The sequence below is a fragment of the Clarias gariepinus genome, chromosome 2 (genome assembly GCF_024256425.1).
Source record: "Clarias gariepinus isolate MV-2021 ecotype Netherlands chromosome 2, CGAR_prim_01v2, whole genome shotgun sequence".
NCBI lineage: Eukaryota > Metazoa > Chordata > Actinopteri > Siluriformes > Clariidae > Clarias > Clarias gariepinus.
Window position 1 is genome coordinate 3,438,698 of NC_071101.1, and position 144,179 is coordinate 3,582,876.

General features: G+C 40.0%; 3 protein-coding genes and 4 long non-coding RNA genes across 7 annotated transcripts; 2 read left to right on the top strand and 5 right to left on the bottom strand.

Moving 5' to 3' along the window:
- Nucleotides 1-7,178: 7,178 nt before the first annotated feature.
- LOC128507277 (uncharacterized) lies at nucleotides 7,179-112,219 on the top strand. The gene is made up of 5 exons (XM_053478031.1): nucleotides 7,179-7,253; nucleotides 7,352-7,702; nucleotides 110,837-111,193; nucleotides 111,331-111,378; nucleotides 111,916-112,219. The coding sequence occupies exons 1-5, from the start codon at nucleotides 7,205-7,207 to the stop codon at nucleotides 111,990-111,992; spliced, it is 882 nt and encodes a 293-aa protein (XP_053334006.1). The 5' UTR covers nucleotides 7,179-7,204; the 3' UTR covers nucleotides 111,993-112,219.
- LOC128507297 (uncharacterized) lies at nucleotides 15,409-17,163 on the bottom strand. The gene is made up of 3 exons (XR_008355803.1): nucleotides 16,949-17,163; nucleotides 16,144-16,185; nucleotides 15,409-15,819 (listed from the first exon to the last, which is right to left on the bottom strand). It is a non-coding gene; the product is annotated as an uncharacterized LOC128507297 (long non-coding RNA).
- LOC128507290 (uncharacterized) lies at nucleotides 17,196-18,438 on the bottom strand. The gene is made up of 3 exons (XR_008355801.1): nucleotides 18,299-18,438; nucleotides 17,376-17,448; nucleotides 17,196-17,291 (listed from the first exon to the last, which is right to left on the bottom strand). It is a non-coding gene; the product is annotated as an uncharacterized LOC128507290 (long non-coding RNA).
- LOC128507288 (uncharacterized) lies at nucleotides 36,420-37,517 on the bottom strand. The gene is made up of 2 exons (XR_008355800.1): nucleotides 37,415-37,517; nucleotides 36,420-37,089 (listed from the first exon to the last, which is right to left on the bottom strand). It is a non-coding gene; the product is annotated as an uncharacterized LOC128507288 (long non-coding RNA).
- LOC128507294 (uncharacterized) lies at nucleotides 38,465-40,204 on the bottom strand. The gene is made up of 3 exons (XR_008355802.1): nucleotides 40,071-40,204; nucleotides 38,649-38,721; nucleotides 38,465-38,564 (listed from the first exon to the last, which is right to left on the bottom strand). It is a non-coding gene; the product is annotated as an uncharacterized LOC128507294 (long non-coding RNA).
- A 2,919-nt stretch (nucleotides 112,220-115,138) lies between the features above and the next one.
- LOC128517985 (CD276 antigen homolog) lies at nucleotides 115,139-115,687 on the top strand. Its single transcript, XM_053491087.1, has 2 exons — nucleotides 115,139-115,207; nucleotides 115,292-115,687. Exons 1-2 carry the CDS (start codon nucleotides 115,159-115,161, stop codon nucleotides 115,654-115,656), a joined length of 414 nt encoding a protein of 137 aa, XP_053347062.1. The 5' UTR covers nucleotides 115,139-115,158; the 3' UTR covers nucleotides 115,657-115,687.
- A 6,573-nt stretch (nucleotides 115,688-122,260) lies between these two features.
- On the bottom strand, nucleotides 122,261-131,136 carry LOC128544185 (CD276 antigen homolog). Its single transcript, XM_053514201.1, has 5 exons — nucleotides 131,032-131,136; nucleotides 130,177-130,249; nucleotides 129,727-130,077; nucleotides 123,804-123,851; nucleotides 122,261-123,640 (listed from the first exon to the last, which is right to left on the bottom strand). The coding sequence occupies exons 2-5, from the start codon at nucleotides 130,223-130,225 to the stop codon at nucleotides 123,558-123,560; spliced, it is 531 nt and encodes a 176-aa protein (XP_053370176.1). The 5' UTR covers nucleotides 130,226-130,249; nucleotides 131,032-131,136; the 3' UTR covers nucleotides 122,261-123,557.
- Nucleotides 131,137-144,179: the final 13,043 nt, after the last annotated feature.

Below are 144,179 nucleotides of genomic sequence, written 5' to 3' on the forward strand. Positions count from 1 at the left end.
CACATACATGTCATAAATACTTGGGGGCCAAACTATCGTTCAGTTTGCAAAAATGATCAGTGTGTTTTAAATTCAAAGTTTGCGCACAACGCTGGGATCCTCCCTTTCGAGTGCTGCCATCTCCAATCACTAACTTTCTGTAAACAAGTTGACAAAACCAAAGTTGCACTGATGGAGAACTGTCTCTCGCAGCTGGTGCAGGAGAAGTGGTTTGGAAAAGCAAGAAAAGCCCAACTTTTACTGTTGCAACAAGAGACAGATACTGCAGACCGACTTTTGTCTTTCCATGTCACTTGTGGATGTTCATTAATAAAGTATTTCATTTCTGTCTTTGAACCAACAATGTCCTATTACAGCAGAATGGGACGGGTGATGGTGGCTTATAATAAAAAGTAAAATAACTGGCATTGTCCTTGTGCCCGACCTCGGCAATCATGCATACACAAAGCCACAGCAAAGTGGCATCTTTTCCAGATGATGCAACAACACTTCAAGAGAGTAAAGAGTTCAGAGGTCCTTAAAACTGTCCATAAATCTGATGAGACCAACGGTCAGGATTTATCATATCCCCCAAACTCTTCTCCTGTTAAAAAGATGATGGAATATTTGCTTGAATATAAGAAAATTCCAGTGGAAATTTCACAGGACATCCTGCAAATGCCAAAACACACATTTCCAAAACATCTACTGCTTGAGGAAGTTGACTGCAGATTATGGAAGGGAGTTTTGGGTGAGCCAGTGATGATAACTTGCCGGGCAAAGATAGTCACTTTTCACGGAGTGATTCAGGGTATGCCAATTTTTTATTTTATTTTATTTTTGTTCATATTGCTTGTTTTTTTTTTTTGTTTTTTTAAGTAATGATTTGTTTTGTCTTTCTCATCACAGAAATGTTGCACAGACCATTTCAACAGGGCCTTGGCATTAATACTGTATCAACAATATGGTAACAATAATCATTTGAAAAAATAAGTGTAAAAGCATTTAAAATAATTTTTCAATGTAGATTGACTGTGTTCATGGCTAGATCAACAGGACCTTCCATGCCAAAATTTCAGCAATAAACTGTGGCATCTTTGTCTTGATGGTAAGTTTATAGAGCTGATGTTTTCTTACTAGATTTTGATCCAGTATAGAACAAATGTATTTGTAATGTTAACTATTCCAGTAATTCCGGAGCTTTGCAACCGCAGGGGACTTTGATTTTACAGAGGTAAGTAAAAAATATTGTATATTTGCCATATAATTAGAAAGTATAATTCTTTTTCCCTCAGACAGACATGCCTGGTATTAGGAGATGGTGGTGTTTGCTTCTTTTGGAGAATTTCACCTTGAGGTTTATTGTCTTTCCTTTATTTCTCTACATTTTATGAACTAGCACTACATTTTTTTTGCTGAGGTGTTACGTTTACATTATACATACTAGGCCTGTGCAATATAATAAAAATGATTTAAGTACTGTAAATGTAAATATTGCGATATGCACAATCGCTTCAGATTTTAATCTATTTAGGGACATGAACAAAAGCACAAAGAGAGTAACTTTTGTACAATTAATAAGAATCAGTAAATTTTTAAAGCGTAGCACTTATTATTTTAAAAACTTTAATTTACATAATATAAACATACCTTTCCTTTACTACATTTCATTACAGGTCTGAAGAAGAGAGACGTGCAACAAAGAGACTAAAAAGGTTAACTGAAAATAATGTAATTTAATTACACTTAATATGATTTTTTTTGTCGTAATCTCTTAACATATGTAGAATTACACGTCCTCTCTGCTATCCTTTTTAGGAAAAAAAGGCAATCATGACTCCTGAATTGCAACGTTTGGATGAAGGTCACTTACTGTAAGTGCTGGAATACTGTCCTGTTTTATTCAAGCAAATTAAGGGTTAAACCATATACCATTTACATATAATTTCCAGTTACCCATGGAGATCTTGGAAATGATACAGTACTCTTGGAAGTAGTGCTACAGGATAGAGATGCTGCCTACATGAATCTTTTGCTTACTTGCAGTTGCTATAGTGAATGCATGTATTTAGGTTGGATTGCAGAAATGGCAGAATTTGAAGAGATTGCTGAAGGAATTGAAGAAGTGATAGAAGAAGCTGAGGAAGGAATTGAGGAATTATCAGCAGAAGAACGAGCAGAAGTTGAAGCTAAAATAGCTGAAACCCGTACTTTGGTTAGAGAGCTGAGCTACAACTCAGAGTAAACTGCAAGAATTGAGCATGCGCAGTAGGAGAGTCTGTCACACACTAGCACATACTTTGATAGAGGCCCCCCATCGTTTCAGCATCACATAGACTTCGGAATCAAGTTTAACATCTTTAGGTGAATGTTAACTTTATACACCTCTATTAACTCTATAGAAGAGCCCTAGTGACATCACTTAACATATATTAGTTCATTTTAATTAAAGATACGTTGTGTTTTTTATTCTCTGCGCGCTCTCACTCAACTCTCTATGGAAGCAATTCAGTCTTATTAATAATTCACACAAAAGACACAATGCACACGTGCGTATCCCAATTCACGTGCACGAAAATAATATATATTCACAAAAAATCAACTCACGTGCACAAAATAAATATGTTCATAATATACGTTTCACAAAGGCAAAACAAAATTCACAGATATACAAGATTTTTAAAAATTCATGAGTATAGATAGCCAATAGTTAGCCATGTAGCCATGTCCCTACAGCATACACTCAAACACCGGACTACACCAGACTCAGGTTCAAACCAACATTAGGTATTAAAAAAACTAAATGTGAAATCAGAGCTGTGTTTAATAGTGAAAGTAAAAGTGTTTCCATACACACACAATTCTGAGCTTTGGAAATAAGTGTATTTATACAGCAAAAAAAATATTGTACACAGCTTTACCCCTGTCTGAAGCTCAAAATAAAATCAGTGACATTTTAAAATGAAATCCATAAATTATTTAAATTATATTTCCCTCACAAACACTCCTGCATTTGTCACAGATTTTAACATGAAATCTAAAAGAAAGGGAAAAAACACAAAGATTAACCTTTACTAAATAATAGCTGTACTGTCCTTTATATCTGTCCTTTTTCACCCTCATTAAAATGACAGACACGGTACGGTATGTCTCTTTCCAGCTTTTAATAAGGATAGGGTAAAACTATAAAATAAAGAAAGAAAACAATAAACAATATAAGTTTACACACTTAATATTTACACACAAACACTTTTTACAATACTCCCCATCAATATCAGTTTAACAGGTATGTACTGTAATAATAAGCAAATGACATCACAATTCTGAAAATGTGAAAATGCAGCTAATATAAACAAATATATGTAAGAATTACAAATCCAACAAACAATCAAATGCTATAAAATATAGATGAATAAGAACAATAAACATACCAACGAAGCTACCAAAGGCCAAGGATGAACACAGATGTTTGCTGATTAACTGCAGCACATGTAAACTCAGAACCGCCCATCATGGAAAACACTAACTTTCTGAATAATCATGCGGTAACTGCTACAGTAATTATGTAATTATCAAGATGTCCAATAGGGGGAGACAACCACTAACAAATGATTAGTTCTTAATTATAATTTAACAATAACTGTTACAGAACAATAGTAATCATAACAAAATCTGCTAAAAAAAAAAAAGTACATAAAATAACATAAAATATGTTTTATGTTGTGTGATTAATGACTGTACCGTGTTGTGTAGTGTGTTGAGTCTGACTTAATTTATGAATCAGTCCCAAACTGTGGTTACGCATCCTGATCATACCCGAGTGACACAGTGTTAACGCCTCCATTCTCTACTCTCTTCCTCTTTTAATTCTGTTCCACCACAGTGTATTTTCTTTGTATTCACTTAAGAAACAGCTGACGAATGTCATTTTCTGTGAAATAACCAGAAAACATTTACACAACATCATGTGTTAGAGAACTGAGAGTGGTGAGTATCTGAGAGTCAGAATCTTTACAAATGTGTCGATATAATGTTAATAGTTTTAATGTTCTTTGTTTTACTGTTTTAATGATCTGTGTATGGTATTAATATCTTATATTATTAACATCTCAGTGAAATCAGATGAAAAATGTAAATGTTATTGATCCTTTTATCCAGTGTCAGGGTTAACCCATAGAGACCTTTTGTGTCTTTTTGTTGTTGTTTTTTGGGCTTGATTTCCCAGAATGCACCTCGGTCAGTTGATGGTGTCATTCACCTGAACCGAGGTGACTGAATAGTTAGTGTGGCTATAAGAAACCGGGATTTTCCCTTAACTGTGTCTTGCATCTGTTTTGTTATACTGCTGTTCAGTTCAGTTGTATAAAATCTGTCCATGTTTTGTTCTTGGTATCTTAATTTCATGCTTAGTTTGTTCTTGTTTGTTCTCTATGTTTGTTTTTCTTTATATTATTAAAAACACTTAAAGTTTCAGCTCTGCGATTATGCCTCGTCTACAACTTTACCACAACCCCAACATCCAGATAATACACAGTTTCATCTTTTTAATCTGATTACACACCAGTTTTTCAGGGCCAGACACATGCTTCCCCCCCCCACAACATCCTCTTTTTTATTATGTAATATATAACGCCTGAATCCTTCCTAAAGCCCCAGAAGGAAATCAGATCTGCTTCATATTAATTCAGTGGGAAAATGATTTATTTTACTTTAACCTGATAAATGGAAACACAGTGTCTGGGACAGGACGAGGGGGTGTGAAGGGGGTGAGTGTTAACTTAATACACCTCTATACACTCTATACATAATCTCTAAACTCTATATAAAGTCCCTTGTGGCTTTTTAAGTGTAGAATTGAAGGAATAAACTTCTAACTGTGCTAAATGAGGAACCTATGGAGAGGATATAAAGGGGTTTAAACCCCGTGTACCAGGTAAATCCAGCCAAAGTGGGGCAGTTTAACTAAGCAGTTTTATGTCCTTATAACAAAGTCTATGTTTACAATGCAGACTGAATACTGAACAAATAGCTAGACGATTTATTAGACTGTCCAGATTGTGTTTTCAGTGTGAAACATTAGTCACATTGGTGAGCATTTTATTTCCCATCTGAAGCCCTGCTTGTGTTCTTCTTAAACTATAGTATAGTACAGTATAGTATAGTACAGTATAGTACAGTACAGTACAGTATAGTAGGAGTTTACAGTATGAACTGTTTATGTTTTTAGCTGGTAAAGACACCACCATATACAATCCATATGCCTTCTATTGTATCTTTTAGTCCGATGTTGAAAATGCCAGTGTGTGATCCATAGTTTTTTTCATGATAAGAAATCTGTGGAAGTCAGTAATTGGGTGTATAACACCAGTTCTTTCAGAAGTTTTTGACCCCAGCCTAAACCCAAACCTGATATGAAATTGTGGTAGTTTGGTGGTATTTTGATATGACACATTTCCATACAGCAAAAAAGTGCATTACCTGAGCATTTACGGAAGCCTGTTACCATGGCAACCTAGCTAAATAATTATCTATACTATGATAGTTACCTTAATTACCTGTAATGGTCTACTTAATATACAGAGGTGGAAAGTAATAAATTACATTTACTCGTGTTACTGTAATTGAGTAGATTTTTTGTGTACTTCTACTTTTTAAAATAGTATTTAAAATCTGTAATTTTACTTTTACTTAAGTATGTTTTGTTTAAAGTATTGTACTTCACTACATTTTAAATCATTCAATACTGAGTAAAAAATAAATGAATGAAAATTAAAAATAATACAAATACAGTGGAACCTCGGATTACGAGTAACACGGTTCACGAGTGTTCCGCATGACGAACAAAGTTGTGTGTGTGTCTGTGTAAGGCAGAGAGTGTGTGTATTAGTTTGGGAACCTGAGAGGAGGGGGGCTGTAAAGGCGAGTGTGTGTGTGTGTGTGTGTGTGTGTGTGTGTGTGTGCGCGCTCATTTACTTACACCAACACACACACGGCTTTACAGCCCCCACTCCTCTTGGCTTAAAACACAAACAAACAGAAACTCTTCTCTGTTGCGATTGTTTTCAAAGATGAGGAGCTAATTAATTAGTTTTTTTGTTGTTGTTTTACTTTACAGAAGTGATTTTGTTAGTATGTGCTCACACGAGTGTGACTAGCGATGTTCCTTGGTAATTTTAAACAGTAATGGTAATCTTAAAATTTTAAATGGTTTTAAATACAGTCTCTCCATTTTTAAAACGTCTCTGCACGCACATTACACATTACACGTGCACAAATGGAAACACTTATCTGTCGCGATTTATTTTTACGTTTTTTAAAGGTAAAGTGCAGGTTAATTTGTTTTATTTTTACTTTATATTGTAGCGTTTTTACCTGGCTGCCCAATGCAATGGCTGGGAGTATTTTAATGGGTTTCCAACACAACGGCACATGCACAATCACAGTCACAAACATAAGACACACGTTCTACCCCTCACACACACAACCTGGCTGAACCCACTAATTCAAACACCTTTCCCCAACAGGGTGACAACATAACAACCCCTCCCGCAAAGCATGATGGTTCCCAAACGAAACCCCGCCCACGCCACAATATTTTGTGTTAATTATTTTTATGTATTTATTTTTTTAGGCTGTAGAACGAATAATTTGAGTTTCCATTATTTCCTATGGGAATATTAAATTTGGTTTATGAGTGTTTTGGAATACGAGCCCACTTCCGGAACGAATTATGCTCGTAATCCGAGGTTCCACTGTAATACAATGGGGAAGGGGGAAAAAATGCACCCCGGAAACCACTGCACTGATTGATTGATGGGCATGGAGAACAAACGCGCTAAATTCACAAGAACGATGGAGACGGACAAAACAGATGTCAGTGATGCAGACACAGCTGAAAACAAATGAAGCTTATGAAGCAAACCCCTGGTCATACTGTATTTAAGCAACCACTTTGATTTCAAGCACAACAAAGGGAACAGATTTATTATGCAAGGGTTTTCCATCCCCCATCCCACCCCCGCTTTTAAAAAAAAAAGGAACTTTTACTCTGAGTAAATTTTTAATGAGCTACTTTTTACTTTTACTTGAGTAGATTTTTATAAGGATAACTTTAATTGTACTTCAGTAAAAGTTCACTAAAGTAACAGTACTTTTACTTAATTACAAAATTTTATTACTCTTTCCACCTCTGTAACTGTAGTAAATCTACACACACTGACGCACCATGACCAACTTTTCCTACATCTGCACCGTGTGGATCAGCGTCTGTGTGTGTAAGTCACATTTTTATCTTTTATAAAACAGATGAAACATAATGTTATTAAATAACTGCTCTGTCCAGATTAATCTATATTATAATTTCCCGTCTCAGACCTCCTCTCTGCAGAACCTGAGATCAGTGTATCTGGTCCAGTGGGTTCTACAGCTGTCCTGCCGTGTCAACTGACGAGTGTAGACACTGACATACCGTATATTAGATGGAACACTGAATCTGAGATTGTGTTTGAGCGACTGAGTGAGAGGTTGTATCAGGGTGAGGGATATGAGGGTCGTGTGGACGTTCCTGTGGAGGAGCTGCGTAAGGGGAACTGTTCACTGGTGTTACACAATCTGACATTTACTGATACAGGAGTCTACACCAGCTACCAGACAGTGAGACGCACCAAGAGATCTGTGAACTTCAAAGTGGTCTCGATCAGCCGTGTTAAACTCTCAGTCCATGGTGAGTGAGTTGGTCTCAGAAGAACACACACTGTTTATTCACTACATGTGAGTGTTAGAGTGTAATATTCTGGAGACAGAATATTGTGTTTTTTTGTTCTTGGAAGCATCTGCATAACATAAGCGCACTAGTTTTCTATTCTATTATCTGTTAATTAAGAAAAATATGATGAGTGTTCAAGTCAAAGCGGGACTTTTGGTAACAGTGCAGAATAACAGAACCCAGTCCTGAGAGGAAAAACTCCCTTTATTTCTCTATATAATCCCCTGATACACTAATGCACTTATCCCAGTGTTTCACTAGTGCTTGGACACCATCAAGGTAGAAAGTTTTCTCAGTACACTGGAGCCATGATCGGACTGCTGAGGTCAGGAGTGTACGGGGGGGCGTGGCAATAACTCCCAGCCCAGTTCCTGTAATGTGCAAGTGGTGTTGGTGTATGAGTGTGTGTACAGTTCACACACAGATAGCAACAAGTTATCCATTGATTTTCAAGGATCAGGTGTTCCACTCGCTGAATTTTCATAGGAACGACTGCAGTGGACTCTGGACCACCTCAGCCCGGGATCATCATTCACGGACGTACGGCATCCTGTTAAAATGTTTTACTGCAGCTAAGAGTCTCACAGCGTGGTGTATCAAATGATCCAAACATCTGCACTTTACTCTGAGTTAAGCTGGTGTTACACTGCACAGTTACAGCAGCTCTTTATTATCATTACTGATCACATTATACGAGACGATCTCAAGGACATTTGATTGTCTGTTTGATTAAACAACCTCACCTCCTCCAGTCTCACCCTCAGCACTGGAGTTCCTCAGGGGTGTGTGTTGTCCCCTCTTTTATACTCCCTTTTCTCTCATGACTACCTGCCTCTGCCTCAAACATCATCAAGTTCACAGATCCCCAGTGAAAAAAAATACACTTTAGTGTATTACAAATATATTGAAATCCTCGATAGTACGTTGCAAATATACTAACAAAAAATTGTACCATCAGTTAATATATAAAAAGTATACTAACATCATGCTTTTACCAAATTTTGGAATAAAATTTTTAATATACTTAATTATTTATAAAATAATTGTATTATAGTACACTTTTCAAAAATATATTATTGGAAAATATACTTTAAGTGAAAGGTTGGTCTAATTTCCAAAGTATACTTATTTTAACTTGTTTTTCAATGTATTTTTGGTATATTTAAAAAAATATATATGCTCGAAATAATCATTGTACAAATGTACAGAAAGTATACATTAGAATACAATTTTTAATATTCGGTAGTCTCAGTATATTATCAGTTAAATTTAAATGTACTTATATTTAGTGCACTACTCTCTCGTGCTTTTAGACTCGTTTCTCCACGCTTAATTTCTCTCTCGCGCGCGCGATGTTAAACTCGTTTTTGTGCGCTAAAAATCATTTTTTCCTGTTCAAGATAATTTATGTTTGCACTCTCTCACTCTTCTGTGCGCTCACAGAATAAAGTGACACTGCAGCAGTGTGATATCTCTGTATCTATTCCAGCCAACCATAGACTAGTATTCGGCGCCACACCAGTCAATCAGAGATTGTAGGCGGGCAGATTCGGGCTGTCCGCTCTCTGATTGGCTCCCCAGTCCTCCACTTCTAGTTTGAATTAACGGCTGGAAGCTGCAACATCGCGTGCGTTAGTTCGTATCGTTATTATTTTATTTTCATCGGCATAAGGTAAATTTAACGGTTTTTGTTAGGTAATTTGTAATTAAGTACATACTTTAAACTATAGAATGTATTGTCTAATGTGTTGTTGCTAAATCTCATGTACTTTGCTTGTGGTATAATGGCTCCGTAGCTCTCGGCCTGTTTTCAGTCTCTGTGTAACAGAATCAACACACCAGGTTTAAACTAATACTGTACCTGTATACTCTAATACTAATGTCTGTCTGTGTCCACACACCAGGTTTAAACTAATACTGTACCTGTATACTCTAATACTAATGTCTGTCTGTGTCCACACACCAGGTTTAAACTAATACTGTACCTGTATACTCTAATACTAATGTCTGTCTGTGTCCACACACCAGGTTTAAACTAATACTGTACCTGTACACTCTAATACTAATGTCTGTCTGTGTCCACACACCAGGTTTAAACTAATACTGTACCTGTATACTCTAATACTAATGTCTGTCTGTGTCCACGCACCAGGTTTAAACTAATACTGTACCTGTATACTCTAATACTGATGTCTGTCTGTGTCCACACACCAGGTTTAAACTAATACTGTACCTGTATACTCTAATACTGATGTCTGTCTGTGTCCACACACCAGGTTTAAACTAATACTGTACCTGTATACTCTAATACTGATGTCTGTCTGTGTTCAGACTACAGTTTAAATTTTAATTTGTGTGTTTGTTAAATACAAATAAACTATAGGACAGTTTTTTGTAACCTTGTGCAAATTAAATCTGTTGAACTCATGAATAAAATCTCCCTCATAATTACTGTACTAATGTAATGTGTTTCAAAAACATGTTATAGTGTAGAAAATACATTCAGCATTTGTAAATTATCCTAAACATCTTTAGTGTACTGGTAATACATTTGCAATACTGTAATATAGAAGGTGTTATGTACTGTATGATACAATAAAGTATATTTGTATTAACCACAAAGTGTACTTTTTTAGTATTTGTAATTGACAAGAAGTATAACAGCTACTGCTGTAATAAAAATATATACTCATAGTATATTAATCATAAATTTGTAACACAGTAAAAATAGCTGTAATGTACTTATAATATATTAAATATATACTTAAATTGTATTAATTACTGTCAGGTATGTACGTTAGTACACACACAGGCATATACTTTAAGTGTACTAAGTATACTTAAAGTTGTTCCACTTTAGCACACAAAAGTATACTTAATACACTTCAAATTGTGCTTTTGTACAATTTAATTACAACTTAAATACACTTAGTACAAAATTAGTTGTTCCAGAATAGCAAACTTCAAGTATACTAGTCATTAGTCTGGCTGCAAGTACATTTAAGTATGCTTTGGCATGCTAGGATTTAATATACTTAGTATACTTTTTTTTTACTAGGGATGACACCACAGTGGTGGACCTGATCAGAGGTAACAATGAGACGCTTACAGGGAGGAGATCCAGCACCTAGTAACATGGTGTGAGGACAATAACCTTTATGATTGTCCACGATGATGCAGTGTTTTTATGTATTTTTTACTTTTAGTTTCCCGTGGTGAAGACACACCCAGAGGTCCCTCATCAGCTCCAACAGGTGAGTCAGTATCCAATAACCTGGAACTCAACACTAAGAAGATGAAGGAGGTCATTGTGGATTTTAGACGAGCTGGAAATCTCACACACACTCCCATTCACATTAACAGAGCTGTTATTGAGCGTGTACCCTGATTTATCTCTGAGGCCTGTCGTGGCAAATTTTGTAAACTGCAACAATTTTCTAAACACAAACCCAACAACTACTTGAGCATTGAAAGAGCAAAAAAGTTTCTTGCAACCAAAAGTAAATGGACAGCACTGGACTGGCCAGCCAGAAGACAACAAACACCCTATGAAAATTCCGCAAGCTCCCCTCACTTCCCCAATTTTACATGGTTTATATACCTTTACTTAGCAATTACATCATTGTTAGCTCTTCCTTAAGTCAAGAAACTACTTAATATTCATGAGATGTAAGCCATTTCTGCTCAGGTCAGATTGATGTGACACCTCCCCATTATGTAATTTTCCCCTCTCATCTCTTATTTATTCATGTCTGGGTAGGCCTTAAAGATCTTGTTTTCATTTTCCCTTTTTGGGAAAAGTTTGGTTTGTTCCTGTTTTCTTAACCAGACTATTAAAGACTTGGGTTTTGTGTCAGAGAAAGTTTTAAGCTTTTTCTAAGATGCATAATAATCTTATTCTTATTTTCCTATTCCTATTTCTATTCACTTTCCTTAAAGTTATTGAAATAATTTATTGGTTAATTTTTAGTTTTATTATACTTTATTTATTTATTCTTTTTATGATCAGAAGATTATAATGAATTTTTGGACTTAATAATTAGGGTCTAAGTACACCCTGATTAAGTACAGTTAGGGTCAATCTTATTAATTTTGTCAAAGCTTGATTGCATTAGATTATATTATTTTAAATATTGTTGTTATTGCATAATTATATAAATATTTTTCCTCATTTAAAAGACTGATCATTAATATTTTCATTTATAAAATAATCCTATTCTTCTTAAATCATAATTTTATTATTAACCTATATGATTTTGAACATTTGACATTTGATAATATACTGTACGTTCAAAAAGTTACAACCTTCATTGATAAATTTTAGTGATGTAGTATAATATAGAGTGTAGTAGGGGATAGTAATAGATTTGATTATTAACTATTGATCCCTTTGTTTTTTAGCTTTAAAACAGGAAGTCCGGCCGTTTGTGCTCTGTGTCAAAAATAACGGAACTGAAAGTTACTTCTTTTAACTTTTCTTAAGCATTTCTGTTAGTCTTATTTTGGCAAATAATTTTGGACTTTTCCATTACGTTCTGCCTGCTTTTAAGTTCCTTATTTCTTGCTCTCTGTATGTACGAGTTGTTCGTGGGTCACACTTTGCATATTTTTATTAGTAAACAGCTATAAAACAAAATAAAAAGGAGTAAATATTATTTGTATTATTATTTCTTCTAGTATTATAATTTTTACCTATTGCTTTGTTTCCTATCCCTGCCTTCTACCTGTATATTTCTCACTTCCCCAATTCGTCGTGCAGGCGCCTTCTTTTTTATTGTAGCGAGCAGATCATGGCCTCTTGAACCCGAGGCCTTCTGGGTATTTAGTACTTTACACTTGAATACAATTGTAGGCCAATAAAATGTTTCCACAGGGCCTCATCTGGTGTTAACTAATACACCACTGCACTCTCACTGTCTGTCTGTATTACACTGCTTCATCCACTCTGAATCTTTATACAATCAGTAACTTATGTTTATTATTGCACTGTATATTCCACTCATATTTATTCTGTATATATTGTATCATACACATGTACATATATGGATGTCTGTATCATGTTTATTTGAGCATGTTATCTTCTTGATATGTTATACTGTATATTACTATATACACCATATACTTATTACTTACTGCACTTGTACATTAATCACTCTCACCCCTGTACATATGAACCCACACCCTCATTTACCTCATTATTATTTATTGTAAATAGGACACTTATGCACTTCTCATGTACTTTGCACAATGACAACAAAGTTTAATCTATTTTAATTAAATTATAAGTCATTTTTAAATAATCAGAAATAGATATTTAATTCTATTTGTAATAAGAATTATATAAATTGTGAAAATCAGTGTTTAACTTGTAAATGTCTCCCTAATGATAACTGAACATTAGCATTAACATTGGACTAATCAGATCAGAAGGAGATTAGGGGGCGTGGTCTCTCATAAAAAACAATTAGACCAGATTAAATATCAGTAAAAAGAACATTTCTGTAAAAAGATATAAGAGAAATAATAATAATAATTATAATAATAATAATTTCTGAATTTTATCAGCTCAGTATCAGACAGTAAATATTCCTTCATACTCAGTAATCAGTCTGAGAAACATTCTGCTTTTCCAATGTAAATTATTTGTCTGTTTTAAGATTTTACTCTCTCCCACCACTAGATGGCGCTCCATCCCTTTAGATCACACCAGCTTATTGACATGTGACTCACACACCTCCTGCATGTGTAGTGTGAGTTCTGTCTGTTAATCTGTCAGTGCTTTTACTTCTCCTCATCTTAAACAGTCCTCTGTAGAGCCTGGGACAAACTCAACTTATTACACACTGACTGGAGTGTATGGAGTGTGTGTGTGTGTGTGTGTAAAGCTATTTAATTATAATGAAGTTGTGATTCTTGTTTTGATTTGTCCCTCACACACAGTCCTCAGTTCAGTCTTCATTCTGGAGTCACATTAGGACAGACATTATACAGTGGATTATATACAGTATAAAAGAGATAATATGAATGTAGCAGTAAAATTTCACTACAGTGTAGGGGTAAGACTATGTACTGTGATATATCTTGGACGACTAGGTGAATGACAAGATCTAGGTCTCCAACCCCTTGTACATTTAATTCCTGTACTTATGTTACTTAAGTATGTTTTTATCCGCCTTGCTGCGTGTGCTTTACCTTTTGTGAACACGACTGATGAGGATTGAACCTCTGGACCCAACATACACGGTAGCCCACAGAGTAAGAAGTCAAACCTTCCTACCTCTATCAGCCCACAAGACAGGAGGAATGCCCCTACTCCAAGATAACAGACTTTACAATTTATTATATGAAATGAAACAGTAATTTTAAAGGTGCAAAAGAAAACTCTAAAATGTCACTGAGCATAAAAATGAAAATGTTCAGTTTCAAACATTGAACTGTAATTAATAAATAAAATAAATTTCACTTAAATAACCTGACAGTTCCTGTCTCTTTGTAATTCCCACAACAGTTCAAAGCAAGGAACCAATTCTCACAAAAACTCAAATGATATAAGGTTAACCCAACAGTTCGAAGCCAATGTTTACATCTCACTTTGCAGATTTTTATATAATAACCAACATATAATAACCAACGGAACTGGGCTGGTGCTGAAATGTCCATATATGGCAGGGTAACTAATAGAAAACGTCTCTCAAAAACAAGAAAGAACAGTCCCCACAAAAAATCCAGCAAAAATAGAAATCGCTGTCCAAGCGAATAATTCCACACAAGGACAGTTGCAGTCCAAAGCAAGTCCTCAAGTCCCAGTTCAGACAGTCTGTCCCAGAGTCCTCCCTTTGGACACGACAAAAACAACAAAAAATATTTAGTCTTGAGACAAAAAAAAAACTCTGTTACATGTCCAAAATGTCCACCATAAAATCAATGGAGCAAAAGGAGAAAAATAAGTCCCTCAGCAAGGGCGTAAGACCCCCAAAAAACAGATCCGTCGGCAAAGATTCTACAATACCGTTCGCATCCACACGGCGGCAGCAACGAGTCAAAACAGCACGTGGAGAACTTTCTCGAAGCAACAGCTGCAAAAACTGTTTTTCACACACACTGTTTACTGCATAAACCTTTTTCTATGTACAGGTACATGTAACCAGAAAACAGTATATACTGTTACTTTAAACTTACATTGTTTTGAGGCTGGACAATGGAATAAACTGTGTAGGTGCCAATAATATCAAACATTTATCTCTTAATTCTTTGACTATACTGCTGCTTTTTGTTGGAAACTAGCAAAAACTGTGGAAACTCACTCCACTCCTTGTAAAGTTCAGTTTCACTTTTGCTTGACATTGTGTTCTTTCTTCATAATAAAAAAATAATATAAGAATAAATAACAAAATACAGTGCAACCTACAGCATATGAGTTTAATCCGAGTTCTTAAGGTGAAAGTTCGTATAGTGAAATGCATTTTCCCAGAGGAAATAATGTACATACAGATAATCTGTTCCAGATACTGTAAGCAAGTACCAATATCACCAATTTCCCACATTATAATCATATTTTCCATGTAAAAATATTCGAAATATTTAGAAAAGACATGTAAACAATGTAAAATACAAAAATAAATACATTTCTTACAAAATTTCAGTTCTTATGGTGAAACTTCCTTAAGGCGGGGCATTTGTATGCCAACGTACAGTAACACAGTATAAAATGTAAATAACACTTTTATGTAAATAACGGCTATTAAATAAATCTGTATTCAGATTTTTACAAAACTGAACTACAAAAGGACGTCACTGTGTGCATTAAACAGATTTATGTACATATATTACACTGATTTATGTACATTTATTATTTACAGTAGAGAATAAAACCCTGAGTTTATAAATAAAGTGTGTAGCTGGTTTGAGACAGTCTTTGCTTTAACCAGAAAAGAGAACTAGATATTTAGGTTTGTGAATTATTCATCACTGAATATTAGATTTTTTTTTCTTAATCAGAGACACAATTACACCACAGAGTAAGAAGACGAGAAAAATGAGGCTCAATGAGTGAAGACGGTTCCTTCCACCGTTATCTACAGAGACAGAAATTCATTGTTGTAAATAGTTCACTCTCAGTGACATGAAATTATAAATGTTATTATAGCTTTAAACATAGTCTTATAACTTTTTAATGCAGAGTTTAGAGATATCTAGATTTATAAGATTACAGTAACTATATAATAGATTATAGATAATATACACACACAAATTTATATACGTTTATATTTACATGTGAATTTTATTTTCTTATGGTTTATTTTAAAATCACTCACATCATCACATAACAGTGTGTGACGTTTCCATCAGCGAGCTGTACAACACAACACACACTTCACTAAGGTTTAATATTCACTCACCTGAGGAACCTGAGCTGTTATCTGATCTCTCTTCTGTTTTTTCTTTGAAGGAAAAAATAATTAGATTAGCCTAGATTACCATAAATTAGATTAGATTAGATTAGATTAGATTATTTGTCACATGCACCTTAGAGTGAAATTATTTTGCGCATATCCCAGTTAGAAGGCTGGGGTCAGAGCGTAGGGTCAGTCAGGATACAGCGCCCCCTGGAGCGGATGAAGTTAAGGGTCGTGCTCAAGGGCTCAACAGTGTCAACTTAACCCAGAGCCTTAACCATTTGAGCCACCAGGATACTGGCCACCACTGATCTGTAGAACATTTAATCAGACACTAAAATAAAGAACATCTGACTCTGAGTCTTTGTATAAATGTTCTGTATTTGCTGACCAGTCCAGTGTGTCCTCCAGCAGTAGGCCTACGTATTCATACAGCATGTCCTCCCCACCGTAACGTTAACTCCCTCAGTGGTGACCAGTAGTAGTGAGGACCTGGTCCTATAAAGGTCTATCATCATCTCCTTGGTCTTAGAGGTGTTCACCTGGAGATGATTAGACCTGAACCAGTTCACTAAACTCTCCACAACACTCCTATGTTCCCCTTCTGTCCATCCCTTATGTCTTATCTTAGCATGCTGCATATTAGCCTTATGTAACTTACACTTAAACCTCATAGTAGATGATGATATTTAAGAGTAATCTTAACTGAATATTCTAATACAATAGTTTCATTGCAATATTTTTACATGTAAATTAACTTTTCAGCTTTAATAGTGAGTGTGTGTTCCACTGACACTAACTCACTCACCATAGACTGAGAGATTAACACTGTTGATCAGGACTGTTCCTCTCCTAACACGGACAGATCTCTTGGTGTGTCTCACTGTCTGGTAGCTGGTGTAGACTCCTGTATCAGTAAATGTCAGATTGTGTAACACCAGTGAACAGTTCCCCTTACGCAGCTCCTCCACAGGAACGTCCACACGACCCTCATATCCCTCACACTGATACGAGGCCACACCCACTCGCTCAAACACAATCTCATCTAATATACAGTCTGTCAGTGTCTACACTCGTCAGTTGACACGGCAGGACAGCTGTAGAACCCACTGGGCCAGATACACTGATCTCAGGTTCTGCAGAGAGGAGGTCTGAGACGGGAAATTATAATATAGATTAATCTGGACAGAGCAGTTACTTTCATTTGTTTTATAAAAGATAAAAAGGTGACTCACCCACCCAGGCACTGATCCACACGGTGCAGATGCAGGAAAAGTTAGTCATGGTGCGTCAGTGTGTGTGGATTCACTACAACAAACAGAAGCAGATGTGGAAAATAAAGATATATTAAAATATACTCACTCACTCATCATCTATACTGTTTTATCCTGTATTCAGGGTCGCAGGGGGCCTGGAGCCCATCCCATGAGGCTTAAGGCACGAGGCGGGGTACACCCTGGACAGAGTGCCAATCTATCTAATTAGTCTAATCCTCAGATCTTTGGATTGTGGGAGGAAACCGGAGTACCCGGAGGGGGCCAAGCACACAGACACGGGAATTGAACCCGGACCCTGGAGGTCCACGGCAAAAGTGCTAACCACTACACAGAAATGGCCACGCCCCCATGTTAATGTGAGGGGTTTACACACCATGCAGCGACTGCAGACAGTTTAAGTCTCAGGCCTTTTCCTGGGTAATTTAAAAGGAGAATAAATACATTTTAAAACTAAGGTTAAACTCCCGATCATGTTATTGTATTATTTGGAATGTAAGACCATAAGGAGTTACCCTGTGTAGGATCTTTTAATCCAGTTAACTTTAACAGTATTAATGGTGTCTGCAAAGGACAAAATAAATCAAGGCCTCTCTGAGTTTTACAGCCGGAAAGCACATCTCTATTTTACAGTTTATGTGTTTTTTTTTCCTAAACAAAATCCAGTGAACACTTATTGATTTCTTCAACAGTTTTTTCATTAATAAATAAACAGAGGGAGGGATAAAGAAAATGGGAAAGTCCCCTTTGGATATGAGGACTCTACCAGCCATGTTCAAGTCACTGCTGTGTTTACAGAGAGAGATTCCTTATAGACAGATCAAACAGACATTCAAACTATTATTATATAAATATTATTTCAGAACCCTGTGATGATACAGTACCGTTTTCATGGCTCTAGTACCGCAGTAGAGGTTTAGTCCCGTTATACAGTATTACACCAGTGCAGTATGAAACCCAGTGTACCGCGATAAAGGAGACATGATGTCACACCCTATAGTCATATCTAATACTTTCTGTAAACACACACACACACTCATTCACATAGCAGTTAGACCAACAGAAATAAACCCTCTAAAACTAAACACACATGCAGGGTCCTACCTTTTAAGACGTTACAGTATGAGATGGTGATATTTTACAGTAAAGCCCCCCTGCACTACAGTACAATCTGCTTTAATAAAGTCCATTACAGTAAAGTCCAGCTCTGAGCTCTGATTTATTCTGATTTTCAGCCTGGAGTCTGTCATGGTGTTTCATTTCCACTCTGTGTGCAAAATCAGCTTTTACTTCTCCTCATTCCTCCACCCTTTCCCAAATATTACCCCCCCGATAAGGAGTTGTGATTTGGAGAAGTTTCTCTGAGCAGCTGAGTCAGGCCCTGGTGAAGCCTCAGATAGAGAGGAGAAAGTCACTTCCTACTTCTAACCAGAAAACACCAGTACAGGGAGATCTAAAGGCAGACGGAACCCCCGCTCATCTCACCAGGAGGAAATAATACATACTGTCTGTGTGTCTGTGTCTGTGTGTGTGTGTGTTACTCACACATGTGAACTGCTTAGTATACTTTTTAGAATTATTCTTTTCTCACTCTAACACATCTGTACTCTTTATTGAAAAACTGACACATAATCTAATATCATTAGCAAATTATTCATTAAATTAAATAAATATGCATATATTTGCATACATCATGATTATTAAACACTTTTTATTTTTATTATAACTGAATTTACATCAATTGTCACTTGTATAAAAACTGCAGGTCCAGTTTGTTGTTAAAAAATCGTAGAAAAAAATACAAACATTTTACTATAATGAGATAAAATATCAAGTATATAAAATATCCAAAGGGAAAAAAAATCATTTTGAATTCAATGCCTTTTTTTTTTTAAATAAAATGTCCATAAAGTCAGTGTGAACAGAACAGGGGTTAAACTGTTCATTCTAATTTCTTTTTAACTCACTTTAGTTCTCTTTCCCCGTCACTTTAGTAGATCAGTGATTCTCCACCCTGGTGATGAAGGAACCCCTGTCCTGCACATTCTAGTGTTTTCTCTGCTCTATCACACCCACTTTAATGGAGAAAAGACTAAGATGTGCAGGACAGGGGGTCGTCCAGGATCATAGACGGGAACCGATCACACCTCCTTATGGACATTTGTCTCACACACCTCCTGCATGTGTAGTGTGAGTTCTGTCTGTTAATCTGTCAGTGCTTTTACTTCTCCTCATCTTAAACATGTAGAACACACACTCTCACACACACTCTCACACACATTCTCTCACACACTCTCTCACACACTCTCTCTCACACACACACACACACTTACACACTTTCACACTCTCTTACAGAATTCTGATCAGATGTCCTTGAGATCGTCTCATATAATGTGATCAGTAATGATAATACAGTGACGACTCGACTTGTATAAAGTTCTTAAAGATGCTTCACTTCTTCTCCGGAATTCTTCATCAGGTCCAACTAACTGTCTCACAGTGTTAGGAACGTAAACTCAGTGCAGTCTTTAAGTCAGGTGGACAGTTCTGATTGGACAGCAGTGACGTGTCTCTAGAGTTCTGATTGTTCAGCATCACACAGCTGCAGTGTGTAGTTTACTGTGTGTGATTGAAACACACAGTCCTGTACACAGCTGTAGGTCACACTCATGTTTCTCCACAGAAGAGCTGGACGAGTAAACATGAGACGAGGGACAGGACCAGGACCAGTGGGTGAGGACTCTTCATTACTGCAGAGAGACAGAAATGAGTTTTAATTACAGTTGTGGTTGGAGGTTTACACACACTCATGAACATGAACATCAGGACAATTCTGGTCTTTCAGTGATTTCTTTGAACTGATCTTTTTCTGGGGCTGAATGACTGAACAACACACATCTTTAATAGAAGTAAACTCCAAGAGTCTGGAGCATGCATTTTAATGATGAGCCCCTTCACCTGCATCAGCACCTCTTTACACTGTGTACTGAGAGTCTCATCAACATCTACCAAATACACAGTCAACACTCTCAATCAACTCCACACCTTTTATCTCCTTAATCTGTCATGAGATAACTGAGGAACAGCCACAACTGGCCTTTACACTGCGCATCACTCAGGTGTCCCATTACTTTTGAGCCTGTGAAAATGAGGGACTGGGTAAAAATGGGTGTAATTCCTAAAGTGGGATTTTATAAGTCAGTCCTACTTCCACCTCTAACGTTCTGGAACAGACTGTTAATTATTGATTAGTGATGAAAATAAGGGGAAGGTAGATACTGACTCACCTGTGGGAGCTGCTGAAATACCAACGTCTGTTTCTTTAAGAGGGGGAACTAAAGGGAAAGAAAACACACATTACTGCATCATAACACAGTAAGATTTACACTTTTATAATCATTAGTTATTTCCAGCTTTGTTCTCTGGTGTGTGTAACGCTCAGTGTGTGTTCTACTGACACTAACTCACTCACCATAGACTGAGAGATTAACACTGTTGATCAGGACTGTTCCTCTCCTAACACGGACAGATCTCTTGGTGTGTCTCACTGTCTGGTAGCTGGTGTAGACTCCTGTATCAGTAAATGTCAGATTGTGTAACACCAGTGAACAGTTCCCCTTACGCAGCTCCTCCACAGGAACGTCCACACGACCCTCATATCCCTCACCCTGATACGACCTCTCACTCAGTCGCTCAAACACAATCTCAGACTCAGTGTTCCATCTAATATACAGTCTCTCAGTGTCTTCACTCGTCAGTTGACACGGCAGGACAGCTGTAGAACCCACTGGACCAGATACACTGATCTTATGTTCTGCAGAGAGGAGGTCTGAGACGGGAAATTATAATATAGATTAATCTGGACAGAGCAGTTACTTTAATAACATTATGTTTCATCTGTTTTATGAAAGATAAAAATGTGACTTACACACACAGACGCTGATCCACACGGTGCAGATGTAGGAAATGTTTGTCATGGTGCATCAGTGTGTGTAGATTTACTACAACAAACAGAAGTAGGTGTCAATATAAAATTAATTAAATAAATAAATTAAATAAAACCACTGGGGGCTCAATCCAGTGTCTTCTTGTGCCAGTCCCAAGTCTGGATGAATGCAGAGGGTTGTGTCAGGAAGGGCATCTGATGTAAAACATTTGCCAAATCAATGATGCGAATCACAAATATTACTTCCATACCGGATCTGACGCAGCCCGGGTTAACAACGACCGCCCCCGGTGCTGTTGACCTACAGGGTGCTGGTGGAAATTGGGCTACTGTTGGTCGAAAAAGGACAGGAGGAAGGCGTGTTCGAAAGCAGCGAGAAAAAATGAAAGGCAAGAGTTTAGGAGTGACAGTAGGGACTTGTTGTTGGGACCATGACAGGGAAGGGAAGAGAGTTGGTTGATATGATGCAGAGAAGGAAGGTGGATATACTGTGCATCCAGGAGACTAGGTAGAAGGGTAGCAAGGCTAGAAGCTTAGGATCAGGGTTTAAGTTGTTTTACCATGGTGTAGATAGAAAAAGAAATAGAGTAGGAGTTATTCTGAAAGAGGAGTTTGTAAGGAATTTTCTAGAGGTAAAGAGAGTATCAGATAGGGTGATGAGTCTAAAGCTGGAAATTGATGGTGGGATGTGCAATGTTGTTAGTGGTTATGTCCCACAGGTAGGCTGTGAGTTAGAAGAGAAGGAGAAATTCTGGAGTGAGTTAGATACAGAGCATCCCCAGAGGTGAGAGAGTGGGGATTGGTGCAGACTTCAATGGGGAAGGGAACAGAGGTGATGAAAATGTGATGGGCAGGTTTGGTCTTCAGGACAAGAATGTAGAAGGACAGATGGTGGTGGGCTTTGCAAAGAGGATGGAAATGGCAGTAGTAAATACTTTCTTCTAGAAAAGGCAGGAACATAGGGTGACATATAAGAGTGGAGTCAGAAGCACTCAGGTCGACTACATCTTGTGTCGAAGTTGTAATCTGAAAGAGATCAGTGACTGCAAAATGTTAGTAGGGGAGAGTGTAGCCAGACAACACAGAATGGTGGTGTGTAAAATGGGTGAAGAGGTCAAAGGCAGAGCTGAGGACAAAGTGGTGGAAGCTGAGAAAGGAAGAATGTTGTGTAGTCTTTAAGAAAGAGTTGAAACAGGCTATGGTGGTCAGGAGGAGCTTTCAGTTGACTGGACAACTACAGCAAATGTGATCAGGGAGACAGGTTGGTGTATCGTCAGGAAAGGGAAAAGTGTACAAGGAGACTTGGTGATGGAACAAGGAAGTCCAGGAGTGTATACTGTACAGGTAAAGAAGCTAACTAAGATAAAGTGGGACATTGAGAGGACTAGTAGACAGGAGTACAGGGAGATGCAGCGCAAGGTGGCAAAGGCCAAACAAAGAGCATATGAGGACTTGTATGCTGGGCTGGACAGTAAGGAGGGAGAGGTGGATCTGTACAGGTTGGCAAGGCAGAGAGATAGAGATGGAAATAATTTGGAGCAGGTTAAAGTGATTAAAGATAAAGATAGAAATAAACTGACAGATGCCAGGAGGGTGATGGGAAGATGGAAGGAGTACTTTAAAGAGTTAAAGAATGAGGAAAACGAAATATAACAAAGATTAGAAGAGGTGACTGTTGTGGAGCAAGAAGTAGCAAAAATTAGTAAAAGTGGGGTGAGAATGGCGTTGAAGAGGATGAAGAGTGGAAAGGCTGTCGGTCCTGATGACATACCTGTGGAGGTATGGAAGTGCTTAGGAGAGATGGCAGTAAAGTTTCTGACTAGTTTGTTTAACAAGATCTTGGAAAGTGAGAGGATTCCATTGGAACAGAGGAGAAGTGTATTGGTGTTGATTTTTAAGAACAAGGCAGATGTGCAGAGTTGTGGCAATAACACAATAATACAACAATAATACAGAGGAATAAACCTAATGAGCCATACAATGAAGCTGTAGGAAAGTGTAGTGGAAGCTAGGTTAGGGGCAGAGGTGAGCATTTGTGAGCAGCAATAAGGTTTCATGCCTAGAAAGAGTACATCAGATGCAGTATTTGCTTTGAGGATGCTGATGGAGAAGTACAGAGAAGGTAACAGGGAGTTGCATTGTGTCTTTGCAGATTTAGAGAAAGTGTATGACAGGGTGCCAAGAGAGCAGCTGTGGTGCTGTATGAGGAAGTCTGGAGTGGCAGAGAAGTATGTTAGAGTATTACATGTATGAGAGCTGTATGACAGTGGTGAGATGTAGGTGTGACAGAAGAGTTCAAGGTGGAGGTGGGTCTGCATCAAGGATCAGCTCTAAGCCCCTTTTTGTTTGCCACTGTATGGTGATGGACAGGATGACAGATCCATCCAGTTAGACAGGAGTCTCCATGGACTATGATGTTTGAAGATAACATTGTGATTTGTAGCGAGAGCAGGGAACAGGTGGAGCTAAATTTGGAAAGCAGGAAGTATGCTCTGGAAAGCAGAGGAATGAAGCAAGATGGAATACATGTGTGTGAATAGGAGGGACCCAAGTGGAACGGTGAGGCTACAGGGAGCAAAGGTAAAGAAGGTGCAGGACTTTAAGTACTTGGGGTTAATGAAGATCAATGTGGTTTGGACTTATTGTTAATTTAAAGAATTTCTGTTATATTGTACTGTACTTTCAGCTGCCTAACACACATGATGTTATATCATCTCTATCTGTTATCACCCAAATTAGGATGGGTTCCCTGTTGAGTCTGGTTCCTCTAAAGGTTTCTTCCTATTACCATCTCAGGGAGTTTTTCCTTGCCACTGTCGCCGTCACCCTTGGCTTGCTCATCAGAGAAATTTCATTCATTCATCTCGTTATTATCTAGACACATTTTTCTCACACATACACAATTTATTATTATTATTATTAATATTTTATTTTATATATATATATATATATATATATATATATATATATATATATATATATAAATATATATTAAATGAATAAAAATGTAATGTTCAGAGGAGAGATGGTGAATATATCGGTAGAAGGATGTTGAGGTTGGAACTGCCAGGCAGGAGGTCTAGAGGAAGACCAAAGAGGAGATGCAGTAAGAGAGGACATGAAGTTAGTTGGTGTGAGAGAAGAGGATGCAGGGGATAGGGTTAGATGGAGGCAGATGATTCGCTGTGGCGACCCCTAAAAGGGAACAGCCGAAAGACAAAGAAGAAGAAGATAAATAAATAAATTCATACATACAGTTAAAAGTATTTCTTAGAACTTGCAGATAATTTCTCATTTAATTTTACTTGTTATCTAAATATACATTACAATATAATATTTAATATTTAAACTTGTTAAACAGTTGTTAATGATCTCACCCTGGGCCTCTTCACTGTTTTTATTGTTTTTTAAGTTTAAGTTTTAATTTAGGAGAAAACATTTGTTAATTTTTAAAATCCTGCTTGATTTGGGTTGTTTTGGTTGTGCTATAAGTGTGTGTTAGTGTATGGGTTTATTAAACTGGAGCAGCTCTGACTCTACAACTGGAATTCAGGTACAGTTTCTGTTAGTGGAATCGCGGTCTGAGTACTGATTCAGATCTGAGGTTTCAGTTTGACCTTGAGTTGAGATCTGCATCTCAGAATTGTTGTGATGGAATGGCAACCTGTAGAGCGGCACAGAGCTACTGGAGATATAGATCTTGGCCCGTATTCAGAGAGCTCCTATCTTAGCCTAAATAGTCCTAGCTGGGAGTCTTAGACTTAATGTGATTTAAGAAAGAAAATCCAATTGGACAAAAGAGCAGTGTTTACTTTTACATTTAGTGTTTGGAGAATATTTCTTCTTACAGCCATTTTGTCCTCTGCTAGAGAAACTCTTAAGCTTCTCAAAAGTCCTCCTCTCTACTCTTTTACAATTTTTACCTTAGGAGCTGTTTTTAGGGCTAAGATGTTTTGTGAATAATTTTTTATTTTTACCAAGAGTTAGTCCTAAATTTAAGGGGAAATTCTAAGAAAATGTCATAATTCTGACATTAGGAGCAACTTTTAGGCTTAAGAAGCTTTGTGAATATGGGCCCAGGTCTTTGGACTGTGGGAGGAAACCCACAAGCACAAGGAGAACATACAAACTTCATGCACACAGAGACGGGAATCAAACCCGGACCCTGGTGTTGCAAGGCGACAGTGCTGATCCTAACAGGGGTTAGACACAAACACTTATACTGTTTTTTTTTCGAAATTGTAATGGTCTTTCCTAGTAGACTTTCTACAACGCATGCTTTTAATGAGCTCCCTAACCTACTGAACACTTAGAGATGGAAGTGAATCCCTGCAGTTTCTTAGCGGTGACATGGCACAGTAATGTTAACGGTCCCTGATACTCTCAATAGACAAACGTGGTGGACTTAATAAGCGAGGCTTTGTTTATAGCAACAACATTTACAGCTACAATAGGAATAAAAATAACAATAAAGCATCTCTTACCGTCAGTGTCTCTTGAGCTTGCAGGGTTTTTTTTTCTCACACTAGTAAAAAGATGAGATTTTAAAATCAGCATTCTCCTCCTCTGTCCACCAGAGACTCGGTCCACTGTCCTCCTCACCTGTCACTCAGCAGCGTGTCTTCACTCCTCTGAATTTATGCAGATATTTATTGCGTTTAACGGTCGCAGGACACCTCTGCGCGCGCTAAATATTTGAAGGATGCCTGCTCCCCATTGGCTGGATTATACTACGTGACCTGTGTCCGCTACCTGGGCAATAAACTCAGGTGTCTTGGCGCGTACTGACGATAGCTCACTCGCGCGCTTATTCAACAGAACCAAACAGGAAGTAGCTTTATATTGGCTGTGACAGTAAACACTCTTCTGCTTTCCCTCCAAAATATTTCCTTAGAAACTGATGCTAAAACAGAGTCATTGCAATTATCAAAATGTTAAAAATTTGAAAATTTACTTTTTCATTATTGAAATAATACTTAAAATAACAGTCGACTTATTAATTTACAGATTAGTTCTGTAATTTTAGAGATTTGTATGTAGTTTTTAAAAAAGGGAAAAACTACTATTAAAATTTTATTTGTATGTAAAGCAAGGTTTTTTGGACACAAGCTGTAACATGCTCTCAGTGCTGATAATAAACAGAGAACTTTAGACTGACTGCAGTAAACTTACTGTCACTTGTGATGTTCATTAGATGTCCAGCTTTCACTGCCTCTCTACATCCAGCACAAAGGTTTGGAGTGAATATTAACTTTTATTATAAGGACACACACTCACCTTGGGTAAACTAAATGTGCAACTGCATAGATGAAAGGTCTGTGTCTTAATCACTAATCCTACTGTAGTTTATCATTAGTACTTGGGGATGGATCATGTTTTTTTTATTATTATTGAACCAGGATTAGGGTTTATTAATTCTTAATCGTTTTATGGTATTTAAGGCCACTGGTGTCTCAGAAGACACGAGTTGTTCTTTCTTTTGGCCCACACGAACTGATCTAGTTCACGGTGTGTTTGATTCAGTCGGACGGTAGTTCGTTAAGCCTCGATGATGATTGTACAGAGGAGGACAAGGAGCGAGTCCATGTAGTGGAGCTTCACCTACAAAGTAAAGTTACAACCGCAGTGAGTCACAGCTTTATATTTTGTGTTGCGCTACTGGTGTAAAGCGGCAACTATAACTTTCTTTTAGGAGTTTGAGGAAAAAGGAGTAAAATGTGTTTATTATTATTTTTTCCTACTGGTAGCAAAAACATATTTTTTTACTAATTGGTTTGTTCTGCTATTACCAAATTAAATCATATAAAAATGTCCTTTCTATAATTTCGACTGCACTCAACACTGCAAAAAGGCAAGACTCGGTATTAACATGCAGCAACTTGTGACATTTAACATTTAATTTAAGAGATTTATACACAAAACACACAAATGGAACCAGATTCCACAAGCACGAGTCGTCTTTATTCAAACTCAGCGTTCAGCAGAAGGTAAACACATGCAGGATTGAGTCACTGACTCTGTAGTAAAACCGTGGTTTCGGAGTCGCCCAGGTGAGTGTCTCGGGTCCACAGGTCGGAGCTCGGTGAAGGCAGAGTCCCCCGGGTCAGGACGAGACGAGGCGGGCAGAGACAGCTGGGCGCACGTGAGAGTGCGAGGCAGCTCCCTTCTTGGCGTGGCGTAGCATAGCGTAGTCAGAGTTCGTGGAGCCTGTGGACCCAGAAGAAGCGTGCTTTCCACACTAGGAACGAGGGCTGATAACACTACTACTACTACTACTACTACTACTACTAATAATAATAATAATAATAATAATAGTACTATTACTACTAGAACTAATAATAACCCCCTTAATAGTAATAATCTTTATATTATATGAATTTACTGAGTCCTTTTTAGAAATATTACTAATAGATTATCACTTCCTACTGGATTTAAAAGTTCTTTTAATGTTAACTGCTGCATACCCTTTTTCCGAAGTTCTTCAATTAATTTCCGTCTATCCTCAGCATATTTATTGCACTGAATGAGAACATGTTCTACTGTTTCTCTGACTCCACACCAATCACACAACCCTGTTGGATGTTTTCCTATTATTTTTAGTGTTGCATTAAGTCCCGTATGCCCCAGCCTTAGTCTTGAAAGAACACAGTCTTCCTTTCTACTTCCTCTTGAATTCCTTCCTTTGCTTACCGATGATTGTATTGAGTACAGATGCCTACCTTTTTGTTCATTATCCCAATAGGATTGCCATTTCTCTGTTATCTTTTTTTTAATTATTGACTTAAGTTTGGATTTACTATACAAAATTTGCATATCTATATCTTCTTTTGCCGCTGCCTGTTTTGTTAGCTGATCTGCTTCCTCATTTCCCGCCACTCCTGTATGTGCTGGAACCCACAAGAACTGAACTACCTTTTTTTCCGGATGTATCATGTACAATATCTGAAGGATCTCCAAGACTATGATCTACTTGGCGTGGCATTTTTATAGGTCACTGGTGACGTCAGCATCGAGTGCTTTTATTGGTTCGGCATTTGCAGGCCCCGCCCCCTACTCTCTCTCTCCCTCTCTCTCTCTCTCTCAAACACGCAAACACACCGGTCCTGTAGGGCAGAGTAGGCGTGTGTGTGTGTGTGTGTGTGTGTGTGTGAGAGAGAGAGAGACTGGTCCGAGCAAGAAGATCTAGCTAATGCGCGCGCACTAGCTGTAACCCCGCCGTCACATTATTTACCTTAAAATATTTATACATTTACTAAAAAAACATTTTTCTATTAGAAAGTTCAATTAGAAACCAACATTTTATTAAGTCATCATAGATCAAGGAGACCATTTGCCCCAATATTTAAATCTCAAAGCCCAAGTATAAGTCTGAAAATATTAGCATGTTTATTCAAGCTACACTTTAATGTTTACATATGTTACTTTAAATACTTTTACTAAGTGTAGATATGAATTTAATTTGTCGATCATGGAGCTCACCACACAGCAGTCCTCTGTATAAAACACCAAGATTAAAATTGGGTAATTTCGGTTCATCTAATACCCCGCCTCGTGCCCTAAGTCTCCTGGGATAGGCTCCAGCTCCAGTTATTGGTAGGAGCCGTCCTCTGTGTTTGATTCTAGTGGTTTTATTTCAAATAGGTCTGACTGTTTCCTGACTGTGTGTGTGTGTGTTTTTGTTTGGTGTAAGCTAGATGTGACAATAGGTTGTGGGATCACGCCTCCTTTACTGGTGTACTGTATAATGGGACTAAACCAGTACTGTTTGCTAATAGAGTTTTATAAACTGTACTGTATCATCACTGTATTTTGAAATAATACTTATATGATCTAAAATCCTGATAAATATTATCATAAACACCTGTTAGATCTATTAGAAATTTCTTTCTAAGTACAGCAGTCATGAGTGTGTGTGTGTGTGTGTGTGTGTGTGTGTGTGTTGGGGGGTGGGGTGTTGCGGGATAGCAGGTAGTTCGCAATACAGCTTTATACCTCCATCCCACTGAGCTGAATCTGATACCGACCTCTCCTGACCTCCTGATTTAAAATCCGCTCTGAAGTCGTTGCAGTCGGTGCCAATTCGGTTACTTTTTGAAGTGTAGCGACCCCCACATCCAGCCAGTAACGATTTAAATGAATTTGTAAGGACATGAAAACGACTCTACAGCGCATTTTAACAAGCGGCAAAGTGTTAGAAACATGATAACGTTTGATATCAAAATGCTACCCAGGTGTAACGAAAATTTAGTCTGGAGATGCCACTGAAAGTTTTGTACATGCTCTAATTTTCCTCCTGACTCTCATGACACTAACAAACAGGACAGGATTCACACTGAGTCCTAAAGAGACTGTAAGGAGCCGTATCCGTCCTCTACCGAGGTGTCCAGGGGTCGTCATGAATTTTAATCTGTGCAGATTCAGTAGTAAATTCACTCAGTGGAATGTAAATGTGAAGGACTGTGTATCAGAAACGGTCAGGAGCAGCACAGGCGCTCCACAAGGGTGTGTATTATCTCCTCTCGCTTTCACTCTGTACACTTCTGACTGTAGATAGAGCCGTGAACTGCAGTCTTTTGTGGCCAGTGTGAATTTTATGTTGTTTTTTTCTTTTGTTTTATACTTTGATCTTGTTTGTTTCAGAAAATCTTTACACACTCCACAGGAGTCTTAGACATCATGACCCTCCTGTATATTTATATCTTCTGTGTCGCTGCCTGTGTAGGTGAGTGACCAGGATCTGGAAGACCAACGATACATAAGTTTTCTACAATTAAAAACATGCTATAAATCATATAAACTGTAATGTTTCCCTCTACAGACTCCATTAGTGCCGCTCCTCAGATCAATGTATCAGCTGAAGTCGGTTCCACAGTCGTCCTGCCGTGTGAATGGAGAAATCAGTCCATTACAACACCTCATGTAAAGTGGTCTATCGGTCGTGAGTTTGTGTTTGAGCGACAGGGTAAAGAGTCGGATCAGGGTGAAGGATATGAGGGTCGTGTGGACGTTCCTGAGGACGAGCTGCGTAAAGGAAACTGTTCACTGGTGTTGGAGAACGTCAGACTTACTGATGATGGCGTCTACAGAAGCTCCATGCTGGTGAAAGACACAAAGACACCTGCTGTGGCCTGGAAAGTTGAACTCTCAGTCTACGGTAAGTGAGTTAGAATCAGATAATACTGCGTATGAGTCTGATACAAAACTGATAAGAGATCAGCTTCATCAGGTGAGGGAATATTAACCCTTACTGAAGAATTTCCTTTGCTTTGCTTTGATTGTAAAAATGATTTCTATCTTTTCCCTCTAAAGACAAACCTGAAACACATTCAGATAGAAAGTCAGATTCCTCAGGTGAGTAAATATCAAACTTATTGAAGTATTTCCTTTGCTTTGCTGTTCATCTCTTTTGTAAGGAAACAGGAAAAGTAATGAATCATGTAAAAAATGATTATATGAATCTAAATGTAATCACATCTCAAAGTGAATCACGTTTTACAAAGATTTGAAAAATGATTAAATTTTTTTCCCTCGTAAAACAAACCTGAAGCACAAAATCACATAAACGATATGAATCGTGTAAAACGGATTTTAACATTTAGTTTCTTTTTCCTCTGAACACAAAGCTGAAGTGATATTAGACGGAACGTCAGGTTCCTCAGGTGAGTGAATATTAAACCTTATTTAAATGTGTGTTTTGTTGTACAGCTCACTGATGGAAACGTCACACACAGTCATGTGATTATGTGAGAGATGATGCGTTAACAAAATGAAATCACATAATAGGTGTAGGAAAATGTTACACACTGAAATTCCACACATTAAATAAAACAAACACACTTTATAACACCTCATGAGTGTGTGTGAGTGTGTGTTCAGGTTCTATAAAACTAATAACACATAAGAAACATCTATTTTAGAAAAGCTCAAAATGTTTATGATTAACAGATCATGTGTTACAAAATATATAAAATACAGAAATACACATAAGTAAGATGTGTACTATTTAATATTTTAGTCTGTATGTTATACAGATTGAGAGTGTGTCTGTTTGAGATCAGAGGTGTCCATCAGGACTGAGATCCTGCAGAACGCTACAGTTTAATCACATGAACAGGAGATTTTTACTTCCATGTCAGTGTGAGAAATCAATCAGACACAAACCTGCAGGACAATAACAGATGGAAAGACTGTTAGAACAGCATACGAATCCTTTCTCAGGTTATTTATAAGTTGTTAAGAATAATATTTGGTTAATGAGAAGTGACACATATATAAACAAATAATGAATAAGTGAAAATGTCTAAAAGCCACGTATAATTTACAAGCCAGTTATTAGATAATTTATTTGTGAGGTGTTTGTGTGTGTTAGGCGGCACGGTGGTGTAGTGGTTAGCACTGCCTATCTCCAGGGTCTGGGGTTGATTCCCGGCCAGGCTCTATTCCCGTCTCTGTGTGCATGGAGTTCTCCCCGTTCTTGGTGGGTTTCCTCTGGATACTCCGGTTTCCTCCCACAGTCCAAAGATATGCAGATTAGGCTAATTGGTGTTCCCAAATTGCCTGCAGTGAATAAGTGTGTGTGTACCCTGAGATGGATCGGCACCCCTTTAGGGTGGACCCTGCCTTGTGCTGTAAGTCTCTTGGGATAGGCTCCAGGCCCCCATGACCCTGAATACAGGATAAAGTGGTATGGACAATGAGTGAGTAGGTGTGTGTTTTCTGTAATAAAGAACATACTGTATACTGTAAAACTAAGCTATTTTTAAAGCTTTGTAATAATAATAATAATAATAATAAGAGGAAGAAGAAGCTATAATAACATGTACAATTTCATCTAATATACAGAGTGAACTATTTACAACAATGAATTTCTGTCTCTGCAGGTACCAGTGAAAGGGACCGTCATTATTACATGAACCTAGTCACTGTCCTCTTGCTGCTATTTTGTCTTTGACACATGATTCTGAGATCCAAGTGAAGAAAAACCATCAATCATTCAATGATGAATTCAAACAAAGTAGAAGCCGTCTAGTTCCCCGCACAGACTGTTGCACGACACCATGTGAAACCATTTTAGGTTACACCAGCTAACATTGTTTAGCATGTTACCTTCTTGACATGTTTTCACCACTGTACAGTACAATATTAAAATTTTTTGCACATTTATAATGTATATTACAGTACCATACGTGTCCTGTTTTTAATACCTACTGCACCTTTTTGTACATAAGACACTCACACCCATGTACTTATCACCCTATAGTCTTTTTTTCCTACGATTGTAATTTTGTTGTAAATAGGCCACTTATGCACTTCTGGTTAAATTCCAACAGTATTTTATTGGCTTTGTAAAATAAAAAATAAACTTCAATCAAATAGAATAGAATAGAATAGAATAGAATAGAATCTAAGTAATTCCAAGTCACTTTTGAACCATCCATGTTGTTCTGTTCATGGCTAATGCTAGCTACAAGTGTTGAAGTGGAGACTTGACAGTTCGATAGTTCATGACTGGAACTTCTTACAAGTCTACCTGGGTCTCCAATAACTACCTGGACTCCATATTAACATCAATTAACATCAGCTATTATAGCTGAACTGCCTCCCACCCTACACACTGTATAAATGCAGATCATTTACTGCTTTCTGTTTCACCCAAATGAGGATGGGTTCCCTGTTGAGTCTGGTTCCTCTCAAGGTTTCTTCCTATTACCATCTCAGGGAGTTTTTCCTTGCCACTGTCGCCCTCGGCTTGCTCACCAGGGACAAACTGACCATTTTGATTCATACACATTCACATTTCATACAAACTTAAATAATTCTTTTGTCTGTGTAAAGCTGCTTTGCGGCAATGACAATTGTTAAAAGCGCTATACAAATAAAATTGAATTGAAGTACAGTTAAATAATTTAACAGAACATCCATTATTGTTCTTATAAAGGTTTGTCAGTTTTCAATAATCAATAATCTCATAGCGGCACAGAGATCAGTGCTAATATGACGTGCTGGTATTTGGTACAACACCATGACCTCAAGAGTGATATCACTTATTTAATATGTACAGTGTCGTTGTGCTAGTAGATCACTTATGTAAGAATCTAATATATGAATTTAAGGTTTGTCAATAAACTTTTTAAGAGATTTTTCCCTGTTTAATAGCTTGATAGTTGTTATTAACATTTTGTTTATGTTTATTTTTATTTCAATACATTATAAGCATTGTAATATAAATGTAATATAAATGGGTATATTTTAAAACCCACTCTAATTTGGTTCAGTGAAGTTCTAGCATTAGAGCACTAGTGTTCAGAGACTGTAGTGCGCGGGAACATAAAGGAAAAGTTCTGAATGATGAAAACATTTGTGTGTTCGGTTTTCTGTCACTCGTTATGGCGTTTTGTTCCTGTCACCCTGTGGGGTAATTAATCTGGTTATTGCCCTGACTCTAGTGTGTGAGCGAGGCAGGGGACGGACTGGGAAGCTCTCTCACTCAGGAGGACGAGATTAGGACTAGTGGACATTACCTCAGGTCACCTACAGGGGGCGCAGGAAAAAAAACAACACATCTAACTTTTAGTGCAGTTAGTAACATCACTGACAGAATGAATAAAACACACATCATTCACAACACTGTGGATATATACTGTACAGTTACACACACACACACACACACACACACACACACATCCCAATGTTACCTGCATAACTCTCTCATCTGTTATCTTCAGGGTCTGATCACTTCCTCTCAGGGTTACACATCACACCAATACACACACACACACACACCTGGGCACTTGTCACTGTCATGCTGTTCTTCTGCACAATTATTACTATTGCACTGTTGTCACTTCACCATCACTACAGTTACACATCAAAGGGTTTCTGCATTTCACTCTCTATTATATTCATTCATTTCCTTTGTCTTATTCTTTTTTCTGTAAATTTAAACTTATTTATGATGTATTACATATGATTTATATTTATAGACTGTTATATATATTCTTGTGAAAACCCAGACTTGTTAATAATCTTTATTAAAAGGAAAACTAAATGAGTAAAGGAGCCTGGTGTCGAGATCAAACACTGAAGAGTTCACCATCATCCAGCATCCAGTAAACTCTCATTTACCTTCATCACTTTACCTCTCTCTCCCACCACTAGATGGAGCTCCATCCCTTTAGATCACACCTCCTTATTGACATGTGACTCACACACCTCCTGCATGTGTAGTGTGAGTTCTGTCTGTTAATCTGTCAGTGCTTTTACTTCTCCTCATCTTAAACAGTCCTCTGTAGAGCCTGGGACAAACTCAACTTATTACACACACTGACTGGAGTGTGTGTGTGTGTGTGTGTGTGTGTGTGTGTGTGTGTGTGTGTGTGTTTAATTATAATGAAGTTGTGATTCTTGTTTTGATTTGTCCTTCACACACAGTCCTCAGTTCAGTCTTCATTCTGGAGTCACATTAGGACAGACATTATACAGTGGATTATATACAGTATAAAAGAGATAATATAAAAATATAAAAACCTATGTTATAAAAGTGAACACAGTTTTGGAGTCACATTAAACATGATAAAGATAAAATCTCTGAGTATAATGTGATCAGTAATGATAATAAAGAGCTGCTGTAACTGTGCAGTGTAACACCAGCTTAACTCAGAGTAAAGTGCAGATGTTTGGATCATTTGATACACCACGCTGTGAGAAGAACAAACTGGTTCCTCCAGAACAAAATCCTGTTCAAGTTCAGTTCTGGAACAAAGTCCAGTCTCAGAGTACATTACACTGCTTTCACAATGTCAGTGACCTTACAGTTTACGTGACTCTTTTCTGATCCTTTGTTTGTTTTTGGGCACAAAAAGAAAAATAGTGAAATGTGTATGAATTAAAATGATCAGATCGTCCCTGATGAGCAAGCCTGATGGGCGACTGTGGCAAAGAAAATAAACTTTATACATAAGTATATATAAATAAATAAAACCTCCCTGAGATGGCAAGTGGACGAAACCTTGAGACAAACCAAAAATTCCCCCTGAAACACAATACTGTGGACATGTTCCAGTCATTCTTTATGGAATGTGACAGCAGGCAGAACATACGAGAGACAGAATTAAGGGCTGGAGAACCACTGGAGCAGTGGGAGGGGCGGCAGCTAGTGGACAGCACACTCACAGGTAACATGCAGGTGTCAGGATCTGCATGTGGGCGGAGCCACAGGTAAACCTCTATCATGATTATACAACATTTAGTTTTAAGCAAGTAATCTGATCAGAAGAGAGGTAAGGCATTGGATTACGGTTCGGAAGATCCCAGGTTCAAACCCCACAACCACCAAGTTGCCACTGTTTGGCCCTTGAGCGCGGCCCTTAACCCTCAACTGCTCAGATGTGTAATGAGATAAAAATGTAAGTCGCTCTGGATAAGAGCGTCTGCTAAATGCCTAATGCTTCTAACACATGGCTGAATCTCAAATCCCTCTCTAACCTCAAATCAGAAAATCTCAAATCCCAGAATCTCGAATCCCTCTCCCTCTCTTGGTGTGTGGCCCAATGGATTGTACACCCTACATAGTGCACTAGCTTTACATTTGCCGTCATTTATTATTTAATTTGTTAGGTGAAGTTAACAGAGCTAGTATTCTAAAACAGAGTAAGTGGAAATATAAAGTGATACACACATCACCGACTGTGGAAACTTCACATGGATTCTGTGTCTCTCCTCTTTTCCTCCAGACTCTGGAACCTTGAGTTCAAAATCAAATGCAAAATTTACTTTCATCGGCACAGAGGACTTTGAATCACTGAGCAACAGTCCAGTTCTTTTACTTTTTAGTCCAGGTAAGACGCTACTGACGTCTCTGGTTCAGGTGTGGCTTGATGTGATGAATGTGACAGTTGTAGTTCATTTCCTGAAGACATCTGTGCATGGTGGCTCTTGATGCACTGACTCCAGCCTCACTCCACTCCTTGTAAAGTTCAGTTTCACTTTTGCTTGACATTGTGTTCTTTCTTCATAATAAAAAAATAATATAAGAATAAATAACAAAATACAGTGGAACCTACAGCATATGAGTTTAATCCGAGTTCTTAAGGTGAAAGTTCGTATTGTGAAATGCATTTTCCCAGAGGAAATAATGTACATACAGATAATCTGTTCCAGACACTGTAAGCAAGTACCAATATTACCAATTTCCAACATTATAATCATATTTTCCATGTAAAAATATTCAAAATATTTAGAAAAGACATGTAAACAATGTAAAATACAAAAATAAATACATTTCTTACAAAATTTCAGTTCTTATGGTGAAACTTCCTTAAGGCGGGGCATTTGTATGCCAAGGTACAGTAACACAGTATAAAATGTAAATAACACTTTTATGTAAATAACGGCTATTAAATAAATCTGTATTCAGATTTTTACAAAACTGAACTACAAAAGGACGTCACTGTGTGCATTAAACAGATTTATGTACATATATTACACTGATTTATGTACATTTATTATTTACAGTAGAGAATAAAACCCTGAGTTTATAAATAAAGTGTGTAGCTGGTTTGAGACAGTCTTTGCTTTAACCAGAAAAGAGAACTAGATATTTAGGTTTGTGAATTATTCATCACTGAATATTAGAATTTTTTTTCTTAATTAGAGACACAATTACACCACAGAGTAAGAAGACGAGAAAAATGAGGCTCAATGAGTAAAGACGGTTCCTTCCACCGTTATCTGCAGAGACAGAAATTCATTGTAGTAAATAGTTCACTCTCAGTGACATGAAATTATAAATGTTATTATAGCTTTTAAACATAGTCTTATAACTTTTTAATGCAGAGTTTAGAGATATCTAGATTTATAAGATTACAGTAACTATATAATAGATTATAGATAATATACACACACAAATTTATATACGTTTATATTTACATTTGAATTTTATTTTCTTATGGTTTATTTTAATATCACTCACATCATCACATAACAGTGTGTGACGTTTCCATCAGCCAGCTGTACAACACAACACACACTTCACTAAGGTTTAATATTTACTCACCTGAGGAACCTGAGCTGTTATCTGATCTCTCTTCTGTTTTTTCTTTAGAGAAAAAAATAATTAGATTAGCATAAATTAGATTAGATTAGATTATTTGTCACATGCACCTTAGAGTGAAATTATTTTGCGCATATATCAGTTAGAAAGCTGGGGTCAGAGCGCAGGGTCAGTCAGGATACAGCGCCCCCTGGAGCGCGGATAAAGTTAAGGGTCGTGCTCAAGGGCTCAACAGCACCAACTTAACCCAGAGCCTTAACCATTTGAGCCACCAGGATACTGGCCACCACTGATCTGTAGAACATTTAATCAGACACTAAAATAAAGAACATCTGACTCTGAGTCTTTGTATAAATGTTCTGTATTTGCTGACCAGTCCAGTGTGTCCTCCAGCAGTAGGCCTACGCATTCATACAGCATGTCCTCCCCACCGTAACGTTAACTCCCTCAGTGGTGACCAGTAGTAGTGAGGACCTGGTCCTACGAAGGTCTAAAATCATCTCCTTGGTCTTAGAGGTGTTCAGCTGGAGATGATTAGACCTGCACCAGTTCACTAAACTCTCCACAACACTCCTATGTTCCCCTTCTGTCCATCCCTTATGTCTTATCTTAGCATGCTGCATATTAGCCTTATGTAACTTACACTTAAACCTTATAGTAGATGATGATATTTAAGAGTAATGTTAACTGAATGTTCTAATACAATAGTTTCATTGCAATATTTTTACATGTAAATGAACTTTTCAGCTTTAGTAGAGAGTGTGTGTTCTACTGACACTAACTCACTCACCATAGACTGAGAGATTAACACTGTTGATCAGGACTGTTTCTCTCCTAACACGGACAGATCTCTTGGTGTGTCTCACTGTCTGGTAGCTGGTGTAGACTCCTGTATCAGTAAATGTCAGATTGTGTAACACCAGTGAACAGTTCCCCTTACGCAGCTCCTCCACAGGAACGTCCACACGACCCTCATATCCCTCACCCTGATACGAGGCCACGCCCACTCGCTCAAACACAGTCTCAGACATGATTTTCCATTTTCCATCCATATACAGTCTGTCAGTGTCTACACTCGTCAGTTGACACGGCAGGACAGCTGTAGAACCCACTGGGCCAGATACACTGATCTCAGGTTCTGCAGAGAGGAGGTCTGAGACGGGAAATTATAATATAGATTAATCTGGACAGAGCAGTTATTTTCATTTATTTTATAAAAGATAGAAAGGTGACTCACCCACCCAGGCACTGATCCACACGGTGCAGATGCAGGAAAAGTTAGTCATGGTGCGTCAGTGTGTGTGGATTCACTACAACAAACAGAAGCAGATGTGGAAAATAAGGATATATTAAAATATACTCACTCACTCATCATCTATACTGTTTTATCCTGTATTCAGGGTCGCAGGGGGCCTGGAGCCCATCCCATGAGGCTTAAGGCACGAGGCGGGGTACACCCTGGACAGAGTGCCAATCTATCTAATTAGCCTAATCCTCAGATCTTTGGATTGTGGGAGAAAACCGAAGTACCCGGAGGGGGCCAAGCACACAGAGACGGGACTTGAACCCACACCCTGGAGGTGCACGGCAAAAGTGCCAACCACTACACCACCGTGACGACCAAAATATATATGCTCACATTTTTTAAACATTCTACCACATACAGTCTATAGACACACACTCATGTTCTGAAACACACCACTGTAGCTCAGAAATGATAAAAATGTAAAGAAAACACACACAAATACCTCATGAAATAACATATTTAGAGCTGTAAGTATGTAGGCATCACTTTTAAAATTGGTGTCCCGCTCATTCTCATTAAAACATGAATAACCTGATAGGGCGGAGACTGTAAGCCACGCCTTCTCGTCCAACATCAGTGTCTGAACCTCACAAATGTGCTTCTGAAAGAACGGTCAAAAATTCCCATAAACACACTCCTAAACCTTGTGGAAAGCCTTCAGAGAAGAGGTGAAGCTGTTATATCTACAAAGGGGGCGGAGCCACCATCATAATAAACCCTATGGATTAAGAATTGGATTAAACTGACTGAATTAACCCATAAAATCATCCACACTGTTGGTCATATTCATCGTACAGGACAGCAGAAATGGCCACGCCCCCATGTTAATGTGAGGGGTTTACACACCATGCAGCGACTGCAGACAGTTTAAGTCTCAGGACTTTTCCTGGGTAATTTAAAAGGAGAATAAATACATTTTAAAACTAAGATTAAACTCCTGATCATGTTATTGTATTATTTGGAATGTAAGACCATAAGGAGTTACCCTGTGTAGGATCTTTTAATCCAGTTAACTTTAACAGTATTAATGGTGTCTGCAAAGGACAAAATAAATCAAGGCCTCTCTGAGTTTTACAGCCGGAAAGCACATCTTTATTTTACAGTTTATGTGTTTTTTCCCCCAAACAAAATCCAGTGAACACTTATTGATTTCTTCGACAGTTTTTTTATTAATAAATAAACAGAGGGAGGGATAAAGAAAATGGGAAAGTCCCCTTTGGATATGAGGACTCTACCAGCCATGTTCAAGTCACTGCTGTGTTTACAGAGAGAGATTCCTTATAGACAGATCAAACAGACATTCAAACTATTATTATATAAATATTATTTCAGAACCCTGTGATGATACAGTACCGTTTTCATGGCTCTAGTACCGCAGTAGAGGTTTAGTCCCGTTATACAGTATTACACCAGTGCAGTATGAAACCCAGTGTACCGCGATAAAGGAGACATGATGTCACACCCTATAGTCATATCTAATACTTTCTGTAAACACACACACACACACACACACATTTTCAGCCTGGAGTCTGTCGTGGTGTTTCATTTCCACTCTGTGTGCAAAATCAGCTTTTACTTCTCCTCATTCCTCCACCCTTTCCCAAATATTAACACCCCCCCTCCCCCCCCCCGGCAGTGTGACGTGATGCCTGTAACAGGAAACCTGGTTAGTGTTAGAACTCAATAACTGCCTCGAGTAGGAAACAATAGTAAAGTTATGAGGATTTAATTATAGAACGTTTTCCTTCATTAAACAGAAAAAATATATAAAAAATTGGATCTTGTGACCAAAAACAAAAGTTGGTCTTGTTTAAAGTTAGATAGCATAAGTTTTTTTTGTGCATTACTAGAAATAAATGTAATTAAATAATAAATCAATAAATATAAGACTTTATTTCTAGTTTATATTAAATGTAAATTAATTATAAATAAAATGACAGTAAAAACAGTAATATTATATTAACGCTATAAGCTGAATATAAAAGATAAAGCGAGCAGCTGCACAAAGTATCCATAAGAATGTTTGTGTAATGAGTGTATACTAGATTTTTTTATTCTTTCTTTTTATTTTAAAGGTATTTTCATAAAATAAAATAAAATAAATACAATAATTCATGTAAATCATCACGGCTGCCCAAGAAGTGTCAGGAACATAAAACTTTGTGAAGTGTAATAAAACACTAAACCCAGAATGATTTAAAGATCTCTTATTGTGTAGATGAAGTAAGTGACCTCACAACACTGAAGGTGAGATCTTACAGACAGAAATCTGCTCAATACATGGTGCACTGATCACTGATATTTAAGAGCGTGATGAAAGAAGAAGTGAACTATAACATTATTATCTGTGTGTTGTTGTAAAGTGCTTGAGATCATTAACTGGAACAATGAGGAGTTGTGATTTGGAGAAGTTTCTCTGAGCAGCTGAGTCAGGCCCTGGTGAAGCCTCAGATAGAGAGGAGAAAGTCACTTCCTACTTCTAACCAGAAAACACCAGTACAGGGAGATCTAAAGGCAGACGGAACCCCCGCTCATCTCACCAGGAGGAAATAATACATACTGTCTCTGTGTGTGTGTGTGTGTGTGTCTGTTACTCACACATGTGAACTGCTTAGTATACTTTTTAGAATTATTCTTTTCTCACTCTAACACATCTGTACTCTTTATTAAAAAACTAACACATAATAATATAACATCATTAGCAAATTATTCATTAAAGAAAATAAATATGCATATATTTGCATACATGATGATTATTAAACACTTTTTTTAAATAATAACTGAATTTACATCAATTGTCACTTGTATAAAAATTGCAGGTCCAGTTTGTTGTTAAAAAAAATCATAGAAAAAAATACAAACATTTTACTATAATGAGATAAAATATAAAGTATATAAAAATAACTAAATACAAAAAAATAAAACTCAATGCCTTTTTTTTTTTTTTTTTAAACAAAATGTCCATAAAGTCAGTGTGAACAGAACAGGGGTTAAACTGTTCATTCTAATTTCTCTTTAACTCACTTTAGTTCTCTTTCCCACCACTAGGTGGCTCCCCATCACTTTAGTAGATCAGTGATTCTCCACCCTGGTGATGAGGGAACCCCTGTCCTGCACATTCTAGTGTTTTCTCTGCTCTATCACACCCACTTTAATGAAGAAAAGACTAAGATGTCCAGGACAGGGCGTCGTCCAGGATCAGGGACGGGAACCGCTGCTTTAGATCACACTTCCTTATGGACATTTGTCTCACACACGTCCTGCATGTGTAGTGTGAGTTCTGTCTGTTAATCTGTCAGTGCTTTTACTTCTCCTCATCTTAAACATGTAGAACACACTCTCTCACACACTCTCTCACACACACACACTTACACACTTTCACACTCTCTTACAGAATTCTGATCAGATGTCCTTGAGATCGTCTCATATAATGTGATCAGTAATGATAATACAGTGACGACTCGACTTGTATAAAGTTCTTGAAGATGCTTCACTTCTTTTCCTGAATTCTTCATCAGGTCCAACTAACTGTCTCACAGTGTTAGGGATGTAAACTCAGTGTTGTCTTAAAGTCAGGTGGACAGTTCTGATTGGACAGCAGTGACGTGTCTCTAGAGTTCTGATTATTCAGCATCACACAGCTGCAGGGTGTAGTTTACTGTGTGTGATTGAAACACACAGTCCTGTACACAGCTGTAGGTCACACTCATGTTTCTCCACAGAAGAGCTGGACGAGTAAACATGAGACGAGGGACAGGACCAGGACCAGTGGGTGAGGACTCTTCATTACTGCAGAGAGACAGAAATGAGTTTTAGTTACAGTTGTGGTTGGAGGTTTACACACACTCATGAACATCAGGACAATTCTGGTCTTTCAGTGATTTCTTTGAACTGATCTTTTTCTGGGGCTGAATGACTGAACAACACACATCTTTAATAGAAGTAAACTCCAAGAGTCTGGAGCATGCATTTTAATGATGAGCTCCTTCACCTGCATCAGCACCTCTTTACACTGTGTACTGAGAGTCTCATCAACATCTACCAAATACACATTCAACACTTTTAATCAACTCCACACCTTTTTTTTGCCGCCGCCGGCCCCTCTCCCGTCCCAAAGCACTCACAGACAGGGCTGTCCTCTCGCAGGAGCCCCCCAGTGTTAACTAGTGTTAGTGTTGAGGAGGGTCTGGAAAAAACAAAAAAATTTGGACTACTCTGTTAAATTGTTAATGTAGATGGTATTTAAAAAATGATACAATGTTATGGTTAAACTGTTCATGTTTTAAGGTTCTAAGTGGATTATAAGATTATAAAGATAAAAAAACAAGCAAAAAAAAAACAACAACAGAAAAACAAACAAACAACAACAAAAAAAAAAAACTCCGCCAAAGTGTCTTATTTGGGTCACTTTTGCCGGTCCCAAGCCCGGGTAAAGGAGGAGGGTAGGAGTTGTGACATTAAAAAAACTAAACTAATAACACTAGCTTTCCTGTTTTTTTATTTAGGCTATTATATATATTAAAAAAAATAAAAACAGAGGCCTACCATAAGCATGTATTATTCTTTTTCTATTCTATCATCAGCATTTGCTAAATGCACTGTGTATAAGCTAACTGAGACATGGCATAGCATTTGCATGTCTTTGCTCTTTTGTTGATTTTAATTCCTTTAAATGTCCTCATTTATAAGTCCCTTTGGATAAAAACATCTGCTAAATATGAAAAAAAAAATGGTGATATATATATAGTAATATATATTATGTATAAAAACTACGACGATACGATGGAGCTTTAGTGCCACGTTAAAAAAAAAAAATGTAAATCTACAAGAATGTTATGAGATAAAAGTCGAAATGTTACAAATGGGTTTGTCAGATACAAATACACATTCTTACCATATTTCAAGCTTCAAATAAGTGTCACGTATCTTTTTGAAAGCCATATGACAGAATTGCATTATGCAAATTACGTGATGACGTCATCTAGCGACTTCTAGCGACTTCTACGACAGCCAATAGCTACTTTCCTTACTGACGAGTTGCCAACACTGATCTATCGCGTGCGCTCTGGTTGTGTTGGAGCGCATCAGTCTGCGTTGCGGTTGCGCATATGAGGTCGCTCAGCTATCGGCACAGACTTTCTTACACTTTGATTTTCGTTTGTAATAAAGTTTCTTGCTGATTCCTAAATGTTTTTCCCTCGACTCTACATCTGAGATAGGAAGAATTATTCCAGGCCTTATTAATGTGTCTGTGCACATTTTACTGTTTGCATGATTTTTATAAGCTGCTTTACAACAACACACAGGTTATAAGGTTGTAGTGTATTTCTTCTTTATCAGGCTTGTGTGACGGCGGGTCTACAGTCAGTGTCTCCTCTTACCTCCTCCTACAACTTGTAACGGTCACAACAACGTTATATACTGTAGCGTTTTTATGCCGGAAAGAATGCTGGAGAGACGAGTGAGCTTATTTGCTGCCCAATGCAATGGCTGGGAGAACTTTATAAGGCACACAGCAGTAAGGCAGGAGCAGTACCCTCACTCAGGAGCCTACATCCAATTCAGCGTCAGCCCGAACTGGAACACATTTCACACGTCACACCCCCACACACACAAACAGGGCCGAAGGCACCAACCCAAACACCCTTTCCCATCAGGGTGAACACACCGACATCCCCGCAAGGCATGCTGGTCGTCAGCCGCCGCCCCGCCCACGCCACAATACAATTGCATGTATGCTTGTATGTCTGTTGCCCGTTTAAGGTGTGTTGGCACGCCCCTGGTGTGTGCGCTGCAGAGTTGTGTGAGAAGACGAAGACGGAATAGGAGCATGTGTGCTGCTTTCCTCCAGAAACGCTTTTTACTCTTACACTTTCCTTTGTTTCTATTCATGCTCTTGCATTGTGTTTTGTGACGTTAAGAAAACCGATAAAAGTCTGTATAAACGCCGTTTCCCCTCTGACTATCCGGCACAAAACATCACAATTGGCGCCCGAACTTCTAATTCTGTGCTCGGATGTTGTCAACATGTTTTATTTGTCATCCGACAACTGATTTGGGGTTTTTCTAGGGGGGAAACGATCCAATTTGTGTCCTTTCACAGACTTTATTCGGATGTTCTGGAAGTTTCATGCGACACCACATGGTGTGTGGGACGGTAAGATTAGCTTGCTAATGTACTCTTTCACGTGTCTGGACATGTTCGCTATTTTATTGGAATCGTTTTTTTGTGCTTCGGGTTGCGCATTTTGGATTTGACTTTATTACATTTTGGAGTGGACTTTATTACATTTTGGATTTGACTTTATTACATTTTGGAGTGGACTTTATTACATTTTGGATTTGACTTTATTACATTTTGGAGTGGACTTTAATACCGACATTTGTTCAACTGTGACATTTGAACAGCATACTTGTGTGACCTGTTTAATTCTAAATTGTCATTAGTAAACTAAACATTGTGCATATTTGCCTGAAATTGATTTCTTTTGTTGTACATTTAGCATTCTCTATTGTTTCACATTTAAATTGTTGTTTGAGTGACCGTGTACGTACAGCAATGGCTACTCACCCTGACTTTGAGTCTGATTCGATTTACCCTTTATCTGAACCTAACTGTAGACAGAAGCAGAGGACTCAGAAACAAATAGTTTAGAATCTTAAGTTGAAGTCCTAACAGCTGAAGTGTCAGTTTTACAAAAATGTCTAAGTGATTTTCTTTAGTTGCAGCAGAAAGTATTGAGACGCCTTGAACCCCATGGCATTGATACAATGGCGGGGAAAAGAACACAGCTACCTCTGATGGCCAGCTCCACTCCACACATCCCTTCGGATACCAGGGTATGAATACTTTTGATGCTTGTGCGATGAACGTAACTTTTTTTCTACAATTTAATTATTTGGACGTGACCAATACCAGTAGAATTCTGGCATCTGTGCTCTATCAGTCAAGGCTGGAGCCACCTGTGTTTACGGGTGATGGACGTGAGCATCCTGAAGAGTGGTTACAGTCTGTCAATGGGTGCAGAACCAAAGAAGTGGTTTTCCGTTCTAAGTTCACATATCACTTCATGGACACGACAGTTTTTCTTCCATCTGATAACCAGGAACAAATCATGAGAGGTATCTTGGACTGTTTCCAAACTCCTGGGGAGCCTTACCCTACTTTTGCGGCTCATATGTTAAGTGAGTTCAAAAAATTGAAAACTCCGCCACCTGAAGGTGAGCAAGTAGACTTAATCTGTAAGCACTCACTCGAAAAGTACAGAATCTCTCTCTATGGTTTGTCTGTTTTCTCTGGAATAGATCTCCTTCTTGGAGCTCATGAGCTTCATGTTGTTTTGGGCTTAGGTGCATGTCTTCCTATCATGGTAAGAGACAAAACATAGATGAACAAGGAAATTCACTGCTTCAAATGCTTACTTCCTGGCTTCACTTCACGCACTTGTCTAAAATGTAATTAATTTTCTGAGACAGATTCGCGTCATGTTGAACCAGTAGGTGCTCAGTTGACGTCTACTCTTTCTGGAAGTTTAAACATGCCGGAACATAGTTACACGCACGATGGACAATCCTCTGACAGACACTCGGGAAACTTCAGAGGAGGGAGGATGATTCACAGAGGCAATCCTCTCTCCAAGAAATGACTCTGCCTCTTTTTTGGCCGAAGATGAATCCTGCTTACATGTTCTAAGTCATGTTGAAGATACTGCGTTCACTTCTTTTTGGAACACCCCATTCAGAGTGAAAATTAATCTTAATGGGCAAGTGTTAGAAGCTACCTTAGACACAGGGCATCTCTTTCGGCATCTCTCACCCTAAATTAAAGGCTAACATTAAACCATGGACTACTTCACCAATTTTGCTGGCCGATGGCAGTACCTGTGATCCTGTTGGCGTTACCTGGTTGAATTTTGGATTCATGGGAGAGTGCTTCTATCAGTGCTTTGCTGTTGTTACACATCTGCTATCTACCTTGGTCCTTGGTATGGATTTCATGCAGCGTGCTTCTATCACTATTCACATTCCTTCAAGAATAGTTGTTGTCGGGAACAACCCAGCATCAATTGCTGATGAAATGGAGGGCAGTGACATAAATGATTTGAATAGTAATCTGTTACTCATGGATGTCTCATCCTCCGTGCTTTCTCAGAAAATGAATGAAGCTTGTTTGAGCTCTACAGAAGGAGAACAAATGACAAAAGTGCTTGAAAACTTTGCTAATCTTTTTGATGGACACTTAGGACATACTTCATTAGTTGAACATCACATTGACATTGGTAATGAAAAACCAGTTCACTTACCCCCTTACAGAACTTCTCCCGCAAAAAAACAGTTGATTGAAGAACAAATAGGGAAAATGTTAAAGGAAGCAGACCGTGGGCTGCCCCTGTCGTCATTGTTCAAAGGCCAGGTAGCGAACCACGATTTTGTGAGAGTTGATGAGTCCTTGGACTTCCTCGCTAGAGGGAAATTCCTGACAACGATTGATCTCTCTCTGGGGTATTGGCAAGTTCCCATGGCTTTAAGCTCTAGACCTAAAACTGCTTTTGTGTCACATTGCAGCCTTTTCCAATTTCGTGTTCTTCCTTTGAGGTTATGTAACGCCTCTGCGACGTTCCAAAGAGTAATGAACAGTGTTCTGGCTGGCTTTATCTACAAATCCTGTGCTGTTTATCTTGACGATATCGTCGTGGCTTTACCCAACTTCGAACAACACCTCAAGAATCTAAAAGACGTTTTTCTTCGGTTGAATTCTGCAGGCTTGACTATTAAGCTAGCCAAGTGCCAGTTTTGTTGCAAAGAATTAAACTTTTTGGGATACAGAGTCTGTCCAGATGGTATTCTTCCTGATCAAGGAAAAGTCAACGCTGTTCTGAACTTAGAGGAAAGTTAGACATTTTTTTTGGCCTTTTGGGGTATTACAGAAGATTCATACAGGATTATGCACGTCTTTGTTCACACTCACACAAAAAGGTAACCCTTTTAACTGGGACACTTCACGTCAAGAGTCTTTTTTTTTGCGCCTGAAGCAAAAATTGACAACAGCGCCCATATTGAGTTTTCCTGACTTCACCTCACCTTTCTTTCTTCATGCTGACGCATGTGACATTGCTCTTGGGGCCACATCAATGTAGAAAGATGTGCAAGGTAGAGAAGTGGCGGTGGCATTTGCAAGAAGAGCCCTCCACAAATCTGAAAAACCCTATTCCACTCCTGAAAAAGAGTGTCTTGCAGTCAATTGGGCACTTGAACATTTCTGACCGTATGTTAAAGGCCTACACTTCACGATTTTTACTGACCACAGTGAATTAAAATGGCTGATGTCGCGTCCAAATCCTACAGGTAGACTTGCGCAATGGTCTCTCCATCTCCAAGACTTTGACTTTGACGTTATACACAAGCCTGGCGAGCGTAATAAAGTGCCCGATGCACTGTCAAGGAATCCTCTGCAGAGTGATAAATCTCCAATGGACATACTACCAGAACATGCTATTATCGGTGGACTCAAACTCTGCTCATCAACAACCTTACCCCTTTCTGACCGATCACAAGTGAAACAACTGCAACTTGATGGCCCGGTCACTGGTGATCTTCTGCGAATGAAGGAAACGGCACCCCAGTCAAGTGAAATAGCAGAAGAAGGTTCTCAGTTTTTAGTTCATGATAAACTACTGTATTTTAATGATTCTACATCTGCATGCGGTATTCACCCTCTGAAACATTTAAAACTGTATGTTCCTGATTTTCTTAAAAACACTGTGCTACAATACTACTAGGGTTGTGCGATAATGCCCATTGTCATATCGTCCTATCGTCAGCCTGTAAGATCGCCGATACACGATAGTATCGGGGGGGAGGGGCAATTTTTTTGATTATTTATGTATTTGTTTGCTTATTTATAAGATCATTTATTTACTTATTAGTCTACCTTTTTTTAGTTACACTTTTATTTAAATATTAACGTAATTATTAATTATCACGCGGAATGACACATGGGAAATGAGGACCGTCTATCATTCTGACAAGGAGGATGGAGTTGGTGGGAAAGAAAAATGCCACATCGCCTATTTGGCAATATTTCGGGTTTACACCAGATGAAAAAGGTGAGCCCGCTGATGTCACGCAGGCAGTTTGCAGACTTTGCTCGAAGGTTGTGCCGGTAAAAGAATCACAAACCACAAACATGTATGTACATTTGCGTGGTCACCACCCTGCTGAGGCTGCTAAACTAGCGCCAAGAGAAGGCACGATTAGCAAAGACCGAAGTCAGCCATCAATCATCGGAGCCTTTGCAAAAAGCACAAAGTACAAAAGAAACAGTGAAAGGTGGGCTCAGTGCACTGCAGCTGTATCGAAGTACATTGCGAAGGAAATGGTCTCCTATCATACAGTCGAGAAAGCAAGCTTTAAAGACCTGCTCCAAACCTTTGATAAACAGTACGAGGTGCCGGGGCGCAAGTACTTCACCGAAACAGCTATCCCAAACTTGTACAATGAAACTAGGGACATCATTGTTAAAAATCTGAAAGCTGCTAACTTTGTTGCTTTGACCACAGACATGTGGTCAAGCATAAACATGACCCCCTATATGTCTGTGACAGTCCATTATATTTCGGAGGATTGGAAGCTAGAAGCAAAATGCCTGGAAACAACATTTATTCCGGATAATCACACTGCAGAGGTACTGGCTGAGGCGCTGTCAGATGCCATGCAAGATTGGGACATAGAACAGAGTAAAATTTCATGCATTACAACTGACAACGGGGCCAATATTGTTGCGGCCATACGAGGGCTCGGATGGCCATGGCTGAACTGTTTTGGCCATAACTTGAATGTGGCAGTGAATTATTCACTACAAAAGGAGAAAACAAAAACTGATCGCGCTCTTGGAATCTGTCGCAATATTAACGCAGCATTTTCTCACAGCTGGAAGAGGCGACAAGAGCTCCGCAAGGCGCAGGAACAGCTAAATTTACCTTAACGTATGCTGATAACGGTACATAAATTATTATATTTTATTTGCTTAATAGTTATCTTGTGGCACAACCATCTTAGTGAAAAATAAGAAAAATGACATTTTTGTCAGACTAGAAATAATACTTGTAAATCAAATATAATATTATTTAATTATAATAAATGATCACAACATTAACAATCGACGCATAATTGTCATTTAATATGTTATTTTAGGATTGTACAACTCGTTGGGGATCAACATATGCCATGGTAGTAAAAATTCTGGAACAGCTTCCTGCCATCAAAAGGGTTTTTGCTGATGACAAGAGCCGTCGTCGAACACTCCCAAACGTGACCTGGCAGGACATTGCTGTACTAGAGGCTGTCAGGGATGGGTTGAAGCCTGTCGCAGAATTTACTGATATATTATCAGCTGAAAATTACATGACAGTCTCATCTCTACTGCCCGTGCTGCAGCTAACAAAGGATATCCTGAAGGAGGAGGAGACTGATGTGGAGATGACGGCAGGAATTAAACGGAGGATTTTGGAGAAACTCGACTCGAAATATGACGACAGTACCCTCCAACTAATGCGCAAAGCTACCCTCCTTGACCCACGCTATAAGGGTGACCACATCGATGCCGCACAACTTGATGTGATCAAATCACAGCTTGAGGTTGAGATGGTGGCATATTGGAATGAAAAAAATATGCCACCTGTACCCATCAGAGTGGAGGGGGAAGAAGAAAAAGATGCGGCAGGTACATCATCAGGTGAGAAACAGCCGGCTAAGAGGATCAAAACACTGGGTCGTCTTCTTGGCAGAGCAAAGCCGTCTGTGTCCACATCCACACCTGTAGACCAGTGAGCAAAATCTGAAATCACGTCTTACTTACAAGAGGAAGTAATTGATGGTGATGACAAGCCACTGGACTGGTGGAAAGAAAATAGATGCTGTTTCCTTTAAGGGCAAACCTGGCAAAAAAAATACCCGTGTGTTACCGCAACTAGCACCCCTTCAGAGCGCGTGTTTAGCGCAGCCGGCAACATAATCACTCCACTTCGCAGCCTAGTCAAACCAGAAAAAGTTAACCAGCTTGTTTTTTTGGCAAAAAATCTGTAGACGGAAGCATTACTCTTGCATCGTAAACAGTCATATTGTTTTAAATCTGTAAGCAATGTAACTAAGATTGCATTATTTTAGTTCTTGGTTATTTAATTTTATTTTTTTTGCTTTTTGTTTATTGAAACGTGTTTGGCTATTAGCGACAAGATAAACACTCTTTTATGTTAAATATGTTAAACAAGTTAGAGTTTGAAATAAACCTTCTTTTAATTTTCATAGCCGACTGATTATTGTGCATTTATTCTGAATACGCATCATACATTTGCGGCTTGCAAGGAATGCATATGACGATTTTTAAAAGAGAATCACTCCTCTTTGAAAAACGTATTACAAGCGAAAACTAAATTTCCTTCTTTCACAAATTATGTCAAGTGTGCTTGTTATAAAGAGACATTGTACAGTTGTTATTTTAACCATGTTAAAAAAAAACGGCAAAACTGCATTATTTTCGTTTTGTTTTAGTTGCATAAAGTGTAAACAACAACAAAAATAACATAACTATACAATAACAAAATTAATAAAAAAATGAATTGTACTTTGATAATAATAATTGCCTAATAATAATAATAAAAAAAAAAAAAAACAACTAGAAAATAAGCCGTATTATCGTCATTTTTATTAGCTATCATTCATATAGCTGACTATCTTTGATAGACGATAGTATCGTCTATCGGCACAACCCTAAATACTACCATGATCATCTAACTGCTGGTCACCTTGCAAATTACGAAAACCTTGGCACGTTTAAAACACCTATTTTTCTGGCCTTACATGTCGACAGAAGTGAAAAAGTATGTGTCTTCTTGTAAGGTCCTCCAATTGACTAAGCTGTGTCAGCATAAGCCAGCTGGTCTTATGGTCCTAATCCGTCCTCAAAAACCTTGGGAGTTCGTGGGAGTTGACTTTGTCTGCCCTTTACCTCATACCTCCAACAAAAATGCTTACATCTTGGTCTTCGTAGACTATTTTTTAAAGTGGGTAGAGATTGTGGCAGTGAGAGAAGCAACAGCACAAGTAGCAGCCAGCAGATTGTTAAGTGAAGTGTTCTCGTGTCATGGAGCACCAATTTATCTAATTTCAGATAGGGGTTCCCCCTTTGGGAGTCACTTGTTTGAAAAATTACTTACCCTCATCGGAACTGAAGACCGTCTGACTACTGCATATCACTCACAGGCGAATGCAACGAGTGAACAGAGCATTGAAAACAGCAATCAGGGCATATGTCGGCAACAAACACACCTTGTGGGACAGATACAACCCTCAGATCTGTTTTGTCTTACTTACGGCTCCTTACGAGAGTACAGGACAATCACCAGCCATGTTGTTGTACAGACATGAGTTGAACACTTCTTTAGACTTGGTGACTCAACCGAATGGAGATGAAGAGCTTGACATTGACATTCCTTACCTGGAACTGTTGCGGTCTTCATTACGGGAAGCTCATGAACATGCAAAGGCGAGCTTGGAAGTTAACCATGCGAAGAGAAAGGAATACTGCACTACGACAAGAAAAGACGTTGTGTTCATTATTCAATTGGTGACCTTATCAGAGTAAGAAATCACCCGAAGTCTGACGCACTTACAGATTTCACAGTTAAATTGGCACCACTTTATTCTCGCCCTTACTGTGTCACTCACGTCTTATCTGATGTAAACTACAGGCTCAGAAAGCTGGATACAGGGGAAAATGCAGGTGTTTTTCATGTCGTTAATATGCAACCTTTCTATACCAGACCTAAAAGTAGGGTACAGGGGACAGATGGGTTTTTGCCTGACTCTGACGTACTTACTGAAAAGCTTAAGGGCAGGATGTCTCCATCTTATTATGTAAACTCTTGTTTGCCAAATGCATCAAATGTTACTTACGATTCTTGGAGTGACAACGTTAACGATGTGGCCACAGGTGACGACACAAGTTTTGCCCCTGTTGCTGACTTTGACATTTCTACACATGATCTTTATGACCATAACTGTGATGATGCTAGACAGAGTCATCGCTATGACCTCAGACCTAGACTTGCTCCAAGAGTTACCACAGACTGGTCACAACGGAAATGGACTAATGAATACCATACCAACCAGACTCAACTTTAAATGGTAGGGGTTATGATGACGTAAGGGTCTATGGTGTTACGAGGGTATATATTTACCTATGTTTCATTGTATATTTTGATATTTTGATATTTCCAATAACACTGTTCCTAATGTTCACATGTATGTTTACATGTACAGGTCCTTTTAAAAAAAATAGCATATTGTGATAAAGTCCATTATTTCAAGTTCAAGTTCAAGTAGGCTTTATTGTCATTATAACCATATACAGTTAGTACACAGTGAAACGAAACAACGTTCCTCCAGGACCAAGGTGCTACATGCAACATAAACTTACAACATAAATTAACAGAGACACTAAACTAGCTAACCAAGAGGCCTAGTTAGCTGGCTAGCAGAGACAGGACAGAGAGACCTAACATAAATTACAACATAAATTAACAAAAACTAACTAGCTAAGTATAACATTTTTATAGACAACATAAAGTGCACGTGCAAATGTGCAAACAAGAGCAACAACAAAGTGACAGTGCGCAACCACGACATAACAGAACATAAAACATGGTGTTGAGGTAGTGGGTAAACATAAACATTCCTTAAAACAGCAGCAAGAATAAACATGTGTTTTAAAATTATGTGTAATCATTTTCATCAGTTTGTGAATGTGACATACTGTAGGCCTCTATAATTAAGATTAGAAGCTTCTTTGTTTGTGAACAATAAATATTAACCAGAATGATGATTATCAGGAAATTTGAGAAAGGAGTAAAAACCTAACCCGTTTTAAAATGTTTATAAAATGTTAAACTTGATGTTCAAGTTCAAGTTCAAGTAGGCTTTATTGTCATTACAACCATATACAGTTAGTACACAGTGAAACGAAACAACGTTCCTCCAGGACCAAGGTGCTACATGCAACATAAATTTACAACATAAATTAACAAAGACACTAAACTAGCTAACCAAGAGGCCTAGTTAACTGGCTAGCAGAGACAGGACAGAGAGACCTAACATAAATTACAACATAAATTAACAAAAACTAACTAGCTAAGTATAACTATTTTAACAGACAACATAAAGTGCACGTGCAAATGTGCAAACAAGAGCAACAACAAAGTGACAGTGCGCAACCACGACATAACAGAACATAAAAATATGGTGTTGAGGTAGTGGGTAAACATAAACATTCTTTAAAAACAGCAGCAAGAATTGAGGAATTAGTGCAAAAATTAGTCCAGTAATGATCATTGTGCAAAAAGATAAACAGTGAAGCATTTACAGATTGGTGTGTACGATAATTTGGTGGTGTAGGTCAGTGTGTCTGCACTTGTGTTGATTAGTCAGTCCAGTCCCAATATTTTGAGGTAGTTGAGTTAAGCTGTGTAATAATGTTTGTGTTAGTGTGTCTGTGTGTGTGTGTGTGTGTGTGTGTTTATCAGTCCAGTCCCTTTATTTATGTTTATCAGTCAAGTCCCTTTATTATTTTCTGTAATGTACTGATAAACATTAGACTTTCATATATTTTAGATTCATTACACACAACTGAAGTAGTTCAAGCCTTTTATTGTTTTAATATTGATGATTTTGGCATACAGCTCATGAAAACCCCAAATTCCTATCTCAAAAAATTAGCATATTTCATCCAACCAATAAAAGAAAAGTGTTTTTAATACAAAAAAGTCAACCTTCAAATAATTATGTTCAGTTATGCACTTAATACTTGGTCGGGAATCCTTTTGCAGAAATGACTGCTTCAATGCGGCGTGGCATGGAGGCAATCAGCCTGTGGCACTGCTGAGGTGTTATGGAGGCCCAGGATGCTTCGATAGCGGCTTTAAGCTCATCTAGAGTGTTGGGTCTTGCATCTCTCAACTTTCTCTTCGCAGTATCCCACAGATTATGGGGTTCAGGTCAGGAGAGTTGGCAGGCCAATTGAGCTCAGTAATACCATGGTCAGTAAAATTTACCAGTGGTTTTGGCACTGTGAGCAGGTGCCAGGTCGTGCTGAAAAATTAAATCTTCATCTCCATAAAGCTTTTCAGCAGATGGAAGCATGAAGTTCTTCAAAATCTCCTGATAGCTAGCTGCATTGACCCTGCCCTTGATAAAACACAGTGGACCAACACCAGCAGCTGACATGGCACCCCAGACCATCACTGACTGTGGGTACACTGGACTTCAGGCATTTTGGCATTTCCCTCTCCCCAGTCTTCCTCCAGACTCTGGTGCCTTGATTTTCAAATGACATGCAAAATTTGCTTTCATCGAAAAAAGTACTTTGGACCACTGAGCAACAGTCCAGTGCTGCTTCTCTGTAGCCCAGGTCAGGCGCTTCTGCCGCTGTTTCTGGTTCAAAAGTGGCTTGACCTGGGGAATGCGGCACCTGTAGCCCATTTTCTGCACACGCCTGTACATGGTGGCTCTGGATGTTTTTACTCCAGACTCAGTCCACTGCTCCCGCAGGTCCCCCAAGGTCTGGAATCGGTCCTTCTTCACAATCTTCCTCAGGGTCCGGTCTCCTCTTCTCGTTGTGCAGTGTTTTCTGCCACACTTTTTCCTTCCCACAGACTTCCCACTGAGGTGCCTTAATACAGCATTCTGGGAACAGCCTATTCGTTCAGAAATTTCTTTCTGTGTCTTACCCTCTTGCTTGAAGGTGTCAATGATGACTTTCTGGACAGCAGTCAGGTCGGCAGTCTTACCCATGATTGCGGTTTTTAGTAATGAACCAGGCTGGGAGTTTTTTTAAAAGCCTCAGGAATCTTTTGCAGATGTTTAGAGTTAATGAGTTGATTCAGATGATTAGGTTAATAGCTCGTTTAGAGAATCTTTTCATGATATGCTAATTTTTTGAGATAGAAATTTTGGGTTTTCATGAGCTGTATGCCAAAATCATCAATATTAAAACAATAAAAGGCTTGAACTACTTCAGTTGTGTGTAATGAATCTAAAATATATGAAAGTCTAATGTTTATCAGTACATTACAGAAAATAATGAACTTTATCACAATATGCAAATTTTTTGAGAAGGACCTGTACATGGCTTAGCAGGTGATGTTTGTTGCACAGCCTAGTAAGGTAAAAAACAATGAATATTTTTATTTTGTAGTTTGTTTTGTCAGCATGCACGGTACTGTGGAGTTTTTCACTGACATGTTGGTATGTGCCCTTGTGAGTATGGCAGGGAACAGATTTTTGTAATTCAAAGTTTTCATGTTTGAAATTGGTACGGCTAGGGACAGCCTCTTCTCTGTAGGGGGGAATCTGTTACGGTCACAACAACCTTATATACTATTGCATGTATGCATGTATGTCTGTCGCCCTTTAAAGGTAAGTTGCCTGCCATCCCAGGTGCGTGCGCTGCAGAGTTGTGTGAGAAGACAAAGACAGAATAGGAGCGTGTGTGCTGCTCTCTTCCAGAAACGCTTTTACATTTTCCTTTGATTCTACTCGTGCTCTTGCATTGTGTTTTGTGCCGTTAAGAAAACCGATAAAAGTCTGTACTAAATGCCGTTTTGTGAGCTCCTTTTTTTCCTCTGACTATCCGGCACAAGACGCCACAACGCGATAAGTAACGAGCCGCGCGCTGCTATGCGCATAAGCCATGTGAGAAAGTTTAGCGCTGTGACACCTGTACCGTCACGGTCTCGGGGAATAAGATCTGGTTCTCCGGATTACTGAGCCGCCGCTTTGTCTCCCCCTAGTGTGTCTACATTGTTATATGTCTCATGAAAACGCTAAATCAAGTTCACCTGTGTCTTGCCCCTGTGTGTCTATTTAAACCAGTCGAACCTGTAGCTGCCTGTCCGTGCACTGTGTTTTTCGTTGGTCTGAAAGGTCTTCAGCTCTTTCGTTATCCAGCAACGCAGTTTGTGATTTTTTCATTAAACTCGCTTTTGTTTTCTGCCACACCGACCACCTGCAGACCCAGTCTAAACGCCTTATTTTTTTGTCTTGCTTAAGCAATTAAAATAAAGACTTGTTGAAAGCACTTCCTGCATCTGCGTCTGTCTCCAAGCACAGGACATCATGACAGATGCACAGACCCATCGAGATGCAGCAGGAACCCCCCTGCCAAAAGAGGACTCACTACATGGCTACCTGCGCGATCAGCAAATGGAAATCGAAAGCCTGGCCCGAGCTGTCCATCATCTAGCTTGCAGCGTGAGTCAACTCATGACAGCTCGGTCTCCCCCAACCTCTCCGCACCAGCGCCCTGCACCCTCACCACCACGATCTGCCCCACCGGAAAGATATTCCGGTGAACCCCGAAGGGTGGAAGAGATTCCTCCTGGAGTACCCCAACATGATCTGCAAAAGGTCGGTTTCGTGACACAGCAGCTCACTGGCACAGCCCTGGATTGGGCTACAGTGGTTTGGAGCGCCGGAGGGATGACCACGACCCGCTACCACCTGTTCATCGAGGCCCTTTGGACAGTCCTTACATTTAGGCATTTGGCAGTATTTGATCATCCTGACCAAGGCAAGACGGGAGAGCAACGACTGCTACGGCTAAGGCAAGGAAATAACCCAGTCGCTGAGTATGCAGTAAAATTTAAAGTGCTCGCCGCGGAGAGTGGCTGGTGTGAGAGGAGCCTGGCTTGGTTCCGAGACGGACTTCACCCCGATATTCAGCTTGAGCTGGCTTGTAGGGATGCCAAAATGTCCCTGGACGACTGTGTCACTCTAGCCATCAAGATAGATTAACACCTGCGCAGCCAGCAGCATCGCACCCCACTCAGAACCACGGCGAAAAGATATGAGCCTAGCCGCAAGGAGAATTTCAGCAAGGTGCAGTCAAGCCTGCAGGAAGGGTCTTCAACAGAGCAGATGGAAGTGGGCGTGTCCCATCTATCTACAGTGGAGAAGAAGCGGAGAATGAACGCGGGGTCATGCCTGTACTGTAGGGGGGGAGGAGAAACCATCGAGTAACTAATTGCCCTTTGTTAAAAGTAATGCACTTCACACCACCTCGTACACATCAACCCTTTTGTTTACCTGCACAACTTTCCTGTAATAATCACAACTTGTCTGTTTTTCCCCTAATAGATTCCGGGTCGGCTGAAAATCTCATCTAATCCTCTCTAATTTTCTCGCTGCGAGCTCCGGTGTTGAAGCTTCCCCACCTGATATCGATTAAAGCTCTGGATGGTAGTACTTTGAAACAATCGCCTCTTAAACTGATTTCCGCACCCCTTTGTTTAACCTTTACCGGTCACACCGAGGAAATAAAATTTTTTGTTCTTCCCCGGTCGGACCAGTTCGTCGTTCTAGGTCTCCCTTGGCTTAGAATCCACAATTCTATTGGTTCCCTCCAATACCTTGTGGATTGGGAAGGGTATGGTCCGGAGAAAACAATGGGACTGTTACACCTGTAGCTAGCTGCCTGTCCGTGCACTGTGCTTTTGGTTGGTATGAAAGGTGTTTTAAACCCCATCTCCAGGGCTCGAAATTGCGACCATTTTGGTCGCATATGCTCCCGAAATTTTATCTATGCGACCTCAAAATATATTTGATTATAATATTATATTATATTTATAATATAATTGTTGCCGTGCGACCTGTTTTAATTTATCCACAAATTAAACAGATTAATATGTTAACAGTATGTATGTGTTCTGTGCGCTGAATGCTGATACGATGACGTTCTGCCGTTGAGATTTTAGATTGGTTAATAATACAGTAGCTTTCAATCACTCAGTCAGGTAACGGCGCTAACTACAGCGGGGAAATTTTAATTTAAAGAGGTGAAGAAGAGGGAAAATGAAATGAACACTGACTGATTCATTTTGCAAACCACATAACATTACAAATAATGGCGCTGGTGATAGTGATCATGTAGTGAATGTTGATTCACCAGCCGAAAAGAAGGCGTACATTTTTCGGAGGGAATGTCTGAAAGACTTCGAGTGGCTCCACTATGAAAATGCCTCTATGCACTACATTCACTGTAAAAACCTGTGGGACGGAGTTTGCAGGTAACACAGCGTTCGCCACTAAAACTACGCACTTTAAGCGCGAGAGCTTGGTCAAACACGGTGAGAGTGTCAAACACAAGAAATGTAGGGACAAGTGTGTAGCAAAAAGTTCAGTTTCAACAGGTTCGATCGTTGAGGCGTTTTAAACGTCAGCCGTTCCGCGCAGTACTGAACGTGAAATTTAACACGGCATACAGTACACTATCGCCAAAGAAGAGCTCGCCTTTACTAAATTTAAACCCATGTTGCAGCTAATAAAAATAACGTTATTGCAATTAACATGACATATGCAAATGACAAGTCATGTGCCAATATCATCAGCGTAATAGCAGATACCCTCCGTGAGAACACTGCAGTTAAAGTATCATCAGCCCAGTAGATCTCATTCATGATCGATGGAGACACTGACCTGTCTGTCAAGGAGTGCGTTATTGTGTATGTCTGCAACCATCCTCATCGGGCATGTTAAGGTGGAACATGCTGATGGTGAGTTGTTCCTTCTTCTTCTTTTCTAATTATTTAATAGCTGATTTAGTATTGCGCATATTAGTCTACTATATTAATTTAACTTTTAAAAATTGTATTGAGTGTCTTACTGAATGTGTTTGTTGGTTTTTATATTATAAATGGATTTGTTTGTTAAAGTGTTAATGATGTTAGACCCATTTAAACATGTATTAAACTAGTGGGAAATATTTTAGGAATCTATGCAGCCACTAAGTCAGCATTTGCTGGTCTTGGGGAGTCATGCCACAACTGGATGCAGAAGACAGTGGCTATGGGAGCTGATGAAGCAGCTGTGAATCTTGGGAAGAAGGGAGGTGTATCAGTCAAACTCCAAGAGGAGGCAGAAGACCGAATTTCAAATCCTGGTCACAGGATATGTAAAGCTTCAGTGATTTGTTGTAGCTGTTTGTTGTTAGTGATGATTGGTGTTGTTTTCAAATTAAAGAAATATGTTAATATACAATTTGTAGTTGTGGTGCTCATTAATTTTTGGTGGGTGCTCCTAAATTTTTGCTGGTGCTCCTAACTTTTTGAAGTTGGGAGCACCAGTGCTACAGAAAAAAAAAAGTTAGTTTCGAGCCCTGAACTCTCTCTTGTTTCTCTCAGAACTGAACAGTGTCTGCAGGGGCGAGGTCGGAATAGTTTACCATCCGTAAAGGTTGGAGTTCACTGCTGAGGAGTCCGCAGCTCTTTCGTTATCCAGCAACGCTGTTTGTGATTTTTTTTGTTAAACTCGCTTTTGTTTTCTGCCACACCAACATCCTGCAGACCCAGTCTGAACGCCTTATTTTTTTGTATTGCTTAAGCAATTAAAATAAAGACTTGTTGAAAGCACTTCCTGCATCTGCGTCTGTCTCCAAGCACGGGACATGATGACAAGCGCGTGCCATATGTGGGACTGTGTGCATGAGTATTCCAGCTGTCCAGGGATTTAATATAGCAGATTGTGTGCGTTAATGTCATATAGTAAGTTTCATTCTTATTTCCTGTTTAATAATTACGATTACCACGTCGGTGTGTTATCAAGATTTATGGTCAATATTAGATTCATACAAATTATCATAGTTAACTGGTATGCACGTGGTGTGTATTATGTTGCTTATTGAAGATATTCTCGGCTATATAGTTTATTATATAGTTGCATATTTGAGTAGTTAATCAGTAATGTTAGGTACAGTCTGTGACTCACTATGTATTATAGTGGATTATATTATACCACAGGTGCTTGTGGTAGTTATTATTGTTTGATTATCCCAGTATTACCATATATATTACAGTCTAGTTTAGTTACTGTTTAGTTATTGAATTAATGTATATGGGCACTAATTTCATAATGATGATGTTAATAATGCATAATTGTTATTTGCTATTTTCAGAACACACACACACACACACATTAAGAGCATAAAACACAACAAACTATAAAACTGTTGCCCATGCCTACTTGAACTGTTTATTAAACATTGTCAATTCAGCAATTGGTCTGGTTCCTGTGTCCTAGCCGTTACCAGAGGGTGATTACCACAAAATTACGATCCAGCTTTAGAACTAGAATACAGTCTTTCTAAGTCTCACCAACAGATGTGTTAGACTAAGAAAAGAATAATTAGAAATAGAATACTGTATAAGCAGTTCACATGTGTGAGTAACAGGCAAACCTTTGCACACACACACACACACACACAGTATGTATTATTTCCTCCTGGTGAGATGAGCGGGGGTTCCGTCTGCCTTTAGATCTCCCTGTACTGATGTTTTCTGGTTAGAAGTAGGAAGTGACTTTCTCCTCTCTATCTGAGGCTTCACCAGGGCCTGACTCAGCTGCTCAGAGAAACTTCTCCAAATCACAACTCCTCATTGTTCCAGTTAATGATCTCAAGCACTTTACAACAACACACAGATAATAATGTTATAGTTCACTTCTTCTTTCATCACGCTCTTAAATATCAGTGATCAGTGCACCATGTATTGAGCAGATTTCTGTCTGTAAGATCTCACCTTCAGTGTTGTGAGGTCACTTACTTCATCCACAAAATAAGAGATCTTTAAATCATGCTGTGTTTAGGGTTTACAGTACTTACTCTTCACAAAGTTTTATGTTTCTGACAGTGCTTGGGCAGCCGTCATGGTTTTTAATAAAAATTCTCTTAATATAAATAAAAGAATGAAGAGTATACATACTCATTATCCAAACATTCTTATGGATGATTTGAACAGCATCTTTATCTTTCATATTCACTTTTTTTTTTTTTACTGGGATTTATTTTTTAATAATTTTTACTTTTATAATAAATCATTAATAATGTAGGGGAACAGGTGGAGGAATAATGAGTAGGAAAAGGAAGTGTTTATTGCTCACACTGGATAATCAACAGTTTTCCACCATGACAGGCTCCAGGCTAAAAATCTGTATAAATACTGACTATCTAAGCTCAGAGCTGGACTTTACTGCAATGGACTTTATTAAAGCAGATTGTCCTGTAAGGGGGCCTTACTGTAGAATAAATAAACAATGACATTATAGTGTAAATTTTAAAAAGGTAGGACCATACCTCTGTGTTAAACTTTAGAGGTTTTGTTTTAATAAATCTGACTGTTCTCTGTGTGTATGTATCTGTGTGTGTGTGTGCGCGCGCACAGAATAAACTAGATGTGAGTATAAGGTGTGGCACTGTGTTTGCTTTACTGTTGTACTGAATAATAGGACAAAACTGTGTGAGAATCGGGAGGATCGCATTCCTTACGGCTAGGGTGTTTTCACTCTCAGCGGTTTTGGGTGGGAGCTCACAAATTGCCACAGGCGCTTGTACAGCCAGGTATTTTAAGCACTCTGATCTTTTCTCCTCCGCTTTAGATTGCCTATCTGAAGTCCAGTCGCGGTACTTGCATCGCATGCAGAAGGGGCAGGTCGTGTTGCCAACCGGAGAGGATAAAAAGGTGAACTGGAAGAGAGAGACAGAGAGCACGAGCGGAAGAGCGCGCTTTATCTTGAAGAGGAAGTTTCAGCTCGATTTAAAGACTCGCCCGTGTCACCATTACAGACCAGGAGTATTTACATTTATCACATTTAACTGGTTATTGGATTTGGATTGTCTGGATTTTTAAATCTCTCATCACTCAGGGGTAAATGTCTATGTTTATATCTATGAAGTAAATGATGAATAATATTATATAAAGTTATTGTAGTTATATAGTCCGGTCCTGTAGTTTATATGTCTCTTAATAATCAGCATTCACATGTCGTTACTAGGAAGAAAAAAAATGATTAATAGAGCAACGCATTCTACTTGCATACCTTAACTTATGGTGTTTAATTATAAGCTGTTTATCCAGTAACCTGGGTATTTATTTAACCTTTTATTAAACACCATATCACATCCCTCTGAAGTGTGTAAAGTGAAATCTCAATGGATGAGCTGTGGGGATTGTTGTGGTAGTTTAGATTGTACTGTATTTCTGGAGTGCAGGTAAAGCAGTTGTCCTGATAACTAAACTACTGAACCTGACTTACTCCTGCATTAGAACTCATTAATACACCCGTGTTTTTCGCTCATTAATAAACCAGCTACTAGTTTATTGTGGCGTAGGCAGGGCGGCGGCTGGCAACCATCACGCCTTGCGGGAAGGGTTTTTGTGTGTTCACCATGTTGGGGAGGGTTGTTTGGGTTAGTGGCTTCGGCCATTTTTGTGTGTTGAGTGTGTGATCTGTTGAATGTGTTCCGGTTCATGCTTAGGCTGAATTGGGTCTCGTCCTTGAGTCAATGTGTTTCCCATGCTGTATGTGTGACTGCGTGAAGCAATAAAGTTCTCCCAGCCATTTGTATTGGGCAGCAATTAAGCTCACTCGTCTCTCCAAGATCCTTCTAGCGGTAAAAACGCTACATTGGTGTCAGAAGTGGGATAGAGAATTAAGAGTTTGAGCGCACTATTGAGGACCTATGGAAGATCCAAGTAGGCTGCCAAGTGGCAGAGCAACTACACATGATGAAAGAGCATCTTCCTGACGGAGCTAGCGCAAGCAAACCCACAGGGCGACCGAAGCGGAGCGGCAAAAGGCAGATTCCGGCACTGGATCTTGGAACGGACTCATCGAGAGTCCCAGCACCGGAGCAAGCTACAGCTCCGTCAGCTGGCGAGGCGAGCTGTGCCTTCCCTCCTACAACGGCACTGTTGAACCCTATGCATTTTTTGCGCAGGTAGAGCTAGCCGCTGACTTCGCGGGCTGGTCCCTGGCGGAAACTGATAAGCCGATGAGCGGAAGGACTGGTCAAAGGAAAAGGAAGTGTTTATTGCTCACACTGGATAATCAACAGTTTTCCACCATGACAGGCTCCAGGCTAAAAATCTGTATAAATACTGACTATCTAAGCTCAGAGCTGGACTTTACTGCAATGGACTTTATTAAAGCAGATTGTCCTGTAAGGGGGCCTTACTGTAGAATAAATGAACAATGACATTATAGTGTAAATTTTAAAAAGGTAGGACCATACCTCTGTGTTAAACTTTAGAGGTTTTGTTTTAATAAATCTGACTGTTCTCTGTGTGTATGTATCTGTGTGTGTGTGTGCGCGCACAGAATAAACTAGATGTGAGTATAAGGTGTGGCACTGTGTTTGCTTTACTGTTGTACTGAATAATAGGACAAAACTGTGTGAGAATCGGGAGGATCGCATTCCTTACGGCTAGGGTGTTTTCACTCTCAGCGGTTTTGGGTGGGAGCTCACAAATTGCCACAGGCGCTTGTACAGCCAGGTATTTTAAGCACTCTGATCTTTTCTCCTCCGCTTTAGATTGCCTATCTGAAGTCCAGTCGCGGTACTTGCATCGCATGCAGAAGGGGCAGGTCGTGTTGCCAACCGGAGAGGATAAAAAGGTGAACTGGAAGAGAGAGACAGAGAGCACGAGCGGAAGAGCGCGCTTTATCTTGAAGAGAAAGTTTCAGCTTGATTTAAAGACCCGTAACTAAACTACTGAACCTGACTTACTCCTGCATTAGAACTCATTAATACACCCGTGTTTTTCGCTTATTAATAAACCAGCTATTAGTTTATTGTGGCGTAGGCAGGGCGGCGGCTGGCAACCATCACGCCTTGCGGGAAGGGTTTTTGTGTGTTCACCATGTTGGGGAGGGTTGTTTGGGTTAGTGGCTTCGGCCATTTTTGTGTGTTGAGTGTGTGACCTGTTGAATGTGTTCTGGTTCATGCTTAGGCTGAATTGGGTCTCGTCCTTGAGTCAATGTGTTTCCCATGCTGTATGTGTGACTGCGTGAAGCAATAAAGTTCTCCCAGCCATTTGCATTGGGCAGCAATTAAGCTCACTCGTCTCTCCAAGATCCTTCTAGCGGTAAAAACGCTACGTTGGTGTCAGAAGTGGGATAGAGAATTAAGAGTTTGAGCGCACTATTGAGGACCTATAGAAGATCCAAGTGGCAGAGCAACTACACATGACGAAAGAGCATCTTTCTGACGGGGCTAGCGCAAGCAAACCCACAGGGCGACCGAAGCGGAGCGGCAAAAGGCAGATTCCGGCACTGGCTCTTGGAACGGACTCATCGAGAGTCCCAGCTCCGTGTGCTGTCAGCTGGCGAGGCGAGCTGCGCCTTCCCTCCTACAACGGCACTGTCGAACCCTACGCATTCTTTGCGCAGGTAGAGCTGGTTCCCGGCGGAAACTAATAAGCTCAGCGGAAACGCAATTAAGCTCATTTTTCTCTCCAAGATCCTTCTAGCGGTAAAAACGCTACATTGGTGTCAGAAGTGGGATAGAGAATTAAGAGTTTGAGCGCACTATTGAGGACCTATGAAAGATCCAAGTAGGCCGCCAAGTGGCAGAGCAACTACACATGACGAAAGAGCATCTTCCTGACGGGGCTAGCGCAAGCAAACCCACAGGGCGACCGAAGCGGAGCGGCGAAAGGCAGATTCCGGCACTGGATCTTGGAACGGACTCATCGAGAGTCCCAGCACCGGAGCAAGCTACAGCTCCGTCAGCTGGCGAGGCGAGCTGTGCCTTCCCTCCTACAACGGCACTGTCGAACCCTATGCATTTTTTGCGCAGGTAGAGCTAGCCGCTGACTTCGCGGGCTGGTCCCCGGCGGAAACTAATAAGCCGATAAGCGGAAGGACTGGTCAAAGGAAAAGGAAGTGTTTATTGCTCACACTGGATAATCAACAGTTTTCCACCATGACAGGCTCCAGGCTAAAATCTGTATAAATACTGACTATCTAAGCTCAGAGCTGGACTTTACTGCAATGGACTTTATTAAAGCAGATTGTACTGTAAGTGGGCCTTACTGTGGAATAAATAAACAATGACATTATAGTGTAAATTCTAAAAAGGTAGGACCATACCTCTGTGTTAAACTTTAGAGGTTTTGTTTTAATAAATCTGACTGTTCTCTGTGTGTATGTATCTGTGTGTGTGTGTGCGCGCGCACAGAATAAACTAGATGTGAGTATAAGGTGTGGCACTGTGTTTGCTTTACTGTTGTACTGAATAATAGGACAAAACTGTGTGAGAATCGGGAGGATCGCATTCCTTATGGCTAGGGTGTTTTCACTCTCAGCGGTTTTGGGTGGGAGCTCACAAATTGCCACAGGCGCTTGTACAGCCGGGTATTTTAAGCACTCTGATCTTTTCTCCTCCGCTTTAGATTGCCTATCTGAAGTCCAGTCGCGGTACTTGCATCGCATGCAGAAGGGGCAGGTCGTGTTGCCAACCGGAGAGTATAAAAAGGTGAACTGGAAGAGAGAGACAGAGAGCACGAGTGAAAGAGCGCGCTTTATCTTGAAGAGAAAGTTTCAGCTCGATTTAAAGACCCGTAACTACAGTAAACTACTGAACCTGACTTACTCCTGCATTAGACCTCATTAATACACCCGTGTTTTTCGCTCATTAATAAACCAGCTATTAGTTTATTGTGGCGTAGGCAGGGCGGCGGCTGGCAACCATCATGCCATGCGGGAAGGGTTTTTGTGTGTTCACCATGTTGGGGAGGGTTGTATGGGTTAGTGGCTTCGGCCATTTTTGTGTGTTGAGTGTGTGACCTGTTGAATGTGTTCCGGTTCATGCTTAGGCTGAATTGGGTCTCGTCCTTGAGTCAATGTGTTTCCCATGCTGTATGTGTGACTGCTTGAAGCAATAAAGTTCTCCCAGCCATTTGCATTGGGCAGCAATTAAGCTCACTCATCTCTCCAAGATCCTTCTAGCGGTAAAAACGCTACATTGGTGTCAGAAGTGGGATAGAGAATTAAGAGTTTGAGCGCACTATTGAGGACCTATGGAAGATCCAAGTAGGCTTGCAAGTGGCAGAGCAACTACACATGACAAAAGAGCATCTTCCTGACGGGGCTAGCGCAAGCAAACCCACAGGGCGACGGAAGCGGAGCGGCGAAAGGCAGATTCCGGCACTGAATCTTGGAACGGACTCATCGAGAGTCCCAGCACCGGAGCAAGCTACAGCTCCGTCAGCTGGCGAGGCGAGCTGTGCCTTCCCTCCTACAACTGTAATGGCAGGACATCACGGCAAAAGAGCCGAGCTACCTCCCGCAGTTCCCGGGTACTCGGTAGGTGAATCTAGCTGGGGACCGGTCTACCCGTCACGGTTAGACGACGAACAAGTGTCCGAGGTTTCGCGGTGATGCTGAGGCCCGGGACCTTGGGACTACCGATGCAACAATGCTGAGGATGATTGCCTTTTTGGGGTTGGAAATGTTAGAGAAATTGGGTGCGGTGCTAGACTTAAATGACGGAACTCTGCGTGGTAACTTCAGGTTAGCCAAGTTGCTAATACCCATAGCCGGACATGTTAGAAGCACACACCCGGGGGCGGAACTTCCGGTAGTCGCGCCATGTAAACATCTGGTAGCAGACCGAGCGGGAAAACTACACGCTAACGCCGACGCTTTATCCCAACGGCCGTGCAGCAAAGCGCGTGGTTGGTACTGCGAGCGAGTTGAAGAGCGCATGTGCGGTGCAACATAGAACCCTCGACTCAGAACATTTTCCCCATGCAGTCCTCCGGGCTCTCTGGCGGTGATCAGCCGCCCGAGCCGGCATGCAGCCGAGTTACTGCGTCGCCTAGAGCACCAACCGTAGTCGTTTTGCCTGTGCCACAGCTAGATTTTGATCAGCTTATTGCCGACCAGGAGAAGGATCCAGTTCTGCATAGGGTGCTAGGTTGGGTTAAAGAGGGCCTGAGACCGGATTACGCCGCAGTCGCTCATCTAGGGCGAGAGGTAAAGGCTCTTCACTTCCAGTTTACTCATCTAGCATTGCACGAAGGGTTACTTTACCCCTGCTGGAAACGGCCGTGCGGTGTGGGGGAATGCTTTCAGCTGCTGGTGCCAAGGGCTTTGCAGACACGTGTACTGGGTTTGGTGCATGGACATTTTCAGTTTGGGACACTTCGGAGTGGCTAAAACTCTGCGGCGTTTGAGCGCTCGTTTCTACTGGCCGGGCTATTATGCCGACAGTGAACTCTTTGCCCACCGATGCGACCTCTGCACCGCAAAGAAGGGCACCTATGGAGCGTATGAGCGTGGACATTCAGAGCCGGGGGCGAGAGCAGGTATGGGTGTATTTCCCCGGAAGGAAGAGGGGGCTCTTGTATGTCCCACTGGGTGGGCCCCTGTATGGTAATTGCCCAGCTCTCCGATGTTGTCTACCGGGTGCGGTTGGCAGGGCGGGCGCGAGTGGTTGTGCTTCACTGAGACCGTCTCGCTCCCTATCAGCCGCACGCCGGCGAAACATTGAACTCTGTGGAGGCCGGACCGCCTCAGGATAATGTTTGCACTTCTCCCTCCCCCGCAAAAGGACTCCGTCAGTGCACATGCAAACTCGATTAGTAAAATTCTATTTAGTCTAGTTTTGCTGGTGTCCAGACGGACCTGTCAGAACCCACACATAGATCTGAACCTGAAATAACTGACTTAAGTGCAACAAACCTTTGTGCTGTTTAACATTTAACTGTATGAATGTATTTATTTGTTTATTTATGTTGTTGTTGTCAAGCCTTTATTCGTCACACATACATTACTGCACAGTGAAATTCTTTATTCTTCACATATCCCAGCTTCTTGTTAGTAGGCAGGGGTCAGAGCGCAGGGTCAGCCATTTTTACGGCGCCCCTGGAGCAGACAGGGTTAAGGGCCTTGCTCAAGGGCCCAACAACGGCAACCTGGCGGAGCTGGGGCTTGAACCGCAGATCTTCCGATCCGTAACTCAGAGCCTTAACACACTGAGCCACCACTGCCCCATTAGAGCCATCACTGCCCCACTAAAGCCACCACTGCCCCACTGGAATTGAACTCACGACCCCTGGTTTACAAGACCGCCCTAACCACTGAGCTATGAAGCCCTTTATTTATTGACACCTGCCTCTGTTGTAGTGAATCTACACACACTGACGCACCATGACCAACTTTTTCTACATCTACACCGTGTGGATCAGCGTCTGTGTGTGTAAGTCACATTTTTATCTTTTACAGGACAGATAAAATATAATGTTATTAAAATAACTGCTCTGTCCAGATTAATCTATATTATAATTTCCCGTCTCAGACCTCCTTTCTGCAGAACCTGAGATCAGTGTATCTGGCCCAGTGGGTTCTACAGCTGTCCTGCCGTGTCAACTGATGGGTGAAGACACTGACAGACCGTATATTAGATGGAACACTGAATCTGAGACTGTGTTTGAGCGAGTGGGTGTGGACTCGTATCAGTGTGAGGGATATGAGGGTTGTGTGGATGTTCCTGTGGAGGAGCTGCGTAAGGGGAACTGTTCACTGGTGTTACACAATCTGACATTTACTGATACAGGAGTCTACACCAGCTACCAGACAGTAAGACGCACCAAGAGATCTGTCCGTGTTAGGAGAGGAACAGTCCTGATCAACAGTGTTAAACTCTCAGTCTATGGTGAGTGAGTTAGTGTCAGTAGAACACACACTAAGCGTTAAACACACCAGAGAACAAAGCTGGAAATAACTAATGATTATAAAAGTGTAAATCTTATTGTGTTATGATGCAGTAATGTGTGTTTTTTTTCCCTTTAGTTCCCCCTCTTAAAGAAACAGACGTTGGTATTTCAGCAGCTCCCACAGGTGAGTCAGTATCTACCTTCCCCTTATTTTCATCACTAATCAATAATTAACAGTCTGTTCCAGAACGTTAGAGGTGGAAGTAGGACTGATTTATAAAACCCCATTTTAGGAATTACAGCCATATGCAACATATTGTTTTTTTTTTTTGTTTTAACAATGTATTGTAGCGTTTTAACGTTATAATGACAATGAAAAGCTGCCGGTATTCTCCACCATAATATATAGGTAGAGTTTTAACATAATAATGACCGTGAATAGTTTCCGGCATTCTTCATCATTAATACGTAGGGTTTACATAATAAAGACAACGAATGACGGTTGCATTGTCCACCAATAAATATAGACATTTTAAGGTGAACACAATGCCAACGCATCCTTTATCATTAATAAGTAATTTTTAGCTCTGGGTCAGAGTTGTATCGAATCTTTAACGATTCGGTTTAATTTGATTAATTGAATCAAAATTTATAACGTACACTATATTGACTACCCGTCCAGCGTTTAGCACAATTTAGTGTATCTTACCAGTTCTGGTTATCACATGGCCAACGGCTATAACACAAAATCTAGTATTTAGCAATTTATGAGCAAGGTAACACGATCTGGGCAAATGTTTAGACTTTAAAATACATGACCAAGACAACAGTACTTTATAAAGAAACGAGAATTTATTTGACTAATCTACGATACATGAAACTACACTACTTGAACGCACGCACGCACGCACACACACACACACACATAAACACAAACAGTTTGGCAAGTGAAAATGGATGAAGTTATTCTAGTACTGGTTACTAGATCAACGAAAGTCACAAGAGCAGAGTCTTAGGTTTAATCTTACCGTTACTGTTTGTTTACTTGCGTTACGTTTCGTTCTCATCCTTTGGTTCGCCTCCAGCGAAGGGAATCACGGCGTTGCTGATTGGTTGGTGCGCTGTTGTAGAGATGACGTCAGTCGGAAAAGCCCTTCGGTGAGGCGTTGGTTGCCTGGTTACCGATGGCTGCGCTCTGGAACTTCTCCTGAGGTTTCCTTCGTTGCGGGACTTTGGAGTTCTGGCACGAAGTCTCGTTGAGAGTTCTTGAAGAGCGGATGACGCCAGCAGCGGTGGCGCAGCGCCCGCAAGGGCGAAGCCCGAGCTGCTTGGAAGATGTTGTAGGTCGCAGTTGTGATAACTTCTCTTCTTCCCTACCCTGTGGACTTCCTGAGGGTTTTTGTCCCTTGGGGGTCAGTCCGTCCCACAGGTGATTCATTCAATCGGATGTGATTGCAGGGCTTAGCCACGCCTCACGTGGTTCCTCCTTACATGCATAAATTAGCCAGGTGTTTCGGCTGTCACGTGTGACCCATCCGGTTGGAGTTTTTAATACTTTATAAAAAGTACTTTTGCATGAGCTCTGTTCATGCTACCAATTACCCATGTTTACCAACATTCTTGAAATAAAGCCAGCTTTAGATTGACACCAAACATTACATATCTTACCCACTCATTCCTTCCTTTATCTAATAAAAAGGTTTGTAAATGCTGATTACACCTTTAAAGTTATGCAGAATAATCAAACATATACACAGGAATAAAAGGAACTGAGTAAATATATGTAAATACGTTTTGCCCTACTGGCACACTTTAAAGATGTTTAAAATAGTGCCATGCCGTATGCCTTTGTTCATGGAAAGGCATGTCTTCCAGAGGTCAAGAGAGTGTCCAGGTGTGATGAGGCCCCTTCCTCCCCAGCTCGGGGTGGAGCTGTAAAACTGTCTTCTTTGTTTACCGGATCGCCGATTTACACCCTCGGTTTCGGGGTCTACTTCAAAGCATCTGGCCTTGTGGAGTTTCTTAGTTTTACAGACGTCCCCCTTAAGATAGCAAACCAGATAAGGTTATCAGGATGGTGCCATGCATGCTGGAAGAGGGTGTTCAGGAATGTGATCCATTGACTGTTCTCTCTATGGGAGCCCTGTTATTCGCTACAGTATGTTCTACAATCATTCTGCTTCAGATAAAGACCAGGGGCCTCATGTATCAACGCTGCGTACGCACAAAAACTTTGCTTACGCCAGTGTTGACGTTTACAGTCGGATTTACTAACAGTGAAATAACGTGAGAATGTGTGTTCTTCCACGCCAACTTCATGTCTGGTGTACGTGTATTTCTTGTGTGTGTTTGTTTTATTTCCGTTAGCGACTCCTAGAGGCAATTATGTTAAATTGCACACTACAAAGTATTGCACCAACACATGTAAAAAAACATTATTAATTTATAATTGATAAAATGGGTTAATCGACACAATACTTTTCTACCAATTATGTGGTTTAGAACATATAAAAGCATTTGCAAATGTATACAACCCTTAGTCTATGGCAATGGCAATGTTGGCCTTTGGACATCTTCCGAATCTGAAGGGAACGCTTTTTTAGGGATCACAGTGATTTTCTGGCCGACGATGATGACTGGCTTATTAGCTGTTTCAGATTTTCAAGAGCTATTCTCTCGGAGCTCTGTGCTAAGTTGGGTCCAAATTTTTTAAGAGAGACAGCGAGGAGCCACACATTACCCGTTCCCTTAAAGGTGCTGACAACGCTTGGTTTCCTGGCAACTGGTTCTTTCCCAAGGGAACTGGCAGACCGCTCGGGGTTAAGCCAGTCGTCTTAGAGCCGTGAAATGCCAGCTGTATGGGACGGGATCATCCGCATGTCTAGCAGGTAGCCTATATAAGGCTTCCATACCATGCAGTTGACAAGCCAAACATTAAAGGGCAATTTGCAGCGATCGCCGGTTTTCCTAATGTAATCGGAGCGATTGACTGCACGCACACTGCTATAAAGGCGCCATCTGAAGACGAATTTGCATACGTGAATCGGAAAAATTTCTAATTAATAAATGTGCAAATAATATGTGATGCTCAAATGTGCCTAACAAATATTGTGGCAAGGTGGCCTGGGACAACCCATGATTCATTCATCCTCACAAACAGCATGGTTGGGATAAGGCTCCAGGGTGGCAGGGTGCGCGATGGTTGGCTTCTTGGTGAGTGATGTATTTAAAGATATTATTCCAGCTAAGTTTTTTTTTTTTTTTTTGTTATTAATTCCGGAGGACAAACTTGCAAATAACACAGTTTTTCTCCGTTCTACCTCCAAAAGGAGCACCTCCAATTCACATTCTGTGAAGTTTCTCTGCTTGCTCGTTTTTGCCATTGCTTTTTCGTTTGGAGTCATAGTGGAGTCATTAAGATATTTATACGGGGAAGGAAGCAGGGAGGGGTTTTGCACTCGTGCACGTGCGCTTAATTTCACGTTAATTCGGATGTACAAAGAGAATATGCGTGGGATTCCGCATACGCAGTGTTTTATACATCAGATTTTTTTACTGCGTACGCACATTTACAGCTTTGTCCGTACGCAATGTTTTAGTATGAATTCAATGCCTGTCTTTGTACATGAGGCCCCTAGTCATTGTAAGGGTTAACCCCTAGAGGGCGCCAAAGCGCCCAAAGACTGTTTGTTTGTTGTGTTTTGTTGTTAGAGTTTGTGTGAAGGAGACTTAATTTCCCATAGGGCACCTGGGTCAGGTGATGGAAGCATGCACCTGATCCAGGTCAGTTATTAGTTGAGTTATAAATAGCCTGACTAAAGCTCAGTCAGGCGTGTAACATTTGTTATGGTTGTTTTGTGTTGGTTATTTTCAGTAAGACGTTCTATTAAAGATTTCTAAGTGCTCTTGGAAAAGAGCTTTTGTTTTTGTTTGAATATATAAATAAAAGAGTTTATCTGGAAGGTCTCGTCTCAGCCTCTGCAACTATGCCACAACACCGACACAGACAGCCAGGTCATGACAGAATGTTACACCATAAAAGTGGCATAGCAGAGGTGTCTCCCCTAAATGTTTTTTGGGGGGGAGCAATAACGATGGAGCCGGAGCGAGCGGACTGGCTGGGCGATATCGTGGAGCACAGAAAGGGCCGAGAGCAAAGTGAGCAAAGGGCGCTGCAGAGCTGGGAGGGCTGCAGGCTTGCCATCCGGCGAACACCGTTTAAGAGCGACGCAGCTCGAGGTGACAGACTTCCCCGCACCAACCAGGAGGTACGAACCAAGAAGGTCAGGTACGGCGGTGGCGAGAGGGAGGAAGAACCTCAAACGGTGCGGCAATGGAGAGAGAGAGGAACAAGAAATCTCTGCATGTTTTGGGCGGAGCAGAATCAGGAGCGGATACTGAACCTGCGGGAGCAGGTAGAACAGCTCCAAAACCTGCTCGTCCAAATTCACGAGAGCCGCGGAACGGGCTCTGATTTTCACGGGAGCCATGCAGAGGGCTTCGATCCTCCTCCTCCTTCGTCCGACAGTGAGGACGTCGCGCATCCTCCGCTGGACAGCAAGGACTTTGCGCTTCTTCTTCCTCCGCCGCCGCTCCTCGACAGTGAGGACGTCGCGCATCCTCCGCTGGACAGCGAGGACTTCGCGCTTCTTCCTCCTCCGCCGCCGCTCCTCGACAGTGAGGACGTCGCGCATCCTCCGCTGGACAGCGAGGACTTTGCGCTTCTTCCTCCTCCGCCGCCGCTCCTCGACAGTGAGGACGTCGCTCATCCTCCGCTGGACAGCGAGGACTTTGCGCTTCTTCCTCCTCCGCCGCCGCTCCTCGACAGTGAGGACGTTGCGCATCCTCCGCTGGACAGCGAGGACTTCGCGCTTCTTCTTCCTCCGCCGCCTCCCCTCGACAATGAGGACGTCGCGCATCCTCCGCTGGACAGCGAGAACTTCACACTTCTTCTTCCTCCGCCGCCAGGCTTTGAGGACGTCATGCCCAAGCCTCAGTCCAGTGCCGCGGACGTCGCCTCAGCTCCGCAGGCCCTAAGTAACACGGACGTTGCTTCAGACCTGCAGCCGCCGAGCGCAGCGGACGTCGCTCAAGCTCCTCAGCCAGCAAGCGCGCCGAGCGTCGCTCCAGCTCCTCAGCCACCGGACGCAATAAGCGTCGCTCCAGCTCCTCAGCCGCCGGACGCAGCGAGCGACACTCCAGCTCCTCAGCCACCGGACGCAGCGAGCGTCGCTCCAGCTCCTCAGCCGCCGGACCCAGCGAGCGTCGCTCCAGCTCCTCAGCCGCCGGACGCAGCGAGCGTCGCTCCAGCTCCTCAGCCACCGGACGCAGCGAGCGTCGCTCCAGCTCCTCAGCCGCCGGACGCAGCGAGCGTCGCTCCAGCTCCTCAGCCGCCGAGTCTCACGTACGTCGCTTCAGTTCCACTGCCTCCAAGTGCCTCCGAGATCGGCATGCCCACTTCGCAGCCCGGCTCTGGGAAACCTGTCCAACTGGCCATGCAGCCCGGCCCAGGGGACAAGGGCTACAGCCTCCGGGTCGGAAGGTCAGAATTTGAACATTGGGGAGGGAGTCCCGGGCCTCCGTTAGCGCTACGGAGGAGCGTTTTTGAGGGGGGGGTACTGTAAGGGTTAACCCCTAGAGGGCGCCAAAGCGCCCAAAGACTGTTTGTTTGTTGTGTTTTGTTGTTAGAGTTTGTGTGAAGGAGACTTCATTTCCCATAGGGCACCTGGGTCAGGTGATGGAAGCATGCACCTGATCCAGGTCAGTTATTAGTTGAGTTATAAATAGCCTGACTAAAGCTCAGTCAGGCGTGTAACATTTGTTATGGTTGTTTTGTGTTGGTTATTTTCAGTAAGACGTTCTATTAAAGATTTCTAAGTGCTCTTGGAAAAGAGCTTTTGTTTTTGTTTGAATATATAAATAAAAGAGTTTATCTGGAAGGTCTCGTCTCAGCCTCTGCAACTATGCCACAACACCGACACAGACAGCCTGGTCATGACAGTCATAAATAAAACCAATTTCTGTCTCTCTGCAGTAATGAACAATTAACACATTTATATACACAATATAAAATAATAAAACTAATGTTTGTCCAGAACTGCAAAAACACATGTTCTTTGGACATTTTATTTTCCATTACATATTAATTTTATGCCATTTCTTTTCTTGTAGGTGTCACTAATTAGACTTTTATAGGGTATTTGGTTTTAATTTTTCACAGTTACTGTCAAGTCCATAAGTATTTGGACACAATGCTCATGCTGTTACCTCTGTACAACTAGACTTTCAGCTTTAATTTAAGGGCTTTTAGTAAAATATTGCACCTGATCAGGAATTGCAGCCTTTCTTTCCTTCTGTCTTTTTCTTTTTCTTTTTTTCTTTTGTTCCAAAGTCTCTCCATTTTAACATAGCCAAAAGTAATTGGACACCTGATTGATGAGTAGTTTGATGGTAGTCGTGACTTTTTCTTAGTTATTTCTTAATTTTTCATCACTTATTTTAGTTCTTAATATTATTTAGATTTTCTAATCTAAAATCCTTGGAACTTTACTGGAAGCTTGTGTGATTGTCTGTGTTCTAGCTAAACTAAATAAAACATATTTTTGTCATTTCTGTCTCTCTGCAGTAATAAAGAGTCCTCACCCACTGGTCCTGGTCCTGTCCCTCGTCTCATGTTTACTCGTCCAGCTCTTCTGTGGAGGAACATGAGTGTGACCTACAGCTGTGTACAGGACTGTGTGTTTCAATCACACACAGTAAACTACACACTGCAGCTTTTACACACTTTCCTGTCAGACCTCAGCATTAGTGAGACTGGACTTTCTTCCAGAACTGAACTTGAACAGGATTTTGTTCTGGAGGAACCAGTTTGTTCTTCTCACAGCGTGGTGTATCAAATGATCCAAACATCTGCACTTTACTCTGAGTTAAGCTGGTGTTACACTGCACAGTTACAGCAGATCTTTATTATCATTACTGATCACATTATACGAGACAAACCTGGTCTGGAAATTATACAGTTTAAAGCTGGATTTACACTAAATGATCTAAACTGTACAATGTTTCAGATTCTATAATAGTATTCACATGTATGACGTAGGTTTTTACACTGACGCATTTGTATATTTAATATTTATATTTATATTTCATATTTTTATATTTTACTTCTGCTTCTACAGTATAAGCTGATCTACAGAGAACAGAGGTGTGTAACAGACTCTCATGTGACACCCAAAGATGAATAAAGAGAACTTCAGGAGCTCATAACCTGACTTTAATATATTTATGTATTAAATATAATAATTATTAAACCAAACTGTAATATATTTGTAGATGTTACAGGACATATCACATGACTTTCACTGATTTCTACTAAATTCATTTTAAAATCTTCAGAAATTCTAATTGTGCCACAATTCTAAGCAAAATTAGTAAATCAAATTACTTATAGAAATAATTGTCACGGTTCCTTAATTGGTGTATTTGTGTGGACGTGGCATAATTGCAGGAGGCGAGCTGGCGTTTCAAGAAAGGTTTTATTAAGCTTTAAACACAACCAAAAGTCTGGCTCTTTCTGTGGAGCACATATGTAATGTAAATGTAACTAGCTTTAATGTAAAAGGCTTAACAAAAACACAACCGACATAAACCATATTAAATAGAAACATCAACTAAAGCTAGACGCCTGACTGAAGTTTAGTCAGGCTATTTATAATCATTAACTTAATTACTTTTCCTCGGTTCAGGTGAATGCTTGCGTCACCTGACCGAGGTGCAGTCTGCTACACGAAGTCCAACTCAAACAAAACTACAAACATAAAACACAACGAAAACCAGTCTTTGGGCACTTTGGCGCCCTCTAGGGGTCGCCACGCCTGCATAACACGATCTCCCCTGCCCAGTTGTAGCTGAACCGGCTCTGGGCCGACTTTCCCAACGCCTAAAGGCGGAAGCAGGGCTGGGGCAATGTCCGCTGCGCTCGGCGGCCGAGGAGCTGAAGCGACGTCCGCGGCGCTGGGCGGCCGAGGAGCTGAAGCAACGTCCGTGGCGCTCGGCGGCTGAGGAAGCCTGGAGGTGGAGGAAGGACGATGCTCTCCCAGTTGCTCTACGACTCGCCACCCTTGCTTTCGAGCAGAGGCAGAGGGAGTGTGTCGCCCTCACCGTTCAGCAGCGCCGTGTTGTCTTCAATGAGGAAGAGGGGCGGCGGAGGTGGAGGAAACGCGTCCTCGTTGCCGTGCAGCAGCGGTGCGTAATCCTCCGCGTCGACCGCAGATGGCGGCGGGGTTAACCCTTACAATAATAATAATTCAGCTTTACAGAAATACAGTATATAAATTCTGAAAATCAGTTTTAACCTTGTAAATGCCAAAATAATGAGAGAATGTAAACCTGACAAAGTGTTAAATTACATTTTATTAACAGAGAGAGTTTCTGAACAAACAAAACTACTTTAAGTGACATCATTACCTTCACACTCCTCACTCTCTATGGCGTTATATTCCTGCCACAATTCTGAGCGCGTGGTTTGACATTTTGAGAGCAGACAAAGCACTCTATGTGCATACAATGTCTCCACTGCACGCTCAACAGCTCGATTCTGTGCATGCAGTTTCTCCCCTGCTCGCTTAATGTGTTTTCCGCGCACGCGCGACTTCTCGATTCTGTGCGCGAGTTGTCCGATTTGAATTTTAGTCGATGTAGTCTAACAATGAGCTATATGGATAATTAGATAAGTAAATAAAAACACACAATGGACAAACGAAACTGGTATATACTAATACTTAATTAACTGAAAATAAATACTATAATATTTGTTTATAATATTTATAAATAAATGCAAATTAATTTACATTGCTTCCCTTATATACTTTCTTTTCATTTGTATATAATTATATATAATAATATAATTTTAATTTCTTATTATTTTCTTTTGATTTTGTAAAGCTGCTTTAAGACAATGACCATTTTAAAAGCACATATTGCCAGCTGATAGAGAAGGAACAGCCAATCAGAAGTAGTGTGTGGATGTCTGTGATTGGCTGGTTTTGTGGCAGTTTTGTAACGCTGGACAAAGTTGAGCGAGCGTACAGGCAGAGTCAAGCGCGCACAGAAAATAAATGTTGCACGCGCGTGCAGACAGAGTCGAACGCGCACAGAATCGAGAAGTCGTGCGTGCGCAGAGAACACGTTGAGCGAGCGGGGGAGGAACTGCACACGCATTTATTTCGAGATGCAGCCATGACCTGAATTCCCGTCTGGTCAGTGAAGCTCAGTTTCTGAACAGAAGGAAGTCATTTTTATGAGCTGCTTTACAGCACACAGATAATAAGGTTGTAGTTTACTTCTTCCTTTATCACGTGTAGGAGCCTATTTTATTTTGAAATGTGATGCATTTCAGTTTTAATGTTTTTGTTTTTAATTGTTTGCATTTGGGAACTCACATTATTTATATGGGCCACTTGGATAAATATTTGTACATTTTGCATTGATAATAGGTATAAAGTTAAAATTGTGTACTGGCTCTTTAAGAATCACGTGGGTGAAGACGGGGGTGCGTGCTTGGGAGAACAGCGGAGTCACACAGTTTTATTTACCGCATCCGTGATTATTTGCATTTTGAGATTATATTTATTTTACTTTGTTTTTTTTATTGTATGTATCTTAAAAGTGGAGATTAAAGGACGATATCTGAAAAGAAAACAGAGTATGTCGATTCTTTGGACAAGGAGCTAGTAACATATATGGTTCGAACCTAGAGCCTGCGAATGTGAGAAGTTCATTACTGAAGTCAATAAGTGAATGAAACAAGTTGCAGAAAATGCTGAGCAAGCACTACTTTGTGATCTGGAAATAAATCCTGATGACAACATTTCTTCAGTGTCAGTAACTTCAAGTAAGAAGCATAAGAAATATGGTTCAGTAGACGGCAGGTCTACAGCTTCTACAACTTCTTCTGTACGTATATCTGCTAAAGCAGAAAGAGCTGCAGTACTTGTTAAACATGCTGCACTGAAGGAAAAAAGCAGTGTCAGATGCAAAGATTGAAGTTATAAAGCAGTATGAGAGCTGTCGGTCTTCAGAAGTTAGCCACAAGGAAATGGATCAGGGTTCAGGTATCATAACACCGCGTGAAGATGTGTTTTAACCACTTAGGTCACAGTCAATTAATAACCCATTTACAAATGTGTCTTATGCTGGTAGAGAGAGAACCGTAGTTGTTACTTTGCTGTGGAGCGACAAGCCAATATTGCTGAATAGTGAGTGTGAACTTTATATAACTCTATAAACTCTATATCACAGCTCTTACACAACTCAGAACTTCACTTAGTGCACTAATTACACAACACTCATAGAGTTTAGATATTCATTCAGCAGTTACATACAGTATATTCAACATTAATCATAAATAGAAACAGTAAACACATTCTAGCTGCTTTCACAATATTGTGTTTAACTACAGAAATGATGTAAAGGAACATCAAAGTCAAGCAAACTGTTAATCATCTACAGAAACACTCTGAATTATGGGATTAGATTAGATTAGATTAGATTAGATTAGATTAGATTGAACTTTATTGTCACTGCACGTGTTCGGTACGAGCCATCATAATCCAGTTATCATCTAACCAGAAGTGTCACTCTGCAGCTTATGTTCAGTAGTGAGTTATGTGTGTGTGTGTGTGTGTGTGTGTGTGTATAGTAGTACTGTCTGTGTCTCAGACTATAAACACACCACTCTGTCTTCACTCCAGTAACATTTTAACATTACTGACTCCTGATATCAAGAAAGTCATAAGAAAACGAATGACGGGTCAATGGAGTGACAAAAATAACACCAAAGAATACGTATTAAAATAATACTTTTTATCTTTATCCTTGCCTTCCCATCTTTGTCTGAAGCTGTTCTTTTGCAATTGAAACATTTTTGTATATGATGCCAGGGATTACTTATATATTTATAGACTGTTTAAGTAACAATATATGTACAATTAAAGTTAACATATAATCACACAAACATGAACAAAATCATTCTATACTGACCGCAAGATTGTACACTAACCACAAGATCCCACTAGTAGCAGCATGGATTTATGGGCGTTCCACAAAATTATAAAAATATCTAGAAACTTTTGTTTGCGTATGCGCAGTGAGTGTATGTAGGATGGATTCACAGATAGGATAAATTTATAGAACACCTGCTAAAGATTTTTTCCCACTATGCCACCTGACCTGATTGGTCAATCGGAGTCCTGTGATTATTGTTGCTGCGTCTGATAGGTGAAATAGTCATGCGGTAGATCCACTGGCTGCATGTGTAGAATAAACATAGACTGTATAGAATAGAATAGACTGTACTGTAACTGTGGTGACAAGATAAAGTGGTTAAAGTAAAATAAAAAAAAAATGCAGAAAAGAAACAAAAACAAAGTGTCAACCTCACCGATGCCATCAAATCCATGAAAACCGCATTACATTATTTTCAAAATCACTGAGCAGTTGTGTGTTGAGATAAAATAAGTCCCCTTGTCGGGAGCAGCCGAAAGACCAACAACAAAAGTATACAGTGGAACTTGGATTACAAACGTAATTAGTTCCGGAAGTAAAAATAAAACAAATTAACCCGCACTTTACCTTTAAGTACTTTGGTAGTTAAAAGGTAGTTATGCAAGAAAGTGAAATTAGGCACCGCCTCAAATCCTTAAATCATTTTAATTTTATAATCTCCCTAAATGTTGATGCAATTGCTTTCCACTGACCTTCACGTCTTAAAATAATGTCTAGAAAATATATAATTAAAGAAATAAGGGGTGTAATTGAAATTGATGCTGATTGAAGGCAGCATTGTTTATTCCCAGTTCTTTCTTTCTTTCTTTCTTATACATGTTGCTTAAAACAACAATATGGAATACAGTGGAACCTCGGATTATTTGTAATGCCAGTTTACGAGTGTTTCACAAGACGAGCAAAGATTTTTAATGAATTTTGACTTGAAAAACGAGCAAGTCTTGGTTTACGTATCATGTATCACGCATGCGCTTCTTGTTTTTACGTTAAGTGGCACGTGATCACAACTGAGCCAACGGTTTTTCTCTCTCTTGCACTGCAGAATTGTGGGTAATCATCTCCCCTGCTGAGTCAAATTGCTTGTCTCTTACTGGTATAATCAATGCACACGTGTACTGTTTACTATAATCTGTGCACGCATGTACTGTGTACTATAACACTGTGACCTTGTGTGTATTTTATTTTGTGTTCGGAAGCGCGTGTGTACAGCACGTGTATTATTTCTTATAACACATGTGTGTTTGTGCTAGTAAAGCAAAAGCGTAATTTGACACTGTGCCGACTATGTGTGTGTGTGTGTATGAATCCACCCCGCTTCACAAACACACACACGCACACAGACATTAAGGCAAGAGACACACTCTGCTCTGTCACGATTCTTTTCAAAGGTAAAGTGCGGGTTCATTTGTTTGTTTGTTTTACTTTACAGCAGTGATTCTGTTAGTTTGCGCTCACGCGAGTGTCACTAGCGAAGTTCCTTGCAAATTTTTCCAACAAAAAAGTGTAACGGGAGAGAGAGGTTGATTTATGGTATCTGTTTACGGACGTGTTGTTCAGTGCGGGAGATGCATTGTGGATAATGCAGTCCGGAGTGTGTGAACGCGAATGCGAGATTTAAGTTAGGATATTGAGCCTGAGTTTTGTTCTTCAGTAGTTTTTTTAGTTGGATTTAAGTGCAGGATCCACCCGAAAGTTTGTACTATAGCCTGACAATGCAGCAAATAAAAGAACGGCATTGATTAGTTTGTAGATCGCATCATTACACGAGCATAAATTAACGGGCTGTTACGCTGTCGCGAGCAAAATTAAAATAAAGTGGAGAAGCTTTAACAATTTAGTACAGAACAACAGTCTTTCCGTTAATGTGTGTGTGAGTGTGTTTAAACGAGAGGAGAACGTTTTAATGTGTACAGTAAGATGAGGAAAGAGAGACAGGAGGGGCTGAATGCAAGAGTCTCCACTTACTCTAGCCTCACACACACACACACACACACACACACACATAACAGCGCCTGCGCGCACAAATGGAAACACTTATCCATTGGAATTTATTTTTACTTTTTTGAAAGGTATAGTGCAGGTTAATTTATTTTATTTTTATTTTGTATTAATTATTTTTATGTATTAATTATATTGGGCCGTAGAACGAATAATTTTACTTTCCATTATGTCTTATGGGAAATTTAATTTGGTTTAAAATTTAATTTGGTTTGATTTGGAGTAATCCGAGGTTCCACTGTATATCAGAAATAGGTGAATAAAACAGAAATATAGTGGAAAAGTTTCACCCAGAAATGCAGTGAAATGGGTGGGGGGTGTAGACATAGGTGGGGGGGTTGATCTGAGAGAAAAAAATAACTGGAGAAGGAAAAAAAAATATCTCATTTTTGCAGATCAAATCTTCCGGCGCCAAAATACACAAAGGGCAAAGCTCCTATGGCATTAAATACAAGGTCTGTATACACATGTTCACTCACCTAAGTCACATATGACTGAAAAATTATTACTATATGTGAGATTTATTACTGTTACCGTGTTACGGTTACACTTAAACTTTCAGGCTGGTCTGAGGTAAGATAATTTAGCTGACAATAGCTGCTATAGTTAGCCAAAGAACCCCACCTGTGTGTGAAAGAAACGGATAAGATGTCTGAGCTTTTTATCTTTCTCTGTAGAATGTTTGCAGGGTGACGGAGATGGTAAAGTGATGAATGAACGCTAAACTGTTAACTGTAGTGCTAGCATGACACAGGCATTTAGTTAGGTTGCTAGCATTAGCAAACACATATCTTTCTAAATAGAAACGAAATACTGAACATAAATGTCACCTGCTGTTTAGCGATGTTTAGTCACGTTATTTTGGTTTAAGCTATTTCTTGTATTTTTAATCACACTTAAAATACCGACGGTTATATGCGCGTGCCAACCTTATCTAACGGTCATATTTAAAAGTCATAACGGACAGTTATAACGTTAAAAACGTTTCTGTTGGTGTTTTTTTTTTTCTATGATTAATACTTATTTGTGGTGTTTTATGTTTTGTACATCTTTTTAAATTGAGACCTCATAAGTTGCTGTTATCTCGTTTTCTCATTTTTGTATAAATTAATCAAATGTTTGCTTGTTATTAAATGTATTTTTTATAAAAAATAAACGAATCTTTGTTTTATTATTAGTTGAGAGTGTGGTTTATTTATTTATTATCATATTTGGTCATTGTAACATGCATTAGGGAGCATTATAGACCTGCCGAGGGTATTTAATTAAAATAATGGGAGGGGGGTGTTTTAATAAAACGACGTTTTATGCTCCCTTTGGTGTGGAATCACACTTAACATGGCTGAACACCCAGTGTAGTGCACTTCGCAGGGTACTTCAGGCCATTTGGAAGGCACCTCAAGTGTTCATCACTGACACTCACTGGACTGGATGTGTAACACTCCTCTTCCCATTCAAGTCTCAACTTCGGCATTACTGCCACCTACTGGACAAAATTGATAATGCTAAAAGTCAAACAAAAAGACCAAATTTTTACTTATTTTACAGACAAAATTATTACTATCTAGCTTAATTATTTTTCCCTATACTATTTTTTCCACTTGTGTCCGGTTAGATCTTTGTTTTCCTCGCATTTATTTTTTAGGGTGGATTTTATTTCAAGACTCCCTCCTGGCGCCCCGTGACAAAACTTCACATTTTCTACACACACCACATGTTTTATTGTAGCAATACTACATGTCCGCAACAGACCAAATTTTGCAAAAAAATTAATAAACTTAAATAAATATACTCTGTACAAACAAATATAATTTAAGAAAAAATAATTGTAATTATTAAGAATAATATACAATAATAATACAAAAATACAATAATGGGAATTGTATTGGTTTTAATGGTAAGCATAACAATGTCTGCTGGTATATGATGGATTCTACTGGTGGGTGGGATGGTAAATCCCATTGGAAAAGTGCCCAAAACACACTACAATAACGAATTTTGTAATAGTTTCACTGGAAAAAGTTAATGGTTCATAATGGTATTTAATAGAAACCATTAGAATTTCTGTGATGGTTTGTATATTAGGATTTTATTGTGTTATTTTTTTAGCAAGGTAAGCATAGCATCATAAGCAAGATGGCTAACAAACCTAACCCGAGTTAACGTTATACAACTAATTAACATAATGACATGAATACCTTAATCATACAGAGAGAACATTGTTACATACCTTTATCTTCTGCCCGTTTCTCCTCATCTTCTTTTGTTTTTTCCCTAAATTGGTCACCTGACAGCTTCGACCTTCTTCTCTCCATCGCTGTGTTTACTTTGTAATCGACGATTCGACAATCAACAGATTTCCCCCAACGCTGTCACTCACGACCAGAAGTCAAGACTAAACCAATTCACCTCCACATCATAATCGGTTTATTACCTATTTTTATTAGCCATTTCACAATTAAATAAAGGGGAAAAGTGTAAATGATTGGTCTGTGTTTATAATATTTTAAATGAAATGTGCGTTATTTATAGGAAAGTCAGTTGTCACTGACATAATTTAGCCCCCCTCCTTGTCCGCTTCATTTGTCAGGTAAACTGTACTCTAGGGTTTATTAACATAAAGATTTACCTTTTGTGTTTTGAATTGAGTTCAATATAAAATATTAAACTAAGGGGTGTTGGGAACTTCTTTAGAGAGCAGGAGACGTTGGGATATCATTCAAGCAGAAGTTACTCTTTATTTAGAACTCGCCGAGCGTCGCTGTAGTCATCCAAGTCTGACTGAAAACTCAGCTCTGGAAAGTTTTTACTTTACAAGAGGGAGGGATACAAAGAGGTGGAGACAACCTAAACGAAGCATAGTCTAGTACAGGAGTCAACCTGGTAACGGAAGTTCCCCAGCCCTGATCTCATCAGCATAACAGGGGCTTTCAAATGCATAGGTGCTAATCTAATCAGCCTGACAGTATCACCCAAACCTTTACATTCTCATAGAGACAAAGGCATAGCCTGGCCTTGAGATTAGCATTCACATTGACTTTGGGACCCTACCCAGTGGTCAGGAAGTACATAAAGACAAAAGGTTAATGTCTCTGACACCTGGGGTACCAGACTTGAACTTCTAAGAATGTTACCAAATTTACCTTTAAAGGTAAAACCCAATGTACATAACTTGTTCAGTTTATACACTATTACGTTAAAAGCTAGATTTAACATTTTATAAATTTGTAATCCTACAGGGGACATGTGTAGTAACAGAATATTGTATGTTTCTTTATGATGAATATGGCCCACCTTTGTAATAGTCTCATAATGCTGTTTGCTAGTTTTAATGGTAAAATAAAAACTAATCTACACTGTAAACAATTTGATTTAGAGTTTACTTAAAAAAATTATGGCAACAAAGTGACACTTAACATATTTAAGTAAATTTTACTACTATAATAATGAGTAAGAAACATAGGATAAATTATTTAAATGTAAAACAAAATATATATTTAATTGTAAATTAAATCAAGTCTTTTATTATGTTGGATTTAATATTAACTGTCGAAAATATAATGTATTCAGCATTAATATTTTAAGCTAAATTAAATAATTTTAAACAAAACAGTTTTACCTTTTCTAAAAAATGTGTTACATTCAATGAATATCTGAGAGAAATCTGGAAGAGATTAATTTATTTTTATCGAATATTTGGGGGAAATTGACTAGCATTAATTAAATATTTAAGTAAACATGATTTACTTTTACAGATAAATCTTCATCTGCACCTATTTCCCCCTCATCCATGTCCCTTTATGGGCTCCGTAACTTGCCATATCTCCTACTGTACGAAAGTTCAACAGCGCCACTAGCGGTATATTAATGTATACAGTTCACTCATTTAGACCAGTCCAGTCATGAAGAAAGACAACTTCTAGAGGCTACAGTAGGTTGGACTGATTTGTTCTCAGTGCACATTCTGGACTACTGCATGTTTATTCCTGTGAGTGATTGATTAAAAAGTAAGTCACCTGTTTACATGTTATACTGTTTACATTAATAATTCCATTTTGCTAACTGATTCTAGGTCATGTTAAATAGTGCAGCTGGTACCTTTGTTCTGCAGGTAGTTAGTCATTTAAGAGATAAAGCATACTTAAAGCACTACTCTATTATTCTCTTGTACTTAATGTCAGGTACTTATTGCAACACCTTTACACCAACACTATTGAACCTATAGTTCAGACCTGAGCAGATTTTATAGTTTAATAACTTAATGTTAACCCTGTCTGTGTAACAAGGATGGACTTCACACAAAGGTAAGTTTCAAGATGAGTAGTTTTATTTAATGTTCACATACCTAGCAGCAGGCTATGGCTATGGAGCATCAGCAGGAAAAGATAGGTAGGCATCAAAGGATTACTTGTGACTAAGCACGACCAACGGTGACTCGATTCTTCTACTTAGTGCCCGAGAGAATACTACCGCACAGGAGCGAACCTGGTGTCGAGGAGATTCGGCAGAGACCCACACACCACGGTACTGCGGCGTTTCCTCGTTCCGGGACGGTGAGCAGGAAAGCTTCTGAAAACAGAGATACAGGTAAGTAGACAGGTAAGTCTTTCTTTTCTTATTCGGAAGGTCATAAGATGAGTCCACACTCATATGTACGAGCTCGGACGACGACGACTGAGGCGTGGTGCGTGGTCTTTATGTGTTCCGGTTGATTGGCTTCAGGTGGTGGTGATTAGTATTCTGGTGATAGAGGTCGCTGTGTCTGATTTGTTTCGGAGCCTGGCCTGACTGTGACATTACCCCCCCCCCTTCACAACCCGCTCCTGAGGGTCGGCTTCTCTGCCGCCATTGTGGCCTACCTCGTCCTCTGGGTGCCGGACGCTCTGGGTGCATGTTGTGAAACTCCTCCAACATTGTGGGGTCCAGAATGTCGTCACGAGATACCCAGGATCTTTCCTCTGGACCATATCCATTTACATTTAGTCATTTGGCAGACGCTCTTATCCAGAGCGACTTACATTTTTATCTCATTACACATCTGAGCAGTTGAGGGTTAAGGGCCTTGCTCAAGGGCCCAACAGTGGCAACTTGGTGGTTGTGGGATTTGAACCTGGGATCTTCCGAACTGTAGTCCAATGCCTTAACCACTGAGCTACCCCTGGCCCAGTCTACCAGGTACTCTAGTCGACCACCAATGCCTTAACCACTAAGCTATCCCTCCCAGTCTACCAGGTACTCTAGTCGACCACCACGTCGTCGAGAATTCAGGATTTCTTGAACTTGGTAGATTGTCTCTTCGTCTACGATGATCGGCGGAGGGGGCGCTTCTTCAGGACCAGGCTCTGTGGGAGAGATAACAGGGTTTTGATAAGGTTTCAACAGAGATACATGGAATGTGGATGGATTCTGAACTGTGCAGGTAGTTGTTACCTGTAAGACATACCTGGGGCTAAGCTTCTTGCAGGGCTGCCGGAGGCGCATATCTCTCATAGAGAGCCATACCTTGTCCCCAGGTTGGAAAATTGGGGCAGGTGCCCTGCGTCTGTCGGCGTTGGTCTTATACCTCCGTACTGCTTTCTGTAGGTGATGATGAGCCTCCTCCCAGACTCTTCCGCTTTCTTGAAACCAGAAATCGACTGCAGGGAGATCTGACGGGTCCCCATTCCAGGGAAACAGTGGTGGTTGATAGCCTAAAACACACTGGAAGGGGGTGAGACCTGTGGAGGATTGGCGCAGGGAGTTCTGGGCATACTCGGCCCACCCCAGGAACTGGTGCCAGGAGTTCTGGTGATTATGGCAGAATGTTCGAAGGAAGCGCCCAATTTCCTGAATCTTTCTTTCCATCTGTCCATTGGTTTGGGGGTGGTACCCGGATGATAAGCTCACTGTCACTCCCAAGAGCCGAAAGAATGCTCGCCACACTCGAGATATAAACTGGGGAGACACTGTCCTCCGGGATCCCAAAGTAACGAAAGACCTGGTTGAATAACAGCTCTGCTGTGGTCATGGCAGTTGGTAGATTTCTAAGTGAAATTAGACGGCATCCTTTGGAGAATCTGTCCACTACCACCAGCACACAGGTATGCCCTTCAGATTCAGGCAGGTCAGTGAGGAAGTCGATTCTGAGATGTGACCAGGGCCGTTGAGGAATGGGTAGCGGAGTAATCTTTCCAGTAGGTAGGTGTCGAGGAGTTCTGGACATGGCACATTCTCTACATCCTTGGACATACCTTCTGACATCTAGTTCCATATTGGGCCACCAGAAACGCTCTCGTAGAAGTGAGAGAGTTCGGTCTATCTCCGGATGCCCGATGCCTAGTGAGACATGTACGGAGTGGATAAGAGGGTCGCGATCTTGTTCAGTGATGAACCGGCAGAGTGGTGGACATTCGGGTGGAGGTATTGGTGCGGTTCTGAAAGGAACTGAGGCATTTCCCACTAAATGGGATTGACAAATAACTTTTCGGGGAGCACAGGCACGGGTTCTTCTTTGGATTCGAGGGGAGCATGCAGGCGAGAAAGCGCATCTGCCTTGATGTTCTTAGTCCCCGGTAGATAGGAGATCTTAAAATTAAACCGGGTGAAAAACATGGCCCATCTGGCTTGTCTTGGATTTAGCCGTTTTGCTTCTCTTAAATACTGCAAGTTTTTGTGGTCCGTGAGTACCTGAAAAGGTTGGGTGGACCCCTCCAGCCAATGCCTCCATTCCTTTAGTGCCATCTTGATCGCAAGCAATTCTCTGTCTCCGATGTCATAGTTCACCTCGGTTGGACTGAACTTCCGTGAGAAGTACGCACATGGATGGAATACAGGGGGGTCCCTGTGTTGCTGGGAGAGAATGGCTCCCACTCCGGTGGTGGACGCATCAACCTCTACCTGGAAAGGAACCTCGGGGTCGGGATGAACAAGGATGGGAGCAGAAATGAACGCTTGTTTCAAGTGCTGAAAAGTGGTGGTAGCTTCAGGAGTCCATTTCAAACCTTTGGGTTTTCCGCGAAGAAGGGAGGTCAACGGAGCGGCTGTGATGCTGTAACTCTTAATGAATCTCCTATAAAAGTTGGCAAATCCTAAGAATCGTTGCAACTCCTTTACTGTGGTAAGTTGAGGCCAGGAGTTGATGGTCGCCACTTTCTCCACATCCATCCTAACTCCATTTTGATCTATGACATAACCGAGGAAGTGTACGGATGGCTGGTGGAACGAGCATTTGTCGGCCTTCAGAAACAGGTGAAATTCTCGTAGACGGTGGAGTACCTGTTTTACATGCAGGCGATGCTGGATTTCAGACTTGGAGAATATCAGAATGTCGTCGATATACACGATGACGAACCTCTGCAGGAACTCTCGAAGTACCTCATGCATAAAGTTTTGAAACACTGCAGGGGCATTGACCAGTCCATAGGGCATGACACGGTATTCATAGTGGCCGGTCGGTGTCACAAATGCTGTTTTCCATTCGTCCCCTTTCCTTATTCGCACCAGGTTATAGGCACTTCGCAGATCCAGCTTTGTAAAGACTTTGGCGCTGCGAAGACATTCAAGGGCAGCTGGTACTAGGGGTAAGGGGTAACGAAACTTCACCTTGGCGAGGTTGAGTGTACGAAAGTCTATGCATGGCCGTAACCCACCTCCCCTTTTGGCCACGAAGAAGAAACTGGAAGCGGCTGGTGAAGTCGAGGGGCGGATATAGCCATTTTGAAGTGCCTCTGAGATGTAGTTCTCCATGGCTTCAGAGACAGAGGGTAAATGCGGCCACGAGGTAGTGGTTCTCCGGGAATCAGGTTGATCGCACAATCCCAGGGTCGATGAGGTGGCAGTCTAGTTGCCCTTTTGGGGCAGAAGATGTCCGCGAAAGAGGAGTACTGCGGAGGGATACTCACGGATTGTTGTTCCACGGGGCTTTCGATGGAGGTGGTCTAGAGTGACAATGTTTGTGGTTTCATGGGCAGCCTTGAAAAACACGTAGTGGCACACTTATCTCCCCATTTTAGTACTTCTCTGGTGTTCCATGAGAGGATTGGGTTATGTTGAATCAGCCATGGTCGACCCAGGATGACATCGGAGGTGGAGTTTTCCAGCACCAACAGCATTATGTCCTCCTGATGGAGAAGGCCTAGTTGTAATCGCACGGGGCCTGCGAACAGATGCACTGATCTTTGGGACCGGGGTTTGGTTGTTATGGATTGAATTTGGTAGATCTTTTCGGTCAGGGTGGTCTTGAGTCGGAGGTGCCGGCATAATTTCCCGAATATGAAGTTGCCGGCTGACCCAGAGTCGAGGAGAGCGGCCACTTGATAATTTTTTATTGTACTCCTTTTCTGTTATTGAAGACCACACAAACACACACCTACAGCCACCAACACCTACCCAACCGACCCAGTATTGCCGAATGTCCCATACATGCAGGAATAATCCGAATAAACCCTTCAGCTGGAACCATCTCTCCTGCCTTCAGTTTCTCTAACCGGAAACTCCCACCACCATTTCCATTCGTACTTCACATCAACCCGCTGAGCTGCCCAGTAAGCAGTAGTTACACTTAGTAAGTGGAGGTTGGACAGGTATTTGTCCAAAAACGAACCAGGAGCTGTTGACTCGAGGGGAAAAGAGAGAGAGAGAGAGGGAGAGAGAGACATAGAGAGAGAAGGAGAAAGAAAGCATGGGAGAATTAGCACCTTAATATTGGCTCCAAGAAGAGACAGGAGGGTTGTAGTATGAAAGATTTAACACGTTAATATCAGATCCATGCAAATTTGTATGCACTAAATGATTGTGATATGAATGCTGTAAATTGTGAGTGAGTGAACTGAATGATGATAGAAAGTGCTTTTATGAGTTTCTATGTATTTTTCTGTATACATTTGATAAGCTTTTGTAAGTGTAACAACAACCTGTCCAGGGACTGCGGGCCGAAATTAGCATTTTTGCTATAACCTGGCACATGACATCTCTTCTTATTTTAGACTAATGTTGTTTGTGCATTGTCCCTGATCAAAAAAAAAAAAAAAAACCGAGGAAGAGAGTAGAATTAACTTATGTCAAAAATTTTGAATGTAGAAAAGAAGTCCCTAACACAAAAAAGTAATTACTACAAGGTGTGACCCAACATTTACCTTGTACTAATGGATGAAAATGGTATTCCTGAGTGTTTAATGTCATTGCACAGAGGTCAAATACCAAAACCTTATCTTTGTCCAGATGTCATAGGTCTGTGTATAATTAAGCACCATTGTTGTCATCAAGCTACAGGACCTTCATATTTTACTGACAGGCCTTTTTCCCTGTGCAGCAATGTGCTTTATATGATAATGATGATTGTGATGATGATGATGATGATGATGACTTTTGATATAAATCTGAGTTTTAACTTCCCAACAATGTGATGGGATTTCAGCAGGAAATGCAACACTTTTAATAATAATTATAATAATAATAATAATAATAATTTATATTTATATAGCACCTTTCCAGAGCTCAAGAAAACTTTACAATGAACGTAAATATATGAATAAAAAAGTTATAATATATACACACATATTGACTTTAGATCAAACAGCATACAGACGTATCCACTTGTTATGTATTGTAAATAAAGTCTAAAGTTCAATGCCCTGAGATAAACATACGCCTTGTACATCACTCAGCACAGTTAGGTGACTTTTTCTGTTGCTAAAAAAAAAATCAAAGAACATTGCAGTGTCCATGTTTCTTTCCACTTTCTAGCTTGGACACAGAGATCAGAAATGATATAAATCTTCCCAGCTCCAAGTTTCTTCACACACAGCAGTACAATTCTATGTGGAAGTGTAATGTGTTGCCCCGGAAATCTGGGAGATTCAGATGGCCGCATGACACTTTGCTTTATATGTCCTATTTAATTCTCTCTACTATACAGATAATATACAAAGGTTGAAACTTTTATAGCCAAGAACAGAATAAATGCTTCTTGACAAAGTTGCTATATTTTTTTAAATGAGCATTTTGGGAAATATTGTGTGTAATATATATATATGAATTTTGTCCTGTTTACAATGACTGTTATTTAGGTTGAATTGCAGAAATGGCAGAATTTGAAGAGATTGCTAAAGGAATTGAAGAAGGAATAGAAGAAGCTGAGGAAGGAATTGAGGAATTATCAGCAGAAGAACGAGCAGAAGTTGAAGCTGAAATAACTGAAACCCGTCTTGTGGTTAGAGAGCTGAGCTACAACTCAAAGTAAACTGCAAGAATTCCTTAGCTCCCTCAAAAGTTGGTCAGCTGATGTGATCAAGTTTACTGTTTCCTGTACACACTCTCTTACAGAATTCTGATCAGATGTCCTTGAGATCGTCTCATATAATGTGATCAGTAATGATAATACAGTGACGACTCAACTTGTATAAAGTTCTTGAAGATGCTTCACTTCTTCTCCGGAATTCTTCATCAGGTCAAACTGTCTCAGAGTGTCAGGGACAGAAACTCAGTGCTGTCATTAAGTCAGGTGGACAGTTCTGATTGGACAGCAGTGATTATTCTGATTATTCAGCATCACACAGCTGCAGTGTGTAGTTTACTGTGTATTGATTTATCTCCATAATCTGTCATGAGATAACTGAGGAACAGCCACAACTGGCCTTTACACTGCGCATCACTCAGGTGTCCCATTACTTTTGAGCCTGTGAAAATGAGCGACTGGGTAAAAATGGGTGTAATTCCTAAAGTGGGATTTTAAAAGTCAGTCCTACTTACACCTCTAACGTTCTGGAACAGACTGTTAATTATTGATTAGTGATGAAAATAAGGGGAAGGTAGATACTGACTCACCTGTGGGAGCTGCTGAAATACCAACGTCTGTTTCTTTAAGAGGGGGAACTAAAGGGAAAGAAAACACACATTACTGCATCATAACACAGTAAGATTTACACTTTTATAATCATTAGTTATTTCCAGCTTTGTTCTCTGGGGTGTGTAACGCTCAGTGTGTGTTCTACTGACACTAACTCACTCACCATAGACTGAGAGATTAACACTGTTGATCAGGACTGTTCCTCTCCTAACACGGACAGATCTCTTGGTGTGTCTCACTGTCTGGTAGCTGGTGTAGACTCCTGTATCAGTAAATGTCAGATTGTGTAACACCAGTGAACAGTTCCCCTTACGCAGCTCCTCCACAGGAACGTCCACACGACCCTCATATCCCTCACCCTCGTATCTGGCTCCATTCTTTCTCTCACACACAATCTCAGATTCAGTGATCCATCTAATATATGGTGTGTCAGTGTCTACAGTCGTCAGTTCACAGGGCAGGACAGCTGTAGAACCCACTGGGCCAGATACACTGATCTCAGGTTCTGCAGAGAGGAGGTCTGAGACAGGAAATTATAATATTAATAAGATTATTTATAAGTTTATTAAGATTATTTATTATTATTATTATTGATCAGATTAATCTGGACAGAGCAGTTATTTTAATAACATTATGTTTCATCTGTTTTGTAAAAGATAAAAATTTGACTTACACACACAGACGCTGATCCACACGGTGCAGATGTAGGAAAAGTTGGTCATGGTTATTTATTTGTTTTGGGTATCACTCTTATTTCTCCTGTAATTATATACATTTCACAAGGTGAGTAAAAGACTTTTGAAACACACTCCTGTTCAACTGGTCTTCCTTGGTCTATTTCACACTGCTGCAATTGTATCTCTTGAATGTTACGGTTTTCATTGTATTTAACATCAAGCACAAAACAACTATTATACAACATTTTAACAAACATCTTAAACACAAAGGTTTGTGTTAAAGACAAACTTGCCAAAGTCATGTGAATGTTCAGTAAATCAGCCCCGGGCTCAGCAGATTCACACACACACCATTAAATTAAGCAGCACTGAGGAGACTCAATTAACAGGAGTTAAACACATTCACCATTCACACATTACAGTGGGAATTATAATATTCCTAGCAAAAACAATACACACCACTGTTACACTGTCCTAAACCTACAACAAGAAGCAGGTAGAGTTTGGTATCGTTAAGACAATTTTTTAATTCAAATTATTGTTTTTTTTCGCATACACAACCATACACAGTATAAAATGCAGTGAAATGTTTATACGACTGTTTTGTCACACTTTATTATGTGTCCACATATGGAAAACGAAATTGCAAATGCAATGTGCAATTCCTTTTGAAAAATGTCCGGGATATCACTCCATAGTCTATACCACTTTATGCTGCATTCAAGGTCATGGGAGTGGGGGTACAGAGTGCTAATCCATCGCAGGGCACACACATACTATCATCTGTCCTGCATGGTGCTGTTCCTGAACTACTGTAGGTCGTGATGTTTTTCGTCAGGATGCTCTCTTTGGTGCAGAAGTAAAAGTTTCTAAGCTCTCTCTCAGGCATCTAAGGTTGTAGAGTTCCTGCTGGGCCTTTTTCACCATGGTGTTGATGTGACAGGACTATGACAGCTATGACATGTCTGGCCGTCCTTATTGCCTGTGGTCTGCCAGTCTGCGGCTGCAACTTAGGGAACAAAGCAGAGTACACCCTGTACAGAGTGCTAATCCATCGCAGGGCACACACATACTACAACAAATTTGGGAAAGCCAATTGGCCTAATCTGCAAGTATTTGGACTGTTGGAGGAAACCGGACTACCCTGAGGAAACCCACCAAGCACGGGGAGAACATGCAAACTTCATGCACACAGAGACGGGAACCGAGCCTGGCCAGGAATCAAACCGGGACCCTGGAGATGCAAGGCAACAGTGCTAACCACTACACAACCGCCTAAATTTTGTTACAATAAAATAAAATAAAGAAGAATTATGATGTTAGTCTTTTGGCTGCTCTTGTTATAGGGTCGCCACAGTGGACCAACTGATCCACACAACTTGACACAGGTTTTATGCCCTTTCTGACAGAGCCCTCTTGGCTTGGGACTGGCACTGCATCCATTGGTTGGGTTTGGGATTTTTCTTGGAATCAAATCCACATGGCTGGCGAGAAACCTACCACTGAGCCACCAATGCCCTATGCTATTTCACTTTTATGCATTATGCATTTCACTGCATATTGTACTGTGTATGACTGTGTATGTGACAAATAAAATTTGAATTTGATGGAGTATGAAATGATGAGTAGAAGTGATACTGTCCATCCTTAAAAAGCAGTAGTGCCATAGTCCTCTTTTGCATTTAAACCAAAAATGTGTAACATTTACACTGTGTACTTCAGTCCTGTGCAAAGTGCAAATGTGGTGGTGTTCGTCATTAATGTTGCACTTAATGAAATACATAATAAACCCGCGCTATATTTTACTCTGGCCACCGTGTACAGACCCCCAGGGCCATATGCCGATTTTCTTAAAGAATTTGGACATCTGCTATCAGACCTAATTGTTAACTCTGACAAAGTGTTGATAGTAGGTGACTTTAACATTCATGTAGATGATTCTAACGACACTTTAGCCCTCGCATTTATGGATTTACTAAATTCCTTTGGGGTTAAACAAAATATAAATGGATCAACTCACCTCTGTAATCATACACTAGATTTAATTATATCTCATGGTATAGATGTCTCTAATATAGAGATTTCACCTCAAAGTGATGATATCACAGATCATCACCTCCTGATATATACTCTACCCGTAGAACAGATTAGCTGTGTCTCCCCACGTTATCGATTTGTTAGAAATATGAATCCGACCACTAAAGACAGATTCACAAGTAATCTACCGGATCTGTCCCAAATTATTATTAGACCCCTAAATGCGGACGATCTAGATGAAGTGACTAGCAGCATGGGTACTATTTTTACCAGTACATTAGACACTGTTGCTCCCATCAGATTAAAAAAAGTTAGAGATAAAACACTTGCTCCTTGGTACAATAGTCATACTCGCACCCTAAAGAGAGCAACCCGTAACCTTGAGCGAAAATGGAGAAAAACTAAATTAGAAGTTTTTCGAATTGCGTTTAAAGACAGTATGTGCAGCTATAGACGGGCTTTAAAAACCGCTAGGACCGAGCATCTTAGCCAACTGATAGCAAGAAACCAAAACAATCCCAAGTTCTTATTTAGTACAGTAGCCCGCCTAACAAAACCTGAGATGCCTGCAGAGAGTACTCCACATCATTTTAGTAGTGAAGATTTTATGGACTTCTTTAATGAAAAAATCGATAGCATAAGGAAGAAAATAACAGAGGTTCAACCTCTAATAGCATCTCATGATCTAGTTCAGCCTATAGCTTCACATTTAGTTTTTCAGTGCTTTAAAGGTATAGGACAGGAAGAGCTGTATAAACTTATCACCTCAGCTAAATCAACAACGTGCCTGTTAGACCCAATACCAACCAGATTTTTAAAAGAAGTGATGTTTACAGTTAGAGACACTTCTAAACATTATTAATTCTTCATTATATCTAGGTCACGTCCCTAAACCTTTGAAGCTGGCAGTTATTAAGCCGCTTCTTAAAAAATCTAATTTGGACGCGAATCAAATAACAAATTATAGACCAATTTCAAACCTTCCGTTCATATCAAAAATATTAGAAAAAGTAGTATCAGCTCAAATATGCACATTCTTGCAGGAAAACAACATCCTAGAAGAATTTCAGTCAGGTTTCAGGCCCCATATATACACATACATATATATACATATATCTACATATGCACATACACACATATGCATACATGTATATACACATACACACACGATTGTGGGAGTGTTTACTTGTGTATAATGTATAAGGAATGACCGCAATGAATGTTGTGCAAAAAGGCAATTATGTGCAGTGTGGAGTGCATAAAGTGGCTTAGTGACTGTAAAGTGACATTGTGAAAGTGACAAGTGGAGACCTATTGGTCAGTGTTCAGTAGTCTGATGGCCTGATGATAGAAGCTGTCCCTCAGCCTGCTGGTTCGGGACCGGATGCTTCCATACCTCCTGCCTGACGGGAGCAGTTTAAATAGGTGGTTACTGGGGTGACTGGAGTCTTTGATGATCCTCCTCGCTTTCCTCAGGCACCACTTCCTGTAGATGTCCAGGAGGGAGGGAAGCTCACCTCCAATTATCCTTTCGGAACACCGCACCACTCTCTGCAGAGCTTTGCGGTTGTAGGCGGTGCTGTTGCCGTACCAGGTCGTGATGAATCTAGTGAGGATGCTCTTGATGGCACAGCGGTAGAAGGACCTAAGGATGCGGGGGCTCATGCCAAATCTTTTTAGTCTCCTGAGAAAGAAGAGTCGCTGCTGCGCCTTCTTCACTGTTTTGTCAGTATGAACTGACCATGTGAGATCCTCTGCTATTTGGACACCCAGGAAGCGAAAGCTGCTCACTCTCTCCACAGCAGCGCTGTTGATGATGATGGGGGAATGTGCACCCCTACACCTCCGGAAGTCCACTATCAACTATCAACCACTGTTGTGTCGTCCGCAAAATTCACAACGATGTTGGAGCTGCTAGTGGCCGTGCAGTCATATGTGTAGAGTGAGTACAGTAGAGGGCTCAGTACACACCCTTGTGGAGCACCTGTGTTCATTGTGACGGGGGATGAGGTGATACTGCCCAGTCTGACCATCTGGCGTCTGTCGGACAGGAAGTTGAGGATCCAGCTGCAGAGAGAGCTGCTCAATCCTAGATCTTGTAGTTTCCTGTCCAGCTTTGAGGGAACGATGGTGTTGAATGCAGAGCTATAATCTACTAGCAGCATTCTCACATACGTATCTTTCTTCTCCAGGTGGGTGAGGGCAGTATGTAGAGTCAGGGCTATGGCGTCATCAGTGGACCTGTTGTGGCGGTATGCAAATTGTAGAGGGTCCAGTGAGTCCGGCAGCGCAGAGCAGATGAAGTTCCTGACCAGCCTTTCGAAGAATTTGCTAACGATGGGGGTCAGGGCTACTGGTCACCAGTCATTCAGGGATGTGATGGTGGGGGATTTGGGTACAGGGACGATGGTGGCCATCTTGAAGCAGGCTGGGACTACAGACAGAGAGAGGGAGAGGTTGAAGATGTTCATGAACACTCCAGCCAGCTGAGCCGCGCATGATTTAAGACCATAAGGAGTTACCCTGTGTAGGATCTTTTAATCCAGTTAACTTTAACAGTATTAATGGTGTCTGCAAAGGACAAAATAAATCAAGGCCTCTCTGAGTTTTACAGCCGGAAAGCACATCTCTATTTTACAGTTTATGTGTTTTTTTTTCCTAAACAAAATCCAGTGAACACTTATTGATTTCTTCAACAGTTTTTTCATTAATAAATAAACAGAGGGAGGGATAAAGAAAATGGGAAAGTCCCCTTTGGATATGAGGACTCTACCAGCCATGTTCAAGTCACTGCTGTGTTTACAGAGAGAGATTCCTTATAGACAGATCAAACAGACATTCAAACTATTATTATATAAATATTATTTCAGAACCCTGTGATGATACAGTACCGTTTTCATGGCTCTAGTACCGCAGTAGAGGTTTAGTCCCGTTATACAGTATTACACCAGTGCAGTATGAAACCCAGTGTACCGCGATAAAGGAGACATGATGTCACACCCTATAGTCATATCTAATACTTTCTGTAAACACACACACACACACAAACACACACACTCATTCACATAGCAGTTAGACCAACAGAAATAAACCCTCTAAAACTAATCACACATGCAGGGTCCTACCTTTTTAGACGTTACAGTATGAGATGGTGATATTTTACAGTAAAGCCCCCCTGCACTACAGTACAATCTGCTTTAATAAAGTCCATTACAGTAAAGTCCAGCTCTGAGCTCTGATTTATTCTGATTTTCTGCCTGGAGTCTGTCATGGTGTTTTATTTCCACTCTGTGTGCAAAATCAGCTTTTACTTCTCCTCATTCCTCCACCCTTTCCCAAATATTAACACCCCCCCCCCCCTCCCCTCCCCGGCAGTGTGACGTGATGCCTGTAACAGGAAACCTGGTTAGTGTTAGAACTCAATAACTGCCTCGAGTAGGAAACAATAGTAAAGTTATAAGGATTTAATTATAGAACGTTTTCCTTCATTAAACAGAAAAAAATGTATAAAAAATTGGATCTTGTGACCTAAAACAAAAGTTGGTCTCGTTTAAAGTTAGATAGCATAAGTTTCTTATTTTTTGTGCATTACTAGAAATAAATGTAAATTAAAAAAAAAGAAAAACAATAAATATAAGACTTTATTTCTAGTTTATATTAAATGTAAATTAATTATAAATAAAATGACAGTAAAAACAGTAATATTATATTAACGCTATAAACTGAATATAAAAGATAAAGCGAGCAGCTGCACAAAGTATCCATAAGAATGTTTGTGTAATGAGTGTATACTAGATTTTTTATTCTTTCTTTTTGTTTTAAAGGTATTTTCATAAAATAAAATAAATACAATAATCCATGTAAATCATCACGGCTGCCCAAGAAGTGTCAGGAACATAAAACTTTGTGAAGTGTAATAAAACACTAAACCCAGGATGATTTAAAGATCTCTTATTGTGTAGATGAAGTAAGTGACCTCACAACACTGAAGGTGAGATCTTACAGACAGAAATCTGCTCAATACATGGTGCACTGATCACTGATATTTAAGAGCGTGATGAAAGAAGAAGTGAACTATAACATTATTATCTGTGTGTTGTTGTAAAGTGCTTGAGATCATTAACTGGAACAATGAGGAGTTGTGATTTGGAGAAGTTTCTCTGAGCAGCTGAGTCAGGCCCTGGTGAAGCCTCAGATAGAGAGGAGAAAGTCACTTCCTACTTCTAACCAGAAAACACCAGTACAGGGAGATCTAAAGGCAGACGGAACCCCCGCTCATCAAACCAGGAGGAAATAATACATACTGTGTGTGTGTGTGTGTGTGTGTGTGCAAAGGTTTGCCTGTTACTCACACATGTGAACTGCTTATACAGTATTCTATTTCTAATTATTCTTTTCTTAGTAGATCAGTGATTCTCCACCCTGGTGATGAAGGAACCCCTGTCCTGCACATTCTAGTGTTTTCTCTGCTCTATCACACCCACTTTAATGAAGAAAAGACTAAGATGTGCAGGACAGGGCGTCGTCCAGGATCAGGGACGGGAACCGCTGCTTTAGATCACTCCGCCTTATGGACATTTGTCTCACACAAGTCCTGCATGTGTAGTGTGATTTCTGTCTGTTAATCTGTCAGTGCTTTTACTTCCCCTCATCTTAAACATGTAAAACACACTCTCACACACACTCTCACACACACACACACACTTACACACTCTCACACTCTCACACTCTCTTACAGAATTCTGATCAGATGTCCTTGAGATCGTCTCATATAATGTGATCAGTAATCTTCACTTCTTCTCCGGAATTCTTTATCAGGTCCAACTGTCTCACAGTGTCAGGGACATAAACTCAGTGCAGTCTTAAAATCAGGTGGACAGTTCTGATTGTTCAGCATCACACAGCTGCAGTGTGTAGTTTACTGTGTGTGATTGAAACACACAGTCCTGTACACAGCTGGAGGTCACACTCATGTTTCTCCACAGAAGAGCTGGACGAGTAAACATGAGACGAGGGACAGGACCAGGACCAGTGGATGAGGACTCTTCATTACTGCAGAGAGACAGAAATGAGTTTTAGTTACAGTTGTGGTTGGAGGTTTACACAGACTCATGAACATGAACATCAGGACAATTCTGGTCTTTCAGTGATTTCTTTGAACTGATCTTTTTCTGGGGCTGAATGACTGAACAACACACATCTTTAATAGAAGTAAACTCCAAGAGTCTGGAGCATGCATTTTAATGATGAGCTCCTTCACCTGCATCAGCACCTCTTTACACTGTGTACTGAGAGTCTCATCAACATCTACCAAATACACATTCAACACTCTCAATCAACTCCACACCTTTTATCTCCTTAATCTGTCATGAGATAACTGAGGAACAGCCACAACTGGTTTTTATAAATCAGTCCTACTTCCACCTCTAACGTTCTGGAACAGACTGTTAATTATTGATTAGTGATGAAAATAAGGGGAAGGTAGATACTGACTCACCTGTGGGAGCTGCTGAAATACCAACGTCTGTTTCTTTAAGAGGGGGAACTAAAGGGAAAGAAAACACACATTACTGCATCATAACACAGTAAGATTTACACTTTTATAATCATTAGTTGTTTCCAGCTTTGTTCTCTGGTGTGTGTAACGCTCAGTGTGTGTTCTACTGACACTAACTCACTCACCATAGACTGAGAGATTAACACTGTTGATCAGGACTGTTCCTCTCCTAACACGGACAGATCTCTTGGTGTGTCTCACTGTCTGGTAGCTGGTGTAGACTCCTGTATCAGTAAATGTCAGATTGTGTAACACCAGTGAACAGTTCCCCTTACGCAGCTCCTCCACAGGAACGTCCACACGACCCTCATATCCCTCACCCTGATACGAGTCCACACCCACTCGCTCAAACACAATCTCAGACTCAGTGTTCCACTTAATATACGGTATGTCAGTGTCTACACTCGTCAGTTGACACGGCAGGACAGCTGTAGAACCCACTGGGCCAGATACACTGATCTCAGGTTCTGCAGAGAGGAGGTCTGAGACGGGAAATTATAATATAGATTAATCTAAACAGAGCAGTTATTTTAATAACATTATGTTTCATCTGTTTAATAAAAGATAAAAATGTGACTTACACACACAGACGCTGATCCACACGGTGCAGATGTAGGAAAAGTTGGTCATGGTGCGTCAGTGTGTGTAGATTTACTACAACAAACAAATATATTCTTACAACTGAGTTCTTCTTGAAATCTGTCTATAATTACTCATTTAATTTTAATTGTTAACTAATTATGTATAATACAATATTTTAACAAATATTATAACCAACACGAAAGATTGCATTCAAAGCCGTTTCAGCTGCTTCACACACAGAATGTTAAAATACACTCAGGACTGGACTATTCATAACTGTTACACATATTGTATATAATAACCTCCTTCATTCCACTCTCTATAACAACACACACACACACACACATTTATAACCTTCTTAAACCACAATATCATAACCCTGGTCTACAATATTGTAGCGTTTTTACGCCGGAAAGAATGCTGGAGAGACGAGTGAGCTTATTTGCTACCCAATGCAATGGCTGGGAGTACTTTATTAAGCACACAGCATATAAGGCATGAGCAGCACCTTCACTCAGGAGCCTACATCCAATTCAGCACTAGCTTGAACTGGAGCACATTTCACACGTCACACCCCGACACACACAAACAGGGCCGAAGCCACCAACCCAAACACCTTTCCCCAATATGGTGAACACACCGACATTCCCGCAAGGCATGCTGGTCGTCAGCCGCCGCCCCGCCCACGCCACACTGCCCCCACCCGAGCTGTGACCGTCCCTGTTCACCATGACGAACTTTGCCTTGGAGGTGTGGAGGCGGTCGGCGCTGGGAACGCCGGCGTCTTTTGGCAGGTGAGGGATGAACGCGAATGTAGTCCTGAGGCGGTCCGGCCTCCACATAGTTCGATGTTTCCCCGGCGTGCGGCTGGTAAGGTGCAAGACGGTCCCGGTGGAGCAAAACTCGTGCCCGCCCTGCCAACCGCACCCGGTAGATGACATCGGAGAGCCGAGCTGGCTGTGAGTGTCCACGCCCATTCGCCCCATCGGTGCCCCCACCCAAAAGTCTTGCAGCGGTGCCCACGAGCGCTGGGTGGGGCCCTTCTGCCTGGCGATGAGCGGTTCACAGTTCCACAACCCGTGGGAAACAGTGGAGCCGGTGTCCACGAGCGCCCGCAGTAAGACGCCGTCCGGCACACAGTCGATGTAAAGCCCCGCGGGGCTCCCCAACCGTCCACCCGGCGCTAGTTTAGCGCCTGCTGGTGTACGCTGTCCCTCAGGCCTGAGAACGTTGAAGCGGTAGTCCGGCTGTCCCTCAGGCCTGAGAACGTTGCAGTGGTAGTCCGGCGGTCCCTGGCCTCGGCGTCGTCGCAGAATCTCGTAAGCGGTGTTGAGGCCTAGCCGCGACGGGTAGCCCTGTCCCCGGCTAGGTTCACCTACCAAGCGCCACTGAGCTGCGGGCAGTCGCTCGGCTCTTTCGCCGTGATGTGCCGCCATTATGGGCTCAGCGCGCTCGACCTCGCGCAGCGCCTCCTTACGGTCACCCGCGCCGTCGCCTCGCCGCGAAACGTCGGAGAGCTGCTCGTTGCCTAGCCGCGACGGGTAGCCCTGTCCCTGGCTAGGTTCACGAACCGAGCGCCACTGAGCTGCAGGCGGTCGCTCGGCTCTTTCGCCGTGATGTGCCGCCATTATGGGCTCAGCGCGCTCGACCTCGCGCAGCGCCTCCTTATGGTCACCCGCGCCGTCGCCTCGCCGCGAAACGTCGGAGAGCTGCTCGTTGCCTAGCCGCGACGGGTAGCCCTGTCCCCGGCTAGGTTCACGAACCGAGCGCCACTGAGCTGCAGGCGGTCACTCGGCTCTTCCGCCGCGATGTGCCGCCGATATGGGCTCAGCGCGCGCGGCCTCGCGCAGCGGCAGGTCGCTTTGCCTGCTAACGGCGCACGGAGCTGGGATTTTCTGCTTCCCACTCCGCGTTGGTTGACGTGGTGTGCTCGCGCTAGCTCCGCCAGGAAAGCGCTTCTTCTGCGCGAGTAGTCGCTCCGCTACTCGGCGGCCCGCTTAGATTTTTAGAAGGTCCTCCTTTGTGCGCTCGAACCCGTTATTCTCCATCCCACTTCTGACACCAATGTAGCGTTTTTACGCCGGAAAGAATGCTGGAGAGACGAGTGAGCTTACACCGACATTCCCGCAAGGCATGCTGGTCGTCAGCCGCCGCCCCGCCCACGCCACAATATCTTCCTCCACTTCATCATCTATAATCATTGTTCTCATTGTACAGAACTCCTTCTCTGTGAGCTGCTGAGTGACACTTCTGGTTAGATGATAACTGGATTCTGACGCCTCGTACCGAACATGTGCAGTGACAAAAAAGTTCAGTCTAATCTAATCTAATCTAATCTAATCTAATCTAATGCCATAATTCAGAGTGTTTCTGTAGATGATTGACAGTTTGCTTGACTTTGATGTTCCTTTACAGCATTTCTGTAGTTAAACACAATATTGTGGAAGCAGCTAGTATGTGTTTACTGTTTCTATTTATGATTAATGTTGAATATACTGTATGTAACTGCTGAATGAATATCTAAACTCTATGAGTGTTGTGTAATTAGTGCACTAAGTGAAGTTCTGAGTTGTGTAAGAGCTGTGATATAGAGTTTATAGAGTTATATAAAGTTCACACTCACCCTCTCTTCATGTCTCAGACACTGTGTTTACACTTTAAATCACATCATCACATTAAAGTTACACAAATCCTTCAACAAAACATCAAGTAGATCCGAGTTTCCTCTCCTTCACAACTTCACACACACTTACAGCAGCAGCTCTCCGGATCTACAGTAACTCTCACTGGTTATAGGTTTTATACTCCAAAGGCGTCAAACTCAACGCTGCCCAAATCCGCGGTTTCTGTACGATAATAACTCGAGCGGCTTCATAAGCCGAGTCTCGGACGCTGTATTTATAACGAGCGACGTGACATTTATGAGAATTTGCGGTCCCGCCCCCTCACAGATGATTGGTCCCACCCCCTCGCAGATGATTGGTCCCGCCCCCTCACAGATGATTGGTCCCGCCCCCTCACAGATGATTGGTCCCGCCCCCTCACAGATGATTGGTCCTACAGGAGACAGTGTAGGTTCAGCTCTTATAAGCTCAGCGCTTCAGACGGTTTTGCTTTCTGTTTATTCCGTAGTTGATTCTAAATGTTCTTCTGTGTATATGATCCTCTTGCTGTGTTCCTGACTACACTTAGACTTTCCCCCATTTGATGATTGACTGGTTTTTGTTCGCCTCTTCCCTGTAAAATCTTTTAAAATCTATTATTGGCACTTTTGGGGATTTGCTTGTTCACTTTTGTAAAATAAACACTAAGCAAAGGCACTTTTAGCGCAGTGGCTCGTATCTGAAGTATCTGACTCATAGTGAGACTGTTAGATGAGTTTTAAGACTGTATTACTCGCTCACAAAACTGTTTCTTTATTACTAATCACAGCCCTAAAGTTTCCGCTAGCGCGACTAAGAAGTGAGTCCCGTAAATATTGTGCCGTTTTATCGCCGGAAAGGCTGGTGGAGAGACGAGTAAGCTTAACTGCTGCCCAATGCAAATAGCTGGGAGTACCTAATTCAGCAATGGCACGAAATAGCACAGACTGAACACTTCCCACCATTACTAACCCACCTAAAAACATGTGAATGAAAGTGACACGCTGTCACGTGAGTTTTCTTCTGTTTTTAGTACCTGTGTGGTGACACACGCTCAGGCTGAAGGATGCTGACGATATTCCAGATTCCTTTATATGTGGCGACAATCCAGTATTTAAAGACGAGAATTTGTCCTCCAGTCCACATGTTTCACTGGAGGATAAGGCCTCCTCCGTACAAGATGATGTCGCTACATGGGGCGTTGGGTGAGAGCAATAATCTGATGCTCAGAAATCTGATGCGTCTCTCTCTCGTTGTATTGCTGCAGCTGTAGGTAGTGCTGAATTACCTCAACACTCAATGGCATATTTCTTTGATGTTTTAATGGGAAAGTGGTCACCCTCTGATGTTAAACATGAGTCAAGTACTGTTTTTCAAGTTGTGGTTCCAAAACCATGACCATGACTGCTGGTCCCCGTGGTGTAAGGAAGACCCATCTCCGCATTTTAAATAATTTCTTTTGGCCTGCCATGAAGTCTAATGTTGCTAAGTACTGTCGATCCTGTCATGTTTGTCAAATTGCAGGGAAACCAAGTTTTATTCCCCTGCTCTACTTCAACCTATCCCTGTTCTGGGAGAGCCTTTCGAGAGACTTTTGCTAGATTGTAAGGGTCGTCTTCCTCGAGCTAAGATTGGTAATGTTTATCTGCTAACCCTGATGTGTCCTGCCACTAGTTATCCTGAAGCCATACCTCTGCGTAGCATCAAATATCGTGCCATAATTAGAGCACTTATTAAATTTTTCGACACCCTTGGTTTGCCCAAATATGTTCAGTTGGACCAAGGTTCAAATTTTATGTCTGCTTTGTTCCGGAAGTTTATGAACCAGCTGAACATGCATCACCAGGTTTCTAGTGCCTATGACCTGGAGTCCCAAGGTGCATTAGAAAATTTCCACCAAACCTTAAAGTCTATGCTTCGATCGCACTGTTTGAGCCATGAAAAAAGATTGGGATGAAGGGATACCATTAGTTCTGTCTGCTATTTGTGATGCTGTGCAGGAGTTGCTTGGATTCAGTCTTGCAGAATTAGTTTTCAGTCACTTTGTTCCTGGTCCCTTAAAAGTTCTACAGGAATAGCTACTGTCTCAGAGTTCTGTGAAAATTCCAACTATGAATGTTTTAGATTATGTGAGTTTCTTTTGCGAATGCCTACATGCAGAATGTAAGGTAGCAAAACATTCTCTTGCCTCCTCAGAAAGTCATATAAAGAATCGTTTTGATAAAGGCTGCACGCCATTTCCAAGCAGGTGACAAAGTGATTACTTTTCACCATTTTCATGTCGTTTCTTTTCTGTTATGGCCCGACCTAGACCGGGGTGTAACAGTATTCCAGTGTGTTGTTTAACCTATTTGTTAAAATATTATATTGCACTGTGTACCTAGATAGTATTTAACAGTTTATGAGAAAACTGTTGTATATTCTGGAAACATTTTAAGATATATTAACTGTAGATTTTAATTGTAGATATTTTAATGCATATTCATCTCGTCACACCTGCTTCTGTTTCCTGTAGTAAATCACACACACATTAAGTGCACCATGACCACCTTGTAAATGTCTCCCTAATGATAACTAAACATTAGCATTAACACTGGACTAATCAGATCAGAAGGAAATTAGGGTGTGTGGTCTTTGATAAAAAACAATTGAGATTAGGTGAGATTAGGACACGTCCAACATCAGTCCTGCATGGTGACATGGGGAAAATGTCCCTGGGTACAACTAAAGGATACAACTATCCCTTAACTACTGGGTTCATTAAGTCACATGTGAATGAACGGATTTAATGTAGTAAATGCTGCTTTTTTTTATTTCCGTCCCTACTTAATCAACTGAAGACTGGCAATTTTACATGATTCATGCTGAAGCACGCTCTCCAATTAAACCTTCCTTCTTTATCTTTAAAATATTTAATTATAAATCTGTGTACACGATTTGAACTGTAGATGTTTAGAACATACGATTCACTACAAATGTATAACTTTAAACAGGCCAGAGATCTTGTCTACATCTATAGAACTGTTGTTTAGTGAGACCAATTAAAGAGCCTTAAAGTAGTCTAGATTTAACCTTTTATTTTAAATGTGTAGAGCAAGCAGTGTGTGTGGTGTGTTTCTTATGTCCTGGTTAACTTAACTTTAGCTATTGTGAGAAAGTGAGTTGATCTGTGACTCAGTCACACTGTCAATTTAATTCAGCTCGAGTTTTGTATAGCTGTATTTCTTACAGAATGCAGAGCATTTTAAAACTTTTAAAGGTACCTAATATGCATTAATAATATGTAAAATTTGTGTTTGATTTTTTTTTACTTGATATCTCATACACAGTGATGAACTTTTTCCTGTTGTTATTTCAGTCCAGTAGGTGGCGCCCAACCCCCATAAACATAAATATAAAAGTAGAAGTGATAGTCTTGCAAAATGTGGAAGATGGACTTTTTCTGTTGACTGTTGCATGTTTTATTTTCCACTGTGTCCACAAATTTAAAACATGCTCATATACCATAGCTACAGTGAACTGGACTCAATAAGGTATCTAAATGTCTCCCTAATGATAAGGAGACATATATATATATATATATATATATATATATATATATATATATATATATATATATATATATATATATATATATAGCGAATCATCTGCCTCTATCTAACCCTGTCCTCCGCATCCTCTTCTTTCACACCAACTAACTTCATGTCCTCTCTTACTGCATCCATAAATCTCCTCTTTGGTCCACCTCAATCTGGCCTCTCTGACTTTATCTCCAAAACATCTAACGTGGGTTGTCCCTCTGATGAACTCATTCTTGATCCTATCCATCCTTGTCACTCCCAAAGAGAGCCTCAACATCTTCAGTTCTGCTATCTCCAGCTCTGCCTCCTGTCTTTTCTTCAGAGCCACTGTCTCTAAGCCGTAGAGCATCGCTGGTCTCACCACTGTCCTGTACACCTTTCCTTTCATTCTCGCTGATACTTTTTTATCGCACAACACACCTGAAACTTTTCTCCACCCATTCCAACCTACCTGTACCCACCTCTTCACCTCCTTTCCACACTCTCTGTTGCTCTGGACCAGCCATGCAGGACCTCTACAGACAGCGCTGTAGGAGGAGGACGCAGCGGATCCTCTCTGACCCCCAGCCACAGATTTTTCACGCTTCTGCCCTCGGGCAGGTACCAGGAGCATCAAGACCTGCACCAGCAGATACAGAGACAGTTTCTATCCACAAGCCATCAGGCTTCTTAACTGTTGACATTCTGCACACACCAATACACACTCACCACAACCACTGGACTCTTAACAATGTCACTTTAAACAATGCCACTTTAAATATATATTCAAAATACTTCATTGCATCTTGTACTGTTATATGTAAATACTAAATTATCTTTAGCTTACTTGCACATACACATACCTTTGAAATAATGGTTTTTTTCCCTCTTCTATATTTTTATATTTATATGTTTATGTAAAGTTGGGAAACACGGGTCTAAAAATTTCATTACAGTAATGATGCCTCATGGTTATCTGTTTATGACAATAAAACTTGAAACTTGAAACTAGTTTACCAGGCTAGCATGTGAGACCTCTGAGGTTGCCAGATAATTTCAGTAAACCCGCCACATCTCTAAACCTACTGGAACTGATCCAGTACTACAGTGGGTGTAAAATGTGATTTTCATCTTAATCTGAGTGATTGTGTGACTTTGGTCATCACACTGTCATTACCTATGGAGTGAAATCAGAGTCAGAAGAACTTCAACCTGAGTGTGTTATACTTTAGAAACACATTTATAATACATATGTAGTGTTTAACAAGAAAACATGTGATAAATGTCATGTTTAGGGGAAGTTAATGTATTTGTACAGTTCAATAAGACAAGAAAATAAACAGATGATAAAATGTCAGGACAGAAATATTAGTGTTTCTCAACAGACTTATCTCTGAAAATAAACCTGGTTTCAAAGTTTTCGATTTCGAGGATCTGGCAACCTCATTGTAGTTTCCCGCGCGCGGTTTCCTGTTAGTGCAGTATAAAAGGCCACAGTCACGCTGTAGAGATTCCCTCTTCCTCCCCCCCGGAGAGCTGCTGCTGTAAGTGTGTGTGAAGTTGTGAAGGAGAGGAAACTCGGATCTGCTTGATGTTTTGTTGAAGGATTTGTGTAACTTTAATGTGATGATGTGATTTAAAGTGTAAACACAGTGTCTGAGACATGAAGAGAGGGTGAGTGTGAACTTTATATAACTCTATAAACTCTATATCACAGCTCTTACACAACTCAGAACTTCACTTAGTGCACTAATTACACAACACTCATAGAGTTTAGATATTCATTCAGCAGTTACATACAGTATATTCAACATTGATCATAAATAGAAACAGTAAACACATTCTAGCTGCTTCCACAATATTGTGTTTAACTACAGAAATGCTGTAAAGGAACATCAAAGTCAAGCAAACTGTCAATCATCTACAGAAACACTCTGAATTATGGCATTAGATTAGATTAGATTAGATTAGATTAGACTGAACTTTATTGTCACTGCACATGTTCGGTACGAGGCGTCAGAATCCAGTTATCATCTAACCAGAAGTGTCACTCAGCAGCTCACAGAGAAGGAGTTCTGTACAATGAGAACAATGATTATAGATGATGAAGTGGAGGAAGATATTGTAGACCAGGGTTATGATATTGTGGTTTAAGAAGGTTATGAACATCTCTTGTTGTCGTCTCAGGAGAGTGTAACAGGGGTGTGTACAGTAGTGTTCCTGACACAAACTATAATGTCTGAATGATTAATGTGTCTCCTGTTAATCGAGTCTCCTCAGTGCTGTTTATTTTAACATTCTGTGTGTGAAGCATCTGAAATGGCTTTGAATGCAATCTTTCATGTTATAATATTTGTTAAAATATTGTATTATACATAATTAGTTAACAATTAAAATTAAATGAGAAATTATAGACAGGTTTCAAGAAGAACTCAGTTGTATGAATATATTTGTTTGTTGTAGTAAATCTACACACACTGACGCACCATGACCAACTTTTCCTACATCTGCACCGTGTGGATCAGCGTCTGTGTGTGTAAGTCACATTTTTATCTTTTATTAAACAGATGAAACATAATGTTATTAAAATAACTGCTCTGTTCAGATTAATCTATATTATAATTTCCCGTCTCAGACCTCCTCTCTGCAGAACCTGAGATCAGTGTATCTGGCCCAGTGGGTTCTACAGCTGTCCTGCCGTGTCAACTGACGAGTGTAGACACTAAAACATCGTATATTAGATGGAACACTGAGTCTGAGATTGTGTTTGAGCGACTGGGTGAGAGGTCGTATCAGGGTGAGGGATATGAGGGTCGTGTGGACGTTCCTGTGGAGGAGCTGCGTAAGGGGAACTGTTCACTGGTGTTACACAATCTGACATTTACTGATACAGGAGTCTACATCAGCTACCAGACAGTGAGACGCACCAAGAGATCTGTCCGTGTTAGGAGAGGAACAGTCCTGATCAACAGTGTTAATCTCTCAGTCTATGGTGAGTGAGTTAGTCTCAGTAGAACACACACTGAGCGTTACACACACCAGAGAACAAAGCTGGAAATAACTAATGATTATAAAAGTGTAAATCTTACTGTGTTATGATGCAGTAATGTGTGTTTTCTTTCCCTTTAGTTCCCCCTCTTAAAGAAACAGACGTTGGTATTTCAGCAGCTCCCACAGGTGAGTCAGTATCTACCTTCCCCTTATTTTCATCACTAATCAATAATTAACAGTCTGTTCCAGAACGTTAGAGGTGGAAGTAGGACTGATTTATAAAATCCCACTTTAGGAATTACACCCACTTCTACCCAGTCCCTCATTTTCACAGGCTCAAAAGTAATGGGACACCTGAGTGATGCGCAGTGTAAAGGCCAGTTGTGGCTGTTCCTCAGTTATCTCATGACAGATTAAGGAGATAAAAGGTGTGGAGTTGATTGAGAGTGTTGAATGTGTATTTGGTAGATGTTGATGAGACTCTCAGTACACAGTGTAAAGAGGTGCTGATGCAGGTGAAGGAGCTCATCATTAAAATGCATGCTCCAGACTCTTGGAGTTTACTTCTATTAAAGATGTGTGTTGTTCAGTCATTCAGCCCCAGAAAAAGATCAGTTCAAAGAAATCACTGAAAGACCAGAATTGTCCTGATGATCATGTTCATGAGTGTGTGTAAACTTCCAACCACAACTGTAACTAAAACTCATTTCTGTCCCTCTGCAGTAATGAAGAGTCCTCACCCACTGGTCCTGTCCCTCGTCTCATCTTTACTCGTCCAGCTCTTCTGTGGAGAAACATGAGTGTGACCTACAGCTGTGTACAGGACTGTGTGTTTCAATCACACACAGTAAACTACACACTGCAGCTGTGTGATGCTGAACAATCAGAACTCTAGAGACACGTCACTGCTGTCCAATTAGAATTGTTCACCAGACTTGGAGTTCATGTCCCTGACACTTTGGGACAGTTTGTTTGACCTAATGAAGAATTTCAGACAAGTGAAGCATCTTCAAGAACTTTATACAAGTCGAGTCGCGTTTTAAGCTGGCCGGTGAAACCCGGAAGCGCGCGTTGTTGAGATTTGGAGATGTGTGTTGTGTTGTTGGCTTACGAACTGTTGGGTTGCGCCGGTATTTGTGAATTAGAAAATAACTGTTGGTTTTCTTTGTTTCTATCTTTGTTTGCTTTTGTTGTAAATATTGCAAATAGTTTTTTCGTTTGTTTGTACATACTTTTTTTTCCTCCTCGGAAGCAGTAGGGGTTGGGTGCCATTTTCTTTAAACCCATTTTTCTCCTGTTTTTGTGTTAGTTAGGAAGTTAGGTCAGTTGATGTATTTTGTTTAAAGTTTTCTTTGGTAGGTTAGTTAGCTTGCGGGAGGAGATAGGGGAAGTTTTTGTTTATTGCTTTGGCCTTGGCCCAACCCTGAAGCCAAGAGCTTCCTGTGTGTGTGACCACGCACACTCAAACCTGGTTGTAAAGGTTTCCCTTTTTTTTATTTTTCTTTTGTTGCGGCCCTGAAACCTAGACTAAGGGGTCATAACAATTATCATTACTGATCACATTATATGAGACGATCTCAAGGACATCTGATCAGAATTCTGTAAGAGAGTGTGAGAGTGTGTAAGTGTGTGTGTGAGAGTGTGAGAATGTGTGTTCTACATGTTTAAGATGAGGAGAAGTAAAAGCACTGACAGATTAACAGACAGAACTCGCACTACACATGCAGGATGTGTGTGAGACAAATGTCCATAAGGAGGTGTGATCTAAAGCAGCGGTTCTCGTCCCTGATCCTGGACGACGCCCTGTCCTGCACATCTTAGTCTTTTCTTCATTAAAGTGGGTGTGATAGAGCAGAGAAAACACTAGAATGTGCAGGACAGGGGTTCCTTCATCACCAGGGTGGAGAATCACTGATCTACTAAAGACACTGACTTTATGGACATTTTGTTTAAAAAAAAAAAAAGGCATTGAGTTCAAAATAATTTTTTTTTCCTTAGGATATTTTTATTTTTTATTTATTATTTAAAAAAGTGTTTAATAATCATGATGTATGCAAATATATGCATATTTATTTGATTTAATGAATAATTTGCTAATGATGTTTTATTATTATTATTATTATGTGTCAGTTTTTCAATAAAGAGTACAGATGTGTTAGAGTAAGAAAAGAATAATTCTAAAAAGTATACTAAGCAGTTCACATGTGTGAGTAACACACACACACACACACACACAGACAGTATGTATTATTTCCTCCTGGTGAGATGAGCGGGGGTTCCGTCTGCCTTTAGATCTCCCTGTACTGGTGTTTTCTGGTTAGAAGTAGGAAGTGACTTTCTCCTCTCTATCTGAGGCTTCACCAGGGCCTGACTCAGCTGCTCAGAGAAACTTCTCCAAATCACAACTCCTCATTGTTCCAGTTAATGATCTCAAGCACTTTACAACAACACACAGATAATAATGTTATAGTTCACTTCTTCTTTCATCACGCTCTTAAATATCAGTGATCAGTGCACCATGTATTGAGCAGATTTCTGTCTGTAAGATCTCACCTTCAGTGTTGTGAGGTCACTTACTTCATCTACACAATAAGAGATCTTTAAATCATTCTGGGTTTAGTGTTTTATTACACTTCACAAAGTTTTATGTTCCTGACACTTCTTGGGCAGCCGTGATGATTTACATGGATTATTGTATTTATTTTATTTTATAAAAATACCTTTAAAACAAAAAGAAAGAATAAAAAAATCTAGTATACACTCATTACACAAACATTCTTATGGATACTTTGTGCAGCTGCTCGCTTTATCTTTTATATTCAGCTTATAGCGTTAATATAATATTACTGTTTTTACTGTCATTTTATTTATAATTAATTTACATTTAATATTAACTATTATTGTTATTTGACCCTTTGCAGACACCATTAATACTGTTAAAGTTAACTGGATTAAAAGATCCTACACAGGGTAACTCCTTATGGTCTTACATTCCAAATAATACAATAACATGATCGGGAGTTTAACCTTAGTTTTAAAATGTATTTATTCTCCTTTTAAATTACCCAGGAAAAGTCCTGAGACTTAAACTGTCTGCAGTCGCTGCATGGTGTGTAAACCCCTCACATTAACATGGGGGCGCGGCCATTTCTGCTGTCCTGTACGATGAATATGACCAACAGTGTGGATGATTTTATGGGTAAATTCAGTCAGTTTAATCCAATTCTTAATCCATAGGGTTTATTATGATGTTGGCTCCGCCCCCTTTGTAGATATAACAGCTTCACCTCTTCTCTGAAGGCTTTCCACAAGGTTTAGGAGTGTGTTTATGGGAATTTTTGACCGTTCTTTCAGAAGCACATTTGTGAGGTTCAGACACTGATGTTGGACGAGAAGGCGTGGCTTACAGTCTCCGCCCTATCATGTTAGTGTTCATGTTTTAATGAGAATGAGCGGGACACCAATATTAAAAGTCATGCCTACATAATTACAGCTCTAAATATGTTAATTCATGAGGTATTTGTGTGTGTTTTCTTTACATTTTTATCATTTCTGATCTACAGTGGTGTGTTTCAGAACATGAGTGTGTGTCTATAGACTGTATGTGGTAGAATGTTTAAAAAATGTGAGCATATATATTTTGGTCATCACGGTGGTGTAGTGGTTAGCACTTTTGCCGTGCACCTCCAGGGTCCGGGTTCAATGTGCTTGGCCCCCTCTGAGTACTCCGGTTTTCTCCCACAATCCAAAGATCTGAGGATTAGACTAATTAGATAGATTGACACTCTGTCCAGGGTGTACCCCGCCTCGTGCCTTAAGCCTCATGGGATGGGCTCCAGGCCCCCTGCGACCCTGAATACAGAATAAAACAGTATAGATGATGAGTGAGTGAGTATATTTTAATATATCTTTATTTTTCACATCTGCTTCTGTTTGTTGTAGTGAATCTACACACACTGACGCACCATGACTAACTTTTCCTGCATCTGCACCGTGTGGATCAGTGCCTGGGTGGGTGAGTCACCTTTCTATCTTTTATAAAATAAATGAAAGTAACTGCTTTGTCCAGATTAATCTATATTATAATTTCCCGTCTCAGACCTCCTCTCTGCAGAACCTGAGATCAGTGTATCTGGCCCAGTGGGTTCTACAGCTGTCCTGCCGTGTCAACTGACGAGTGTAGACACTGACAGACTGTACATTAGATGGAAAATCATGTCTGAGATTGTGTTTGAGCGAGTGGGTGTGGCCTCGTATCAGGGTGAGGGATATGAGGGTCGTGTGGACGTTCCTGTGGAGGAGCTGCGTAAGGGGAACTGTTCACTGGTGTTACACAATCTGACATTTACTGATACAGGAGTCTACACCAGCTACCAGACAGTGAGACACACCAAGAGATCTGTCCGTGTTAGGAGAGGAACAGTCCTGATCAACAGTGTTAATCTCTCAGTCTATGGTGAGTGAGTTAGTGTCAGTAGAACACACACTCACTATTAAAGCTGAAAAGTTCATTTACATGTAAAAATATTGCAATGAAACTATTGTATTAGAATATTCAGTTAAGATTACTCTTAAATATCATCATCTACTATAAGGTTTAAGTGTAAGTTACATAAGGCTAATATGCAGCACGCTAAGATAAGACATAAGGGATGGACAGAAGGGGAACATAGGAGTGTAATGTAAATATAAACGTATATAAATTTGTGTGTGTATATTATCTATAATCTATTATATACACTCTAAAAAACGCTGGGTTGTTTTTTCTACCCAAGCGCTGGGTTGCCTCTGTTGGGTCATTTTTCTGGGTTATTTACAGAGAGTTGGGTAGTTTTTGTGTAACCCAGCTGCTGGGTTGAAGTTTGGTGGCTCCTCCCCCAAAGTTCACGGGTGGATTCAGCGGCTGTCAGTCAGAGCTTCGTGTCTCTCTTGAGCTCCCACACCGCTGATGACGGTTCATTTAAGGGAAAATGGCGTTAAATACAAGGTCTGTATACACATGTTCACTCACCTAAGTCACATATGACTGAAATATTATTACTATATGTGAGATTTATTACTGTTACCGTGTTAAGGTTACACTCAAACTTTCAGGCTGGTCTGAGGTAAGATAATTTAACTGACAATAGCTGCTATAGTTAGCCAAAGAACCCCACCTGTGTGTGAAAGAAACGGATAAGATGTCTGAGCTTTTTATCTTTCTCTGTAGAATGTTTGCAGGGTGACGAAACTGTAACTGTAGTATTAGCATGACGCTAGCATTTAGTTAACATTAGAACTTTATTAATCTCACTGTTTGAGACAATAAAATGCTGGGGTGTTACAAAACACTGACCCTCTCACAAATATACACACCTGCTAACCCTCCCGTTTTTCACTAGCTAGTAATTTACTCCGCGGTCAAAATTCGTCCGCGTTTCTCCCGAGTTATAACAATATTCTACACCTTTCCCCCCTTTGGCAAGTAGTATGTAAATATGACTGCTGCATGTAAGCTAACCAGGTAGCCCTCTTTAACCAAAGTTGCTTGTGACTCAGGCTATATTAACTATCAGTCAGCTGTACAAATAACTACTAGATGGAAGTATTAATATTTGGGTGATTATAATGTGCCAGTATGACCCCAGATATGACAATGCATCTCCTCGGTAATTAGCTTAAAATCAACGCAGACCACAAGATCAACTAGTCTGATAAAACTTATATATATATATATATATATATATATATATATATATATATATATAAGTTTTATCCTAAAAGCCATGCTTATTTTGCTTATTTTATTTTTGGTATTAGCTGTCTCCATGTTTTTGTTTCAGGTTACCTATACCCTAGCTTTGTCATTTTTTTTTATTTAGTATAAATCCTATTACACATTAAATTGATAGTCTTATTCAGTTTAATCTTTGTTATTCAACAATTTTTTTAACTTTCTTTCATTTCTTTCTAAGGTTGGCACCAACATGGTGGAATACCTCCACAGGCTGAAGTGTCAAGGCCGTACCCCTACATCCTGACGATGGGAGATGATGACCAGCGCAGCTCTCAGGCATTCGTCATTCTGGTGGGACAGGCTCTGGAGCAATGCACACTACTTGGGGCGGTTCATGTGTGCTTCAAGGCATTTTATATTTTTGACATTAACTATTTAAAGTAGTGTGCTCCTGTATAGGACTTTTTGTAATGTTGCTATGAAATAGCAAGGCCTACTTGATAAGTCATAGACAGTGTTTGTATGTTAAAACGGAACCAGGGCTGAATAGTTTTGTTCTGCAGAAAAGAAATCTAATGTCACAAAGAGATCCTGCTCTGTAGAAGCTGCCTCAGCCTATTTGTGTTATTACTCCATTCTGCCCTTGTGAGTAATAGTATAGTAATGATGTCGCTGTTGATTATCTGTTTTTGTGCTTTTGAAAAATAAATGTTTTTTCTATAAACATTTAATAGGATGTTGTTTATTGCATATATGTATGGTTTGCAAAACTTTTAAGTTTTTTTTTGTAATAAACTAGTATATCAAAGTAATTTAACTGTTTAATAGACGTGGGTCGTTTTTTTTTTTTTACTTGTAAAACATGAAAATAATAATAACCTATTTGTGAGGTAGAATTAACCCAGCATTATAGTTAAATATGACCCAGCATTTGAGTTGAATATTTAACCCATTTTGCTGGGTTAAAAAAATAACCCATTTTGCTGGGTTAAATTAACCCAGCATTTAGTTAGTCCAATAGTTACCCAGCAGCTGGGTTAAAAACAACCCAGATTGGGTTGTTTTTAACCCAGCATTTTTTAGAGTGTAGTTACTGTAATCTTATAAATCTAGATATCTCTGCATTAAAAAGTTATAAGACTATGTTTAAAAGCTATAATAACATTTATAATTTCATGTCACTGAGAGTGAACTATTTACAACAATGAATTTCTGTCTCTGTAGATAACGGTGGAAGGAACCGTCTTTACTCATTGAGCCTCATTTTTCTCGTCTTCTTACTCTGTGGTGTAATTGTGTCTCTGATTAAGAAAAAAAAATTCTAATATTCAGTGATGAATAATTCACAAACCTAAATATCTAGTTCTCTTTTCTGGTTAAAGCAAAGACTGTCTCAAACCAGCTACACACTTTATTTATAAACTCAGGGTTTTATTCTCTACTGTAAATAATAAATGTACATAAATCAGTGTAATATATGTACATAAATCTGTTTAATGCACACAGTGACGTCCTTTTGTAGTTCAGTTTTGTAAAAATCTGAATACAGATTTATTTAATAGCCGTTATTTACATAAAAGTGTTATTTACATTTTATACTGTGTTACTGTACCTTGGCATACAAATGCCCCGCCTTAAGGAAGTTTCACCATAAGAACTAAAATTTTGTAAGAAATTTATTTATTTTTATATATATATTATATTTATTTTTGTATTTTACATTGTTTACATGTCTTTTCTAAATATTTTAAATATTTTTACATGGAAAATATGATTATAATGTTGGAAATTGGTAATATTTGTACTTGCTTACAGTGTCTGGAACAGATTATCTGTATGTACATTATTTCCTCTGGGAAAATGCATTTCACTATACGAACTTTCACCATAAGAACTCGGATTAAACTCATATGCTGTAGGTTCCACTGTATTTTGTTATTTATTCTTATATTATTTTTTTATTATGAAGAAAGAACACAATGTCAATCAAAAGTGAAACTGAACTTTACAAGGAGTGGAGTGAGTTTCCACAGTTTTTGCTAGTTTCCAACAAAAAGCAGCAGTATAGTCAAAGAATTAAGGGATAAATGTTTGATATTATTGGCACCTACACAGTTTATTCCATTGTCCAGCCTCAAAACAATGTAAGTTTAAAGTTACAGTATGCTGTTTTCTGGTTACATGTACCTGTACATAGAAAAAGGTTTATGCAGTAAACAGTGTGTGTGATCAAAAACACCAAAGAGTGTTTGAGTGAGTGTTTGTCTCTTTCTGAAGAGTGAGTTTGTGCTCTATTACAGTTGACACTAAATAAGAGAAGTGGACTCCAGAACGGCTGATTGTTTTTGCAGCTGTTGCTTCGAGAAAGTTCTCCACGTGCTGTTTTGACTCGTTGCTGCCGCCGTGTGGATGCGAACGGTATTGTAGATTCTTTGCTAACGGGTCTGGTGTTTTTTTGGGGTCTTACGCCCTTGCTGAGGGACTTATTTTTCTCCTTTTGCTCCATTGATTTTATGGTGGACCTTTTGGACATGTAACAGAGTTTTTTTTGTCTCAAGACTGAATTTTTTTGTTGTTTTTGTCGTCTCCAAAGGGAGGACTCTGGGACAGACTGTCTGAACTGGGACTTGAGGACTTGCTTTGGACTGCAACTGTCCTTGTCCTTGTGTGGAATTATTCGCTTGGACAGCGATTTCTCTTTTTGCTGGATTTTTTGTGGGGACTGTTCTTTCTTGTTTTTGAGAGACGTTTTCTATTAGTTACTCTGCCATATATGGACATTTCAGCACCAGCCCAGTTCCGTTGGTTATTATATGTTGGTTATTATATAAAAATCTGCAAAGTGAGATGTAAACATTGGCTTCGAACTGTTGGGTTAACCTTATATCATTTGAGTTTTTGTGAGAATTGGTTCCTTGCTTTGAACTGTTGTGGGAATTACAAAGAGACTGGAACTGTCAGGTTATTTAAGTGAAATTTATTTTATTTATTAATTACAGTTCAATGTTTGAAACTGAACATTTTCATTTTTATGCTCAGTGACATTTTAGAGTTTTCTTTTGCACCTTTAAAATTACTGTTTCATTTCATATAATAAATTGTAAAGTCTGTTATCTTGGAGTAGGGGCATTCCTCCTGTCTTGTGGGCTGATAGAGGTAGGAAGGTTTGACTTCTTACTCTGTGGGCTACCGTGTATGTTGGGTCCAGAGGTTCAATCCTCATCAGTCATGTTCACAAAAGGTAAAGCACACGCAGCAAGGCAGATAAAAACATACTTAAGTAACATAAGTACAGGAATTAAATGTACTAGGGGTTGGAGACCTAGATCTTGTCATTCACCTAGTCGTCCAAGATATATCACAGTACATAGTCTTACCCCTACACTGTAGTGAAATTTTACTGCTACATTCATATTATCTCTTTTATACTGTATATAATCCACTGTATAATGTCTGTCCTAATGTGACTCCAGAATGAAGACTGAACTGAGGACTGTGTGTGAGGGACAAATCAAAACAAGAATCACAACTTCATTATAATTAAACACACACACACACACACACACACACTCCAAGTTGAGTTTGTCCCAGGCTCTACAGAGGACTGTTTAAGATGAGGAGAAGTAAAAGCACTGACAGATTAACAGACAGAACTCACACTACACATTCAGGAGGTGTGTGAGTCACATGTCAGTAAGGAGGTGTGATCTAAAGGGATGGAGCGCCATCTAGTGGTGGGAGAGAGTAAAATCTTAAAACAGACAAATAATTTACATTGGAAAAGCAGAATGTTTCTCAGACTGATTACTGAGTATGAAGGAATATTTACTGTCTGATACTGAGCTGATAAAGTTCAGAAATTATTATTATTATTATTATTATTATTTCTCTTAAATCTTTTTACAGAAATGTTCTTTTTACTGATATTTAATCTGGTCTAATTGTTTTTATGAGAGACCACGCCCCCTAATCTCCTTCTGATCTGATTAGTCCAGTGTTAATGCTAATGTTCAGTTATCATTAGGGAGACATTTACAAGTTAAACACTGATTTTCACAATTTATATAATTATTATTACAAATAGAATTAAATATCTATTTCTGATGATTTTAAACTGACTTAAAATTTAAATAAAATAGATTCAAACTTTATTGTCATTGTGAAAAGTACATGAGAAGTGCATAAGTGTCCTATTTACATTAATAATAATGAGGTAAATGAGGGTGTGAGTTCATATGTACAGGGGTGAGAGTGATTAATGTACATGTGCAGTAAGTAATAAGTATATGGTGTATATAGTAATATATAGTAATATACAGTATAACTGTGTAAACATTGTGCAGTGGATAAGACATGTCAAGAAGATAACATACTCAAATAAACATGATACAGACATCCATATATGTACATGTGTATGATACAATATATACAGAATAAATATGAGTGGAATATACAGTGCAATAATAAACATAAGTTACTGATTGTATAAAGATTCAGAGTGGATGAAGCAGTGTAATACAGACAGACAGTGAGAGTGCAGTGGTGTATTAGTTAACACCAGATGAGGCCCTGTGGAAACATTTTATTGGCCTACAGTTGTATTCAAGTGTGAAGTACTAAATACCCAGAAGGCCTCGGGTTCAAGAGGCCATGATCTGCTCGCTACAATAAAAAAGAAGGCGCCTGCACGACAAATTGGGAAAGTGAGAAATATACAGGTAGAAGGCAGGGATAGGAAACAAAGCAATAAGTAAAAATTATAATACTAGGAAAAATAATAATACTAATATAATTTACTTCTTTTTATTTTGTTTTATAGCTGTTTACTCATAAAAGTATGCAAAGTATGACCCACGAACAACCCGTACATACAGAGAGCAAGAAATAAGGAACTTAAAAGCAGGCAGAACGTAATGGAAAAGTCCAAAAAGTTCTTTGCCAAAATAAGATTAACAGAGATGCTTAAGAAAAGTTAAAAGAAGTAACTTTCAGTTTTGTTATTCTGGACACAGACGGCCAGACTTCCTGTTTTAAAGCTAAAAAACAAAGGGATCAATAGTTAATAATCAAATCTATTACTATCCCCTACTACACTCTATATTATACTACATCACTAAAATTTATCAATGAAGGTTGTGACTTTTTTAAACGTACAGTAAATTATCAAATGTAAAATGTTCAAAATCATATAGGTTAATAATAAAATTATGATTTAAGAAGAATAGGATTATTTTATAAATGAAAATATTAATGATCAGTCTTTTAAATAAGGAAAAATAATTATATAATTATGCAATAATAACAATATTTAAAATAATATAATCTAATGCAATTAAGCTTTGACAAAATAAGATTGACCCTAACTGTACTTAGTCAGGGTGTACTTAGACCCTAATTATTAAGTCCAAAAATGCATTATAATCTTCTGATCATAAAAAGAATAAATAAATAAAGTATAATAAAACTAAAAATTAACCAATAAATTATTTCAATAACTTTAAAGAAAGTGAATAGAAATAGGAATAGGAAAATAAGAATAAGATTATTATGCATCTTAGAAAAAGCTTAAAACTTTCTCTGACAAAAAACCCAAGTCTTCAATAGTCTGGTTAAGAAAACAGGAAGAAACCAAACTTTTCCCAAAAAAGGGAAAAATGAAAACAAGATCTTTAAGGCCAACCCAGACATGAATAAATAAGAGATGAGAGGGGAAAATTACATAATGGGGAGGTGCCACATCAATCTGACCTGAGCAGAAATGGCTTACATCTCATGAATATTAAGTAGTTTCTTGACTTAAGGAGGAGCAAACAATGTTTTTTCATGGGGTGTTTGTTGTCTTCTGGCTGGCCAGTCCAGTGCTGTCCATTTACTTTTGGTTGCAATAAACTTTTTTGCTCTTTCAATGCTCAAGTAGTTGTTGGGTTTGTGTTTAGAAAATTGCTGCAGGTTACAAAATTTGCCACGACAGTCCTCAGAGATAAATCTGGGTACACGCTCAACAACAGCTCTGTTAATGTGAATGGGAGTGTGTGTGTGATTTCCAGCTCGTCTGAAATCCACAATGACCTCCTTCATCTTCTTGGTGTTGAGTTCCAGGTTATTGTCCTCACACCATGTTACTAGGTGCTGGATCTCCTCCCTGTAAGCGTCTCATCGTTACCTCTGATCAGGTCCACCACCGTGGTGTCATCTGTGAACTTGATAATGCTGTTTGAGGTAGAGGCAGGTACGCAGTCATGAGAGAAAAGGGAGTATAAGAGAGGGGACAACACACACCCCTGAGGAACTCCAGTGCTGAGGGTGAGACTAGAGGAGGTGAGGTTGTTTAATCAAACAGACAATCAAATGTCCTTGAGATCGTCTCGTATAATGTGATCAGTAATGATAATAAAGATCTGCTGTAACTGTGCAGTGTAACACCAGCTTAACTCAGAGTAAAGTGCAGATGTTTGGATCATTTGATACACCACGCTGTGAGAAGAACAAACTGGTTCCTCCAGAACAAAATCCTGTTCAAGTTCAGTTCTGGAAGAAAGTCCAGTCTCACTAATGCTGAGTTCTGACAGGAAAGTGTGTAAAAGCTGCAGTGTGTAGTTTACTGTGTGTGATTGAAACACACAGTCCTGTACACAGCTGTAGGTCACACTCATGTTTCTCCACAGAAGAGCTGGACGAGTAAACATGAGACGAGGGACAGGACCAGGACCAGTGGGTGAGGACTCTTCATTACTGCAGAGAGACAGAAATGAGTTTTAGTTATTATATTTAACAAGAACATGTACAACAATAATATTTATTTATTTATTTATTTATTTATTGTCACCAATCTGTAGATGATTAATTAATAAAATCAGGTTGTTTTCCAGAGAAGGTTCAGTAGATACTGACTCACCTGTTGGAGCTGATGAGAGACCTCTGGGTGTGTCTTCACCACGGGAAACTAAAAGTAAAAAATACTTTGACTTGAACACCCATCATTTTCCTTAATTAACAGATAATAGAGTCAAAAACCTTTGCAATGCAGATGCTTCCAAGAACAAAAAAAAACGTCTCAGGTTACTTTACTGTAACCCTGTTCCCTGAAAAAGCGAGAACGAGATGCTGCGTGAAAACGCTATGGGAACATCTTTTTGTGTTGCCAGTTGTGAAGCATGTGTGTATCAAACACGCCAAATTTTTGGCATATATAACCTCGGTCGGGTGACGTCATCTGATGAAGTGCACCTGCAGGTTATAAATAGGAGTGAACCGGAAACATTCCTCAGATTGATTTGTCTGAAAGGACGTCCAGTCCTGCAAGCAGTGCGGTATTGAAGCGCAGCATCTCGTTCCCGCTTTTTCAGGGAACAGGGTTACAGTAAAGTAACCCGAGACATTCCCTTTCAAAAGCTACACTTGATGCTGCGTGAAAATGCTATGGGACCGAGGATACCAACGCCAACGCACTGTAAGTGTCTGGACCCCCAGGGTTGTGTTGCGTGTGCGCAGAATAGCCAAGGAGGTCTCAGACCTAGCTCTGGGAGGCTGACTCGAGGAACTGTGAGCCTGGAGTAGCATGAACATCCAAACTATAAATCTATCAAATGTGTGTGGAGAGGACCAACCTGCCGCATTACACACTTGCTGCAAGGGGACTCCTCTTGCCAGCGCAATAGATGAGGCAATCCCCCTGGTCGAATAAGCCCTGATTCCTAGAGGCGAAGTGTAACCATGCGCCTCGTAGGCTAGGGCAATAGCATCTCTCACCCAATGTGACAGCGTATGTCTAGTGGCGGATTGTGGAGCCTTTCCTGGGGAAAGAAAGAAATATAATGCTCACGATTTACCAGGCAAAACGAAAGGAAAAAATTTATGCGTTCTGAGCACAATGCATCAGGCAGTTTTAACTGATAGTGGCGAAAATAAACTGCCTGAAACAATTTCCTACTACAACAGCACTAAAGTTGGCGTTGATGTTATGGATCAAATGGCGCAGCTGTATTCAGTAAAGTGAGACCCGCCGCTGGCCTGTGGCTGTGTTTTACAACCTCCTAGACCTGGCGGCAATTAATGCACATATTCTATATAGAGAGTGCATGAATCTGACCATAAGCAGGAGGAGATTTATTTTGGAGTTGGTAAAGGAGTTATGTGCGCACCAGAAAATGGCAAAGGCAGCAGGGGCACAGTATACTAAACTGTTTATAAAGTAGACACTGTTTTTTTTTTCATTTTGTAATCTTTTTTTTGTTTACCTTGTACTGTACAATGTATATTATTTTTTTTATGAATTACTGTAAATAAACTACAAACGTATGAGATGCGCGCACATACATACACAAACTCTCCGTGCACACACAACTGCACAGAGTAGCAAATTGTAGTGGTCCAAAATGGTCCAAGATGGCGCCGGTGAGGTCGGCTGCCGTCACGACTGCTCCGACCACCTTTTCTTTGTTTTAGTTTTTTAAGTTAGTTTTCAGCGTTTGTAAATCGGCAAAATTGCCACCATGGAGTACATTAGTTATGATAGAGACACTCTTGTTTCTATTGGTATACAATGTACTCACAATTCAAAGTTTTTAACCCCGGATCAGAGCTGGCCGAGTGAGATCCTGAGGGACAACAAAGGACGCGACGTGAAGCGGCGGCCCAGAGGGAAATGAGCCGGCGTCAGGAACAGGCTGAGAGCCAGTGCACACCGCACACCTCTGCCAAGCATCCTGCTCGCCAACGTCCAGTCACTGAAAAACAAACTCGATGACCTCAGGGCCAGGATAAAGTTCCAGAGAGACATTCGGGACCCACCAGGGGTGAAAGGACACTGGACCATTGCTACACCACGGTCAAGGATGGCTACAAGGCACAATCTCGTCCTCCGTTTTGTAAATCCGACCACGCCGCCATCTTCCTCATGCCAAAATACAAACAAAGGCTAAAAAAGGAAGTTCCGGTTCAGAGGGAGGTCGCGCGCTGGACGGACCAATCGGTGGCCGCGTTACAGGACGCACTCGATGACGCAGACTGGGACATGTTCCAAAACAGCTCCGATGATGACGTCAGCGTGTTTACGGAAGTGGTTGTGGGATTCATTGGGAAACTAGCGGACGATACCGTCGGTGTTCACATCACGCAGGACCTGTCCTGGTCCTGTCACATCAACACCGTGGTGAAAAAGGCCCAGCAGCGTCTCTACCACCTCAGACGCTTGAGAGATTTCCGACGGCCCTCCAAGGTGCTCAGGAACTTTTACTCCTGCACCATAGAGAGCATCCTGACGGGAAACATCTCAACCTGGTTTGGGAACAGCACCATTCAGGACAGACGAGCTCTACGGAGGGTGGTGCGATCAGCTGAGCGCATCATCCGCACCGAGCTCCCTAACCTGCACTCAATCTAGAGCAGGCGGTGCTGGACCAAGGCCAGGAAGATTGTGAAGGACCTCAGCCATCCCAACAATGGACTGTTCTCTCTGTTGAGGTCAGGAAAGCGATTCCGCTCCCTGAAGGCCAACACAGAGAGACTGAGGAGGAGCTTCTTCCCACAGGCGATACGGTCTCTCAATCACACCACCACACAGTACTGACACACATATGGTCTTTACACACATACACTGGACATTCTGGACATTCGTTTACACTAGTGGCCACTGCACAACTACACCTGGTGGTCACAAGTCACAAGTCACTTTAAATAAATCACTTTTTAAGCATTTTTTGCACGGCACTAGACACTTTAAATATGTGGATTGCACAAACAGTGGACATTACATTACCATTACATTAACATTCTTTCATCACTATTTATTCTAACACCATTTCACATAAATATACCTACCCGTTCAGCTGCTCTTATTACATATGAGATGTAAGTCGCTCTGGATAAGAGCGTCTGCCAAATGCGTAAATGTAAATGTAACTCTTATTGTTTTATATTCCTATTACTATTCTTAGTCTTCTATTTTAGGTCACGAGCAGTTGCCTAAGCATTTCACTGCATATCGTACTGTGTATGACTGTGTATGTGACAAATAAAATTTGAATTTGAAATTTGAATTTGAATTTAGTGCTGTAGGGAACTAGTGAACAATGGATCTTCACTTTAGCGGAAAAGGGAATGAAAAATTATCAGTCATTACATATCGCTGAAGTGTGAAAAAATTTAACTCGAAAAATGATTTGTATATTTATAATAATCATTATCGAGGATCACATCATATAAATAGGACACAATAGTTTACATTTTAAATTAATTTAGAAACCCTTAGTATTATTGTAATCTGTAAAAAAATTTTTTTTATAAATAAATAAAATAAATACATCTCCGTACATCTTGTAAATTAATTGAATCATTTTCAATAGGTTATAAATGTTTCAATGCGTTATATATTATATAATGGTATCCGTTTTGGTTCAATAAATATTATACATTTATTATCAGTAGCGTAATATTTTCACAGCAGCAGCGACAGGTATCTAAGATGCTTAGGTTACCATGACGGAAAAGTGAAGTTGTTCAGCTGTTTAGTGTCACTATGCAGATGTTACACCAATTGTAGTTATTGAAATCTTTGGTTTAGTTCTCATTGAGTGGCCACACATCACTTCCATATTTCCACATTCCCGAGCTGGAGGAGTCAGAGAGTAGTAAAGGGGACATTGTGCTGTTTCTTGCGAGGCAAAGAGGTCCACCTCTGCTACATGAAATCTATCACAGATTTGCCTGACTACATTCATATGCCCTGGAATGTAAATCGCCCTGAGGGACAGGAACTTGTCCTTTGCCCAAAGCAGAACCTGGTGTGCTAGCTTGTTCAAGCGGCGCAACGCAGTCCACCCTGTCGATTTATATACGAGACTACCGTAGTGTTGTCCACCCGCACTAGGACATGGTAGCCTCTCAACTGCTGGAGGAAGTGCTTTAGGGCCAGAAATAGAGCCATCATTTCGAGGCAATTGATGTGCTGCGCGAGAAGATGACCTCTCCAGCTCCCTTGGGCTGGACAGCCATCCAAAACTGCACCCCAGCCCATGAGGGAAGCGTCTTCATTAGCATCTTGCGATGACAAGATGGACCTAGAGTGGGACCCAGAGTCAGAAACCCGGGTCTGAACCACATAGAAAGGGTACGAAGCCCTGGGGATTGGCCCTTGAGTGAAATCCCCTGGCTCTTAGCCACAAATGAAATGCTTTCATGTGCAGAAAACCCAAAGGTATCACCATGGACGCAGCTGCCATGAGATCTAAAGATCTCTGAAAGTGATGAACAGTCACTTTCTGGTCTAGCTTGATTTCCTTGAGGGTGTTGAGAATGGATTCGACACGCGCAGGAGACAGCTGTGCCCGCATTGAGATCGAGTCCCATGTGACACCCAAATATGTTGTCCTCTGAACAGGAAAGAGCACGCTTTTCGTGGCGTTGATTCTGAGGAACGGTGATGAGCTAGAACGACATCCCGATGTCGAAGCGCTAGCTCCTGAGACTGAGCCAGAATCAGCCAGTCGTCTATGTAATTCAAAATACGGATGCCCTGGAGTCGTAAAGGAGCCAGCTCTGTGTCCATGCATTTTGTGTAGGTGCGGGGTGAAAAAGCTGGACCAAATGGAAGGACCCGATACTGGTAAGCTTCACTCCCAGAAGCGAACCTCAGGAACTTCCTGTGTTGTGGCAATATTTCTATATGACAGTATGCGTCCTTCAGATCGATTGTCACAAACAAATCCCTTGGTTGGATTTGAGAAACAATCACTTTGACAGTCAACATTTTGATGGTGTTAGATGTTTGGCATCCTGAAACATGGCAGGAAAAGACCGGAGAACTAACATTTCGTTGGAGACTGGTGTTGCCCGAAACATCCCCACGGTCCTGGGTGAATAAGCCTCAGGACTTCTACCTCGTGAAGAAGACAGAACGTAGGTCTGACTTCTTTGAGGCGGATTGCGAAGCGCGGCGTGACGCATCCCAGTCTTTACAAGGGGGTGCCCGGCTCATAACACTCTCTTTCTGTGCTTCATTCCTCGCGAGAGTCAGATCCGGTCGGGACTGGCCGACAGTTCCGACTCTTGAGCACGGCGGGGAAGTTATTTCCCAAAGGCTTGTACATATAATTTTAATTTATAATTTTAAAATTCCACTTTTGCAGCCAGAAACGATATGCAATCACTCGATCGCATGCATTACTTACCTGCAGTAACTCCTCCATACCCGCAGAAGTGAGAGTAGGTCTCTCCTGTCCATTCACAGGAACCGGCGATGCGCGCTTGAGAAGTGGATGGAAAACTTCCTGATCCGGCGAGAACGTGAGAGAAAGGGGGAATTCCTTCTCGTGCGCGTCTGCCAGGTTGCACTGTTTAACCCCAGGTATGCGCTGCGGCTCGCGGTTTCTCTTTAAAGAATGCGGCTCGTGTGTGAAGCACTCGAAACAAAGGTGTGAAGATCGTGCTCCGAAAAAGATCTATTACGCAGATGTACGGATCTCCTAACAAACTCATTAATACAACGTTTAATACTTTTAAACTCGCTTGCATACACACACGCAAACACAATGCAGTTCTGAAGACAAAAAGATCTGAGGAATGTTTCCGGTTCACTCCTATTTATAACCTGCAGGTGCACTTCATCAGATGATGTCACCTGACTGAGGTTATATAAGCCAAAAATTTGACGTGTTTGATACACACATGCTTCACAACCGGCAACTGAAAAAGAGGTTCCCACAGTGTTTTCACGCAGCATCGAGTGTAGTTTTTGAAAGGAAACACAATGTTCTGTCTCCATCTAACACTCACATGTAGTGCAGAAACAGTGTGTGTTCTACTGAGACCAACTCACTTACCACGGACTGAGAGTTTAACATGGCTGATCGAGACCACTTTAAAGTTCACAGATCTCTTGGTGCGTCTCACTGTCTGGTAGCTGGTGTAGACTCCTGTATCAGTAAATGTCAGATTGTGTAACACCAGTGAACAGTTCCCCTTACGCAGCTCCTCCACAGGAACGTCCACACGACCCTCATATCCCTCACCCTGATACGACCTCTCACTCAGTCGCTCAAACACAATCTCAGATTCAATGTTCCATCTAATATACAGTCTGTCAGTGTCTACACTCGTCAGTTCACACGGCAGGACAGCTGTAGAACCCACTGGGCCAGATACACTGATCTCAGGTTCTGCAGAGAGGAGGTCTGAGACGGGAAATTATAATATAGATTAATCTGGACAGAGCAGTTATTTTAATAACATTATGTTTCATCTGTTTAATAAAAGATAAAAATGTGACTTACACACACAGACGCTGATCCACACGGTGCAGATGTAGGAAAAGTTGGTCATGGTGCGTCAGTGTGTGTAGATTTACTACAACAAACAAATATATTCATACAACTGAGTTCTTCTTGAAATCTGTCTATAATTTCTTAATTAATTTTAATTGTTAACTAATTATGTATAATACAATATTTTAACAAATATTATAACCAACACGAAAGATTGCATTCAAAGCCGTTTTAGCTGCTTCACACACAGAATGTTAAAATAAACAGCACTGAGGAGACTCGATTAACAGGAGACACATTAATCATTCAGACATTACAGTAGTGTTCCTGACACAAACTATACACACCCCTGTTACACTCTCCTGAGACGACAACAAGAGATGTTCATAACCTTCTTAAACCACAATATCATAACCCTGGTCTACAATATCTTCCTCCACTTCATCATCTATAATCATTGTTCTCATTGTACAGAACTCCTTCTCTGTGAGCTGCTGAGTGACACTTCTGGTTAGATGATAACTGGATTCTGACGCCTCGTACCGAGCATGTGCAGTGACAATAAAGTTCAGTCTAATCTAATCTAATCTAATCTAAGGTTCAGAGTGTTTCTGTAGATGATTGACAGTTTGCTTGACTTTGATGTTCCTTTACAGCATTTCTGTAGTTAAACACAATATTGTGGAAGCAGCTAGTATGTGTTTACTGTTTCTATTTATGATTAATGTTGAATATACTGTATGTAACTGCTGAATGAATATCTAAACTCTATGAGTGTTGTGTAATTAGTGCACTAAGTGAAGTTCTGAGTTGTGTAAGAGCTGTGATATAGAGTTTATAGAGTTATATAAAGTTCACACTCACCCTCTCTTCATGTCTCAGACACTGTGTTTACACTTTAAATCACATCATCACATTAAAGTTACACAAATCCTTCAACAAAACATCAAGCAGATCCGAGTTTCCTCTCCTCTCAACTTCACACACACTTACAGCAGCAGCTCTCCGGGTGGAGGAGTGTGTGTGTGTGTGTCTCTCTACCGCGCTGTCCTGTTTTATACTAACAGGAAACTGAACGCACGATGACGTGAAGTGCAGAATCTAAACCTGAAATGTTTGCACGGACCCAGTTCCTCACTGATTAAATTTTCTCATTTCAAGCTGTGGTATGAGAATGGATGAACCGTGTGCAAACACTTCTCAAGTTGCCAGATCCTCAGGTTTATTTTCAGAGATAAGTCTGTTGAGAAACACTAATATTTCTGTCCTGACATTTTATCATGTGTTTATTTTCTTGTCTTATTGAACTGTACAAATACATTAACTTCCCCTAAACATGACATTTATCACATGTTTTCTTGTTAAACACTACATATGTATTATAAATGTGTTTCTAAAGTATAACACACTCAGGTTGAAGTTCTTCTGACTCTGATTTCACTCCATAGGTAATGACAGTGTGATGACCAAAGTCACACAATCACTCAAATTAAGATGAAAATCACATTTTACACCCACTGTAGTACTGGATCAGTTCTTTATTAATATAGGTTTAGAGATGTGACGGGTGTACTGAAACTATCTTGAGAATGTTGTGCATGTTATAACAGATACCTGTACACTGTAGATTCCATACATAGCCCAACACTGTAGATTCCATATATAGCACACACACACACACACACACACACACACACACACATGGAATGTACAGTGTTGGTTGGGGTTGTGCAGGTACCTGTATCTGTCATAACATGGTTGTGTATTGGGCTAAAATTTCTTTTGAATCTATTGCACTGTAAAGTGTCTATGGAAGTCACGTGACAAAAGAACGAATGACTCAAAGGTAACTACAGTATATCCTGTATAGGTCCTGTATATAATATACGGAGGTTTTCGATGCTTCAAATTCAAATTTAAATTTTTATTTGTTACACAGTCATACACAGTACGATATGCAGTGAAATGCTTAGACAACTGCTTGTGACCTAAGAATAAAAGAATATGAATAAGAATAGGAAATAAATATGGAAATTAAAATAAAGGGTAAGTTTAACTAAGGAAGAATAAAATAAAAATATACAAATAAGAGTTAAAAATAAAATAACTGTATACAAAAATACACATATGATATATGGAGAATATATGAAAAAATGTAAAACAATAAGAGCAGCCGTATAAATGGTAATAAAAGAATGGTAATGTCCATGGTCGTGCAATCCACATATTAAAAGTGACTTATGCAGTGCAAATATGCCCAAAGTGATTTATTTAAAGTGACTTGTGATGGAGTAATTTGATGTGATTTGATTTGATGACCACGAAGTGTAGTTGTGCAGTGGCCAATAGTGTAAACAAATGTCCAGAATGTCCAGTGTGTGTGTAAAAACCATATGTGTGTGTCAGTACTGTGTGGTGGTGTGATTGTGATTGAGAGACCGTATTGCCTGAGGGAAGAAGCTCCTCCTCAGTCTCTCTGTGTTGCCATTCAGGAAGCGGAATCGCTTTCCTGACCTCAACAGAGAGAACAGTCCATTGTTGGGATGGCTGAGGTCCTTCACAATCTTCCTGGCCTTGGTCCAGCACCGCCTGCTCTAGATTGAGTGCAGGTCAGGGAGCTCGGTGCGGATGATGCGCTCAGCTGATCGCACCACCCTCCGTAGAGCTCGTCTGTCCTGAATGGTGCTGTTCCCGAACCAGGTTGAGATGTTTCCCGTCAGGATGCTCTCTATGGTGCAGGAGTAAAAGTTCCTGAGCACCTTGGAGGGCAGTCTAAAGTCTCTCAAGCGTCTTAGGTGGTAGAGACGCTGTCGGGCCTTTTTCACCACGGTGTTGATGTGACAGGACCATGACAGGTCCTGCGTGATGTCAACACCGAAGTATTTGAAGCTGTCCACTCTCTCCACTGGGCTCTCGTTGATGACGGGGGTCTGGTAGTTCCTCTCCTGCTTGGTGCTGAAGTCCACTTTCAACTCCTTTGTCTTACTGACGTTTAGAAGGAGGTTGTTCCTCTGGCACCAGTTCTCCAGATTCCTAATCTACTTCAGGTAGGCCGTCTCGTTGTTATTAGAGATCAGGCCCACCACGACGGTGTCGTCAGCAAACTTGAGAGCAAACTTGATGGTGGTGGAGCTGGTAGTGGCCATACAGTCATATGTGTACAATGAGTACAGCAGGGGGCTCAGAACACACCCCTGGGGGGCTCCAGTGCTGAGAGTGATGGAGGCTGAGACAGGAACAATGATGGACTCTTTGAAGCATGTGGGGATCACCGACTGAGATAAATAGATGTTAAATATCTCAGTGAATACAGGTGCTAGCTGGTCTGCGCAGGCTTTGAAAATACGGCCTGAGATGCCGTCTGGTCATACCGGTTGTTGGTGTTTTATAGTCCTTTATTGTCCTTAATCCCTGCCACAGGCTCCTAGAGTCACTCTGTTGGAGTTGTGACTCTAGTTTTCTCTCGTAGCGCTGCTTCGCCTTTTTCACCACCTTCCGGACATTATACGACGCAGCCTTGTATGGTTCCATGTCCCCCGACACAAGTCCCAGGCAGTAGGCAGCGGTGCGAGATCTCAGAGCGTCGCGGATGGTTTTATCCACCCACGGCTTCTGGTTGGGAAACGTTCTAATAGTCTTTTTCTCCACGGTATCATCCGCTAGTTTCCCAATGAATCCCACAACCGCTTCCGTAAACACGCTGACGTCATCGGAGCTGTTCCTAAACATGTCCCAATCTGCGTCCTGTAACATCCTGTAACGCGGCCACCGATTGGTCCGTCCAGCGCGCAACCTCCCTCTGACTGGAACTTTCTGTTTCAGCCATTGTTTGTATTTTGGCATGAGGAAGATGACGGCGTGGTCGGATTTACCAAACGGAGGGCGGAGGGAGTAGCCGTCCTTGACCGTTATATAACAATGATCCAGTGTCCTTTCGCCCCTGGTGGGGCAGGTGATATGCTGATAAAAGTTCGGCGCTGCGCGTTTGAGGTTGGCACTATTAAAGTCCCCCGCCACAATAAGCGCAGCGTCCCAGTGTTGTGTTTGGTGCTGTGTGAGTGCCTCATGCAGCTCGTATAAGGCAGTGTCCGTGTCCGCTTGTGGTGGAATATAAACAGCGCTGATTATGACCGATGTAAACTCCCGAGGTAGATAAAAAGGACGACACATGATGGACAGTAGTTCCAGTTTTGGTGTGCAGAAGAGTGTGTTAGAGGAACAATGCTCGCGCTGTTGCACCAGCTGCTGTTCACCATTAAACACATGCCGCCTCCCCTTGACTTCCCCGAGTCCCGCATCCTGTCCATGCGGTGAACCGAGAAGAACTCGGCTCGTTTCCCTCGTGGCCGCCGCTTTGCGTCGCGTTCATTGTTGTCCCTCAGGATCTCACTCGGCCAGCTCGGATCCGGAGTTAAAAAGTCGAATTGTGAGTACATTGTATACCAATAGAAACAAGAGTGTCTCTATCATAACTAATCTACTCCATGGTGGTAATTTTGTCGGTTTTAAAACACTGTAAACTAACTTAAAAAACAAAAACAAAGAAAAGGTGGTCGGAGCAGTCGTGACGGCAGCCGACCTCACTGGCGCCATCTTGGATTGCTTTGCACATGCGCAAACTGGAAGATATGATGGTGAGTTACTCATTCTGTTTATTATAATATGTCCTCAGCTGTATTGTAATATTTACATAACTGAAAATAAGCCAATAATAATCCAAAATTTGTGTATGTAGACGTATTGGCGGTATTTTTTATTGAAAATGTAACATTTTATTTTTTTTCTGATCAAAAAAACGAAATGAACGAAATGACTCAAAAAAGATTCCTTCATTTTGATAAATGAATTTTTACTTTATGACTGGTATTTAAACACAGCCTTTATTAACTAAACACTAGATCAACTAAAATACACAAGATTCCCTCTGATCTTTGTCCTGCTTTAACATTAGTAAAAATGATCTTTTTGCTAAATAATATTAAATTATATAATTTTTAAAGAATGCTGTCTGTAAAATATGTAAAAATGCAAAAGTAAAATGCTGTAAATAAAAATCTAGTGCACTTCAGTAATATTAATAGTTAAAATTGTACGTTTGAAAGCACAAATACTTTGGAAATTAATGTGAGTCTTGAACCCAAAGCACCAACGCATTAGGTCATTATTTACGTCATTCCATGCAGTATGGTAGAACCAGCCGGTGTAATCTTTCAAGCACATTTTCTAGACATTTCTATCAGGTTTTTTGTTCTGTAAATGTGTCATAAATTAATAAGCAGCTCTCAGGTGAATCGTGACTAAATCACTGGAGAGGATGCTTGAGGCATTTTATGATTAACTAATGATAAAGTTCTCCTAAATTTCACTTTAACATGGATGTTTTAGTTCAGACAGTCGCAGTATTTTTCTTGCATGGATGTTTTAGTTCAGACTACTGCAGAAATTGAGAAAACATTTCATAGATTCTTTAGGTGTAAAGATATAAAACCTGACCGACAGGTAAAGGAGAGTCTGAAAACATAGTTACAGTCTGCCTGTATGCCTTTCATGTTTACATTTCTACTGTGGTCTTAGCAACCCAGCAGTGATTTTACACACACTTGACTTTTACCCGCTAGCCTTGAAAATACACTTTGTTTTGTTTAACATATTTCTTAAAATATTATTTTACACTGTATAACTAAAAATATTTAATAATTTAAAAATATAGGGAATTATAGAAAAAAATGAAAAAGCACTTTATTAAATGTTTAATACATATTTATTTTTCAACACCCACTTCTGTTTGCTGTAGTAAATCTACACACACTGACGCACCATGACCAACTTTTCCTACATCTGCATTGTGTGGATCAGCGTCTGTGTGTGTAAGTCACATTTTTATCTTTCATTAAACAGATAATGTGTCATTTTGTACTGATATATTTGATGTACACATTCATTTGATGAATATGTTGTAGAGACAAAGTGCAGCTTTGTCTATTTTCAGTGATTGACATCAACTCTTAGCTGTGTTTTTGTAGTTTTGTAGTTACAGCTATCTGCTGGTTCTACAGTACATACTGCATGGAATGACGTAAACAATGACTTAATGCTTTGGTGCTTTGGCCGCGACACTAATTAACAGAGAAGCAGCATGAAACTGAAATGTTGTATGTACAGTAACAGCAAACACTTCTGCATGAATGTATAAAAGTGTTCACGATCTGGATGATGTGAAATGTGAAGTTTGCATCCGCTTTCTTCCCCTCAGTCCAAAGAAATGAAAAGTAGACTGATTGACGGTTCTAAATTGCAGGTAGTGTGTGAATGAATGTGTGAGTGTGTGCGCTGTGATGGATTGAACCTGTTCAGGGTGTACTCCGACCTTTTCCTCTGAGTCCACTGGAATAGGCTCCAGGCCGCCCATCATACAGGATGAGTTATCACTTTGTACAAGACATGACAACACCAGGTTACACAGCATTTTATTGCATAAAATATTTATTTATTAATTTACAAGATAGATTTTGAGAGTACTGAGAGTGAGTGAGTGAATAAGTGGGATATATAGTGGGGGAGCTTTTATTTTATTAAACGTTATTAAAATTTATCTGGAAGAGAGGGTGGTTATTACAGTTGTGTAGGCCTGCCAGTGATGAACACAGTAAGGGTGTGGCAGTGGTTTCAGTGCTCGGAGAAGAGGCTTGATACCTCTTGAAGAGTGCCTTAGCTGCTATTGCTCCATGAGTGATACCCACCATCAGAGGCGAACCAAGGTGAGGTGAGGGGCCCCAGGCAAAATGAATAGATGAGGTCCTTCTAAAAGTTTATTTCGTTAATATATCTTTGTTACTTAAATATACATTTATACAAGTGCATATTCTTTGACAAAATATTAATCTAAAATCTTAAAGATACAGAACAATCTTCTTATTTACAGTAATGGATTGTCACCTTAAAAATGGTGCTTACGAGCCTTAGCTACAGCAAATGCATTCAAAGACCGTCATTTATTCCGTTCAATTGAAATTAGTGCCAGTGCTGGCAACCTCTCTTGGTTTATTGTTGACCCGAGGTATGTTTTTATTAGCTTTAAAGCTAAAAAGCTTTTCTCACCAGAGGCAACGGTGATGGGAACTGTTAGCAGCAGACGAAGAGCAATGCTCAGGTTTCCATACAAATCTAGAAGTTGCTTCTTGTAGATGAAGTCTAGCTTAGTTTTAGTTAGCAACCTCTTCTGAAGATTATGCCAGCTTTCCATATTATTCACATGTGACTTGGAATACTCATGTTCTTTTAAATGACTGCCTATATTTTTTCATGTCCGGAATCCACCTTTGCTGAGAGCATTTTTACATTTACCAAACAGTTGGCATGCAAAGCAGTATAGCGCATCTGTGCTGATAGAGTATATAAGCCATGATCTCTTGATTTTCTCTCCATTTTTCATTTAAATCTCATAATTGTCTTTTGTGAATCGTCGAGGAACTGTGTAAATGGCATTTACTCTTCATTACCAGGTAATTGTTGTTGCAGTGTCAAGGTGGATGGTACTAAAAACATACAGTAAACATATTTAGTCAAAAAAATTTCAAAGAGCACATATGTACTGTATCAGTAAACTAACTTCATTAGGACTACATCTAACATGCTGAGTATCTTCTGTCTGAGGCAGTGGTGATAGGGACTTAAGCAATGCTCCTATTTATAGAATTATATGGTAATCATCTTAATTTATTATTAATTATTAGTTTATCAACTGGCTATGTTAACTAATTTTCTAGAGTTGTAAAGTAAATGTATTGATATAGTAACACTATATGTACTGTAACATGCTGATCTCACCATTTTCACTGTCAGAAGGATGGACTGGGGTATTTCCCTGAGGTGGTGGTGACAGGAACTTAAGCAATGCTCCTGAATGCAGAAATATATGATTAGCATTTTAATTTAATCGTTTACATTTAATTTACAGTTTATTAACTATTAGTTAAATGTTAGTTGACAAATAATTATGTTAACTCAACTATTTTAATGTAGAAGAGCTAAATAAAAATGTCAACTAAGTAAATGTAATGATATTTATTTAAATAGTTTTGTGAGCTCTCCACTGGCAGCAAAACACAGTACCAAAACTTTCCAAGTGGTGATGTTCACCTGATTAACATCATCACCTATTGCAGCCTATTAATACCGGCATAAAATACATGCTGCTGCTACAGTACGTGTAACCCCAGCTAGTAACCCTATTAGAAATTACACAATCTAGAAAATTATTAAACAAAAATAAGCTGGAACAACAAAAACACTGGTCTGTCATATAATTATCATTAAGTCATCAATGATCATTATCTCCATCACTTAACTTACAGCTGTCATGTTTCCTCTTTTCCTCCTCTTCTTGTTTTTTTTTATCCGCTTTTGGCTGCCAGATGGATAAGTCCTTTTAATTTTTATAAAAGCCTAGCAATAAGTGCTGCTGTGCCAGTTTGAAAACCGCGGCTGACGCATCTCGAAGAACAAGCAAAAGCACATCCAGCGTAACGCGAGAGCGCGCCCTCTAGGGGGGATGCGGATATATCGCTCCATGTTGCGTGTATGTTTTTAATAATGACATTTAAAATTGTTCAAATAGTCCGCTGTCGGGGCCCCCTCAAGATGCGGGGCCCCAGGAAATTGCCTGTATTGCCTGCCCTATTGCTACGCCTCTGGGTACAGGGACTGAACTGAACATGATGAGAGACAAAATGTCCTTCAGGAAGCCTGGAGAACTCTTCGTCAAGACTACATTAAACACATAAGAAGGTCTAGCTCTTTCTAGGAGAAATATGAAGAAAAGAGAAATAATCAGTGTGTGTAGGGGTGAATACTTTCGGGACAGAGTGTATCTACAGTGAGTGAAATGATAATCTGGAGCCTTGTTTTTAAACTACAGCCATGAATTTGTCTTCCTCTAGGTGGCGCTGGAGTGAGCTCTCTTCATCTGCTGGTCCTCGCCTTGTCACTTCTCTCATTTTTACTCTGTCATGACTTTGAAAGGGAGTTAAAATGATGTAAAACTCGGATGTGAACTGTAAAGTGTACTGAAGCCTGGAGTGATGAGATACTGAACTTTAGTTAAACTGATGGAGGAGAGGATTTAAGTACAGGAATGTAGAAGTGTTAGACTCTGGGAATGTTGCATTAATTAACAACATTTTTAGGTTTTTGTTTCACTACATCGTCCCTAAAAACCAGAACCACACTAATAGAGAAAAAAAAAGGTACTTATTGGATATTGAAGGAAAATAACAAGGAACTTTATCGACTAATAAATGTTAAACTTTACACTAAAATGTAAAGAGATTTGTTAGTTGTGGTAATTTTAACATAAAATTGTCTATTTTAGATAACAAAACTTTTATGATATATAGTTTGACATTGTTTTTTATCATAATCTATATACTACAGTAACTGTGTGGTTCAGTATCTGATGGAATACAGGCTTCATAAGTGAAGATTAAGTTTTATTTAGTTATGGTTTAAATTGACAAAAAATCTTCCATAATGTGAAGTTAATGGAGTTATTGGTAATTTTATCTACCAGTTCATAAATATAGAGAGATGTGCAAGTTTGTCTTCTAATAAAAAAAAACCTTTATAAAAAATCATAATAAATTTGTTTAAAAACCTCTCTGGAATAACTCTATTTCTTTTATTGTATATTAGAGAGAGAGAGAGAGAGAGAGAGAGAGAGAGAGAGAGAGAGAGAGAAATCTCTGTTTTAATCCATAGAGAGCAGTTTTTAATTTTTTTTCTGTACATCTTTTACAAATGTGAATTAGTATCAGTCTTAGTTAGTCTAGTATTATTGTTATTACAATTAATACTACTACAATGAATAATAATAATAATAATAATAATAATAATAATAATAATAATAACAGGAAAAAGGAAGAAGGAAAAACACTTTACCATAGCTTTAAATTCATAATACCAAAAAAGAATAGAAATTATAAATAAATAAATAAATAAATAAATAAATAAATAAACTACTTAAAAACTAAAAAAAAATAATAATACATATTAGGGATGTTCAAGTCAAACTGGGACTAAACTGTTCTCTTAATTTTTTTATCAGTGTAGAATAATAATAATAATAATAATAATAATAATAATAATATCACACACTGAGCTGAATGTAAACACACAATGACATTCCCAGGCCGAGGTGGTTCAGAGCTCACTGCAGTCTTCGAAAATCAATGTCGCCCCCTGGTGGAAGAGATCTGTCTGTGAAAACTGTACACACAATCATTCACCAACATCACCTGAACATTACAGGAGCTCGAATGGGAGTTTCAGTTAATGTTTACACAATGCAGGAGAATAGTAATGAGAAGAATGGAATTTGTGTGAAAATATTCCTTAGAGTCACATGTAAACAAAAGATAGTTAATTTAATATTTAATATGATGCAGTCATGACCTAAATTTCCCTCTGGTCAGTAAAGTTTAGTCAGGTGAGCAGCAGTAAGTTTGGCTACTGATCTTTGTACTTTTTGCTGGATGCATTGTTTAGTTCAGTTTTTTTTTTTTAATTGAGCCGCTTCAGATTACTTCTACTAGATTACTTCTTTAAGTTATTGAATAAAGATTTTTGTGGAAAACTAAATACTAAGTTACCAATATTATCTTAATTGCTTCATATTTTTATATACAGCGTATAACATGTAATATATAATTAATGTTTTATTGTGATTTAATTTAGAATATGTTTACATTTTTAATAAATCAGAAATAAACATTTAATATTAATTAATTTTTTAAATAATCAATGAGAAAGTTAAGCTTTAAGTGAGAAAATCTTTAAGTCACACAGTACATCTTTTATCTTTAATTATTCTTTCATTAAATCATCATAACTTTACTAAGTTGTAAACACTCTATAGATCTATAGATCATGTGGAATGTCGGGGTTCAGCAATAAAACAGTCCATGTCTGTAAACCTCCACCAGTCACACTACAGAGTCTCCAATCATAACCACATTCCTAACACATTACTGAGGGTTTCCTATTACATTACTGATTGCACATCAATGTGGGGTGGGGTCGGTGTGGTGGTGGTGTGTGTGTGGGGGGGGGGGTTAATGTACAGGAACAGACAGAGAAATGATGAGATGGACAAGCGGACTTTCAGTTTTCCAGCATGACAGACTCCAGGCTGTGAATCAGAATAAATACTGACTATCTCAGCTCAGAGCTGAACTTTACTGCAATGGACAGATTGTACTGTAGTGCAGGGGGGCTTTACTGTAAATATCACCATCTCATACTGTAACGTACAATTTCCAGCTCAGTTTTGTGTTACACTGTGTATAATGAAGAAGAATCATTGATCAGGAGAAGAGAGCAGTGCTGTAAGAATGTTTAATGTGACACGTTCACTGGGGATGTGATGATGGGAAAGGGAAGAAAAGAAAAGGAACAGGAATATACTCTCTTCCCTTAATGTCTGGCTAGCTGACAGGAAGCTAACATGGCTCTTATAATAAAGACTGCACACATTGGCAATGTTCCTGTACATAACAGATTGATACTACTGTCAAGATCAAATTCATTGTGTGTGAAAACTTATTCTAATTATGCATAAACACTGGTATTCAATTCAGTTCATTATGGAAAAATACTAGAGGAGAAAAAAACGATTCCGTTATGTATCATGATTTGCTTGTGGAGAAATTGGTCTATTGACACACTGACATCAGAATGAAGTATAGAAATATTTTAAAAATATATATTTTTTTATTTGTTTGTATTTGAATGGGCAAAACTTTGCAGTTCCTCCATGATCCTACAGGTGTCATAACCATGATTACTTTTTTGTATGCACACATGTTAAAAATAAAACTTTGAGAATTAATAAAATAAAGAAAACAAACAGGGCACAGGGCAAACGCTGTCTGTCGCTTTGGTCCGTGTGAACTGCAGGGAGAAACACATTATTGTCTACTTTTACATTTACTAATTTAACTCAAAAACAAATAATCTTTTTAAAAAGTTTTTATGTAATCTGTGTGAAAGTGAGGAGTGGTACAGATTCTCCTGTATCGGCTCATTACAGCTAATGTGATCCCGCCTCCCCATGCGCGCGCTGTTCATATGGAAATGAACCTTTCATCAACAGCGCGCGCACAGGGAGGCTGGATCACGTTAGCTGTAATGAAACAAAAAAAGCATAAAAAGGGAAAACGCCTTAAACCGCATATATGCGTGTGCGGACCTCAGAAGGTTAACCTCAACAAATCAAAAACCATCCAAATCAAAAAGTCCCCTGGTGCAGTGATACAGTATGTTATTGTCTTTTCCCTGGTGATTCCTGTACCAAATATACTGTACATATACACTTTATATAGGATTATACATAATATGTGCTCACAGTAGTGCTCGGCGATATTATTATAAATGAAAGATTGTTTTTTTATGTACATTAGTCAGAACTAACTCTTTTAATGATATTCTTATGTTTTATATATTGGACGATGAGAAACCAGTCTCAGAAAAAAAAATCTGTCTGTCTGGATGTCTGTATTTCTGTCCAGCCAGATTTTGTTTTAGCGCCACACAAAACTCTCTGACAGAAATGAAACTTTGTCTTTTAGTATTTTCCTGAAGTTAAACCTGCACACACACACACACACACACACACACACACACGTGATCACTATATTGACTATACAAGCGACGCTCACATACTGAGACTGAGCATGGAAGACGATTACCCACAATCTCACAGCGTGTGAGAGCGAAAAGAACCATTGGCTCAGTTGTGATCATGTGACACACGACAGACAAAGCGCATGTGTAAGGCCTCGCTCGATTATCAAGTTAAAATTTATTTAAACTTTTTGCTCATCTTGCAAAATGCTTGCAGAACAAGTTACTCGCAATCCAAGGTTCCACTGTATATAGTAGTGATGGGAGTCACCAGTCACCTCTCGATAAGATAATAAAACAATAGCTTGGTGTTGATTCATTATTACCATTGTTACTGAGCAGCGTGTATCTCTGTCTTCTGCCAGAATTATTATTTCTAAACGCAAATAATTCACTCCCAACATACGAGATGAAAATAGTTTAGAGCGCCACCTGTAGGATTATAAAGAAACTATGATGTTTTACCGCCTCAAACGCCTCCAAAGTCTCAAAACTTAACTCAACAGTGAGCGCCCGGTTCAAGTGGTTGTGAGCATGTGGGGCTTCTAACAGACGTGCTTAATGACTAATTAGCACTAATTAGTGTTTTGTTACTTGTGTGTGTAATGAGAGTGTTTGAGATTAATTTAGTAACAGAGTTTGGAGAAAAAGACAGATGGAAGGCTTTTAACGTGTGTGGTTTTTAACAATGTAATGTTAAAAGATGCATTTCTGTTGGCCACTTGAAAGCGTCTGCGCTCGGTACAGAATCGTTTATATCTAAGGATGATCAGCTGATCACTGTTATCTCTGTATAATCACACTTACATTTAGGCATTTGGCAGACGCCCTTATCTATAGTGATTTTATATATTATCATTATTTATCTGAGCAACTGAGAGTTAAGGGCCGCTCAAGGGCCCAACAGTAGGAACTTAGTGGTCATTGGGTTTGAATCTGGGACTTTTAAACCGTATCCAATGCCTTAACCACTGAGTTATTCCTGACCCTGGGGTGAAAACTAGCCAACACTGTATAAATGTATTAATACATTTAAATGTATTAAAGACCAGTTTAGTGATATCAAATCACTTACCACAGACTGAGAGATTAACACGGCTGATTGTCCTGAGAGAAGCAGATCTCACTATTTGGTGGCTCGTGTAGATACCCGCGTCATTAAGGGTCAGATTGTGTAACACCAAGGAACAGTTCCCTTTACGGACCGTCTAGCACCGTGGTGAAGTTGGTTTGACATTGGATGTTTGATATTCACACTCCAAACATGGTGGTGGACATGTACACATGTATACATATATATACAGAGTCGGCCAAAAACATTTAACATTGCACTG

Coding starts and splice junctions, on each gene's coding strand:
- LOC128544185 (XM_053514201.1), bottom strand. CDS start 130,225: ATGACCAACTTTTCCTACATCTGCACCGTGTGGATCAGCGTCTGTGTG. Junction 130,078..130,176: donor GTGGATCAGCGTCTGTGTGT/GTAAGTCACATT, acceptor TTCCCGTCTCAG/ACCTCCTCTCTGCAGAACCT. Junction 123,852..129,726: donor TGTTAAACTCTCAGTCCGTG/GTAAGTGAGTTG, acceptor TTTTACTTTTAG/TTTCCCGTGGTGAAGACACA.
- LOC128507277 (XM_053478031.1), top strand. CDS start 7,205: ATGACCAACTTTTCCTACATCTGCACCGTGTGGATCAGCGTCTGTGTG. Junction 7,703..110,836: donor TGTTAAACTCTCAGTCCATG/GTGAGTGAGTTG, acceptor TTCCCGTCTCAG/ACCTCCTCTCTGCAGAACCT. Junction 111,194..111,330: donor TGTTAATCTCTCAGTCTATG/GTGAGTGAGTTA, acceptor CTTTCCCTTTAG/TTCCCCCTCTTAAAGAAACA.
- LOC128517985 (XM_053491087.1), top strand. CDS start 115,159: ATGACTAACTTTTCCTGCATCTGCACCGTGTGGATCAGTGCCTGGGTG. Junction 115,208..115,291: donor GTGGATCAGTGCCTGGGTGG/GTGAGTCACCTT, acceptor TTCCCGTCTCAG/ACCTCCTCTCTGCAGAACCT.